Source organism: Apium graveolens, chromosome 10 (assembly GCF_009905375.1).
Source record: "Apium graveolens cultivar Ventura chromosome 10, ASM990537v1, whole genome shotgun sequence".
NCBI lineage: Eukaryota > Viridiplantae > Streptophyta > Magnoliopsida > Apiales > Apiaceae > Apium > Apium graveolens.
The window spans coordinates 229,650,656-229,794,452 of NC_133656.1; the positions used below are offsets into that span (position 1 = coordinate 229,650,656).

A 143,797-nucleotide genomic window follows, 5' to 3' on the forward strand; every position below is an offset into this window, starting at 1 on the left:
AAGAAGAAGTGGATAGGCTGATGGAGGCATGGCTCGTAAGGAAAGCCTTCTACCCAATATGGCTGGCAAACCTGGTGCTTGTCAAGAAACGAAATGGAAAATAGAGGACATGTGTGGACTTCACTGACCTCAACAAAGTCTTCCTGAAGGATAGTTTTCCTCTACCCCGGATCGACCAGCTATCAGGAGCACACCTCCTTTATCACTGATCGGGGCCTTTATTATTACATCGAGATGCCCTTCAGGCTCCTTAATGCTGGAGCAACCTACCAAAGATTGGTGAACAAGATGTTCAAACACCAATTGGGAAAAACAATGGAAGCGTATGTGGATGACATGCTAGTGAAGTTGAAGGAGGCAAATGATCATGTTCGTCACCTATCAGATATGTTACAGATCCTGAGGGAGTACAGGATGAATCTCAACCCCCGGAAATGTATGTTCGGGGTCGAGTCTGAGAAGTTTATGGGCTTTATTGTCAACCATAGGGCATTGAGGCCAAACCCGCCAAGATACGAGGCCTACTCAAGATGAAATCTCCACGAAGGGTAAAGGATATGCTGAGCTTGACAGGACGAGTGGCCGCTCTGAACCGCTTTATCTCAAGGTCCTCCGATAGATGTCAGGAATTCTTTAAAGCAATCAAAAGAGTTGGGAAGAACTTTGAATTGACAGAGGAGTGTGAAAATGCATTTCAGAACATAAAGAAACACCTTGACAGCCCTCCCATGCTGTCCAATCCAAAGGCGGGAGAAGGTCTGATCCTCTATTTGGCGGTCTCCGACTTTTCAGACAATGCTTTATTGGTCAGAGAGGAACGAGATGTTCAGCTCCCAGTGTATTATGTGAGTAAAAGACTAGCCGATGCAGAGACCCGGTATGCAAATTTTTAGAAGTTGACATATGCTCTAATCGTAGCCTCCCAGGAGCTCAAACCGTACTTTCAGGCCCATAAAATTGAGGTAAGAACCTCTTATCCCCTTAAGAAGGTGATGCACAAGCACGGGGCTTCTGGTCGAATGTTGAAGTGGACGATAAAGCTCGGTCAATTCGAGGTAGAGTATAAATCTAGGACCATGATTAAAGACCAAGCCTTGGCTGATTTTATCCTAGAGCTTCCCCCACACTAGGATGTGGACCAGGGGGCCCTTGTTGACATACCTGGGGCAGAGGCGAATGAACAAATGGAGCAGAACGACATCCCGTGATGGAGTCTGTTTGTGGATGGAGCCTCTAATGGGGAAAGAGCAGGAGCCGGAATTGAGTTGATCAGCCCCGAGGGGCACAAGATAAGACATGCGACCCATTTGACTTTTCATGTGACCAACAACGATGCTGAATACGAGGCCCTAATCAATGGCCTCAAGCTAGCCTTGGAAATGAGGGCAGAGAATTTGAACGTGCTCGGTGACTCTATGATCGTGGCTTACCAGATAGAGGGGGATACCAAGCTAAAGAACCGAGAACAAAACTTTACCTAAAGTGTGCACAAAGGATGATCAACATGTTCCATGAAGTGATGCTAGAGCTTATCCCACGTGGGCCGAACGAAGGCGCGGACGAGCTAACCAAACTAGGCTCGCGTCGTGAGGCCACTCTGCTAGGAGCCGTTCCCCTTGATATATAGAGGCGACCTAGTGTGCCCGAGCACAAGGTTAGTAACATTGGAGGCAGTCTTTGCTCGACATGGATGACCCCTATATTGGCTTATATAAAAGAAGGAATGCTTCCGGACGAAAAGAATGAGGCAAGAAGAGTAAAGTATAAGGCAACTCGTTATGTGACATATGATGGGTTCCTATACAAAAGAGGGTTTAACGTGCCCCTTCTCAAGTGTATAGACGGAGATGAATGCAACTATATCCTAAGGGAAGTGTACGAGGGCATTTGTGGCAATCACTCGGGGGTAGCTCTCTAGCTCATAAAATCCTCCGTCAGGGTTACTATTGGCCAACGCTGAAAAAAATGCCTTTGAATTCTCTCGAGCTTGTGATAAGTGTCAGCGGTATGCCAATTATTACAACAGCCCCGTGGTCCCTCTCACATCTCTCATGAGCCCTTAGCCCTTTGCTCTGTGATAAGTGGGGGTAAGATGATTATATCTGGTACATGTGTGTGATTTAGGGGTATGATTAACCAAGAAAAAAAAAGTAATAAATAAACATGATGTGTGTATGTAGCAGTGGATAAATAAAAAAAAAGATCGATATGACGTTATATGAATGAGAAAGAGGAAAATTAAGGAAGAACGAGTGACTGAGATGTAACCAAAATTAATATTATCAATAAAATATAATTAGTTTATAGTTTCTATTTGACCATTTGCCTATATGTGTGTGTGGAGTAAGATTCTAGAGAGAACCCTCTTAAAAAGTGAACGAGAGAACCTTTGAACTAAAACAAGATTCTAAATATTTTTTAGCTTATTTTAAGAAAATATTATTCATTAATATTATAATAGTCATTATATAAATTTTAAAACCAATATTTGAATCAACATCCATGAGATTCAAAATTTGATTCTTATAATTTATATGAGATTCAAAAACAGATTATTAAAATTTATGAGATTTAAAAGTAGATTTTAATTTTTTTCATGATTTTTTTGAATTTTTTATATAAATTGTTATTTATAATTAACTTTTTGGAATCACTATGAAAATAAAAACAAATTTACACCTTTTTTGAATTTTAAATTTAATTTTTAAAAAATATTCTCTCATTCCCTTTTTAGTTGGCCTATATATATGTATATATATAACATGTATAAAAAAATATGTTATTAAATTTATTTTTAAATGTATGTATTATAATACATAAAATTAAAAAAATGTTGAATATATATAATTTATTTTATGAATATATTATTTGATTAAAACAATTATTTTATTCATTTAATTTAGTAGTATATTATTATTAAAAGGTCGGCCAAAGCCCAACCTGCCGCGACTTGATCCAGTCCAGCCCGTTCAGTCTCAACCCAATTTGGTATTCATTTGTCATCTTGAACGCTGCTAACATTATTTACATTTTTACATAAATTAAAACACCACGATCTAATCCAATCGAAACCTTTCGAAAGTACTAATTACCATAACAATTGATTATTAGCTGCTCTTTCGAACCTCAATTTAGAAGATGGGTGAATCGAAGATGGAGGAGATGTCTCTGCCAAGTCTTTTCGAGCAGGCTCGTACTATTCATCTCTTAGCCTCTGAATCTTCTGCTGACAAGGTTTTATTTTATTTTTTGAATAACATATTTAATTTCTTCGTATTTCACATTTATATTTTTTAATTTGTGTGTAATGTTTATTGTTATTGTTTAGGAAATGGTGAGAAAGGGGTGCCAAGCATTGACACAGTGCGAGGAGATGATTGGGAAATTAGGGCTTTTTTCGACAAATGAATCGAAAGAGGATATTACCACTACTAATCTCAAGTATATTTTGGTAATCTTCACCCCTACACGTTAATGTTATTATGTTTCGTTAGTTTGATCGTAGCATAACATTTAACTATCTTACCATGGTGTGTTACTTTTCGATGTATGGGAGTATTGAAATGAAACTAGGAGACCTTTTATTCTGTATCTCGTCTGTCCTTGTTGTTATCAAGATTATGTAAGCATCCATGTGTGTGAAGATTTAAGCTATTTTTGTTGGAAAAGGGTTGATTGATTAATTTATATTATTAGAAAATATTCGAGTTAACCACGTTATATTTTGAATTTAATGGCCCAGATCCGTTGGCTTAATTTCCCTTCCTATATACCCTTGGTTGGGGTAAGGTCTCCTAATTTCAAGTAGGAGAATGGTTCTTGAGAGTGCTCAAATTTATTTGTTGTGCTCCACGTAAACCTTATCACGATTCTTCCCCCTAAATATATATTTGCACACCCCTTGTGGTAATGCTCCTTGCCAAAATATAGTACTAGTAGTGCATCCTCTATTTTTTTTATTATTTTACTTAATATCTCCTCATTGGGCTTACATTAACAATGTTTACCTTTTATGTACTTTATGTATATTTTGTGATTCTTTAAATGAATAAAAATTAGTGTGGCACATGAACTATTTAGAGTTGGCTCTCAAGCCATGAATTATAATAAATTATGAAGTCGAAATAGCTTATGATACATCTAAGACAGTGGCAGATTTAGGGAGTTGTGGAAGAGAAGAGCACCCAGAGAGGTCCGACCAGGGAACAGTGAACATAATGGAGTATTTTTTATCCACGTTATAAATTATTTTAAGTATTTGGTGTAGAGGGAAGTGATGTATCTATATATGTGGGGTTAGGAGTAGTGGTAGGAGTTTATTAGATAAGTAGGTCAATAATAATAACCCCATTTTTCACGGGTCTTGGTCCTAAGGTCCGTTATTAGGTTTTTATTCTCTATAAGTGATTTGTAAGTGATGTAATCAAGGTAGAGTTGATTATTGAGATTAACAAATACTGTTGTGAGTCTCCTTTGATAGGTCTCATTCCATCATAATTTCTCCCTTCCGCATTTCCGTGGCTGGGAAAGGCGGGGCTGGGAAAGGCGGAAAGCTTTGGGGTGGTGGATGTTTATATGGGTGATCCACCCAATTTTATTGTTTGTAGTTTTAATTTTATGAATCCATGTGGTTCTTTGATTTTGACCTGCGAAAGGTCCATTTATCTGTAAAAGTAACTCTAAATTTTATTTTGGCTTTTGTTTTTGTAGCTTAAACTATTTATATTTTTCTCCTTAGATATATAATTTTGTCAATGCTATTTTATTGAAATCCACGACTTCCTAAGAAATTACAAATCTATATGTTTAAATTAGAATAGAGTTATAAACTTTGCAGAATTCACGTTTTTTTAAGAAAACGGATTTTTTTTCCCAGAAAGCTTTGCGGTTAACAGACACCAATGTCCCCTTCCAAAAAAAGACAACCATTTACTTATGAAAGTTTTTCCTGAAAATGTTTGGAAATTATATATTTTAGATTTCAGTTTGTTTGGTCTGATGGTTCGCCAGTTTTTATCTTTAATAATTAATAGTTTCTGTTGGTTTTGGTCTGGTATCCAATATTTTTCATATACATATTTTTCACGAAGATTCAAAAATGGGTTCTGCATATGATTGCAGGTGCCATATTATCTAGCAGAGTTAACGGAGAAAACAGTAGAAGGTGACAGATTACAGATTCTTAAAGCGTCACTTGTGAAGTTGAAGGTAAAGTTCTTGTATAAAATTTATGGGTCGAAATATTCGAATGAATTTATCGTTGAAACAACATTTGAAAAATATTTAAGTTTTATACCAGAGAAATAACATATTTGTGATATTATTTTCTCATATCTGTAGGAGTTCGTTTCATTTTGTGAGGCAATGGAGCTTGTGCCAGAAGAGGAGTTAGAAGCTTCTGCAGGAGGCCCTAAATCTAACGTGGATCGGAGGGCTAAGAAGGTGAACATACTTCTATGCATACATACATGTCATATTCATTTTGTATTAAAGTTTTTAACCATATGATGTAGAGGCAGTTAATGTCTTAATGATAGCGCCATGCTGCTCGTATTTATTTATTTGTTTATTCAGATAGCTCGGTTTAAGCGACAAAGAGCAGCAGAGTCAAAGCTTCTGGAGATTAAGGAAAGTAAAGAGCGACGCATGCGTAGTACTAGAGCATCTGCTTTATCTACTCCAGTTGAGGCGGAAGAGGAAGACGTATTAGATTATGACGGGGAGGAAGAAAGAGAGGTTAGTGCCTTCCCCACACAACACACGCATCGTACTCAACTGCAAACTGATGTACTGGACGCACTGCACTTGTAATGATCCTAGTAATTGTACAAAAAGCGATAAGTAGAATCCACATCTTTAATGCTATAATTTAAAAAGCAGTTGTGACCGATAGCTTCATTTCTTATGGTGCCTCTGGGGCCTTTGCTATTTAAATTAAATCTCTACCAAAAGGTGAGAAAGTAAAATGCATAGGTAGCGAAATTGGTGTTTACTACCTAAATTACGGCTCAATTATCACAGGCAAAAGTTAAAGCTCATTTAAGTTATTTTTCGCTTGCCTCTTCATTACTCAAACAGTATTTTCACATGTTTGGCTGAGTACCAGTGCTTGAGATCTATATGTTTTGGTTAGTCCTGTGGATAAAACAGAAAGATTTTACTCATACAGAAGGAGTTATCCACATGGTTGAAGATTCTTATTTTTTGTTTAACCTGAATAATTTTTGTTCTTCAAATTATCCATAAACCACTGACAACCTTCTTCCCGCTCATCTTGGTTGACAGGCATGGCTCATTACCATCTCTTTGGATATCTGCAAGGTTAGTTTAACATTCCTATTTAAAAAAAAATTATTGCCTGCTGGTTTTCCATATTCTATGTGGTTAGCATCAGATTCATTAGGACAACTCCTGCCATTAAATGATGTCTCAGGCTTTTGATCTTATGGAAATGCTGAAGAAAGAGGAAGAAATGCTAACTGCTATGAAGGAAATGCAATTACAGGTACATGGCCTTCTGAACTTTCCTTGATACTGCTGTTTTTACGAATTTCACTTAAAGGTCATGCATGGCGCACTTGCTTTCTTATGAAGTTGCATATCCGATTAGCGATTTTAGAACACTGGTTCCAAGTTAGCGGTTGTAGGACGAGCCGCAGCTAGTTAGATATTAATGCCTCGTGGCTTCGCCCTTATCTTTTATCAGTATTTTAAATGACACTGGCAAGGAAAGATGTACTTGTTACGCCTTGTTTTATCTCTATTGGCTATTTTTGAATTCCAGGATCAGGTATGCTTAATGATTTCTTACTTTGTCAGGACGGCGACGAAGGGATTTCACAGGCTATTCTTGATGAGCGTGCTAAGACGGCTGAAGACTGGCATCGTGGTGCTGCAGCTCGAGCACGATATACAAAACCAGCGGCACCGATTACATGCGCCACATTTGTGCAAGATGTTCTAGAGGGAAGAGCACAGGTTTCACAGGCACATGAGCACAAACACCAGCAGCCCTTGATATTTGGACCAGCAAGTCTTGTGGGTGGAAGAGTAACAAGCGAAAGGGAAAGAATGGCCGCACAGGTTTTCCAACCCGGACACAGGTGATTGTTGTAGCCAAAAGCTTGATCATAATTTCAAATGCCTTCTTCAATTAGATTATTATTTTGTAACAATCTTTTCTTTTTTATGTGGGTAAATGTTTGTAATAAATTTTCTAGATTGCCAACAATGAGCATTGAGGAAGCTGGGTTAACAGAGATGAATATGATGAATGATTGGCAAGAGAGAACTGCCAAGATGATGGCAGAAGCCAATTCTTCATGGTATAATGATGGTCAAAAGGCAAAGCAGGGAGAAGAGGAGGACGAAGATGACGATGCAGCGCAAGATAAAGCTAGGGCTTGGGATGACTGGAAAGATGAGAATCCTCGGGGTGCGGGCAATAAGAAGCTCACCCCCTGTGGTTAGGTCCCTCTGTCATTTATATGGAATAATTTTATTTTGTAATATAAACACATCCACAAATTCATTTTGCCATATAATATTATGTTATTTAACCATTATGAAATTTGTGTATTGTTATGGTCCATTCTATGTTCTTCAAATGGGGATGTTTAGCTTGCTGGCTATTATAATGCAAGACCTGTGCATTTGCAGTGGCATGTGCTGCTCATATAGTCATATGTTGTATTTGAGCCATTCTTTTTCTTTTCCAAAAAGAAAAAGATGGATTCTGTAGCTATAATTAATTGCCTGGAACAGGATTAGGCTGTACCTATATGAATCTCTGCTATGGTTTGTGAAATTCTGCCTGCTCTTCTTTGCAAAATAGTAATAATTTTCATGCTTGACCGTTTCTTTTTTCTTCTGGAAAGAGTTGTTTTATCATCAGCCTGCTGCAGTTGTGCATTATTTGACATCTGTTTACTTTCACTTGATGGTTCTTGCAATGTAATCATGTGTTGGTCATTTATAGCTGTGATTGAAGGGAAGACAAAAGAGAAACAATGTACTCGTTTGTGCATGATTGTCAAAATTAAATCAAATCTATCTGCACATTCATATAATTTTTTTTATTTGGAGAAGCAATGTGACATTTCCATAGATTGATCCAGACTGTGCCATCAACCACACCATTTATATCAATTGCCAATTAGAGCACAAGCACAAATCTCACTCGTAAATCATGTCTACACTTGCGTTTGTGAATAACATTGCCTATATTAGAGTATAATTTAAGATAGTAACCACCAACCAGATCATATCACTTGTTCAGAGTACTTAAAGACAGTTGCATAATTCCAACACAGCACAAAAGAGAGAACTATCATGCATATAGGCGAAAGAGAGATCCATCAGGTTTACCGTAGGGATATATATGAGCTAGCTCGAGATCTTAAAGAACTCAACTATACCTTGATTATTCCTTACCTGTATTAGACTTTCCACTCTGTAAGATGCCATAGTGACATTTAAACACTGAAGCCAAAAGCTTTATAAGATCTTTCACGCATGACATCAACAATACCAACATCATAATTTTACAGTGATCCGCAGTTTAAATTATACTTGGCAATTGTAAAGAGCATACAATGCAATGTCACCTATTATCAGTGAGTATAAGATTAGCCTATATAATGAGGTATACAAACAAGATATCATATGACAAGATCATAGTGACCATACCAGAAGTTGGAAAGCACTTCACTCAGAGATGCATTTAAATCCCCGGCAAACCCCCAACCATATCGCAAACATGATACAACAGACAATCAAGTCCAATGACAACACCATCCAAAGCTGTTTCTTCCAAACCAGCTTTGCCTTGTCAACGACAAACAATCCATCCTTATGACTACTGACTAAAGAAAATTCTCTGCTCAATGCAATGCCATCATCACAAGACACATCCACCTCGTTCTCTTTCGGAATCTCTTTCGGAATCTCTTTCATAGCACCACTCACCTCCCCAAAAATCCTTCTTTTCTTCTTGATCACATTCTTCTCCGATCCTCCTAACAATGGAGTTAATCCAACTCCGTTCTCTCTCACCGAACTCGAACTTCCACTATCATCACTCACAACCAACTTCCCACCATCCAGGCTGTCCCCGCCCGAAGGCGCCACAACTAATCGATGAAACACCGGATGAAATTCCCCTTGGAAACAATGTGGCTTCAAACCATCCAATCTTTTAACAGCATTTTGATCAACAAACCTATTAAACGAGACGATCACGCTCTTAAGAAATGAAACACACATGGGTTTCCCAAGATTTGCATCAAAGATTCCGAAATAAACAAAAGGGTCATCAATTAAGTACAAATAAGTCTTGTTCCTAACAGTATGAGAATACATGGAATGAAATTGTGGAGTTTTTTCAATGCATTTCAGAGCAATAGCCCCAAGATCTTTATCTTTGGATATAAATTCAGCTAGAATTGTACTAGTTCCTTTGGCAATACAAGTGTAAAAGATCACAATAGACATCATTTAGCACTCAATTTAAAGGGAAATTCAAGATCACAATGAGAAATTGATGGGTTTTTAATAAAGATCAAATCTTTGAGATCATTTTGTTGGAGAGAGAGAGAGAGAGAGAGAGAGATTGGGAGAGAGAATGAAGAAAAGATTAACATGGGGCGGTGGATTGTATTGAGCTGGATGGAGTTATTCGATTCGTGTGTATGTGTATGTATAGTGAAAGTAAGGGTTTTATTCGTTCCCAAATTAACCCAAGGATCCCTCTCTCTCTCTCTCGATATCTCTCTCATTGTGACATTTGAATACACTTGTTAATTTATTCAACCCTGGCCAAACAATTAAAGAGTACTATATTTAATTATAAAATTCTATTTTTTTACCGTTATGAATATGTAGTGGAAGTGGGTTAGGGTATAAATATAATTATGTGACCTTTTGATATTTGATTGGATTGGAAGAAAGATTTTTGGCAAGAGAGTTCAAATTATGATACAGCTCAAATAAATAACAAATGTGCAGAGTTCTAAACAATTGCAACTAGCTCTTTATTGTATATATGAAGTGCCCGGGCTCAGGCAGATTTGACCTAGCTAAGTGCAACTTTGAACTAATCCGCATCCATGAAAAATCTTCATGAAGATATCATGACTCAGATATTAGAAAGATTTCCGGTTAAATTTCTCTTGCGATGCATGCTCGTTCAACAATCATGGTATCATCTTATACGAACTCCTGAATTTGTTAGTGCTCATTACAATTATCATAAGTTATATCATAGTAATCATCTTCTTTTCGAACCCAATTATAAGAACCAATATCCGTTAGTATTGCAATGCGAAAAGCACGATATACCACTGCATTATCCTCAGTCTGTGTCCCGTCGTCTTAGTTTCTATTGTGTATCTAATGGTTTAATATGTTTCGCTACGGGGGGTGTTGGTTATAATACCCGGCTTTGGTTATGGAATCCGGCTATTCGTAAATTTAAAACTCTTCCTGTTCCTCAAAGGCCGAAAATTCAAGGTTTTACTGAGGTGGCATCACTGGCTTTTGGATTTTGTCCAAAACATAATGATATTAAAGTGGTAAAGATGGTAATGTACTTAAGGGTCACACCCAATGCCCCTAATAATCTATACACTGTGGCTGATGTCTATAGCCTATCCACTAATAGCTGGAAGACAACAAATAATAATCCCATACTCGTCGATTGGCTTAGCAGTACTGCTGGGCTGTTTCTGAAAGGTACTGCATTTTTTTGCGGCATAAATGTTGATAAAAATGATATAATTGTGTCTTACGACATAGATAAGGATACAATGAGAATGATTTCATTCCCAGAAAATGCTCGTGCTACTCGTGGTTTCTCACTTGAAGTATTTGGTAAATCAGTTGCTCTTTTCATGAAAAAATCCGGTTGCTGTGCTTTTAACGTTTGGTTTTTGAAAGAAGGCGGCACAGACGAGGTTTATTGGGAGAAACAATTTAGTTTCAATTTGCCTGTAAATGAAGATAGATTAATCTTAGGAATTTGCAGCAATGGTGAAGTAATACTGGGAAATTCATCTGGATTTAATGGATTGGTGCCATATCATGTGGTGTCATATAATGTTGAGAAGAATGAGGTGAAGGATTTTGGATGGCTTCAACCTCAATCACATAGTTTTGTGAATTCCTTCACAGAGAGTCTTTTTATGATTAGTACTAAGAACGAAGATGCCATGTCAATGATAGAGTGAAAATCGGATCTATGAGGCTGATGTCTATAGTCCAACCACCTATTTCCTATTATTGGAGTACAATCAATAAAAATCTCATTAACACCAAGTATGTTGTCTAAAATGATGCAGTTTTTATAATTGGTATTGCATTGTTTGTGGGTGTAACCCTTAATAAAGTTGTAATTGCTTTCTATAACACCGGTGAGGAAAGTAATAGTGGCCTGTTTCTTCATTGTTCAGTTCAGGTATATGGGAAAGTAATTGCTCTTTTCGTCAGAAAATCTAGTTTCAGTGGCTTTAACGTTGTTTGTTTAAAGAACATAGCAGAATGTCTGTTGGGAGGAAGAAGAGCATTAGTACTTTTAATCTTCTAGTCGTAAAAAAATTGTATTTGCAGAAACCATAGGTATGAGGGGCAAAGCTGCAGTCTGAAGTAGTACTGAAGTATTTGTCTGAATTTGAATTGGTGCAATCTGACATCGAGAGAAGTACGAGGCAAGGAATTTTGGATGGGTTACATCACCTTTTTGTCTAATTACTTCAGGTAGGGTGTGGTCTACTGGAAGAATGGAACTATCATGTCAGTGGAGGTATTCCTGCAACTTATGTTTGTAGTGTTTTAAGTTATAGGACTGTTAGTTTGTTATACTGCTGAATAATATTTGTTTTGTTCTGCATGCTCTCTTAAAAGCCTACTTATGAGCAATATTGTTTGTTTGATTAGTATTAAAAGCTTTTGTTGATTAATACTTATGAATACTCTATATCTTCAACCTTAAATTTTAGTAATCGTATCTTCAACCTCGTGTTTTAGTGTAAGTGAATCCCCTGTATTACCAGAGTCCAACTACATTGCAGATTAAGTCGAGGAAATAAATTAGATAACCCCAGGTGTTCAAGTTTTCCAATCGTTAACAAAGAATGTTCTTGCATTCTATAATTGCAATACTTTGGATATTATTCAGAAATGTACAAGTGAAAGAAGAGTACTACAAATTAGATAGCATAAGACAACACTTTATTATAATTTAAGACATCAATAAAATCACTCGCATTAATACCATGTCCTCTGAAATGTAATCAAGTACTCTAATGTCTCCAGCCATAATGAACTCTTTCATCACCTCCACTAGACTCAGGGCTGTAGTTCGCCATCCATTTAGCCTGTCCATGATGAAGTACATTGCTTTTTGGGCTCTTGAGGACCTGATACCCTGCAGCTCCTCCACCTGAGCTTGAGGAGTCCCCATTACCTAACCCGAAAACAGGTCCTCTCCTAGTTGATGTATTCCACTGATTGGCAGATGAGTATCTCGGCTTAACTGACTCAAGGCCCTGACTTCTCTCTTTTGCTTTAGCAGACTTTGTGGGTGCCATGTAGCTAGGGACAGCATCTAACCTAGGCTGTCTATTTGACCTAGTAAAAAATTGTGCTGATTCAGGAGTATCCCCTCTCATCCGGCCCACAGGTACATGTTCTGAGGCCATGGGCATTGCCATTTCAATTTCAATTGTTTTCTCAGACATGTTGTCTGTAGTAGTATGTGTGGTGTAGGAGTTGTCATGAGGCCCTAAGTTGCGGATGTGATGAGGCTGCGACGCCATCCAACGCTCAAGCCAATTCCATCCCCATTGTTGTTTGTCATGCTCATTGATCATCTTTGCAAATTCATCCTCATATAGGTCCCAGTGTGAGTATGCAATCTTTTGTTGCTGTTAAAGATTACAAAATTTTAAACCGTGAGAAAATTCTTCCACATTAAGAGCTGTTTTTTTAGCAGATGAAATTGTTCAACAGACATAATTGGCTATAATTCCCCTTTAAGTCTTTAAAAGTTTAATCTTTACATGATTTGTAGTCTAGCTATTAGCACTGGTCATAGTTAAATATGAACATATTATGATTTAGGATCACATAGCCACCGCAGAAATTTAAGAAAAAATAAAATTCACACAACTGATTAAGCAGATAAACAAAAGTATGACATAAATACATAACTAACCTGATAGGCAAAAGCATAAGCAAGAGCCCTCTCCCTTTTCAAGTCAGCATCATGTTTTCTCATACTAGTTTCCTTAATTTTTTCCCTGGCCTGATTTTCGTAGCCCCGAGCTTCTGCTCCAAAAGTTCTGTTTGGGGTCCTTTGTCTAGGATTGTGTTCCTTATGTGCTAATTTATCTTCTTCCTTAATTCTTTCCTCAAACTTTTCATGTGCTAGTTGGAGTCTGCGTGCACGAACTCTTGACTGTACTTTTACGAGTGCCTGCATGCATCGCATAGTCATGTGTGCCTGCTTGCGAACATTATGGCCCCTCACTAATGCTTGCAGCCTCACTAATCCTTTTAAAGCACGCAAAGCACGCCTAGCCTAGACACCCAATATATGAAATGGAAATTAAACAACCAAAAGCACTAACAATTTTTAACTGAATCTCAATGCATTTAACAGTAATATTAGCATGAACGAGGCAAGATGGTATTCTAAAAAGCACAGGCATTTATGAACCAAACACAAGAAAGAAATATATGATACATATGTAAAGTTACCAGATATCCTCGGTAACATGATTGTATGAAGATTGTAGCTCTTTCTTCCTTGGAATGACGTCCATAACCAGCCAAACGGACAACTTTAGCTGCTGCTTGAGCAGCTACAACAGCAGCCTCAGCTGCAGCTGCAGTTGCAATTGCAACAGCAGTAGCATGTTGATCCTCAGTCACCGGAGAGAATGAGCCTTCATTACTATCATCCTTAGTGGTATCTAGTGAACTCTCTGCTGGAAAATGTTCAAATGATACAACCTCGGGCACATCTTGTTGCCACCTGTTCACATCTTCCTTCTGAAAATAATTAAGAATGCTAAAAGTTAAGGTAATTACGATTACACTAATACAATAAGACCAAAAAAAAAATTTTGATAATGCAAAACTTAATGTCACTTGAAGAACTGGCACGGATTAACTGGATTGATTGGGATCTAACACAGGGAGCACATGATGATCAACATGGATGATGTGAAAGCAGAGGTGGCATTAAAGTAAATATGTCATATGGAATATCAAGTTTTTGTCATAGTGGAAGGCAGGGGACCATATATATAAAGACCTACTTTTGGTTTTTGGTTTTTGGTTTTTGTTTTAATATAGATCCAACAAAAATAACTCAATCACCTATAGTTAAATGTGATTAACTCAATACAAAAGGTCATATTGTGTAAATATCTTTGCTGAGATCATTAAGTTTTATGAAACAGTAATTATCAGGCTAGAGTACTGGCCAAAGATGTGAAGTTTCCTATATGATAAAACTCAGTTTGAAGTAATCTGCTAAAATTTGGTAGAAATACTAACAGTAGTAAAAGGTTTAAAGCTTTAGAACAAAATTTACAATCTGTAATTGTGGCTATCCAGAAAACAGTAAGAATCATTTTCATATTTGATGAACATCTACATAAATGATTTTGTACTGAGCATCTCCTGCAGCACAAACCATCCAAATACACTCCAGGAAGTAGGAATTATATTAAACTTTGAAAATGCACCTAGTATTATAATGAAATTAAACTATATCTTCCTTATACACTAAATTACAATATCAAACATTACACAATTTAGATACATAAGCACAGAATAACACAGTAGAAGCTTACCCTTGAGTCGGGTGGCTGGTCCTTGGAAGAAGGCTTGAAGACTTTCTTGACAGTAGAAAACCAGCCGGAACCTTTCTTTCCCATTGATAAATTTGTAGCAATAATGTAGCAGTGTTCTTTTTTGCAAGAAAAGAAAAAAGGTCTAGTAGTACAGTAGAGAAGAAGAAGCGAGAAAAAACTGGAAGCAAGGAGCTTTGCTGCAATTGTTGTTGGGTATTTATCACACTCACAATCACAGCCAAGGAGCCAAAAGGCCTAATAAGTTTAAGCTTCTTCTAGTGATTGTACTGCATTACACATACATGCATACATCCACTTGTCTTTTGACAAATGGGATTCTGACATGTGTCCGATAGTTGCCCCGTTTCACAAGGCTTGTTTTTTATCGGCTTCTATATACTAATGTACATGCGTGAAATTATATTTCTGGTTCTTCCTGTATTGTGCATACAAGAATAATTATAAATATATTTCTTGAATTTATGGTGGAAGTGATATTTAGGGTCTTGTTTCTCCAGAAGGGGGTAATACATTTATTGTGCTTAAGGGTGCCCTGTCTTTGGGGCAATATACACTGAAAATATTTGTCCCATTCCATCAGGTAATAAACCAAAGTTAACATCATGAAGAAATTTGATAAACTTTAGTACTAGTACTGGTAAATAATAGTAATTTCTTACCTAATAATAGGACAGATGAATGAATGTGTGTTTGATATAGCGCAAGTTAGTTGTGGCATCAATTATCTATCGGCTCTTGACATTCAAGGTATGTAATGCATGATTTCCCCATCTCATTGTACAGCATATTGAAATGAATGAACAAAATTTTCTGTAAAACGTATCTAAATCTATGGAAGTCATCAGTTGTAGTCATCAGTGACATCTACAGTTTCATTAAGTTTAGAGTCATTTGTCTGAACATAAGTGACATTTTTTTTCCTGCAATTAGGGAAGCACATTAACAAAAAAAAGGCGTGTACAGAACAGAAAATAACTAACAAGATAAGCTAATTTTGGTAGATCACTGCGATTCAGGAGCATACACCATATAAAACTTAGGATGCCATGTACAATAAAGTGCTTCTGTGATCATATAAGTTACTGGATTGAATGTAATGTTAAGCAGGAAACAGAGAATTAATACAGTTCCGATTTCTTATGAGTTATGACTTGAGGGAAGAAGCAGATGTTATCATGTCATAATCCCATGAAGTTCTGGAACATTTTTTCCACCTGGAGATCACTGTAATAGATAGAGTTATAGTTTTGAATTCTTGTTCGGTAAGTTGGCTACATTGAATTCTTGTGCTGCAACATCTCATCGGCTTTCTTGTTCTTTTTTGGTTTATATATCAGAGTAGAAATTAGAACTTGAACCCATGACATTGTTACGAGGAAGGCCCCAAGGGGGGCGGAGATGAGATTTTAACACAGAGGCAATTCCTTATATTTTTGTTTGTTGTTTTTGAGTTTTACTTAAACCTGTCGCGAATAAGAAAAATCCTAAAATCAAAAACCTGTATAGAATTACGTGGCACTCTGTATTAATGGTCAAGCATCAGGATCCAAGAAAGAATGGTCCTGTGCATTTATATTTTTCTTTCTCATCAGTTTGAAATAGTTTTTTTTCTTTTCCATATTTTTACATACAAGGATCTAAAAAATTTAGATATATTTAAACTTCATACATATTATCAAACACCCCTCCACTTTAGAATCAAGGCAATTCGGTCACGATTAAGGTCTACGTATATCTACGAGACCATAATATTGAGGTTGTAGTTTAAATTAGGAAAATGTTAGATATCTCAAATTTTTATACCAAAAAATTTCCCAGATTTGATGTGTCATATCAATATTTGACAACTTTTTTAATAATTATATGCGCCCACAAATCAAAATCAATTATGTGTAAGAACATATTTAGGATACGTATCACTAATCTTTGAATTAATATTAACTAACAATCAAAAAAGATGAAACCCCGTATTAGTGGCGCATTTCCTTGGCTCATGCGACCGAAACAAATCAAGTAGAATAATAAAAAAGATATGCATGGACTGCAAATAATTATGGGGAATTGACTAGAGAATATGATGTAAACAAATGTATCATGTGCAGCGGAAAATCTGGTAAGGTGCATGAAAAACAGGCGTCGGGATTTAAATTAAAATTTTATAATTGCTTATTATTAAATTTTACAAAAATATATAAAAATATTCCTCAATAATTAAAAGAAATAAGAGCATATTCATAAAATATAATTCATGTTCTGGCCTAAATGAATTTGAGAGAATGGAAACCGGAAAGGAGCAGCCAAGAAATGCAGATCAGTGAAATCAAATCATCCAAGGCACCGAGCCCACCTTCCTTAATTACATTCACCAACGTGCTTTCATTATTGTTTCCCTTTTTCTAATACCCTAGCTGGATATGAATCATGGACCAACCTGTTAACACCAGACTCATATATAAACATACAATTTCATCAAATTCCATACAATATTTACTTCTGAATATCTACAAACCTTAGTTTTAGTTCCTAATAAAGTTTTACAGTACCAACCGTTAAAAATAATGAAAAATTTTAGTATCAAGTTCAATAATATTCTTCTTCTTCTCACTTTGTCATTTTATGCCCATTTTATATGTGGCTTTTAATCAATTTTTTTTTTGAGTTTTTGGTTGCAATCCATTTTTTTTAAAATAAAATCTACTTAAGTAACAAATAAACTTAAAAACTTAATATTTTTTAATAATTTCTCTTAAAAAAATAACCCAAATGAACCTAAAAAATTAAATAAAAGCTTAATCAATACAACGAGTGATCATTTTTTCCCTCAAAGCATGGGAAGTCACCGGCTAATTAACATAACTTGTTTTAGATTAAATTGTTAGAAATTACAAAGCATGTCATATATTTTCGAACTGTATTATTCCTTTCTGTGATTAAAAGTATTATTTATTATAATTATTAAACTATCAACTGTACTGGATAATTATTAATTGTTAATACATAACTATATACATATATTAATTATTACAACTAAATTTTAAGTTTTATCACATTTATAGTTAAATTGAATGAAATAAATGTAATATATAAATTCAATTAATAAAAAATAATATTTAATTTATTGTCCATATACCAATTTCGAGTACGCTCAAAATTCTGATTTTCGAGTACTCATTTTTCCGGAACAAAATTGAGTCGAACTTATTTCCTATTTTTGTGATTTTGAATTATACACTAGAGATAAGAATGGTTCACGGTATCCGCCCGACACATGAAAAAAATACTACAAAAATTCCAAACAAATCTAGTAGAAATAATATTTAGTATCCGTTTAAAAAATCTTAAAATAAGTAAATATAATTAAAAAATAATAATTAATATATAAGTGATAGAAGTTACATAAGTGTTTCCAAAAATTTACTTTTAAATCATTGATTTTTTTAAAAATAATTTTTAAAACACTATTAAAAAAGATCTCTTAATTCAGAAATTTAAATTAATTTTTTAAAAAGACATATATGCTAAAAAAATATTAATTATTAAAAATTAAAAGCCTATATATGTTGAAAATAAATGCATAGCTAGTAGCTTTCAAATTATTAACTAATAAAATTATATTTATAAGTTCTTTCCACAAAAATTCTTAAAAAGGACTTGTAACATATGAATAACATATGACCACCGCACAAATATGCCATATATTGAAATAGAGATGTTCAAAAAATCTGAATCCCGAAATCCGATTCGATCCGGAAAAAAATCCGAAAAATTCGATCCGGAAAAAAGTTCGGCCCGGTTCTGCCCGGCCCGCGGGCCTCCTTTTTTCTTGAAAATCTGGCCCGGCCCGAAGCCCGAAAATTCCGGATAAAAGTCCGGATCGAAAAAAGCTCGGATAAAAGCCCGGTTCGGCCCGGATAAAAGCCCAGGTATTTTGAAAAGCCCGATTAAAGAACCGTTTTTTTATAGAAAATTTGAAAATATACAATACTTTTTATGATTTTTAAAATAATATATCATAATATTATAAACAATTAAAGTATAAATAATTATTTATATGTTATATTAAAAATAATTATTTATTTCGGTGTCTAAACTACTCTATCTGATATATCAAGATATTATTTTCTCTGGTATTTAAACTATTCATAATTCGAGTTATAAAATATTAATTTTTTTAAATATATAAATAAAAATCCCGGATAAAGTCCGGTTCGGTCCGATCCGGTCTGGCCCGCGGGCCTAAAACAGGCCATATATTTTATGGGAAGCCCGGCCCGGCCCGACCCGATTTTTAAAAAAGTCCGGCCCGGTGGGTTTTTTGTGCATCTCTGTATTGAAATATATTGAAAGAATACTATTTTTCAGCTCTATAATGTCCATTGACGGCATGTCTTACCCAAAATAGCCCTTGAATACATATTTTTAACATGCGTATTTATTTTATAAAAACAAAAAATTGTATCCTCTACATGCATATTTCTTTTAGAAAAAAACATTAGAACATGTAAATGCGTATTTACTGAAAAACAAAAGTGAATACGCATTCCATACACATTATTTGTAATTTTTAAATTAGTAAATATGCATGTTTGAAATACATATTCAATGGGTATTTTGGCGGATATCATTAAAATTTTGGATATTTATATCTCAAAAATTGGGTATTTTGATTTTTCACCTCGTATATTCTTATTATTAAAAATGAAATAATATTTAATTAGTTATTAAATACTATAATTTTACATTGAGCTAAATGAATTAATTTCCCTTTTATATCTATAACATTTTATTTTGAAGTACAGAAAAATAAAAGCGGTGATATGTTAGGGAGTTAGCCTCGGTGGCATTCATATTTCAGCATATAAATTATAAAAAAATTCATTTCATAATTATTCAAACAGTGCAAACCGGCTAAACGAACATATAAGAAAAAAAACTAACTTTGGAACTGTTCTCGTCGGAAAATTTTAAAATAATTAACTTAAAATTTTAAATAAATAAGTAACTTAAAAATAATAAGTAAATAAAATTTTATAAGTTATATAAGTATTTGAATAATTTTAGTTATACATCATATTTTTTACTAAATAAAAAAAATAGATAATTTATAAATATAATTATCTTAATTCTTGAATTTTTAATTAGATTAATATTTAAAATTATTATTTTTTAAAAAATCAAAGTTAATAAAAAATATAATATCAAAATAAATTTAAAAAAATTATTTCATCACTAACATTCAACAATAAATTTTAAATTTTTCAACAAAGTGTTAGTATAATTGGTGAGTTCTTACGGGAGGTCACAATTTTAACACATTGACATGTGCGTATGTAACTAATTAGCAAACAAATAATAAATTATCAATTTGACACATTAATTGGGTCATCGAAACACAATTGTCAATAAAATATTGCGTATTTATAGATTATAACGGATAACCCGTTATAAGTAAGAAGCTAAACATGCCGATGTCTATCGTAAATGAAATTCACTACTATATTGCATTTTGTTAGTTTGAACTATAATAATTTCGCACAAAATGGCTAAAATTTTATTTGTATCAAAATGATGGCTAATTATTGAATTTCTCGGTATTTTATTGACTTCACGTCAATTTCGTTTGTTGCCTCATTAAATATTAAAGGAATTCTATTTTTTTATTAATAAAAAAATCACCTAAAACCATGAAAATTCTCCAAAATTGTCATGGTTCTTGCAGATGAAAGACGATTTGATGATTTTATTGATCTCAGATTTTGATGTTCCCGTAATCAAACTAAACTCCAAGCCATAATCTATCAATTTCTTTAATTAAAATAATCAAATCAAAATATCGAATTTTCAATTTGGAACGCCGAATTTTCTTCAAAATTTGAACGGAATCGACGAACTCACACAGAGGTTCCATATACTTTATAGCCATACTTACACAACAAACACACACGCACATTTCCCCCGCTTCTCTTTTCTCCATTCATCTCTCTCTTCCACTTGTTTTCTGCCCCTCCCCCAAATATGCAGATTTGATCGGGTACTATTGTCGACCGCCACAGGTCACAATGATATTGTCCTTTTATGTCCATCTTTCGGTCACAATATAACATTAAAATAATTGACGTCACGTACCCAATCTATTGTAACCTTTAATTTCATCGTTTCATTACAAACTAAAAAAACCCAATTTCATATATGAACTTTAAATTTCAACATTTTGGGGAAACTCATACTATCTTTATGTATTATTAATTTATAATATAAATATCTACAAAATATAAAAAACTATTATATTGAACGGAAAAATTAACGAAAGGGACGCGAAGCAACCAAACTGATGAAAAATTTAACAATTAGCCATTGTTCTTAGATAAATAAAAATTTAATCATTTTCGTTCAAAATCATTATAGTTCAAGTTGACAAATTGCAATTAAGTTCTAAATTCATACATGTTCAAAAAATTTCGTTTTGATCAACTTATCCTTAAGAGATGTTTTGCGATTTTTTTCCCGTCAATATTGTGAATCTAATTTCTAAAATTTAGTTAGTTGTTACATATATTTTCAAAGAGAAATGTTAGGTCACTCAATTTTTTTGTACAAATTTTTTTCCAAATATATGTGTCACGTTATGGATAGCAACTTATATAATAATAATATTGATTCCCACGTGCATAAATATGCGTTAACAAATTAAACACCATCATATATTTATCATATCATTTGGTAATTTTTTTTTAAACCTAGCACTACTAATTTCCAAACTAATATAACACAGTTTAACACGTGATGTTAAATATTTTCTTGTTATATAATATATTTAATTTAATTACTAATTTTAATTACTATTTAATCAATGGAGGTAAGAATTCATCGAATTTATTAATCTTGATTGCCGATCCCTTGAGCTAAGAATTTATCGAATCTATAAAACTCGAGTAGCGCTGATAAAAAAAATTGAAAAATTCAATATTCGTCTGAAAAATCCGCATTCGTATCCGAAACAAAGCGGATATTATCTATATCAAAACAAAACAAATATTATCCGTATTCGAATCCGACGATTGCAGATACGGATACGAATATAGGCATATTCGTATCCGATAATATCGGAATCTGAATAAATATATTTTATATTTAAATATTTAAATAAATAAAAAATATATTATATTAAATTTAGTGTATGTTTATATTAATATTATGTTTATAACATTTTATAAACATATAAAAAAATTATTTTAGTTCAACAATTTAAAGATAACGATTATATTGAAAATATAAGTAAAATTATTTTTTTGAAAATTTAAAATATGATTAAATCATTTTATCTCTTATTTTAATTTTTAAAAATGAATTTTTAATTTTTACTATATATTTTTAATTTATTTATTTTTTAGTATAAAATAAAAATGTGATTGAAAAACAGATCCAGATATTATCCATATTCGGATAGTATCCGTCGGATCCGGATCCGGATTCAGATATTATTCTTGAAAATTTTCCAGATCCGAATCCGGATATGAATATAAATTTTCCGATTTAGATCTGAATATTTATATTCCAATTATCCGTTTGAGAGCAGTACCCTGAAGTTCGGTTGCGGATTCGATTTCCGGTGTTCAGATTTTAAGCAATGATTTTCATTTTTCACTTCCACCTCTGTAAGTCATATGTCATAGCCTATTTGTATATACGAGGATTCAACTCAACTCAAATAAGAATGTAATAAGTAAATAGTGGATCGACCGTCAGAGAGATCTCGCAAAGTAATATCTGTCAAAGGATTCAGAGACAAGGTTCATCTACAGACTTGAGGAGTTAATTCACTGGAAGAAGTTCAAGAAGTTGATCATGCCTCAGTGATATAAATCAAGATCGTGGATTTAATCAAGTGACAGAGATCTCGTCAGGGTATCAATAAATTACAAGGATTTAATCTGAAGAAAATCAAAGTGTCAAAGTCAAGATATGAAGAAACGTCACAGAAGTTAGTCACTCATGAACCAGACAGTACATCGAGTGTCAACGTTGAAGTGGTGGAATTGATTCATAATTTTCAGTGATTTTCAGAAGATTTGCAGAAGAATGGTTGCTGCTCAAGACTAGAATTAATTCTCTATTAATTAATTAAGTCATCTAATTTAATTAAGAAAATAAATTATATCTGCGAAGAATAATTTATTTATTAATTGAATTAATTGATTAATTAATTCTGAATTAATTCTAGGAATTTTCAGAAGTTTAATTGGATTAAATTCAAGCATTAAATCAGCAAGACAATTGAAAATGAACTAGCATGACAATCAGGATTGTCATACCGATTGTCATGCTAGGCCATATTCAATTGTCACACCGAAAGTTACTCTAGGAGGATGATTGTCTTGCTAGTTCATTCTGATTGTCATGCTAGTTCATTCAGATTGTCTTGCTAGTTCATTCAATTGTCTCACCGAAAGTCTTGCCAGCTATAGGATTGTCATGCCAAGTCAATTCTATTCGTTTGTTGATTTAAAAAGAAGCAGAGAAGCAGCAACTTATGATCCAGAACACAAAAGTCAAGAACAAAGCAGAAAAGAAAAACAAGAAGAAATATTTCATCTTTTCATCTGCATACTTCAAGATTAAATTTCTAGATTGTAAAGTTAAATCCAATCCACTAGAAATCTTTATCTTGCTCTTGTGTAACAATCTAGCGGATTAAAATCCCTAGAACTTAATCTCAAATCGCGTTTAGCATTTGATTCTAATTATTGCAAAAATAGAAAAAGTTCATGTCGAATTTATTCTAAATTTGTGATAATTAATTTGAGATTAATTCCTTGTAATCGATACAGTTGTGGCAACACATTTCAAGTTTAATAATATTTTTATTTAACTTGAATTTTGTTTCACATTTTTTATTCCGCATTTAATTCGATTATTCGGTACTGTTTGTATTCAACCCCCCCCCTTCTACAAACAAATTGGGACCTAACAATTGGTATCAGAGCCTTCTGATTAACGAACAAATCAAGATCCTAGACTTTTGTGATTTTTCAACTCCTTGAATTTTTATTTATTCAAAAATTCATAATGACTTCACATAAAGTTGGAACCGTTAAAATTCCACAATTTGATAAAGAGAATTATATCATGTGGAAGAAGAAGATGCTATTATTTTTACAAGTTGCAAATCCCAAATATTCAAACTTGTTAAAGAAGGGTATAAAAACTCCGATGGTTATTGAACCGGAGGTAATAATAGATGGTGTGGTGACTACTGAAGCTAGAACCTATCCAAAAGAGCCTGAAGATTTTACTCCTGCTGAGAAGGAAGAAGCCTCCTTGGATGCCAGCCTTCAATTAATATTAATTGATTCCCTTGATCCCTTGATGAACAGACATGTGATGAACTGTAAAAATTCCAAACACATGTGGGAAACTATTAAGGTGATTAATGAAGGCACGGAGGAAGTTAGGGAGAACAAGTTGGAAATCCTAACCTCTGAATATGAACATTTCAAATTAAATCCAGGAGAAGGAATTACTGAAGTGTTTGAGAGGTACAATGCGTTGATCAACAACCTGAACATCAATGGAAAGTATTATTCAATCAGGGAGGTCAACAAAAAGTTCCTTTTAACACTGCCAGCTCATCTTGAACATAGAATCACTGCCATTAGAGAAGCTAGAGATCTGAGTGAGATTTCTTTGGACAGGCTCTATGGAGTGTTAAAAACCTATGAGTTGGAGCAGATTCAACAGAAGGAAGTCTACGAGAAGGATAGAATGGTCAGCACATCTACTGCACTTGTAGCTGAAGGTCAACAACAACAACAATCTCAACAGTTAGAAAGAATGGTACAGTTTTCCAAGGGTGAGGAAAATGAGTTAGTAGCAGAATATGATCCTCCTACTACAAATCAATCAAGTGATGATTTTTATTCCTTGGAAGAGCTGGAGCAATTGGAAGATGAATCAATGGCCCAAATTGTCAAGAGATTCTCCCATGTCAGATTCAGGAGGAATCCCAAGCTTAAGTACAAGTCCAACTACAACAAATTCCAGAAAGGTGGATCTTCATCCTCTAACACCAGCAGTGGTGGGTACAAAACAGGGATGGTTGATCGAAGCACCATTAGATGCTATAACTGCAATAAGTTGGGACACTTTGCCACAAAATGTAGGAAGCCAAAGCAAGTAAGAAAGAACTCTGAAAGGGCTTATCTGGCAAAGGGAAGAAGCTGGGATGATACTGACAGTGAAGATGAAGATGAAGGAAATCTTGCTCTTATGGCTATTGATGGAAAAGCTTCATCATCAAGAATAGAGGTAAAACTTTCTGACGCTGAAATGGTTTATCATCTAAGAGGTAACTTAGATTGTGCACGTCGTGATAATGAACTGTTAAGTTTAAAGATCACAGACCTTGAGAAAGAGGTCAATGAATTAAGACTTGTGCATATTAATCAAGACAAATTAAAAGAACAGGTATCTTTTCTAGAGAATAGAGTTGACTGTTATAGAAAACTCGAAACTATTCTCAAAGACAAGATCACCGGTCTTGAGACTAAGGTTAGAGCCTACTTCAATTCTTGTTCGAAGGCTAAAGAGTTCTACAGTAAGCAAGCTGTTAATCAAACATCTGGAATAGGTTATGATTACAATGCTGCTATTGGAGAATTAGGCATAAACTCCCCTCCTCATGTCTGTGCTAAAGGGAGAGAAGTACCACATGTGCTTAAGGGTGTTGATGAACCCCTCTATAAAGCATCAATTGCTGAACCATTTGATGCGACCTCTTCTGTTATTCATGAAGAAATACGTGCTGAAGATCATGCTAATGCGAAGATTGTTTCCAAGTCAAGTGAGTCGAAAGTTCCAGTCAAAGTTGTGAAAACAACTGAGACTAACTCAGACACACATGAGTTGGATAACAATAATGCCATGTCTACCATGCATAAATTGCCTGCTGTTAATCACTCTCATAAAGCATGTGGTGTTGCTAATTGTATGTCTTGTGCTTTTAATATGATGTATGCTTATTTTAATGGTAAGCATGTGTCTAATGATAAGACTACTCCTCGTCAGCATGTGAATAACAAGAAGCATGATAGGTCTAAGACTGCTAGTCCTTCTAAGGCTAGAAAGGAGACATTTGTGCCTAAGCTTAAACAGAAATTTGTTAAGGCTGTTTACAAGGTCAAATGTTCAGTCATTGAGGATGTTGAGACCATTAAAATTAAAAATGTTGTTTTGCCTGACAAAGGACAGTTCTACAAGTATGCCGGGCCCAACCAAGTTTGGGTTCCGAAGAAGGTCTAATCCATTTGTAGTGCAGGGCATTAAACAAGTATAACCGGTAGTGTGGATTCTTGACAGTGGATCATCAAGACATATGACCGGAGATAGAGCCCTGCTATCAAATGTGGTTGAGAAAGCTGGCCCCCTGGTTACCTTTGGAGATAACAGCAAAGGTTTATCTGAGGGATATGGCTATTTACAAGCTGGGAATGTTATCATTGTAATTTTGTATATTGTGCTAGGTTATTATCAGGAAGCAGTATCTAACATATAGCACCAGTGACGAGACTTGAGAATATTACGACATATCAGGCACCTGCTGCACATTACACTTGGAATTGTACTCTAGTAAGATGTGTACAAGTGTACTCCTGATTGGTGAATTAAAAGAGGAAGTCAGTGCACCACAGTTCATGGACTTTGCAGCTGCAGATCTATTGGACTATGCAATCTCTTCTTCACAATCTCACTTCAGGTTGGTATGAACTAGTATACTGCTCAAGCAATCGTCAAGGACATGGTATGGCACTCTAACAGAAGTTGTAATCTTATATGAACTAGTAGAGTCGTCATATTTATAACTATTTTATCACTAAGCACAATCATATTGTTTTATATGTGCAGTGGTATATTGATAATGCAACATAACAATTAGTATCTAAAGTACTTGACAAGTATCGGTCAATGATATGTTGTTAACATTATGTTGCAGATATTTATAAGCTTTTGACATGAATGAGAATTACTTAGACTTTACCCTAAGTGATCAATGTTTTATCAAAAACTCATTCATATTGAAAAACAAAATTAAACTTCTTTCTACATTAGTGATTTCTTATTTCATGTAAAATCTTTTGAAATCACTATTGTAAATCATTTTCTCTCTATTACCATATGTTCTATGATACAGGTTCAGTCTCCAATGACTTTCTTTCATTGACAGTCATGAGGTTGAAAACCCACAACGTCTATCCCAGACTGTAAAGACAAACACAAAAACAGAACCAACCAACACTCTTTTACCACTAAAAGTAGTATGAATGAGCGTGAGGGAGATAGTGCCTAGTGCACCACATAAGGAAGGTTTTGTAGTCAACCCAGTAGCTCTGTCTCCTACATAGATGAGTAGTATTTAAACCGAGACAACTGCTAGCCCCCATACATCTTCTCAAAAAGATGTAATGGCTGAAAAGGCACAAAAACAGTTACTAGATTCATTCTCTCAACAGGGTAAGTCTATTGAATTTTGCCTGTCGGCCAAGGTATCCGATGTAGTGTCACCACTTCAAACATAAACAATTCTTGATGCACAAGGAGAGATTACACACACAAAGGATGAGTTGACGGAAACAAGAGTTTCGACCATTTTAAGGTCAGATTCGATTGTTCAAGGTTCGTTAGTGGACTAATTGCCTTTACAGGTGTTAGGAGAGGATACTGATCCAAAAGCCATATGTCAGTGGTCAGTATCTACCTCCCCAGGCTTAAATCCCCTGGATGCATCTGCGGATAGTGGATCTGACATAGGTGCAGATCGGCAACTTGTTGACAATGATTCAGATATTACCTGATGAGTCACAAGGAAGTGTCTTCACAGACATTAGAAGGGAACCTTGATCTTTATGCTAAAATCTTTGGATCATTGTTTACCTTCCCAGAATTCAAATCTGGAACCCTAAAAGGGAAACTAGCAACTTGTAGATTATGACTCAGATTCATCTGACGAGTTTAACAAGGATGGGGATTTGTGAACTCCCATTGCACCACCTGTGACCTCCTTAAGGATGGCTAAGGTGATTTTCCTTGCAGGTATAGCTGGATTATGGAGCTATGAGAGGAGTGATACACTTGTGAGAATGAGTGTAAACATGAGTGGAGAGAAGAGTGAAACACATGTGAGGTACACTAAAACACAATCACACACTCACAGTGAGGAAGAAAGAGAAACACTTGTTATTTCTTTTCCAACCAAGTGAAATATGAGAACTCCTTCAGACGACGGCATACATTCCTTCTTTAAGGGGGAGATAAAAGCTTAAGTAATAGGTTGGAGGATTCCTCAACTAAGGGGGAGAAATAGCAGGGAGGAAGAAAAAGATCCTAAATGTACACTACACCACACCATTGTTGTTTCTAACTACGGATCCTATTGTACGGGAGAGGTGGTAAACACAAGGTGATTTTCTGATAAGGGAAGAAGCTGTTAGGGGAGTACCATTGGTTTTTATCTGCGGATCCTATTGTACGGGAGAGGTGGTAAAACGAAGGTGATCTTCTTTAATCAGTTGATTCTCATAGGGGGAGAAGCAAGAGATATGGGCTTCTCAACAGGAAATGTGGTTGTACAAATGAAGATGGAACTACTTGAAGATATGTTCAGTCTAGAGGAACATCTACTTGGAATCTGGAAAATGTTAAATCTAGTCCAGAACTTTTCTACTATTTACTTTGCATGTATGTTTATATCTTTTTCTTATTTGTTAGTTGAGTTATCCTCTAGGTATTTGTGTGTTATTGTCTAACAAACAAATAGGGGGAGATTGTAAGTCATATGTCATAGCCTATTTGTATATACGAGGATTCAACTCAACTCAAATAAGAATGTAATAAGTAAATAGTGGATCGACTGTCAGAGAGATCTCGCAAAGTAATATCTGTCAAAGGATTCAGAGACAAGGTTCATCTACAGACTTGAGGAGTTAATTCACTGGAAGAAGTTCAAGAAGTTGATCATGCCTCAGTGATATAAATCAAGATCGTGGATTTAATCAAGTGACAGAGATCTCGTCAGGGTATCAATAAATTACAAGGATTTAATCTGAAGAAAATCAAAGTGTCAAAGTCAAGATATGAAGAAACGTCACAGAAGTTAGTCACTCATGAACCAGACAGTACATCGAGTGTCAACGTTGAAGTGGTGGAATTGATTCATAATTTTCAGTGATTTTCAGAAGATTTGCAGAAGAATGGTTGCTGCTCAAGACTAGAATTAATTCTCTATTAATTAATTAAGTCATCTAATTTAATTAAGAAAATAAATTATATCTGCGAAGAATAATTTATTTATTAATTGAATTAATTGATTAATTAATTCTGAATTAATTCTAGGAATTTTCAGAAGTTTAATTGGATTAAATTCAAGCATTAAATCAGCAAGACAATTGAAAATGAACTAGCATGACAATCAGGATTGTCATACCGATTGTCATGCTAGGCCATATTCAATTGTCACACCGAAAGTTACTCTAGGAGGATGATTGTCTTGCTAGTTCATTCTGATTGTCATGCTAGTTCATTCAGATTGTCTTGCTAGTTCATTCAATTGTCTCACCGAAAGTCTTGCCAGCTATAGGATTGTCATGCCAAGTCAATTCTATTCGTTTGTTGATTTAAAAAGAAGCAGAGAAGCAGCAACTTATGATCCAGAACACAAAAGTCAAGAACAAAGCAGAAAAGAAAAACAAGAAGAAATATTTCATCTTTTCATCTGCATACTTCAAGATTAAATTTCTAGATTGTAAAGTTAAATCCAATCCACTAGAAATCTTTATCTTGCTCTTGTGTAACAATCTAGCGGATTAAAATCCCTAGAACTTAATCTCAAATCGCGTTTAGCATTTGATTCTAATTATTGCAAAAATAGAAAAAGTTCATGTCGAATTTATTCTAAATTTGTGATAATTAATTTGAGATTAATTCCTTGTAATCGATACAGTTGTGGCAACACATTTCAAGTTTAATAATATTTTTATTTAACTTGAATTTTGTTTCACATTTTTTATTCCGCATTTAATTCGATTATTCGGTACTGTTTGTATTCAACCCCCCTTCTACAAACAAATTGGGACCTAACAACCTCTGCCCACTTTCAAATTTAAAATTCAAAATAATTCTCTTTTTGTCTCCAAATTCAAAATAAACAACCATTTCTTTTTCTTTTTTTTTTGGTTGGGTAAAGCTGTGTTTGGCTCTCTCTCTCTCGGTTGTGCTTCTTTATTTTTGTTTCTCCAAATATACATATACCCTTGTTGTCCTCCTTACAAGGGAAGAAGTGAAACCCAACTTCTCAAAATCCAATAAAAATGATGATGATCTTGAAATCATCAAAAAAATTCAAGATTTAGAGAGGTGGGTAATTCAAGATTTGTGGGTATAATCAAAATCAAAGGGGGGATGGATATAGATAATATAGAGTGTGTATCATCAACAGATGGAATTGAAGATGATGAGATCCATCATCATAATCCTCCTAATCATAGGCATCACTCTTATCCTTTAAAGTCTCATAATAAGAATATAATTATTGGCTCTGTTCCTGGGATTGCTCCTGCTACAAGCGTTCATGAGTTGTTAGAATGTCCTGTTTGTACTAATTCTATGTACCCTCCTATTCATCAGGTTTGATTATCTTTTCTGGGTCTTTTTTTGTTTTTAATTTTGATCATCTGGTTATGTTTGTATGAGATTTTATAAATTTAATTTGGGTTTTTTATTTCTTGATTTGATGATGGCTTGTGGGATTGAATTTTGATGAGTTGTGGTTAAAGTTTTGATTTTTATGTTTGTATGTATGTGTTTGATTTGGGATATTTTGTTTTCTTGATTTGAGTGATGGCTTGTGGAATGAATTTGGATGAATTGTGGTTAAAGTTTGGATTTTTATGGGTTGTCTTGTGGTTGGTTGTGTGCGGTAGGTTTGGTGGGGGGTTTCGGATGTTCAAGATTTAAAAGTTCTCTTCCTGTAAACCTGATGACTTCGTAAGATTTTTTGGGATATGTTGTGATTAAATTGTGGTGCTTGGTTTCAATTCTCGAGTGTTATCAGCTTAGATAACCGAAATATACTTTTTCTTGTTGTCTATACTTCAAGCCTCTAATCAAGTTACTAATTTGCTTGATAATTCCTGGTTTTTATCTTGCTTTGGGTTGGTGATATGGACTGGTGGAAGAGTAGGATGAAGATTTGTGAAAAAAGTTTGAAGGGGAAAAGAGGGTAAAGCATAAAAATGTGAATAATTGTTAATTGTCAACATTAACATGTGTGTAGTAGTAAAAGGAAAATTTGAAATTGGCATTTATTTCAAGATTGAGGGGAAAGAAATGAATATAATTGCCAAAAGTGAACAAAACTAGTGGAAGTTTAATTCTATTTTTATTCCTTTCCCTCCTTGTCAACCAATGTCACCTTATCAGTCTTTGAAACAAATATTAATACTTAGATCAATTAGCCAAACTTTTGACGAAACCATTGGTTTTGATCTAGCTGTCTTATTTTGGGATATTTTCTGACGCTTTTCACTTTGGATATTACGTCAGATGATGTCCAGTGAGAGAATAAGTGCAATGACCATAGGGAGTCCTGATATGGTCAGTTTATCATGAAAATCTTAGATCAAGGCTTAATTCATGTGATAATGCCAGTTGGGGATCCACTTAAAAATAAAATGCATCCTGTATCCAGTAATAGCAATGCAAGTTGGGTCTTAAATTGGTAGTTGACAGTCTATTAATTTTCAATGCACATGTCAGTCGTTTGTATCCTTTAATTGTCTGCATTTAGTTTGTTAAATGTTAGGCATGTCATGTCATGTTGATCTCACTAACTTCACTTTTAGGAAAAAGGACTTCTTGTGGAGCCTTTTTTCCACCATCATTTCGTCTCTGTGCGTGAAATTTGATTCCGTGGCTTTTATCTGAGGTCTGACTATATGATACAAACGGGACTTCCCCGACCTTGACAATATGTTGAAATGTTATTGGGACTAATCCTTCTTTCTTGCAAATGTATTGAGGTTGTTGCATATTGTTCTCGTGCCTTGACCCTGTTCCAAAGATTAAAAAGATGCTGAATTAGTATATATATCTTTTCTGCGTTCATTGCAAAGTGACCATTCTATTGATTATATATGGATGCATGTTAATTGTGCAAACATGTTGGGGATTCTGTTTCCTGTATCTTTTTACTACATTGATGAATTTCCTTTTTTTTAACTAATACCTGCATTTTTACAGTGTCCCAATGGTCATACTTTGTGTTCAACCTGCAAAACAAGGGTTCATAATCGGTGTCCTACTTGTAGACAAGAGCTTGGAGATATCAGGTGCCTGGCTCTGGAGAAGGTAGCAGAATCATTAGAACTTCCTTGCAAGTATTACACACTGGGTTGTCCAGATATATTTCCATATTACAGCAAGCTTAAGCATGAGTCTCTGTGCAATTTTAGACCTTACAGTTGCCCATACGCTGGATCAGAGTGTGCTGTTAACGGCGATATTCCTTTTCTGGTTTCTCATCTGCGCGATGACCACAAAGTGGACATGCACTCTGGATGTACATTTAACCATCGATATGTAAAATCAAATCCCCGTGAAGTAGAAAATGCTACTTGGATGCTAACAGTAAGTCCACTAACTCTCATTTTCCCCTCACTTGTCTAACATGGTTTCCAGATCGTATAAATCTTCCTCCAGTAACTTAATAATGGACCTGTGCTGTTTAGCTACCGTCAAGATGGGGATGGACACAAAATTGAATCTTATTTGTTTTATGTCTTCTCTCAAGGTGAAGCTAAAAGTAGAATGCATGACAGATTGACAACACTTGGTTTGTAAACTTACAAGATAAAGACCTCTGATAAACACATATTTCCTGCTTCTTGTTAATGCACTACTACATTCAGATTGTATGATGTTTTATTTTACACTTCTTAAAAATAAATTAAATGCCTTAAAACTCTGTATCTTATTTGTGTCAGGTATTCCATTGCTTTGGTCAGTATTTTTGCCTTCACTTTGAAGCCTTCCAACTCGGCATGGCCCCTGTGTACATGGCATTTCTTCGTTTCATGGGAGATGAGGCTGATGCTCGCAATTACAGTTACAGCTTAGAGGTAGGAGGCAATGGCAGAAAGCTCATATGGGAGGGTACGCCACGGAGCATCCGTGATAGCCACAGGAAGGTCAGGGATAGCCATGACGGTCTAATTATTCAAAGAAATATGGCACTCTTCTTCTCAGGCGGAGACAGGAAGGAGCTGAAGCTAAGAGTTACCGGAAGAATATGGAAAGAACAACAGAATTCAGATGCTGGGGTGTGCATACCAAATCTTTGTAGCTGAAACTAGTTCATTGTTATCAATTTATGAAGTTGCTGCTTGTATTGTTCTGTTGTAATCTGTGAAAATTGTAGACCAAAAGAAGTTAAAGTACACAGCTGGAAGTTTAAGCTTCTGTCTGTATTTTATATGCTGCCTCTTTTCCCTTTCCTTTCTCCTGCCTGGAAAGGTATAATTGATTAGCTTTGCCAGTGTGATACAACTATATATAGAAAAGTCAAGGGTTCACAAGAATTGATGGAATTTATCGTTTTGGAGCTGGAACCAGGATCTTGGCAAGTTGCTTGATAAGATAAACTCTAAGCTAGTAAGCTCCAGTCAGCTTGTGCTGGGAAAGTTTGACAGTTTGACAGATTTGTTATGAACTTTGAAAATATCTACTATATGGGTTGGAATTAACACCTAACACACTCTCATTCCAAATTTAGACATTTGACTTTTTGTTATTATACTTACCGATCGTTATCTACAATTTTATATATTAAAAAATTATAAAAATACATCTCAATAAATAGAATACATATACTTTTAGATAATATGAGATCAAGTAGAATTATATAAAAAAGTTAAATTTCTCGTGTTGAAGATATTGAAAGAATGCCCAAAATACACCAGTTTTCAGTTTATAGTGCCCAAAATGCCCGTATGCCCGTGTGCGCGAGTTCCGCCCTAAATACCCACCGATTACACATTGCACATATACGTATTCAGACTTTTCAAAAACGGTAAAGAACACGCATTGCAAGAATGTGTGTTTCTTTTTGAAATTAGTAAGAATACGATCTTGAAGATGCGTATTCGCTGAAAATCAACAAAGAAACACGCATCTGTACATGCGTGTTCTTTACAAATTTTAAAAAATTAGAATCCGTATGTAAGCAATGCGTATTCAGTGGGTATGTAGGGCGGAACTTCCCGCCAATCAGCATTTTGATCAAATTTTCCCAAATGGTGGGTATTTTGGTTTTTCACCCGAAGATATTCAGGTGGCTGAAAGTACCAAAACCTTATATTAATTTATATTTTTTATAAAAAAATTAATAATAAAAGACATATAAATTTATAAATATAATTGAAATTGAATAAGCACTTACTTATATTATTGTTATTTAATCCTTATTTGTTGAAGAGTGCAAATTTTTGAAGAGGATATAAATTGTACTAATTTACTTTAAGATGAAAATTGGAAATTATGGACTTGTCCATACAGATTAATGTTAAAAATATAAAAATGTTTCTGAACCAAAGTCTGTCGCTTAAATACGATTTACCTTATTTCATGTGGTTTGCAGGATACTGCGTGATGCGGGTTATCTACGATAAAAAAAATAAATACAAAAATGTATAAAAAATCATTAATAAATGATGTGATATTGTGTGATATGATAATGTGAAATAATTTGATTGAAACCATTGATATGGATATAAAAATTTATTTTCATTTAACAAATAAAATTTGGACTATTTTGATAATCAATTTTATATCTTTAATATTTTACGTTTTACGTAACTAAAGAAAAAAAGAAGGAAAGTGATTAGGAAAAAATAAATTATAAATTATTTAGTCAAATAAATGCAGCTCTCTGCCCCGCTTTACCCGTACATATAAGATGCAGTGTTGAGAAACGTGAAGTTATTTGTTTTCAAGAGCCGTCCCTACTCCCGAGGTATCACGTACACCGCCTCAGTTTAGTCCGTCGGTAAGCCGTCTCTCTCTCTCTCTCTCTCTCTCTCTCTCCCCCTCCCTCCCATTATCCTGCTGAGTCTTTTCTTTCAACATTCTAAAGTTCTTGAAAATTCAACCATTTCATTTAAGGTCTGTCAGTCCGTGTATTCTTCATGTACTAGTGTTGTGATTGTATTGCCTCTTTTTGGAGTTTGAAATCTTCCCAGATCATTATCTTTATATATGTTTGATCTTTGCAACCCAGCATGCCATTCATGATCATAGTAATGTTTATTGTTTTCTTTTAAACATTGGTGGTTTTGATTATGAATGATGAATAAATCATGTAACTTTTACATGTTATTGTGTGAAACTATCTTGTTCTTGTTGTATTTCACTTAGGCTTTCTTGATTTAAGCAAGCTTATATGGTTTGAGTTACGCTAGCTCACTTTTTAATTTTAGAGTGTTTGTTATGGTTGGTTCTAACCTTGTTTCGCTTAGCCTTGACAAATTAATTGTTACTTAAAGTTATTAATTGTATGTTTGGACGTCTCAGTTGACAATGTATACCTGATATTTGTAGCAAGAATTCTCGAAAGTGCATGTGATTAATTACCTTTGCCAAATTAAAACTCAGATTAAAGTTTGTGTTGTTATATGATAAATAGACCAACTGAGAATTTGGCTGACTTGTAATTGTAAGCAAACAGCCAAAAAGCCCTTAATTTATTTTGGCATTATTGTTTAAGTATCATGTTGTAATAATATATGTTTTCTATTATTGGGTACGCAAATTGTGCACAATTGCACACGAGTTCCTTTGTGTCACGTTACGAGTACTAATATATTGAGTTGAACAAGTAGAAAGATGATAGATTTGCTGAGTTAGCTGATGTGCCCATATAGTAATTTCTAATTGAATTTATTATGATAATACCTATGCTCAGTTGGATATTTCTTTATACCTTTCATCACTTCTGTTTTTTTCCTTGGACATGGAAAAACTTTGTTTTCTTCTTCTTCTTTTTATATTTATTATATTGTTTCTTGATCCTCTGAACTCTTGTAAAAACATCAACTTGTTATATAAATATTATATCCTAGGTAGTTTAATCCCATGGGTCTCTGGTGGCATAATTTGGTAGTAGCTAGCTATAAATTATTGCTATTTTCTTTTTGAACAATTCCATGTTTGTTAAGCTGGAGTGATGATGATGTACTGGCCTATAATTAGGCCATGTAGTTTGTGATTTCCTCTGCATGGAGTCTTGATCATGTATCACTTTGGGGTGTTTGGTTTAGATTGTATTTTGCATTTTCAGTTATGGGGAGAAGTTATTTTATGCGATTTTGAAAAAGTGTCTGTTACACTAGACGGTAAATTGAATCTTGCAGTTGGCAGTATATATTTGTTGCTTTGTTATGAAATATTTGTAGGTATGGGGGCTCTAGGTCTAGCTACATAAATAATGAATGAGTTTGTCTGTTTATAAATTATTACTGTAGTGATGATGACTTGCACCCCCTTATCTCTTATGTATCAAGTGATTTATTTTTAAAGAATTTTACCTCTTGAATCAGGAACTTGACACAAACGTTGTACTTATCTTTCCGGTTAGCTTCTTGTTCCTCTTGCGTTTCACATTTCCAGTATAATGGGCTGCTTTTCCTCAAAGAGAACAAAATATACACCCGGTTATGAGGAGCCAACTATACTTGCATCTGAAACATCTTGTGAGTAGTCCCTTCACTTCAGGAATATATGCTGTTTATGCTCTTATTGAATATATGTACTTTATCAAATTTAAGTATATGTTTTTTATGAGCTGCTTAGGAATCAAGTTCTGTTTAAGCACAAAGTTGTAGTCTCTAAATATCTGATGCACGACTAGTTTGTGCTCTTGAATCATAGGCTAATATTTGGGCTATGAGGTTAACCACAGAGCTCAGGCTCTAAACCTACAAATTCAGATGCAAGTGACCTTTGGCATGCAGTTAGAAATCGCTTAAATTTTTCTTTTTCACCTTTGATTGAAGAACCTAAACATGCAGATAAGATAGGTCATCAGGATTGGATTTTGCAGAACATTTTTCTACATTCGAAGTATTGTTATTAAATAAGGTACTCTGTTTGCAGTTTCAGTGAGTGAAGTTGAAGCCTTGTACGAGCTTTTCAAAAAACTAAGCAGTTCAATTTTTAATGATGGTTTCATCCACAAGGTGCGTATATCTTATTCAGAATATGGCTTTAAGTCATTTCTTGGGCATATAGACATATACTATTCAATCTTTCAAACCCTCCATGTCGGGTCTTCTAAAGTTTGATATGGTTATTCAATAAGATTACAATATATATTTTTAATCTTGAAGTAATTTTGTCTTGGCTTTAGGAAGAGTTTCAGTTTGCTCTATTCAGGAACAGGAATAGGAAGAATCTCTTCGCCGACAGGGTATGTTATGCACAAGAATGATCATTAGTTATTATGGCTTTTCTTTTATTTCTGTTCATTAAAATATATTCCAAATGGTGATACATCTGCTGTGAGTTGTAATGACATTAGTTACTATGCAGTTCTGGGAAACAAGAACACAAAAAGCTTTAATTTTCCCTTGTACTAATGCAGTAATCTCTTATGCAGATTTTTGACTTGTTTGATTTAAAGCGCAACGGAGTTATAGATTTCGGGGAGTTTGTTAGGTCATTGAGCATCTTTCATCCAGATGCTCCAGTATCTGAAAAAATTGCTTGTAAGATTGATTCTCTGAGGACATAATTACTGTTTTACTAATGACTCTACACTAATAGTACTGGGTTTTGCTTGTTTTATCCCTAACTTCCGATTTGAAAAATTGTTTTTGCAGTTGCATTTAAAATATATGATCTAAGGCAGACAGGTTATATTGAGAGAGATGAGGCAAGTATCACAAGCTCTTTGTGTTTGTTTATTTTATATTTTCTACTAATGCCCTCTTTCAAGTAGGAAGATTAATGATATATTTTCAAAAAAAGTTCAAAAATTACCAATGAAGAACAGATAGGTTTTATATTCTTTATTTTCATAAATTGTTACCCTTCAAAATGCATTTATCAACTTTTTCTATTATGCTTTATGTTATTCCGTTCACTTCAAAGATTGTTTGCTTGTAGTAACCTAATTGTTCTCTGATTTATGCAATCAAACTTTTGTTGTAGAACAGTTGAAGGAGATGGTAGTGGCGCTATTACATGAATCAGATTTGATACTTTCAGAAGATTTTATAGAAGTGATTGTGGATAAGGTGCAGTTAACTTTACTTTACCACCTGCAATATGATATGAAGCTCCCTTGTTCTAGTTACTGACAAGTTAGTGGCCTTTGAAACAGACATATACAGATGCAGATACAAAAGGTGATGGGAGAATAGATCAAGAAGAATGGAAGGAATTTGTATTGAAAAATCCTTCTTTGATAAAGAACATGACCTTGCCATATTTAATGTGAGTATTAATTTTGCTATGAACCACAATGTCACTGTCCTTATGACTAACATAATCTTGATATCATTTTCAGGGATATAACTTTGGCTTTCCCCAGTTTTGTTCTAAATTCAGAAGTTCCAGATTCCGAAGTGTAGACCGGGCCGCGGTGGCTGAGTTGATTTTTTGATCACACTTAATTTATGTGTGGCTGGACTTAATACTGGAACTGGGTCGAGATCCAAACAGCTTTGGTTGCCATGATGACATAAGATCCTTTCTTCCCAAAACATAATTGCTTTACTGAGCAATGGGTTCTGGTTCTAGCAGCCTTAAAATCATATTTATGGGAGTATGGTTTTCTAATGTGTGGTTTTCTCAAGTGCAAGAGGCTAGCTCTCCAGACGGTGCATTGAAAATTTTGCAATGAGCTTTTCTGTAACTGTTATGTTTAATGCCTCGTTAGAAGTAATTATCGTTGAAGCGGACTCTGAACTTCCAGTTGAGTTCGCTACTGGAGATATGTCATTGTAGTTAAAACTGTTTCTTTGTCCAGATGTTAAGCTACTAAAAAGCTGTAAATCCCTTTAAGTTTGGAGACTGGGTTTTTTTGTTTCTATGTAAATTAGACTACGTTATTCTTTTGTTGCAATATTTCAACCTGGAAATAGTACAAATTTCTACTTTTGTGAGGACTTCTATGAAATTTTCTTGACCAGAAAATGCATGTCAAGGCTACTCTTTTTTTTTGGTGATGCATTGCTGTCTTCTCAAGTTATGTGATTTTGCAATATGTTTACGCAAGAACTTCAACGAAATGGTCTCCACAAATGAGCAAGAAAGGTGGTTAAAATTATGAAATTGTGCTAAAGCATAACATGGATCATGTTAGTTAGATCAGGCACTCCATCAAACTGATCTGGTCATTTAGGAAGAGAGTTCAACTTTACCTAAATGTCTCAGTTTTGGTTGACAGGGCCATTAAAATGTTAACACAAACTATAGATTGCTGTGCTTCTTCGCCTTTGTCATATCTCTTTGTTTACATTCTAAACTTCAGTATCACATTCTATGCTTCTAAGAACAATCAGTGATCCAAGAAGTTGTTAAACACAGTAAACAAAACTAGATTATGTACAAATATTGGATCAGGTGAGATTTCTGAGGGATATGCACCCCAAGTACGAGCTCTGTATAATATATAGTATGGGCTAAAGTGGTTATGCTTTTAAAGAAGTTCAATGCATTAGTAATTTAGAAGTACAAAATTTGTTTAGCCAATTTTTCGCTTACAAGTGACAAAAAAAGAAAAAAGAATGTGATGTGGCGAATGGGCATTGGTCAGTCACGTAATAATCGAGATGACAATTTAATCCGATCCGACGAATACCCGATCCGAAATCCGAGATTTTGGATATACCGAACCCGAAGTTTTGGATTTGGATTTGGATTTCAACGATACCGAACCGATACCCGAGCCGAAATCCGAAACCCAATTCAAACCCGAAACCCAATAAAAACCCGATGCATAAAATAGTATACAATGTTTCCATAATGTATTATTTATAATATTTTTGATGTAAGACATATAAATTACATATTTTTATTTTATTAAATTAGTAGTAATTGATTAATATCAATATTGTCAAGACTTATTTACTGAATTATAACTCTTTTTTTAATCTCAACTTTTATTTTAGATGTACTTTATATATATATATCTATATATATATATATATATATAAATTTATTTGCGATGTAACACTAAATATTATGTTATTAACGTATCTTAGATTTTATTAAAAATGTCAACTTATGCCGTATAATGCTTTTCACTACTTAATAATGTATTTATTTTAATATTAGTTATTATATAAACGTAGATAATGGTGTTTCTATGCATTAATGATATTAAATTTGAATATGTTCCGAAAAATACCAGATCCGGTGCGAAATCCGGCGGATTTTGATTTAAATAACCCGAAAATATTTGGATTTAACGATACCCGATCCGAACCCGATCCGTTTGCCTACGTAATAACCCCGTTTTCTAGTGGCTTTCTTTCCTTAACTATCAAACTGTTACCACGTCACCTTTCCCTCCAAATTTATGAATTTAATTTTGTGCTACATATATACATGTTATAATTTTATTATACAATTTTAATTAACAAGTAGACAAGTAGTTGTAAAGTATTATAAAAAAATTAACTAATTTTTTTAATGAAAAACCATCAGCTCAACAAAACATTTAATAATGATGTTGTAGCATTTTATCTCTTCCTATTATGAGAATAAGAGGATAATTTAATAAAATTAAAAAGACTCGTTAAAAAGACTAAGACTAAAATACCCCTATTTTAATATTTATATAAAATATGTGGTTTATTGGAATCGAACCCTAGTTATTTCATTCGCATATACAACCTCATACTACTACATCATATTGTGACATGTGTTTTTTATCATACACATATATAAGTGTGCTAAATTAATATTTTTTTTAACTTTAAAGGTAGTTGTTTGAATTCCAAAAAAATGGATCGTTATTTGAATATTTGAACAACTAATTTTAAAGAACTTAATTCCACATATAAAGTTAGGTATAATACATAAATGAATTATTATCTTATTTATTAATATTTTTTAGTTCGAAAATATATCTTATATATTTTTAACATATTTTTTATTATAAAAAGTAATAAAAATGCACATATATAATTTTTTTTTAAAAAATATTGAAAATATAATCGCTTATATGTAAATAATCTATATTATTATTACATATTTAGATAAGTTCGAATTATAATGAGTCAATACATTTTAATTTATTTCGAATTTGAAATTAAAACTTGGCTTATTGTTAAAAAAATACACAAAATTTGACTACATAACCCGGCCGAAAAACATCGTCACATTCTACGTTTAGTAAATTTAAATTACATACATACGTTGAATTTCAAAAAGTAATTTTTTTATTCAAATCAACTTTTATATTGACAGTATTGTAAATTTTACATTATTGTATATTATGATTGCAAGTCATTCTGAATTCAGTTATGCATTTTTTATCTTTTTATTTACGTAAGTTAATTGTAAGTTAGTCGTGAACTGAGCAGTACATATAGTTTATTTAAATAAAATTCAGAATTTTTGGTCAACTTTATATTGAACATATATGTTAATTTTTAGTTTTTTTTGTAAACATAGTGACGACATTCAACATAGTAAGTTTAATTGTTTCATTTTAAACGTACATCGACTATCCTGTTTATATTTATTCATTAAATACAAATTATACAGCACAAACAAGAATATTTATATTTTTCTTAATGAGCTATATTGGAAACGTTGTGTAATTTGGTAATTGTATGAAAATAATACATTATAAAGAATCAACTTGTATTTAATATATGTTAGGCATTGTACAACATTTACAAATAAAAAAAATAATGAAGAACATTATAATTGCATGACGTATTAAAAAAATATAGAAAATGACCTCATGCTAGTTTAAGATGAAACCATCATGTTTAAGATAATAGTATTTTGAAATTATAAATCACATAAATTTAAATATTTGTGCTAAAAAGGAATAAAGAAAAAAAATATAACATCTTATTTAATATGAAATTGTACATTTTGAAAACTTTGAAGGTAGTAATTTTTTTTACTGATGATTAATTAGTGGTCAATTTTTATGAGGTGAACCGGTGAGGTAAGTTCTAGAAGGAGTAAAAAAATACATGAAAGTGTTATTATAAAATTATCAATGGTTTTAAAAACATCCGTACATTTCGCCCCACCCCCACGCATGCTACTCGGCTATATAATCACAATTTAACTGATCAATCTCATAAATTATATACTAGACAATAAAAATTTAAAGGGTTACATAATAAACAAACACACCACTGTGTGATCCTCCTCATTTTTTTACCAAGGTATGAACCCCAATCCTTTAATTTCTTGTTTTTTTTTACAGTTTGATTATTCGATGTTTGATTGAATTGCATTTCTGGGTGTTTTAAATTTTGTATCTTTTGTAATGGGTATTCATTTTCTTGACAATTTAAGGTCTGGCATTGTATTAGATTGATTTGTGATACCCTTTTGATGTTCTTGAAATTGGACTGTTGATTAGTGTGTTATGGGTTTTTAATTTTTGAGATTTTAGTGGATTGGTTGTTATTTGTTTGATGATGGGTGATTGTAAAGTTGGTTACTTTTGATTTTTAGTTATGTGGTTTTTTTTGTTAATTTTTTTATGTGTTGATGAATAGGGTAGAAGAATCTTGAAATTGTAGTGGTGCAATGTCGATAGCCAGTGTTGCTCCCAGTGGTAATGTGTTGGATCAGTTTGGACCCTGGTCGACGGAGTCGATATTGATTTATTTGACTGTTGATGGGTCTGTGTCCCGAATGCGTGTTCTGGAGTCGGATTCGATTGCTTCTGTGAAGCTAAGAATCCAGATGGACAAAGGGATCTATGTGAGGATGCAGAAGCTGATTTTTGATGGGAAAGAATTGGCTCGGAATAATTCTTGTGTTGGGGACTATGGAGTTGGGGATGGGAATGTATTGCATTTGGTTCTTAGACTTTCAGATCTCCAGACTATTACGGTTCGTACTGTTTGTGGGAAGGAATTTGAGTTACATGTTGAGAGGAAGAGAAATGTGATGCATGTGAAGGAGCAGATTGTGGATAAGGGGATAGTTTCTCTTGGTCTCAAGGATCAGCAGTTGATTTTTGACGGTGAGGAGCTTGAAGATCAAAGACTCATATCTTCCATATGTAGAGACAATGATACTGTGATTCACTTCTTGCTCCGCAAATCAGCAAAGGTGAGGTCTAAAGTAGTGGAGAAGGATGTCGAAGTTTCTATCGTAGCTTCAGATCTTGCTGAAGAAATTAAGGCTTTAGGTGGTGGAAAGGCACAGCTAGGAACTCAGTTAAAGAAACCGCAGGCTGTTGTGAAAAATATTTTGCAAAATAATTTGATTTTAGAACCCATAGTTGTTAATTCTGATATTAAACTGACACCGGCTATTAAGCAGCTGATTAGTGGAACATTGGATGGATTAGAGAGGGGCAAACAACCAGTTAGGTCGTCAGAGGGATCAGGAGGTGCTTATTTTATGTGGGATTCTTCTGGTCACAAATATATTTCTGTCTTTAAGCCGATGGATGAAGAGCCAATGGCTGTGAATAACCCTCGAGGGCTTTCCCTGTCAGCCAATGGTGAAGGGTTGAAGAGAGGGACACGAGTTGGGGAAGGAGCATTCAGAGAAGTTGCAGCATATATTTTGGATCATCCAAGAAGTGGACCACGCCGTTGTTACAATGAGGAGGAGGGCTTTGCTGGGGTACCCCCCACAGTTATGGTCAAGTGCTGTCATGGGGGATTCAGTTATGCTGCAGGTTCTGAGAATGCATCCAAAAAATTTAAGATTGGATCCCTGCAGATGTTTAAGAAGAATTGTGGTAGCTGCGAGGACATGGGTCCCCGTGCTTTCCCTGTGGAAGATGTGCATAAGATATCCGTGTTGGACATAAGACTGGCCAATGCAGATAGGCATGCTGGGAACATATTAATTAGTAAAGATGGTTGTAACAATCGACTTGCACTCATTCCAATTGATCATGGTTACTGCTTGCCTGAGAATGTAAGTTTGTTATCCTTTTCCTTGATATTTGATGAGTTTATTTAAAGCTTTGTTGATAATGTTATTTTTTTTCAGTGCACCTTTTGTAGCTTTAGTTTAGTGCTCTGTTCACTGTCAACTTGCTAAATTCTGTTGTTGGCGTCTTGGCGGATTGATGTATGTTCATGTGCTAGGTTTATAGTTTTGTGAATTAAAATCCTCTTTTCTAGCTAGATACTTTTGGATTTAGCCAATATAGACAATTGAACTTCTGGCACACTTATGTTTCTGAGGATTCTAAGTTGTAGTTGCTACGCTTGTATATTAGTAAAGTCTAATAATTATCAAATGCAAAGCAAATGCTCTCTTATCAAGGTGTATGCTATGAGTAAATCAACTCATACAATGGACATTCAGACATTTATATTCAATGATGTGTACCATTTCTTTCCAAAAATGCCCTAGGGGGTTCACTGTTTTAAAATCTCTATGTATGTAGACATCACTGTATGTACTCCTTTCCCACTGCTTATTGTTTTCTCTCAGTCGTAATGGTTTTCCTGTCGTTTTTTAAGTTTGGTATTAGCACTTTACTGGCCCACTAGGTGTGGTTGCATGTTGATGTTGCAAAACAAGATGTATATGTATTTTATAGTAGCAAAATTAGATTTCTGGTACACTTGAGAGCTTCACTGTTTTCAGATTTCTGTAACCCATCATGGTTCATACTACCTACCCTGCTGCTGGTTGTTCCCTGTTATTCTGTGTAATATTAGCTGATCACTGGCTCGTAGGTGATGTAATATGTATATTGGATCTCAGACAATACATTTGTTTTGTAGCAGTAACTACTTGGTTTCATCTTCGAAGCTTTTGTTTATTTTTGTTACAAAAATTGGAGAATAAAAGAGTTGATGTGGTCTGCTTCCTAAACATTAACTTGTCAACTGATAAGGAAAGAACAATATCAGGATCATGATGTTTTTCCTTTAACATACATAGGTTAAAGTAGCAATTTGGGGGATTCCATAATTTCAGTTCATTTTACATTTTATCCTCTTTGCTGCAGTTTGAGGACTGTACATTTGAGTGGCTTTACTGGCCTCAAGCTCGCGAGCCTTATTCTCCTGATACGGTCAACTACATAATGTCACTTGACGCCGAGCAAGATATTGAACTACTGAAATTTTATGGATGGGACCTTCCCCGTGAGTGTGCACGCATCCTTCGAGTATCAACCATGCTTCTAAAAAAAGGTGCAGAAAAAGGGCTTTCTCCACACGCTATTGGAAGCATCATGTGCAGGCAAACATTGAAGCAAGAATCCGTTGTTGAGCAGATTATTCGAGAAGCTGAAGAAGCAGCGATCCCAGGAACAAGTGAAGCAGCGTACCTTGAATCTGTCTCTTCACTCATGGATAGTCACCTCAATGGGCTATTGCCTTAGGTCCCTGGAATGGGATACATTATATATCTACATATATTATCAAAGATATGTTTTGTCGTTGGTAGATGATGGAAAATGATGTTCCATTACTGTTGCATTTGACTGTAGAACTCTAATAACCTGGATTCTCCGGAACTTGATCCAGTAACTTCCTTGTATTGTCTGTGTGTACGATAGCGCCACCACTCCCCCCTGTTTATCAACCCATTCTACATTGTATTTCCTTACGCTGTGCTCCCGAGTTTGAAAATGGAGAGAAGAGGAGAGAAGAGAAAAGAAAATTTTAAAATTTTCCTTCCTAGGCGTGCTCCCGAGTTTTTTGGCGAGAGAAGAGAAGTGATCAGGAGAGAAAATTACATATAATTTCCCCCCAAAACTTTCTTCCCAAAAATGGGAAGATTTGGAAAGATCCTCTCACATTATCTTTTTTTTCATGGTCACTTTCTCTCCTTTTTACAAAAACTCGGGAGCACACGACTGATTTATTTTCTTTTACTATTTATCTTCTCTTCTCTTCTCCTCCCATCTCTTCTCTTCTCTTCTCTCCTAAAAAATCTCTGGAGCACAGCGTTAATGCCCAAAGTTGAACACATTATACTTATGTTTATTGGTAAAATAACCAAGCCAGTATATACGTGGTTTTTGTATGCTCGTGCTTTGCTTTTTTATCTATATGTTATGCCAATGTGCTCTTTCCCTTAAAGTTGTCTCACATTCAAACATGAAATTGGTGTTGTTTTGGTGTCCAAGAGTGGTAGGTTCCTATGAAATCCTAGGTGGTTTCACTTGTGCAATTCTGAAATAGAATTGGGTCATTAAAATGGAGGCAGTAGTTCAGTTTGGGCTTTTTAAGTGCAGGCAGATTCAGAAAGTGAGCCAATATATATGTCTAGGAAGGTTTGGTTTCTAGAGGAAAGGACTTTCGTGCTGAGGCAATTTACATGCCTTGTTAATTTGTTGAATTCCTTATGTTGATGTTCCTCAAAAGAAGAGGAACTTAATGGAAACTAATATTTTGTGCAGACGCTGAAGTAAAGACAAAGACCTGCACAAGTATGTGTCGTCATACTCATACATAAACATAAGCCTGTAAACACTAAATTTACCACCCAATCAACAGAGAAAGCTACAACACAAGAAGTTCCAAACACACACAAGAATACACAAAAAAAGTTGAACTTTTGTGTTAGTGATTGAGCGGTCCAGTGTGCTTTTAAATTAATACATTGTTAACAAAAATTACAGATGGAGCAGGTGCTTGGTCCATATACGGATGTCACCGTTCACCCCGGTATGTAGTGCACCCGAGTTCTGTCAGGCCACTTGAATTATCCCTGCAAGAAAAAGGTCTGTCGACATGCCGCTATTTCATAAATCTCGATCATCACCTAAAATTTCTTCTGTCGAGAAAAATATATATCTTATCTTATTGCATATGTTGATTTCGCTTAAACCGATCAATACAGATTTTTTGAAGCTTGTTGTATATATTCACGGAAACAACTCTGCTCCAGTAGATGTCAACAAATAGTTGGTACGGTGGTTGATTTCTTGTCTATTTGCAGGTTTCGGGTTTATTTCCTGTCTATTTGCGGGAGGTCAAGAGTTCGACTTGTGACATGTACGTATGTAATTAATTAGCAAAAAAAAAACTATGCTCAGTAGATTATACTCCATACAGGACACATGATTAGTACCAATGTTTAAAGATTCAACCATATGGGAATATTTAAAAGTACAGTATTGGCTATGGCAGCTGCATGAAGTTCATGTTTAACTCCAAAAATTAATTGGAAGTTGAAACTTTCAGCTGGCAACATAAATATAGTTAGTTGGTTCACTCTCATTGACTTCCAGGCTTTCCTGCTTTGTATATTTTTCCAAACATATCTTCTCAACAATAGAATAATGTCTTCTATTTATCCGGTCTTTAGATGGGTTCTACTTCTACACAAGATTTCCAGAAGCAGTTGTTAATACATGTATGTATAATATAGTAATCAACTTCCCAGTAACTAGACATGTAAAATGTAAAGCTTGATTTTATCATCTTACACGCACCAGTCTTGGCGATAAGATGCATGAGATTCATGCCAGCCAGATCAATATGGACATGGACCCTCCTAGTAGTTGCGAGGGTCCTCCTCTCTTCTTATTCAGTTGGCCGATTCCCATTATTACCCCCCGACTAGGTCCATCGATATTATTGCCCAACTACGATCTTTACTTTGATTTGTCATCTGTTCCGTTCCAAATTAATTGAATACTTCGATTATTTGATTTGTGATCTGTGATCTGTGATCTGTTCCGTTCCTAATTAATTGAATACTTTGATATTCAAAGTAGTATCCAGTGCTAATTATTGACAGTATTGACACCGACACATAAACTAGTAAGTATGATGTATTTTCCATTCACAAAAGCGAAGTTGCCAGTTACAATTTTTGTCCTGGAATTGGATACAATAGTTGTACAGAACTACAGAAGGGAATGTCATTTCTTCACTGGACAAATTATTGAACTATGAAGAAAAAATTAAAATACAACAGAGGAATTAATTATATACCTATACTATAATACAAATTGAAAAAAAAATGACTTGATCCTGCTGGGGGTATCTGTTAATGTAGTTGCACATTTAAACCGATAACCCTGCCAAGAAAGCCACTCCTGTGGCTGGTAACCACGATGATCCGTAGATAAACTGTGAAACTGTATATTTATTTGCTTCCACCGGGGAGGTGATGACCCGATAGCCAGGCCATTTTACTCGTTGTCCGACAGCTCCCCCGGGTCCATAATTCATATACTCACCATAATATAGCGTGTCAAGTGCAAATGTTGTGTTCCATTCTAGCCATCCCCTGGGATGAATATGGTCGCCCATGTTAGACAACATATAAACTGTTCGCGAATATTGTTTCCAAGGACGACCTAAATACGTTGAGAAGTTTGCTTTCGAAGCCTGCAGATCGGACGTTGCCACTATTCTGCAGGCATGGATTGAAATGCCAGTGTTCTGATTGGGGTCTTTTCGGTTCTGGGCTGTGATTGTGTTCTTTTGCTGGTTCATAGGCTTGCGCGCATACATGCTGCAGTTTTGAAACACGACTGCTGCATTGCCAAAGATGAAGTCCACTGTTCCATAAATGTCACACTCGCGGTAGAATTGACGTTGAGAATGCACATACAATGTGTCTTGATATCCAATAACATTGCATCGGTAGATCACCGCATGATCCGCGCCAACTCGAAGGGCCACTGCTTGGTGCTTGCTAGGTCCAGCCCAGTTTTCAAATGTAATGTCCCTTGCAATGAAACCAGCACCAGTAGCAGCTGCAGTGTCACAAGTCAAACAGTAGAATCTCATTACTTGTACGACAAATAAATTTCAAGTTTTGCAGAAAGCTAAACTGTAACTTTTAGACTAAAGGCAAGTGGGGAGAATGAGATACTCATGACCCCTTGCACCTCCAATAATGTGATATATGGATAGTTTTTCATTAATATTCAAAAACAACCACCTCCACCTATTTTGCTCTACAACATTTCTGTCAATGTCTGTCTATTCTTGACCCAAGAAAACTAGTTTATAATTATTATTATGGCTCTAAAATTTACACACAACAAACAGCAAGTTCAGATACAGCTCACGGTATGCAACTTAAAGTTTTATATAAAAAATCATATTTCATTTCGTATTCAGTCTACAAGATTCCCGTATTACAACGTTAGAAAAGTGTCTATTTATTTGTTCCTGAAGAAGTTCTTCCCAGTTTATATATAATCCACAATCAGTTAACATCAGGTGATGTTAAACAAGTTGTTTTTCAAGTCAACTATTTGTTTGACAAATATTCTATTTTCAGAATTGATTCCTTAATACAGAATAAACCCATTTTAAGATGAATACCGTGGCTAAATACCATTCAATAATCATGGCATCCGATGCAGGGGGTAACATCAAATTGTCTATCACATGCATTACTTAACGACAAAATAAAGCAATTAGTGTCCAACATAAGCAATTACAACAACTTTTAGACACGAGATTACTGTAAAATCATGAGCTAAAACATCACTTAATCATGCGGTGAGAGTGACAGGACAAAAAACTGCACTAGTACAAATACTATTAGGCTCTTTAGTCTTTAGTAACAAAGAAACAAACAGATCACATGCCTGACCATCCCCCATTACTTTTATTGTCCCAATCACCTCTCTTATCTTCTTGCCAGCTTAATTACTCCTTTTTACTAACTTTTTTCTACAACATCAACTTAAAAGTTCGAAATAAAGCAAAATAATTCGGAGGATCGAAAGGGAATATATTTTTACCGAAGGATGCTGTGTGAAATGTTGTCACGTTGTCAAACACGCTTTTGCCTCCTGAAATCACCGTTTTGCCCTTCCCGTCACCAATGAACATCAAGTTTGTTTTCTTCCTCCCAACTTTTAAATTCTGCTCTTCATACCTACATTGCATTTTATTCAATGATTATTGCCGCGTAATCTCCAAAATCTAACAACAAAATAAATATGTACACAACTGTCAAAATTAATATTTTAATACATATAATATTTATACCTAAATTTAGATATTAATACAAATCACTGATCACAGCATCGATCCGATTAATTAGTCATGGACATTAATACTTTATTACAATCACCGTGATTGATTAGTCGTCGACATTAATACGTTATCATATCTAATTTTGCGGTGGACTGACAAGTGGAACTGCATTATGATTTGTGAGAGACCGAGAGGTAGTAGATTTTTTTCAAATACACTCAGAAAAGTTATTTATTAAAATCATTAAAAACTTTTAAAAAGTGCAGATACGGTAATAATATAATAATATTTTCAATCATAAAGAAAAGGAAAAGGAGATATTAGTAACTTACTTTCCTGCCCTTACGTAGATAATGAATCGCCGATTACTTTTCTCAGGCGCTTTCTTAATCGCCTCCGCTATAGTCTTCACCGTTCCGTTACCGTCTTTTGACACTATTATATCAGCTTGTATCGTCGTCACTGGCGATTGCAACAACCTCCTCTCTTTCCTCGATAACCACTCCGGGTACTCATGCGCCGCCGGCGACTCATCCAATAATCTCCGGCGATTCTCGATCGGAATTCCGTTAAAATCGTCGCCGTTTGTCGCCGCGAAAATTGCCAAACAGTTACTAACTAGCTCCGACAAGTCTTTTAGCCTATCCACCATTTGATCCTTGACGTCACCTTTGACGTCAGCCAAGCCTTCCGCACACGTGTCCTGGTTCGTCAACGCCGCGCTCAGCCAGGTCAGCACGTCGGCGGTGGATCCGACGGGCTGCGACTTCCGGTTCGGCGGCGGCGCGACGGATGTCAACGACATGGATAACTGGTCCACCGAGTGCTCTAAAAGCTCGAGACAATCCTCGTAAGCGGCGCGTGCGCGCGTGTCCATTTGTAAATTATTAATCTCAGCAGAAGCTGAGAGGGCGCGACCGAAATGATGAAGAGTCATATTAACTGAAATATGAACGAGATCGATATTTGAAGCGGTGGTTGAGCCAGGGAAGTCGAGGAGCGAGTCGACACAGAGACTCGGGTACCGAGTTTTGCTACACACTTTCGACATTGCTTGACTCGGTTTACGATGTTCCGGGAGATCAGTTTGATCTCCCGTGGCTTTATTGCGCAGTGCTACGAGCACTGCGACTGAGACGCCACAAGCAACAATTAATGTGGCTGCGAAGATAAATAGAAATTTGAGTTTGGAGGTTCGTTGAGGAGGTGAGGTGGCAGAAGCTATAGAGCCGTTGCGATCGGAGGATCCGAGACGTCCATAACCCATTGAATTGAATTTGTTAGAGTTGTTGTGGATTAAGAAGGTGAGATATAGAGAGTGATGAATAATTACTGAGTGAGTAGTATATATATAGATTATGCTGAGGGAGAACATGAGCGAGTGGTTGTGAAGTCTGTGTCTGGAGTGATAGCTGTACTCCTCTTCCCGGCAGTGCTTGGTTTAACTGTTTTTTATTGCTTCCCAACAGTTTTTCAAATTTTTTATGAAAATCTATCTATCTATACTATATTATATCTATACTATTTATCTATACTATATTATAATAGACGAAACATTAAAAGTTTGGTAGTCGATCGGTCGGTACTTGCTAAAATTACTTATTTATCCTTCCTTAATTATTCTAATTCTAATTATTGGGTCGATCAATTCTAATTCTAATTAATATTGAAGTCAATTTCCTCTATTACTTTACCAATTTAATTCTATTTTATATCAAATTTTATATCACTGTAATTTATATTAAATTCAACTTCTTTTACCAATTTAAATTTTAATTCATATCGAATTCTATATAATTCTAATTTGTTACTTCGGGCAAAATTAAATTTAAACAAACTAAATATAATTCTTAAAATTTAGTTGATATATAATGTGACTCGGGTTACGATAAAATAATAATACTATCAATCATCTTAAAAAAATTATACTAATGAACTTGGATAAACAAAATAATATATTTTATTTATTCAGGATAAAAAAATATACTATACAATTGATTCAGACTAACACAAAACTAAAATAAAATACAATTCGACCAACAAAAAAAATATATATTAATTATTCAGTCTAAAACAAAATTATTTAATTGATCCGGACTTAAAAAAAATAAAATTAAACTAAAAATAATAAGTTTGATTTGATCGGTGTATTGGGTATCGAGCTAAATTAAAATAATGTAAATCACTGTGTGAGATAAATCAAATTAATATTAGACTAAGTATAATTCATATCATATTCATGTGAAATAAAAAATCAAATTTTATTTAAAACATAAATATTTTTTTTAAATACACTTAGAAATACAAATAAAACTATATCATTCAATCAGTAATATTATCTTTTTTTAATATCTTTTATAGAATTATAGTTAATCGAGTAAGTAATCACCATGCTAAAATAATATCTTTTTAAGGTCTTAACATAATGAATACATTATATTTTTACCTTCAATAAAATAATAATTTCATTATAATAATATTCCCCCTACCAATGTTATCACTTTAAATAAGTTTAAATGTTCTAAAAAGTTATGAACATATACGTTTACTTATATAATTATCATGAAATCACATCATTTAAAGTTTTAAATGAATAAAATTAAGAATTGAATTTATGTATTTTTTTTAATTATGTAATATTAAAAAAAAATTGTGCAGTCTGTGCATTGCACGGATTTTAAGCTAGTTTTTATGTAAAATTAGTTTAACTGAAAAGTTTAGTGCATTTTTTTTTGCTAAATAGTTTAGTGCATTTTAATACCACTAACTAATTTATTTAACAGGGTGGTGGAACACTTCCTCTCCAGGGATATAAAAGGGGATAACAATAAGAAAGCACACACATATGACATATGATTATATTTGGTGTTTTAAAAATTTAAAAATTTTATAATTAGTTTTGGATTAATTTTTAAAAGATATTTGATCAATTTAATTTTTGAAATTCAATTAATATTTATAAATTATTTTTTAATTATATATTTCATAATAAAAAAATAAATATATTAAATATTATTAAAATATTAAATATATCCGATTTTGGTTCCGGTTAATTACCAATTTACCGATTAATCCATATTTGGTAACTGAACCGAGTAATAATAATTTTTACAATCATGATCATATCTAAAAATAACTTAGATTAATTTCTTTCGAATAAGAAATAAAAACCCTAGCAAAAACTTGATCATCACAGCATTTCGTGACGGCCTAATACAAAAGGCGTTAGAGCAACTCCAACATGTTAGTTATTTGGAGTCCTAAAGTCAAATATAAGGAATATAGAGAGAAAAAATAAGAAAAACTATCCTAGTGATTTCTTAAACCACTAAGATCCAAAATTGTCTTCTCATTTCTTATATTTAGTTGACCTCTCTTATCTTCTAACTTTTATTTTATAATATATATTTGAAACAAACACTTTCTCTTTCTTCATTTTACGTAATAATGTTAGTTTTTAATAATTAAATATTTTATAAGGAATGAATATAAGGAATGTTGTTGGAGTTGAGAATAACTATTGATGTTTGAAGTTACTAGGATCCAATATTTTATATTAAATTTAGAAATGAACTAATAAGCTGTCGGAGATCGCTTGTCTCACCCGGTCCGTCTCATCTATTTATAAGTGTTGCTTTTTTTCTGCCGAATGAAGTTTCATATTTATTACGAGGATTAAGCTAATTTTAGATAACATATAAAATTTACTTATAGACTGATAGTATACATTTTAAACTATAATTCCCTGAATTCCAATAAAAAGGTCAAATTATTTCATAAAACAACTCAAAAGGAGAGTGTGTCAGTGACTCAGTGGTAGCATAAATAAGTGATGGCAACTCGAGTCCCGAATCTTCATGGGAGACTGCCACATTTGTTTAATATTAACACTTTAATTACATGCCGTCTACGTATTGTTTGCAATTTTAGCCAAATGTGCAGGCAGAATTTATTCATTTTTTTTTGTGTATATTTGTTTGTAAATTGCCCTAATCTATTTATTATTATTAATTCACCTTTAATTTTTCTTTAATAAATTTTCTAGTTATTTGAATTTTATTTATCTTTTCTTGTTAGAGTTTGATTTTTGTTCGAGATTATAGATCTACGGGAATTTTGATGATATTGATTTAGTGATATGAGTTTTTACTCATACAACATTCAAAGATCACAGTACATATTTTTTCAGAAAATGCTTTGTTGCATATTCAAGAAGTAAGGATTAACATCGTTATAATTATATGTTTATTAAATTTCGATCATATGTTTAGTTATCGTACGACTTTTTATTATGAAATTATTATTATTTAAAATAAATAAATAAATAATAATACTATTTTTCTTTTATCACACTACGGTACTATTTTCACATTAAAGTACATAGAGTAATATTTTTTAAATGTTACGACCAGCAGGTGGGTCTGTGGGCTTGGATTAAATTTGCCATGACAAAAACAACCCACAAGACACCACTATGAACTATCTGTGCTCTACTCATGTTTTGAGTTTTCCTTCTATTTCCACTATACTAAAAGTAGCTTAAATTGGGCCAATTTGTTTGACCCAGCCTAACATGGTCAAACTCAAATTAATTTAACTAATCTTCTATAAGTTTATACGAATTGTAAAATTATTTTATAATTTTGGCTCCATATTTAATTCAATAAGAAAAATCAAAAATATATTTCGAAGTGTATTTTTTTTTTTTGACAAATGCAGAAAACTTTCATTAACTTCAATATAATACAGTCGGGACAAACCCCCAACTGTCGATACAACCAGGTGGTAAAACAAATATCATACTAAAAACAATTAGATGATTTGTTTCCTGATCGTTTAACACATAGAATTTAAAAATTCTTGAAATTAAAAACGAAATAAAAGACATCCCGAGCAATCCAAATTGTGCCAACATCTCTGAAAATAGCAACATCGCAATTGACCATATCACATAAAAACCATTGTTAGCCCAATGTTCAAAAACACCAATCACTGAGATTGGAAAAACGACACCACAGCTATCTACTTGCCGGACACCGGCTATAGACATGCCGAAAACACCCCAGCTATCTACATGCCGGATACCAGCTATAGACATGCCGAAAGTGTAAACACGTGAAAGATGAACAATCTTTGGTTGTGAAAGGTGAGCTCTTGCAATAATTAACACCGCTCCAGATTCGACGCAGGCTTTGCAGACCACCAAGAATATCAATAAACTCGTTCTCAACCGATTCAACACGAAATAAACCCAATCATAATTAAACAAAAACATAACAAAACACTCCAAAAGGAGAGGCAAAACACACACTCCAAAAGGAGAGACACGCAAACACCCAAAAAATTGGGTTTTATTGAAGGGAAATTAATAAGGACAAAAGAGAATGAAGGGTTGGGGCTTTCCACCGGAAAAAACCAGTGGAAGCCCCTTGATTTACTTGAAATAAACAAACCCTAGGAGAGGAGAGAAGAGGAGGGAGGCGGCTAGGTTTTAAATTTCGAAGTGTATTTTAGTTAATTTTTTTATAAGCACTTACCAATATAGTATCTATAATCTATATTCACTATACTTGGGATAATCATGGTTAAAGAAGTTGATTGATTTTTCAAAAAAATTCAATGAATTTTTTAAAAATAATTGACAGACTTAATGAATTTTCAAAAAATTAGCAATAAGTTATTTGAATTTTTAAAAATTATAGATAAATTATAAATGAATATCTAAATCAATTAGTTTGGATTTTCAAAAACAATACACATAAAATAATACTACTGTACAATCAAAGTAATGTTAATGTAAAGCACGTGTAATGTATCTCAGTTACGTAGACCATGCACCGACAGCAGAATATAGTGAAGTTACGCACAAAATGAAGCCATTGGGTATTCGAATTGCACAATTATTAAAACATTTATCATGACCATGTTCTTCCCTGAAAAATATGTCACCACCTATCATTTCAACATTATTTTATAGTAGTAACACTTGAAAATAAATATTGCTATGTTTTATCATTTTTAGTTGAAAATTATTTTTATTTCAATAAAATATGTCATTATAGCAAACAGGTCAAATGATATGTCACAGTCTATGGGCTGGTCAGGGGAAATTAGCTCAGCTCATGTCTATATAAAATATAACAAACGCGTTTAGAAATCAAGACAGATGTTCAAAACAGCCAAGAAAATAATGTCAACATGGATGATTTTTTATATAATTAATCAGGAAGCACTTAAATTAGTGATTTATCCTAAAGAATATTGGCGGGTTTCTAAACCATATGTTATTATTGTTTGTCCTCATCCTGCAAAATAAAGGAACCGCGCAACTTGCTATATACTATTTTCATCACATTTTAGTTGTCACATTTTTTTTATAAAAATTAAATTGACCAATTTTCGACTTAAGATTAAACATTACTCATATATTATTTCAAAAAACTGAAAATTATATATTAAAGTAGATTAAATCTATTTTCCGGTGATATAATTTTTTACATTATTCAATCATAAATTATTAATAAATTTCGATCAAATTTAAGTCAATTTGACCTGTACAAATACAAACGTGACAACTAAAATTAGATAGAGGTAATATTTACATTTTAAAATAAATATATGACATTAGATAATGTGAAATAAATGATTCATCAGGTCTATTCGTAAATCGGTCTATTGTTATATTATAAATTTACACGACATGAGATGAGTGATTTGTCGGGTCTAGTCATCAGTTAGTCTATTGTTGTATTATAACTACCAGAAAAAAACTACTAAATGAAAAATAGAAAAACAAATGAACAAGAAATTTGATGGAGTACTGTCGTTATCTTATCAATACTAAATTATAATAACCGAACATTTGTAATTTGGTTAACCCTGTATTTGTTTATCATTTTTGATCAAAACCATCATATCTCTTAACTAAATGATCATAACCGTTAAGTCCGAATACTAAAAAAAATACACCAACAAAGTTTACAAGTTCGAATTCCGCCAACAACAAACATTTATATTATTATGTATAAAATTACAAATAAATTTTTAGGTTCGAATCCTGCCAATAACTAACATTTATATTAATATTTATAAAAAAAAATACACTAACCAAGTTCACATGTTCGAATCCCGCCAACATCAAACATTTAATTATTATTTATAAATAAGGTCAATGGTTCAAATCTCATCAACCATATACTATTTTATACTATACTATTTGATTTAACTTAAAGTTATACACAATCAAATTATAATTATATTATTATTAATTTACGTATTCAATTACTTATATTACAATTTCAGTAAAATCATATAAAATAAAAATAAAAAAATCTAAATATTAACGGAACCCGTGTATCGCACGAGTTTTAAACTAGTATAATATAATAATAGGAATGGGGTATAATTTGTAGTTTGATTAATCCCTCATTTTGGTTATCCTTTGCATTACGACCGTCGGATCTTTTTCATCAAATAATCTGAGCCGTTGGATCCAAATAATAAAAAAATACACTCCACACAGAATTCTCAGGTTCGAATCCCATCAACAACAAACATATATATTGTTATTTATAACAATACATATAATTTCTCAGGTTCGAATCTCGTTAACAACAAACATTTATATTATTATTTATAAATATACAAATAAATTTTCAGGTTCGAATTTCACCAAGAACAAACATATACATTATTATTAATGAATAAGATCTCATTAATTATATACTATTTATACTATTTGAAATTAACTTAAAATTATACTCAATAAAATTATAATTATATAATCATTATTTAGTATTTTAATATTTATATATAATGTTAATAAAATTATATAAAATAAAAATAAAAATATATAAATATTAATCGATACCCGTGCATCGCACGAGCCGTAAGCTGGTAGTACTCCCTCCGTCCCGTTAAACGTTGTCTAATTTGACTTTCGGTACTGTTCACGGTAAGCGATTGACTACTAATTTACGTCTAATCTATAATATCAAACATAGTCATGAGTGATCTCGTTGGATTCGTATTTATCAATACTTTAATACAGTGAAATTTTTATATTTAATACTAATAAATTTAAAGATATTAACAATCAAAAATATGCATTGACAAACGTGTCCAACACACATAGGAAACGTTTTTAGGGACAGAGGGAGTAGTAAGTTTTAACGTTTTTTATTGACAATAGTAGTGTTATCAGTTGTAACGTGAACCTTAGCCAAATTAGGACCATGTTATGTGTCATTTGAGAACATTTTTTTTAGATATCTTTCGAGATACATAGCATGTTTATTTGTAGTAAAATATGTTTTATACACAAAAAAAGTACTAAAGATCTCTAATGGTGTATGAAAAACAAATTATATAATTGACTATAATTGATATGCAACAAATTTAGTTTGAAATTAAACAACATATTAATATAAGGAGTATAGAATAGAGATATACATAGTATATATTTATACGAATAAATTAAAAATTCAGGTTGGGTTGGGTTGGGTTGGGTTGGTTAAAAATAACTTTAAACCCATACCCAACCCATTAAAATCGGGTTGACATATTTTTAACCCAACCTAATATCGGGTTATAACGGTTCGGTTTAATCGACCGAAAATAGGGTTGGGTTAGGTCGGTTTGATCGGTTTTGTCAACCCGTGTGCACCCCTAGTAGGGAGCATATATATAATCTAATAACATGGCCAAAATCCAGCTACTTTAGTACCCGTTTGAGAAATCTTAAAATAAGTAATTTATGAATTAAAATAAATAAGTGACTTATAAGTGATAAGTAGATGGATACTTATAAGTTAAATAAGTGTTTGGTTAAATGTCAGAATTTTTTTACTTAACTGAGTTAAAATAAATAAATTTTATATATAATTATCTTAATTCGTAAATTTTAAATTAGAAAGAGATATAAAAACATAAATTTTAAAACAAAATTTAATAAAAAAATGAAAAATCAAAATAAGTTGAGAAAAAGTACGTCGTTGCTAATATTTAACTTATCAGCTTATAAGTTATAAATTGGACTTATAAGCTGGGTCGATAAACACTCGTCAATAAGTACTTACGGATTTATAAAGGAATAAGTTATTTATTATGTGAAGCCAAACAGGCCCTTAATCACATTTCTCAAAGTTCAATTATAGTTTTGCTCTCTTTTTTTCCCAAAATATCAGGTGGGTTAGATACTTGGTTTAATGGGGAAAATATTTGACAATTAAAGAAATAAAAAAGGAAAAACAATTGATGCAATGAATTAATTGTGATCACTTCTTAGTTCTTACTCCCTCCGTTTTGTTTTATAGGACGTTTTAAAATTTTGTGTTTGTTTCAAAATATAGGTCGTTCTCGCTTTCCAAGTGTATGTGACTTTTTTCCAAGATCACTCTTATTTACTGTTTTTATTTTTCACGCATCCATGCACCTAGAAACACTAAACGTCTCATTTTAGTGTTTTACATTTAAACTTTATATATATACATGAACATTATTTTTACATAATCTTGTAGTACTATTTTCTTCAACTCCATCTCTTCTTCTACATCAATTTTTTTCTCTTAAAACATTAGTATATGTTTTATATATTATTATGGAAAATATGATTTTTGATAAGTGCACAATCATAAAAAATGAAGAAAAAAAATATTTTACACTAAAAAAAAATTCTACTACTAGTAAAGTTATCGGTGAAGAAGTAATAATGATGTCAGCTATATATACACCTAGTGTATGTTTTTTCCTATTACATGAAGATATTAATGGAGATGCTTCATGCTACAAGAAAGGAGAAAGCAAGTGTCAACCAGAGCCATTTGATCTTAACAAAGCTGTGGAAGCACAAAATGTATATGAGATTGTATTTGAAATGTCCCAGATATATTTTCCAAGTGTATGTTCTTTTTTGTTACAGGAAGATGTTAATGTCGATTCAAGATTTATATATACTTCATGCAATAAGAAAGGAGAAAACAAGTGTCAGAAGCTGGATCTAAACCTGAAGCCATTTGATCTTAACAAGATTCCAGAAGAATAAAGTTTGTGAGATTGTATTTGAAATGTCTAGATTAATGAAAATTACAATTTATAACAAAGATTGATTACATTTCAAATATCATATCCATTATCAAATTTTTATATAATTGTACATTACATTTTAGCTGAATAGGTAATTCCTCAGATCTCTCCAAAACAAATTTTTTCATATGTGGAATTTTATAATTGTTGCCACCCCTCACCTCCATTATAGCCTTCATGCATGATTGTAGAGTTAAAAAAAAATATTATTAGAGGATTTACTTGAAAAAGTTTCATAAGCTTTTTCAACTGCAATAAGAACCTTTTCAATTGTTCTCGAAGCTTCCTGATACTTTAAAGAATCAATGGCCCTAAAAAAGCCAAGGTCTAGCACATTTAAATCATGAGAATTTGGTGGTTGACATCTTATTTGGATGTCGAAGCCGCTTTGTTGTACTGCCTCACGGAACACTCTATCATTGAGATCGATGTGTGTTTTGGCATTATCTTGCTGAATAACAATGGTGGCCATAGCATCCTCCCTTGGTCATTTCTCTAGGATAACTGGTACCACATTGTTAATAATAATTGATCTTACTGTGTCTCTTTTTACTAATGTCATAGCTTTTGTCTCAATTGTTCCCGCAACTCGATTTACACTACTCCTTTTTGCTAGCACTCTTGTAACAAATGGGAATATGCTAATTTTTCCTGAAAATGTTTCGTTACCTTCATCATCAAAGCGTGGACGAGCTATAGCAGCAAGAAACATTACTTTTGTCACAAAATTGTTACTCTTGCATGTCCGGTAGGGCTCCTCTTCATCTGATAAAAGATAAAAAATTTCATTTTTCTTGTCATGTTAAACCACTTCTCATCAATGTGAACCATATTGTACATGTTCTTAAATATTGGATCATGTGGTAAATTGTATTCTTCAAGCATATACAAACAAAATTGTACCCAGGCTTTTTAATTCTCATCCGTTAGCACAGGCTTTAGTGGACTAGTATGTCTTTTAAGTTTTCCACTCTTGAAGTTGCGATTAATTAGTGATGGACTAACTTTCATAGCACTTGCTGCACGCATAGTTGTTCTTTTTCGAAGTGGTATATTACGAAATTGCTCAACATCAATTTCTATCCGCTTACGCCCACAATTTTTAGTCTTACGATGAGATACGTTGACAAGTCCATTGATGATATTCTCCTTTGATCGTTTCCAAATTCTTTGAACAGTGCACATCGAGACTGAAAATAGTGTAGCAACATTCCTGGTGGTGTACTTTTTGAGTTTTCTATTCATGCTTTTCTTTAATAAACTTGCATAAATAGCCTGTCTCATATCATTAGTAAGCACTTTTATTTTTTTCACTTATATTCCTTGATTTGTGGTTTCATTCTCACCTGAAAATAAGTATAAAAATAATTAAATACCTTACAAAATCATTAAAAAGGGACTAATTTAAAAAGACATAAGAAAATTGATAAATTGTTACTCTCAGAAAGTTCGCTTGTATCAAATATAATTGAGTCATCCTCCTCATTGTGATCTCTGGACGTAAATTCTTCATTTATAAAATCATTTGTACCTGTAACAATTACATTAGTAAATATTTTCAAGTAAACAATGTGAATCTAATGTGCAAAACAAGTTTTCAAATTTAAAACAACCCATACAATGTAGGAGTATCTTAACAAAAACATAACATAATTCACATGAAGTAACTGGCGGTGCAGTGTACCTGTAAATTTAGAACTTTCAATCTCTGGGGATGTGCTTCTTGAACTCCGTTCTTCATCTTCCCATAAACTTGCTGGTACGTTAAGATCAAAATTATAGCTGGTATTCATATTCTGTATGTGATATAATTTGTCTTCATGTGTTTTTTCACATGTTTGTTTGTCGCTTTTAAGTACAAAGACACACGTATATATATACATTGTATTGTGAAAAAATGGAGGGATATTTGAAAATTTTAAAGGTAAATTAAATTTTTTAGAGGGAATCAAAATTTTAAATAAGAGAAGTATTGAAATTTTAGAGGGAACCAAAATTTTAAATAAGTGAAAAGGTGTACATGAGATAATGAAAAGCTGTCGATAAATTATCACTAAAAACTAGTGCTAGTATATTTATTATGCACGGATAGTAAAAAGAGTAAATCAAGGTTGATGAGTAAAATAAGAATACTATCAATAGTATTAATGAAGTTCCTTAATATTGGTAAAAATCCTAGAACGTCCTATAAAATAAAACGGAGGGAGTATTACTCTAAATAATTCAGTTCTCTTATGTATTATGTATAATACTACTTACTAAGTCATTTACTTATGCGTCCTTAATATATATTTTTTCTTTTTCAGAAAAAGTATTATTCTAATAGAAGTGTCATGTGAAATTAGAAAATTTTCTTGATTGATGTTGTTACAAAGGATTAGTGAGTAGTTGAGGTCTTGTCCAATAGAAATTTTAGAGTTCGACTTTTATTGAAAGGAAGTAAAGATCTAAGTTACCCATTTAGCAAAAGAGAAGATCAAGTGACCCACTTACACTTTTAAGACTAGTTTGTACGAGGCCCTTAGATAAAATGAAATCCACCTTATCTTCAGTTGTGAATTGTGATCTTTTCCTGATTCCACAGCTAACCATCCCAGAACCACTTTCCTTGTAACATCATGCTTCTGTCATTCTGATCCCAGATTTAAATTTTGGCTATTTTTTCAAGCCCTTTTTTGAATAATCTTATTATTCAACCCTCTTTCTGACATTAATTTTTTTTTTTGAGAAAAAAGCACTTATAAAATTTAAGAAGAATCAGAATCTAGTACATGATGAATAAACTGAGGTGGATGAACAATCCATTCTCTCAAGTCAGACAAAGAATGTATGGCTAACAAGTGTGCCACACTATTCGCAGACCTACGCACAAAAGAGATTAGCACATGATCAAAGTGCTTACATAACTCGACACAATCAGACACAATGGTGTGAAAATAACTCGCTCCCTGCTGGCCATTACAAGCATCAACAAGTTGCTTCGAATCTGATTCAAAAACACACCAATCCAACCCTACTTCCTTAGCCCAGGACAAAGCTTCCTTCAAGCCAATAGCCTCAGCCTCCCTAGCCTTCCACCGTCCAGCAACTCGGCCACATCTCGCCCGAAGAAAATGACCTTCCTCATCTCTAATAACCCCTCCTATACCCACAAAACCATCAGAAGAAGTAGCAGCATCTACATTTATCTTCTTCCACCCTGCAGGTGGTTTACTCCACGTCTGAGCAACCACAGCAATTTGATGAACATTCCTTCTCTCTATCACCCGTGCTTTCCTCCAATCAGTAAGTAAATTTAACGCTGCAGCCTTTACTCCAAACGCAGAACCGTTTGCTCGGTCCCAGACCCAATTATTCCTCCGGTTCCAAAGGCTCCAACAAATCATTCCAACCATAGCACTCTGATCCTTCGTAACTGTATGAAACACCCGAACCAGTACCTCAAAACAAGTCTCGTTCTGCAATCTTTCCACTTGTCTCTGTAATCCAGTCATTGCCCACACTGTTTTTGCAAAACCACAGTCAAATAAAACATGTGCATCACTTTCACACTCACTTTGACACCACGGGCACCTAATATCAACACTAACATGTTTTAACGCCAAAGCAACAAGAGTTGGTAAACAACCACTGCATACACGCCATAACAGATTAGCAACCTTTCCTGGGATTTTTAAGGACCACAACTTCTTCCAGAAATCACTAAACGACGTATCATACCTTCCCTGAAGCTGCTTATACACACTCTTAACCGTGAACATACCCCTATCCTCCAATAACCAAAACCAAGAATCCCTCTCCCGTTTAAGTGGAATCGGAATTTGCTGAATTAACTCGCGATCTCGACTGTTAAAGATATCATTTAAAATATCATCATCCCATCCACCTTTATCTACATCAAACAAACTATGAACCTCAATATTCTGTAACTCTGATGCAACATTCGTAGTTAAATATCCATTATCTACCGAAGGGAGCCAAGGTACTTCCCAAACCTTTGTACTCAAACCATCACTAATACGTCTACGACACCCAGATCTAATCGCATCTTGCGCTGACAAAATACTCCGCCACATATAGCTGGGATTTGCCCCTAACTTTGCATTTAAAAAATCAGTCTTGGGAAAATATTTAGCTTTGATAATCTTAGACACTAACGGGTTCACCTCGTTTAAAATCCGCCAGCCTTGTTTTGCTAACATAGCTGTATTAAACTTCCCCAAACTCTTCACTCCCAAACCTCCACCAAATTTCGAGACACTCAATTTATCCCAGGCCATCCACCTTATCCCTCTACCATTCGTCCCCTTCCCCCACCAGAACCCATTCATTTTCTTTTCAATAGCATCACACACACTCAATGGAATAAAAAACAAGCTCATCCAAAAATTTGGTATAGCCTGAGCAGCAATTTTAAGAAGAACAAGTTCCCCCCCCCTTAGATAAAGACCCATTACTCCACCCTTGCAACTTCTGCCCCACCCTATCAATTAAGAAACCAAATACCTCGTTTTTATTCTTCCCCACCACCATTGGCATACCCAAATACCTTCCAGGATTTCTGACTTCGTTAACTTCAAGCCTCGTACACACTCTTGCTCTAACTGCCTCCGATGTATTAGGACTAAAAATGATACTCGGCTTATTAAAATTGATAGCTTGCCCAGAAATTGATTCATACCTTTTCAAAATCCCCTTCATAGTAGTTGCTTCCGTCTCTGAAGCACGAAAAAACAAGTAACAATCATCCGCGAACAATAAGTGCGAAATAGCCGGTGCCCCCCTAGCAATAGCACACCCATGAATCAAACCAACATCCTCATGTCTTCGAATTATCGCACTCAGACCTTCAGCACATAAAATATTTAAATAAGGGGATATAGGATCCCCTTGTCGGAGTCCCCGCTGCGGAAAAATCTCACCAAAAACCTCGCCATTATGAAGAAAACTATAGGATACACTCCGGACACACATCATAATTCTACTAATCCATCTGTCCTGAAAACCAAATTTCTTCAGCATATTTTCAATAAAACTCCACTCGAGCCTATCATAGGCCTTTGACACATCAATTTTTAAACCTGCAACACCAACCTTCCCCTGCGTCTTCCTTCAAATAAAGTGATTTATCTCATACGCTATTTAGGCATTATCTGTTAACAAACGGCCCTCTACAAATGCACTTTGTTTATCCGAAATAATTGAATTCAGACAAGGCTTCAAACGATTAGTCAAAACCTTTGGTAAGATTCTCATAAGCACGTTACATAGTGATATAGGCCTTAACTCCGTCATCTGTTGTGGGTTCTTCACTTTCGGAATCAAACAAACAAACGTATTATTTACTCCTTGAGGTAACTCTCCAGATAAAAGAAACGATCGACAAAACTGAACTACATCAGTTCCCACAATAGACCAATAAGTCTGAAAAAATGGCGGATTAAGCCCATCCGGGCCAGGCGATTTATCCGGATACATAGCAAACACCGTAGCCTTAACCTCCTCTGCACTAACTGGCTCTAACAACACCTGATTTTGTGCTTCAGAAATGGTCAATACAGATTCCCCAGCTACCAGACCTCCATTTGTTGTCGAAGACTGAAATAACGTAGAAAAGTAATCCATAATTATTTCTTGAATATCTACCTCCTCCTCCTTCCAGACCCCATACTTATCCTTTAGACCTTTAATACAATTATTTTTCCTTCTATTCGACGCATACCGATGAAAAAACCTCAAATTCTGATCACCTTCTGCAAGCCAAAATTGCTTAGCCCTTTATTTCCAATAAACTTCTTGTCTTTCTAGGAGACCCAAATACTCCCAACGAGCTGCATTATACTGGCTAACACCATAAGCATCTCATCTAGCCCGTAAAATTCTCATCTGATTCCTATACTTCACCAAATTATCTCGCATCTCCTTCACTAAACCACCCCCCACTCCTCAAGCTTAATGCAACACCGAACCATTTTATCCAGAATACTTCCACTCCCACCATTCATCCAACACTCATTAATTAGACCATAACACTCTTTCTCCCTAATCCACATATTCTCAAACTTGAACCACTTCTGCTTTTTCATATACACCTTCCTATTTAAACTTAGAAAAATAGGGATATGGTCCGACGTTGATACTTCCCCCACCTTAACCACAACATCTGGAAACAATTCTTTCCAACCTTGATTTGCTAGTCCTCTATCTAACCTCTCTTGCACCCAATCTTCTGTTCCTCTAAACTTCTCCCAAGTAAATTCCTCACCTTCAAAACCCAAATCCATTAAACCACATTCAAAAATCGTTTCCGAAAAACCCTGCATCAAACTCCTTGGATGAGCACGCCCTCCCCTCTTTTCATTTGCAGCCACCATATCATTAAAGTCCCCAATAAGGCACCAGGGAATTGACGATCTCTCAGCCAGACTTCGAATCATATTCTACGCCTCCCTTCTCCTGCTTCTATCCGGATAGCCATAAACCCCTGTATAACGCCATCTCCCAACCTGAGCATGATTAACTTCGAAATCAATGTAATTACTGCAACTATCCATTACTTGAACTCCTCCATCAGTTTTCCAGAATAATGCAAGACCACCACCATGACCTTGAACGTCCACAGCATGGTACCCAGCAAAACCAATTATTTTGCAGACCTCTTCGATCTTTTTTATTTTAACTAAAGTTTCTGAAAGGAAAATAATACAAGGCCTATATTGATACACGATTTCTTTAAGAAACCTAACTGCTCGTGGGTTGGCCAGCCCACGACAGTTCCATGCTAAAAGACTCATAATGTTGGGCGGGTCTGGGGCCCAGATCCCGCCATATGCAAGTTTTTTGGCCCAGTCACATTATCTGGCCCAACAATATTTGTATTATCCTGTCCAAGATTTTCTCCCTCTGTTCCTACTTCCATTCGCCTTCTTTTCGGGTCAATCACAATCTTCTCTTTCAAATTTAAATTCCCTCCATCTATATCTCCCCCTTGATCATGCCCCTTATGTAGTTCATTCAAATCCCCCTTATCCCGCGTAACAACTCTAACTGTCTCCTAAAAATCCGGAACTTCACGAAGAACACCATCAACCTCCATGAATTTCTCTTCCTCTGACTTACCACCGTGTGCGGCATTTGATGACCCAGAAAATGTACTATTATTCGTTGACCACCTTGTATCACCCTCATTCGTATTACGCAGCCACCGCGCACCAGGACCACTTTTATTATTACGGTTTGGAGCCCGGAGCCAAGCACCATAAGCACGTTCTACTACCTTCTCCGGATTTGCATATACAACATTACACTCCCTTTCCGAATGGCCTAAAATGCCACAAACAAAACAGAACGAACCCAACCTCTCGTATTTGAAATTAATCCAATTCCAGCTATTTCCATCTCTTTTCAATTTCATCCTCCTCTTGAGAGGTTTATCAACATTCATAGCCACCCTGATTCTCACATACTCCTTCCATGAACCATGAAAATTAGCAGAGTCAGACTTAACATAACGACCAATCGAATTGCCTATACTCTTTAGCACATTCTCAGATATGAAGCCGCTTGGAATATTATACACTTGAATCCACATCTCTGTCTCCTTCAATTGTACTGTATGAGGATCTTCATTCCCAAACAACTGATGACAAACCAACGTACTCTGCTCAAAGGACCACGGCCCCCCCTCCAGGACCCTTTGTAAATCCAACACATGGTAGAAAACAAAAGAATAACGAAAACCTCCCAGATCATGCACTTCCATTCCTTCTTTTGGCCTCCATAACGAAGCCATCATGTTCGCATTAAAATTGACAATTTTCTCTGTAAGGAACCTCCCAATCAATATAAACTTTTGTGCCTCTACTACCCTCTCTTCCCCACCAATATCCACCCCTCCTTTATCTTCATCCTCCAATGTTATTCTCGAATACATTTCCTCCAATGATTGATTTTTCCGCTCCATAATTTGTACCAATAAAACACACAGAAAGAAAACACTGTCAATAGGACAGACAAACTCCTGTCAAAAAGACAGACTTTTCCATGGGTGAATATATGTTCTGTATAAATTATCTCATTTTGAAAATTGAGAAAATGGGTTTAGTAGAGCCTGATTTTCTGACATTAATTTAACTACTGTTCGTATGCATGAGAAGTGCAATCACGGTGATAACATGAGATGCGCAAGTAGATATAAACATTAGATGCGTTAAAATGTCTAATGACGCATACCGGTGTCTAAAATATTTACTGAATACGCATATATTACTTTTTAAAATAAGAAATACGCATTCGATATTCCTTTTCATTTTTAAAGAAATACATATTACGAGAATGTGTATTTACAAGACAAAACCGAATGTACATTTTCTGAATACATGTATTTTGTTATTTTTTAAAAAAGTAAACACGCATCTAATACGCATTCATTGCATTCATTGCATTCAGTGAACATTTTGGGCCGAACATTTCACCGGTAAATATTTTGAGATGGTTATTTTAATTTTCCATCCGAAACAAAATATTATCAATAATTAAATTTTAATTATCATTATATAATTTAATTAATCAATACTATTTCAAAATTTGTGTTCGATTTCCTGCAAATATAAAATTATTCAAGATTTATTTATTTAATTTAATATACTTAATTTTAGGGTAGTGATATATGCACCCCCAATTGATGGTTGCACACCCTAAAATAATTACTTGACCATAATACCCTTACCTATTCTCCTTTCATTTTAATTTTTGTCAATTTATTTTTATGTTTTTAGTTAACATTTTAATCACTATTATTATAAATTTATTATTAATATAAATACCAAGAGCTATTATTTTTTAGAAATTAATATTTTGTGTCCAAAATAATATAATTGATAAAGATAATTCAAGAATAAATGTTGATTTAAATAAATTAAAAGTACTGATTTATTATATAAATATTATATTCAGAGTAAATACAAATTGAAATGAATGTCATTGTATTAATAAAATAAAATATTTCGAGAATAAGGATATTTCAGTGTTCATGACTTGTACATAAAAAAATATTATTTTAGTTTAATCCTTAAAAAATATTTTGAACACATCGTTAATAAGGCTGGGCCATCAAAAAAGTTCAAATCCATCCAAAAAATTGCATTTGTATCCGAGAAAAAGCGGATATTATATGTATTAGAAATAAAGTAGATAATATCTGTATCTCAATCCGACAATTATGAATACGGACACGGACATATGCATACATCTGTATCTGGATTATTTGTTTGACAAACTTGTATGGTTGTATTGGTATAATACTTCCTTCGTATCTCTTATTTTTTTGCATTCCAAAAAAAGTGTCTGGCACGCTTTTAAAGCGCATATAAAATATAGTTGCATAACTTCTTTTTAAAATTTTATTTTTTTGAATTAAAATCTAAACATTCATTTTTTTTTAAAATCATATAGTCGTAAAAAATAAGTTATTCAACTATATTTTTATGCACCTTAAAATTCTTATCGAACACCCTCTCCATAAAGAAACGAGAACGGAGAGAGTGACTTTTTTACGTATAATATATAATGAAATAAAAGATATATTTAATAGAATTAATATAAATATAAATTAGAAAATTAAAAAAAAATGTATATTAAAAGGCAGAAAGATATGCCGGAATGATATGTGAATATAGCAGCAAAAATTTTAAAATAAGTACTCATAAAATGCTTGAGGTTAGTTTTGTAATATTGAAAGATAGGGTGTGCAACAATCAATTTGGGGTGTGCATATATCACCAACCTTACATGGTTAGTGTTTCCATAAGTACATAATGAACTAATATTTATTTTTTATATATTTTTATCCTAGTTTTGAGTTGATATTTTAAAACTACATATTTGTTAGAATATGGATGTCTCTAGAATACTCTAGAACAACCTCTTGACTTTCCAAAGTCATAACTCTTGACTTTTGGCTTTTCAAGTACATGTATTTGGCCTTTGAATTTCTCTACCTATGTTCATGTATTTGGCATTTGGATTTCTCTATCTATATTCTAGTGAGCCTATAAATAGGACTCAAGTCTCATTTTGTAAGATACACACTTGAATGAAATACAATTTCATATGATGTCTTCTCTTCCATATTCATCTTATATATAATATATACAATAAATCTGTAATACGTTATCAGCACGAGTTGCTCAAAACTTTGAAAGGAGTTTGGTTTGTATAAAGTTTAGAAGGAGCAATATCTTATATCCCATTTAAGCCAAAGGTATGATCTACATGCATTACAATTTTTTTTGGGAGATACTATATTATTTTAATCCTCTGAATTGTATTCTTGGTTGAGTGTTTTTGCTACCCTAAATTCATGCAAACTGGACCCTCTTTGCTTTTTATTGTTAGTGACTAACATGAGTAAAAAGATTAGATTAAATTTATACTTTTTCTTTTCCACCATGACGTGCCTATCTAGGAATGAAATTTCCAAAATGAAGAGTAGTGATTGGAGCTCCATATTCTGTATGTGTCATGTAAGAATATTAATAAATAAAAATGAGTAACCACTAGGCACTAATACCAGATATCTTTATTCATGTGTAATAAACAGTAGTGTCTCATTTTTTGTCGCAAATATTTTGATCGTGTGTACCTTTCTGTTATAGTTCAGAGTTTGTGTCCATCATTTTGTATATTTGTTATTTGTTTTTGATCTGAAACGAAAAATTAATATCAATATTGATGCTAGTCTTGTGCGTATAATTATTTATTCATTAATTACGTGTTATGCATGATATTATGCACGAAAATCTTTAAGAATAAAAATAATATTTTGTAGGTTATCCTTTGTTAATTTTATTTTACTCATTATTTTATGTTCATTATAGTTTAGAACTAAATTTATTGGAGTAACCTTTGTTCATAATTATTTATTATTGTTGCATGATAAGAGTGGATATTTTTAAATATTATACTTGTGATTTATTAGTCTTATTATTTGTAATAAATATTTAATATATTTAACTAACACTTTTTGTATAGTTTATAATATGTCAAACTTTACGAAACTGGAATTCGAGTCTCTTGATATTACGGGAAAGAATTATTTGTCATGGATATTGGATATGGAATATCGAAATTCACTTGGCTGCACAAGGTCTTGGAAATACAATTAAAGAGGAAAATCAAGAGACTGAGTCAAACCGCACAAAAGCTATGATCTTTCTTCGCCGCCATCTCCATGAGGCACTTAAAAGTGAATATCTTACGGTGAAAAATCCACTTGAATTGTGGAAAAATTTAAAGGATAGGTATGATCATCAAAAGACTGTGATTCTTCCAAAAGCTCGTTATGATTGGATGCATTTGAGGCTGCAAGATTTTAAAACCGTCAGTTAATATAACTCCGCACTTTTTAAAATAAGTTCTCAATTAAAACTGTGCGGAGAGAATATTACTGATGCGGATATGTTGGAAAAAATTTACTCAACCTTTCATGCCTCAAATGTACTCCTCCAGCAACAATATCGTGAAAAAGGTTTTACAAAATATTCAGATTTGATTTCTTGTCTTCTTGTTGCTGAACAAAATAATAAGCTTTTGATGAAGAATCATGAGTGTCGCCCCACAGGATCTCGCCCATTCCCTGAAGTGAATGCGGCAATATACAATTATGGGCGTGGACAAGGTGGTAATCGTGGACGTGGTTTTGCTCATGGACAAGGAACCCGTGGTCGTGGATATCAAATCCCAAATTACCCTATTTTTAAGTATGATAAATCTAATTCCAACCCGAAGTTGGAGAAAAATATTAATAAAGGAAAAAGGGTTGTTGAAAGTGAATGTTATAGATGTAGAATGAAAGGCCATTGGTCACGTACCTGCCGTACGCCAAAACACCTAGCTGATCTTTATCAAGCGTCCCTGAAGGACAAAGGCAAGAATGTTGAAACAAATTTAGTTTTCGAAGATAAAGACCATGCAGACAATCTCTTAACAATGACTTATTTGGATACCGCTGATTTTTATGAGACTCCTGACGGCACCACTACCCTAGATGATAAACAGAATGCTTGATGTACTTATTTGCTTTATTTTATATTCGCATGCATATGATTGTATCTCTTCCTAATTATCCTTACTAATTATATATTTATGTATTATTGAAGCAATATGGATATTTTACATTCTCGCATTGGGCATATAATAAAAGAGGAAGATATTTGTCTTGTAGATAGCGCAACGACCCACACTATACTTAAAAATGAAAAATATTTCACCTCTTTAAATAAATATGAAGGCAATGTATGCACAATTTCCGGGAGTATAAAATTGATCGAAGGCTCCGGAAGAGCTACTATATTACTACCCGAAGGAACAAAATTTATTATAAATGAAGCACTGTTCTCCCCAAAGTCACAAAGAAATTTATTAAGTTTTAAAGATATTCGAAGAAATGGATATCACGTTGAAACAGTGAATAAAGGGGATAAAGAATTCCTTTATATTACAAGTATCACTTCGGGTAGCAAATGTGTTATAGAAGAATTGCCAGCCTTTTCTTCCGTATTATACTATACCCATATTCGAAATATTGAGGTAAATGCCACAGTAAACCAGAAGTTTACTGACAAAAATAATTTTTTTATATGGCATGATCGGCTAGGGCATCCTGGATCAATTATGATGTGAAAAATTATTGAGAATTCACACGGGCATCCATTGAAAAACCAGAAGATTTTTCAATCTAATGAATTCTCTTGTGGTGCTTGTTCTCAAGGAAAATTGATTATCAGACCCTCCTTAGCAAAAATTGGAACATAATCTCCTAAATTTTTAGAAAGAATACAGGGTGATATATGTGGGCCCATTCACCCATCATGTGGACCATTTAAATATTTCATGGTATTAATCAATGCATCAACAAGGTGGTCACATGTGTGCTTATTATCATCTCGTAACCTGGTGTTTGCGAGACTACTTGCGCAAATAATCCGATTAAGGGCACAATTTCCGGATTATAATATTGGAACAATTCGATTGGATAATGCCGGAGAATTCACATCAAAAGCTTTTAATGAGTTTTGTGCATCAATTGGGATACGTGTTGAACATCCTGTAGCTCATGTTCATACACAAAATGGTCTTGTAGAATCATTTAATAAAAGACTCCAACTAATTGCTAGACCATTAATTATGAAAACAAACCTCCCAGTTACAGTTTGGGGACATGCCATTTTACATTCAGTAGCACTTATACGCATCAGACCTACAAGCTATCACAAATTCTCTCCCTTGTAATTGGCCTCCGGAAGAGAGCCTAATATTTCCCATCTTAGAACATTTGGGTGTGCGGTATACGTCCCAAATTCCCCACCACAACGCACAAAGATGGGTCCTCAAAGAAAATTAGGAATATATGTTGGTTATGAATCTCCCTCAATAATCAAATATCTTGAACCAATGACAGGTGATTTATTTACTGCAAGATTTGCAGACTGTCATTTTGATGAAAATGTTTTTCCAAAATTAGGGGGAGAGATTAAAATTTTCCCTAAATCAGGGGGAGAAAATAAGCAGCTGGAGAAAGAAATTACATGGAATGCACCAACATTGAACATTTTTGATCCTCGTACAAACCAATGTGAACTAGAAGTTCAAAGACTAATCCATTTACAAGGAATAACAAATCAATTTCCTGATGCATTCAATGATATCAATAAAGTGACTAAGTCACACATACCAGCTGAAAATGCTCCTGCAAAAATTGAAGTCCCTGAAGGACAAATTATCAAGGCAAATGAGTCAAGACCTCGCATGAAGCGAGGTAGACCAATCGGTTCCAAAGATAAAAATCCTCTGAAAAGAAAATGAGCAAAATATGACGATGCCCAAATAGATGAAATAAAATCTCAAGGAGAGACTCCAGAAGAGACCCGTGACATGAATAACCAAACCCCAGAAGAGGACCAGGTACCTGAAAATGTTGAAATAGAAGAGATCTCTATAAATTATGTTGTCACGGGAAATAAATGGAACCGAAATAACATCATCGTCGATGAAAATTTTGCATATAACGTAGCGCTTGATATAATGATGGAAGACGAGGATCTTGAACCAAAATCTGTCGAAGAATATCGACGTAGGGAAGATTGGCCAAAATGAAAAGAAGCAATTGAAAAGGAATTGAGCTCACTTAACAAGCATGAAGTTTTTGGACCTGTAGTCCGAACCCCTGAAGGGACTAAACCCGTTGGTTATAAATGGGTATTTGTGCGAAAAAGAAACGATAAAAATGAAATTGTGAGATATAAAGCACGTTAAGTTGCTCAAGGATTTTCAAAAAGACCAGGCATAGATTATGAGGAAACATATTCCCCTGTAATGGATGCTACAACTTTTCGTTATCTTATTAGCTTGGCAGTTATTGAAAAATTAGAAATGCGATTAATGGATGTTGTGACAGCATACTTGTATGGTTCCCCTGAGAAAGATATTTATATGAGGATTGTTGAAGGATTTCGAATGCCTGAAGCATCTAAATTATACTCTCGTGATCTTTATTCTATTAAGTTACAAAGATCCATATATGGATTAAAACAATCTGGTCGAATGTGGTATAAGAGGTTAAGCGAATATTTACTAAGGGAAAATTACAAGAATAACCCTATTTGTCCATGTATTTTTATAAAGAAAACATAATCTTCATTTTCTATAGTGGCTGTGTATGTTGATGATTTGAATATCATCGGAACTCCTGAAGAGCTTCAGAAAACAGTTGATTACTTAAAAGCAGAATTTGAAATGAAAGATCTTGGGAGAACAAATCTTTGCCTTGGATTACAAATTGAACATCTTCCAAATAGAATTTTTGTACATCAATCATCATACACAGAAAATATCTTGAAACAGTTTTACATGGACAAATCACATCCATTTAACTCTCCAATGGTTGTTCGATCACTTGATAAGAAAAAGGACGTGTTCCGACCAAAGGAGAAAAATGAAGAGATACTCGGTCCTGAAGTACCATATCTCAGTGCTATAGGCGCGCTTATGTATCTTGCTAATAATACACGACCCAATATAGCATTTTCTGTGAATCTATTAGCAAGACATAGTAACGCCCCAACTCGGAGGCATTGGTATGGTGTTAAACATATTTTTCGGTATATTCGAGACACAACTGATATGGGTTTATTTTATTCTAATAAATCCAAAGCAGTGCTAACGGGTTATGTAGATGCATGATATTTATCTGATCCAGATAAAGCTCGATCACATACATGATATTTGTTCACTTATGGGGATACAACCATCTCATGGCGATCTGTTAAACAATCTTTGGTTGCTACCTCTTCTAATCATGCATAAATTCTTGCAATCCATGAAGCTAGTCGAGAATGTGTCTGGTTGAGATCAATATGTCAGCATATTCGGGAGTCATGTGGCATGTATCATAACAAGACACCAACAGTAATGTTCGAAGACAATGCAGCATGCATCGAGCAGCTAAAGAAAGGTTATATCAAAGGCGATAATACTAAACATATTTCACCCAAGTTTTTCTTCACACATGACCTTCAAGAGAATGGAGAAATTAAAGTCCAACAGATACGCTCAAAGAGACAACCTTGCAGATCTATTTACGAAGTCGCTACCCCCATTAGTTTTTGAAAGCTTGGTACATAAGATTGGCATGCGTCGACTTAAGAACTTGAAATAAACTTTTCAAAATCGATGTACTCTTTTTCCTTTACTAGGATTTTTTTCCCAATGAGTTTTTTCCTAGAAAGGTTTTAACGAGGCACGATTATTGAAAATTGAACATCCAAGGGGGAGTGTTAGAATATGGATGTCTCTAAAATACTCTAGAACAACCTCTTGACTTTCAAAGTCATAACTCTTGACTTTTGGCTTTTCAAGTACATGTATTTGGCCTTTGGATTTCTCTACCTATATTCATGTATTTGGCCTTTGGATTTCTCTATCTATGTTCTAGTGAACCTATAAATAGGACTCAAGTCTCATCTTGTAAGATACACACTTGAATGAAATACAATTTCATATGATGTATTCTCTCCCATATTCATCTTATATATAATATATACAATATATTTGTAATAATATTTAAATAATATTATTAATTATAAGTATGCTCAGTAACTTAAGTTTTTTAATATATTTAATATAATTTCGTATACATGAAACAAAAATAATTATAAAATTGTACTGTATATTGTCGTTTAGGCATGTCACAACTCCTGTAATCCTCAAGTATCAGTATCAACTTCCTCTTCATAACTTTGAGCTTTTGTGACACCCAAAACACTCGAACTCATTCTGATCTCATATTTAAATTTTGGCTAAATTTTTTTTGAAGCCATTTTTGTATGATCTTATTATTTAACCCCCGTTCTGACATTCTTGTTCTGAAATTTAACTCATGCTCTTATGTATTAAAAGTTCAGTCACTGTGAAAACATGAGATATGCAACACATGTTCAAATGAATTGCTTAAGTCTAAAAAATATGTAAATTTTCCGAGATGCCATACTTAAGATATTTTAATCTTGTTAAAAAATGCCACCACCCTGATTCTGCGAATTGAACAGCATAAAATTCGAGTTTAAATGATCTTCTTGGAGTCGAAGATTCAAATATACCAGTCTGTGATGCATCATTTGAGATAAAAGCAAGTATCATTCAACTGAATTGGTGTAGCTTACATTGCCACTAAAAATCTTGTTTCCACCACTGAGATATCCCATGGAACTCATCGAAATTGTTAACTGAAGTCGTTAAATAAGTTGACGGAAGTAGATGAGTTGGTTCTTATATTGTTCACTGCACCTGCTATTCCAGCTATACTAACTCCAATTCCACCAATTCCACCTTCAATGAAGGTATTTCTTTTTGGATCACTCCCAAAATGCCTCATACCAATGGAGTTTACTGTCTGCTTATATACTAGCATTCTGCCCCTCCCATAAACAATGTGGAACAACTCCTAACAGAGATTACCTGCCATCCGCGCGCCTCGCTTTAATTTTTCATTCTTGATTTCATCTAATGGTATGAAAAGATATGTCTCAACTGGACAGCCAGACTCCACCATGTTTTGTCCAACAAGTAATGCTATAAAAGCGCTGATCTCTTTTTTCCGTCTATGTTGAAGGTCAGTACATACGGTCATATGGAAGGAAAACTAGACAATGCTTAGCTAGTTCTCATTAAAGCGAATAAGATGTATAATTGATCGATGCACCAAGTAATTATTTTACACTAGAGGAACTTCTGAACAAGCTAAATAAGTATAAGAAAACTATTCATCACTCATATTGTTCATTTCTCTAAAAACTAGTCAAAAATCACAAGACAAAGTTAATTAAGTATCTAAAAGTACACAAAGTTAATTATGTGTCTGAAAGTACACTCGGTATAGAATATAACTCAGCTTGATGCCAGTATCAGATCTTTCCTCCAACAGACTATCTTTTACATACATATGAAGTGGAAGTTAAATGTTGTGATTGGCGTGATGAGCAAGTGTTTACTTCCAGGTCACGGAAAAAATGAACGCACTATGGTTTCTCAGTGAGCAGTGACACACAAACAGCATTCGGAAAAACAGATTTAGCCCATTAATAACAAAATTGATCGCACTGTACAGATTACAAACTATAATATAAAATTACAATTGCCAGCAAACTTACCCTGATTATGCTTGCCATTGAAACTCTTCTGCAGTTAGGTTGGCAAGGTATAGAGAGACTTGCAGAGGTAGAACCGTAGAATGGAGAAGCAGATAATAAAACTCTTAATAATCTGGCAATTATTGTCATCATTAGAAAGTAAACTTCAGAAATTCAATCAAATACAAGTTGTTAATTTTATATCTTTGTACAAGCAATGCTAAGACAATAAAATAAAACAAGAGCAGACCAAGGAAGATAACTGAAGTAGTTGACATTTTTATGTATAATTTGTTCAGTATAGACTAGAATATTTAGATGATACTAGAATATTTAGATGATTCTTACAAGTTGGTAGAACAAGTTTGAAATAATTATCCAGAAATAGAATTTTGAGTGCCTAATTTAGATTGAACCACACCCAATTATTAGTACTAAGAAAAAGATGATTGGTTGGCACAAATACCATTAGCACTGTTGAACCTTCTTGCTGAGAGGAGTTTTGCCATGTACAAGACTAAAGAGTTTTAATGAAAATTACAATGGTAGTTTCTGATTTTTGGGATGGTGAAGCCTGCATATTTGTATTCTTAACCAACTCATAGGAATTAAATTTCTTAAGAAAAAGAGATCAGACTGTTCATGGACATGATATATACATTGCTTTTCACAATGCAAGCACAAAGTGCCAAAATGCCAATTAAAACTCTGCGTGCTTTCGTTCTTACTCACATTAATCACCAGACTGTTGGGAGCAAATGAAATGCTTCTGTACTACACCCCAATGCACAATCACAAAGGACTACACTCTCCTGCGAATATCGGGACGAATTGGATCTTCAGTCATCAAGACTCACAAAGAGGTAAGTAGTCCAAATACATAACATGAGAATGCATCATCTTCCTCTCGAGGTCTGTGTTAGAAAATGCGTTCAAGTATAACACAATTTTTATGTGTTATATAGGTATTCACACGAGCATAAAAAAAATCATATGATAATTTACACTTTGGAATTTTGTTAAAATGGATCAATCACCACCTGATTTTGTGAACTAAACAGTTTTAGAATTTGTGTATGATCAAGATTAATCAAGCCAACTAGTTGAAATTTTGAAGAACAATAATTCTTGTCAATAACAAAATATAAAGAAGAAAGAATAAAGGGATCTGAAATCGGCCAACTGATTTCATGAACGTTTGTATCATAAAAAAGGGTCTATATTACATATCACAACTCAGAAGAGTTAAATCAAATTATTGAAGATACATAATTTGAGAGAAAAGCAAATAGCATTTAGCTGAAGGACTTGTACAATCATGAAACGTATGCTGAATAGATTTTTCTCGAAAGGAAGAACATTCAACTGAACTGATGTAGCTTAAAATTCCACTGAGAATCTTGTTTCCACCACTGATGGATTCCATGACACTCCTTAAAATCTTTACCTGAATTCATGTTAGTTGTCAAATAAGCTGAAGGAAGTAGATGAGTTGGTTCTATATCTTTCCCCAACGCAGTCGAGAACAGACTCCCTATTGAATTTTGTGTTGCAACTCTCCCGATTCCTCCAGCACCAAGCTCAGCCATCTTCTCCCTATGCTCAAAGTACCCTACATACTCTGAGCTAATAGGATCTGATGGATTTACAAAGAGATAGGGAATCCATGTGGAAAGTACTTGAAACGAATCCTCTCTTTGCACCTTCTGATTTTTACTGCTGACTGCAGCAGTGATTCCAGCAGTGATGAGACTACTTGCAATCCGCACACCCTGCTTTACTTTATCATTCTTGATTTTATCTATTGGCGCTGAAGTAAACGGTGGATTGAAAAGATAAGTCTCAACTGGACAGCCTAACTTGACCATGTGTTTTCCAGCCAGTAATGCTATGGCTGCACCTAAAGAGTGTCCAGCTAACCAAATATTAGCAGCTCCAGCAAGTGTAACCATCTCTTGAACAGCTTGCATAGCTATTTGAAAGCGGCGACTCTGGTGGAGTCTGTTGCCTATGAACTGCAGGTCCAACTTCAGGTCCTTCGATAGACTACTGGCCTTAGGAACTGTCCCTCGAATTGCAATGACATATCTTGGAGGCTTCTGTTGGAAATTGTTATTGTAAGGGGGGTATTTGAACTCATAAATGGTCCCAATAATTGAATTATCAGTATCATCTACTAGTGCACGGGTTAACTGAAAGTGGAAAAAGTCCCACCAGGCAGGAGCAAGAGCTTGAGCGCCTTGGCGTTTCTTTTGACGATCACATTCTAGAATGTATGTCCCCTGTATCAAATTAGCAGCCACAGATGTTCGATGATATGAATTATTCCTGCAAGAACGTAACATTAATGGGATTTCTATTTTTCTTACAGAGCATAATTTAAACATCTTGTTCTTTTATAACTTTAGACCCCAAAAAAAGTTGATGTTCAAATGAAAGTCTAGTTCAAGAAACTAAAGGACATGTAATTAGCAGGTATTGAAATTGTTCAGATACTAAACACCTAAAGATTTGTTTCAGAAATTATGTTACCAGTCGATGGCAGTTAAATGTGCTGCTCCAGAAAGGCTGAAAATTTCCTTGTCTGAGGCCATAAAGGCGCGTATCCTTCTTTTGGTATTCTGATCTTTGTTGAAAGTCTGCAGAAAGATGAAAGAAAAATCAGGTGATACTATAAAATTTCAAGTACATTATCAGGTTTGCATGTCAATAAATAATACTCTTATAAATGATCCATTTGAATATAAGCTTTGTCCAAACATCTTTCCAGAATAATTTTCATCCACAAGGAAGATCAAAACAAAATACTCTTACACCATGCACAATACAAACTATAATATAGAAATACAATTGCCAGAAATCTTACCCTGATTAGGCTCGAGTCTTCACAGTTCAGTTGAGAAGATAGAGATCAGAGAGAGACCATTTACATATAGAATGGAGTAGAGATTATAAAATTATAATAATCAGTCAACCATCTTCATCATTACGAAGTAAACTTACATATAATTAAGCCGAATACAAGTTGTCCATTTTCGTATTAGCAACTGTACCGCGTTTAAACTAGACAAGTCAAAGGATGATAAGTCAGAAGGTAGAGTTTTTAGTTCAGCATCAAATAGGATAGTTGAATCTTTCAAGGGAACAATAGATGCCAAATTGTAGCCAAAATCATTTTCAACTTGCGACTTAGTGAATACTTAATTTATAATCAGAGCCTATTCATTTCTTAAATTATCTTATTTGAGATGTGTTTCGCCATCAACAAAAGTAAGCATTTGAACAGTCAACAAGATTGTAAAGAGACTTTTAACAAGAGTTAAGCCTAGATGTTGTTTATGTGCTAAAAGATAGAATTGAAAATTGATCTTTCTGTGTGTTTAGTAATAGGAATTAAATTTCATCGAGATAACAAGGATTAAAAATGGACAAGATATATTTTCCTTTACGATGAAATCACAGATGCAACATTATACGAAGATGAGAGATTCATGTACTTCACTCAGAACTTGAAACCTTACGGTACAGACAGTTTATTGTTTGTGAAACATGTACAAATACAACAATCAACATTGTTATCAGTGAAGCAGTTTAGCCAATTAGGCATAAAATTACAGTGCAGCTAGTACTTGTGAATCTTGGACTGCCAGTTAAAACTCTGAGTCCACCACTGCTCCACTCCATGGGCTTGCGTTATAGTTTGGCTCTCACTCATATTGATCACCAGACAAGCTGTTGGAAGCAGATGATATGCCTCTGTATTATACCCCAATGCACATGTTACTATACTCCCCACTGAATTTTGTGTCGCCAACTTTCCAATTCCAGCTGCACCGATACTCAACATAGTCTCCCTGTGCTCAAAGTAACCAATATACTCCGAACAAATTGGATCATCTCGATTCACAAATAAGTACGGTGTCCAACCTGATAACACAGTGAATGCTTCGTCTTCCTCTTCAGGCCTTTGTCGATGACCTGTTAGGACTGTTGATAATCCTGCCTTAATTACACTCCCCACAATTCGAGCTCCTTGCTTCACTTTATCGTTCTTGATTTGCTCTAGTGGTGGTGCACTGAATGGTGAATTGAAAAGATATGATTCTAGGCCAAAGCCCATCTTTATCAAGTTTCGGCCGACAACTAGTGCAATAGCTGCACCCAGAGAATGGCCTGCCAGCCAAACATTTTCAGCACCAGCATTATGTACCAACTCTTGGATAACATTCAATGCTTTTTTAACTCGAGAGCTATTCTGAAGTCTAGTCTGGATAAAAACAAATTGGAAGTCCAGTTTTAAATCTTGCAATCTTGTGTCCGGATCAGTTAGTGTGCCGCGAAATGCAACCACGTATCGTGGAGGATGCAATCTTTCAAATGTATTAATGGGGAATTTAAACTCGTAGATGGCTCCGAATATTGAGAAATCGGAGTCATCTACGAGCACTTGGTATAGTTGAAAATTGAAAAAATCCCACCATGGAGGTGCTAAAGCTTGGAGGTCTTGGCGATGGTGCTGACGATCTCGTTCCAGAATGTAAACACCTTGTACTAAGCTCGCAGCAACTGATGTTCGGTGTTGGGTGTTATTCCTTCAAAAACGTACATGCAACCTTCAATTAGTACCAAATAATTAATCATAGATTATTTTTTCACATTAGCAAAACACTAAAAATGTAGATGAATTTGTAGGTTATGATTTACCAGTCGGTTGAAGTCATGTGTACCGGTCCTGAAAGATTGAAATACTGTGTCCTGGATCCCATTATCGAGTTTTTTGCTGCTGATTAATTAATAGATTTACAACTCCCCACGAGATCCTTTCTGCTACGAGCTAAAAGAAAAACATGTATAACGAAAAGAAGAAGTACAGAAGCCAACTATACAATGTGCCTATTAGAATCAATAATATATATTGTGGTGTGAATAATACTAACAAGTTGTAGTAAAGTAGTAAAATATAGAGTATTGACTTTTTGCACGATAGTACGGTGTGACTTGATCAACTCTCAAGGAGTTCATTTTCACAAAATAACAATTTCAAATTATCATTATCTTTTACTATCTGCAATTATTTTTTGTGTCATTTGCACATTATGTACATTCATGGTGTTGGTAGGTTAATATATATGTACGTCAATGCAAGTATGCAACCCTGAGCATCTCCAATAGTTGGCACCCTGTAAGTGTAAGGGTGTCAACTTTGCCCCAATCAAAAACATTAATTTTTATATTCTCTCTTTCATATCAATTTTGACACTCTTTTTTCACAAAATACTTCAATGATTAGCACCCTGGATGCCAACTTCACAAACTTATTAAAATAAATGTAAAATATAAATATAATAGGAATATAATTATTTATCATTGTTGGGACCACGGAGGGAATCATAAAAAAATTGGCACCCTACTTAATGAGATGTCAACTTTTGGCATCTCATGCCATCTTGGCACCCACCATTGAACTTGTTCTAAATGGCGTGATATTTTAGGTAAAATATCCAAACCAAATGCTTAGAGCAAGTCCAACAGTATGTTAGTAGTTTTTTTATAAATAATATAAAATACCGGCTCTTAGTAATCTGGGATATGATTTTGTATTTTAATTCCAACAATGATCCATATACTCATTCCTTATTATTATTATATTAATAAATTTGAAAAGATATGGATAAAAAGTGGGAAAAGTGGAATAAAGAGAGAAAAGTAAAAAAGAAGTGAGAGAAATGAATTTTTTATTGTTAAAAGTGTTATAAGGGAGTACTAGAATTTCAGTAAAGATAAATTATGTTTTAGTGATTTAAGAAACTACTAAGATACTGTTGGAGTATCATTTTGTGTCAAAATCCTTATAATAGAAGTTAAGAACTCATATAACAAAATCTTTATAATAGAAATTAAGAACTCATATAAAGAGCGGTTGTTCTTGCTCTTATTCTAGAAGTCAAAATTTCATTACTCTCACAACTACCTTCACCAATACCGTATACATATGTCCGGATAATTAATGAACAAGTTAACCTAAGATTACGTTTGAAAACAAGAATTTTCATTTTAACTAATGAAATTCAATTTTAGGAATTGAATTCAGGCATTTCAAATTTAAATATCAAATTCTAGATTTCAAATTTTAACAGCTTTTGGCAATAATTAGAATTTCATTTAAAATTTCAATTTAACAATAAATCAAAAATCACTAAAAATATATTTCAAATACATCATCTTTGGAGATGCATAATCTTCATACACTAATCATCCAGATAGAATGTTATCCATCGATCGTTTTTAAAACTAATTCTAATACAATTCTACTGCTCTAAATATCATTATTACCATCCTGAATAGAAGAGTCAGCACTAACTTTCATTTTATCGCCGCTGCCAACCTTGTTCTTCTTATTTTTAAAATCATCTTACTAAGATCACCATCTCGGTCCTGGTAATCTTACTTCTCTTCACCACTGTGCTCCGAAAAATAAAACAAATCAAAATCAATTCAAAATCGAACTACAAGTAGCACAATCCATAAATTAACACAAATTAAAATCCCAACACAATAATCCTACAAAATAGCAATTAATACAAATTCCAACCCTAAAAAAACACTAAACTTTACAAGAAAATCCTGTACAAAAAACTAAACTGAATCACAATTTAAGTAGAGATTGTCTAGAAATTGAAACAAAAATAATTATATCATTTAAAATAACTTTTAAATTTCTAATTTCCTTCGGCAACATTAGTTGACTTTAGACTCTATTATAATGTCTATTATTAAAACTAAACATGGCCGATGACAAGTTTTAATAATTCTTCACTTCACTTCACTGGAATCATGCATATGTAGTAACACTAACTATTATTCTACAATGCACTGGATTAAAGACATACACTTTTACTTTCCTGGCAATGTTTACATTAACACTTGAATCATGATGCGTAAAGTTTATGAGTAGCAATCACATTTAACAAATCAATTGAAATCTATTCAAAATAACCAAAAAAATAATCTTATCTAATTTTCCTAGCCACTTAACACCAATCAAAGAAGCCAAATATACATATCATACACAATTAAACAGACTACTAGACGTGCCAATTAGAACTGTTCACAAACAATCTCGAGCTCAATTCGTTAAGGCCTCGGTTCGGCTCAGTTCATTAAGGGCTCGAACTTGAACATAAAAATATGTTCGTTAAAAAAACGAGCTCGAGCCGAGTTTTTGGCATGTTCGGCTCGAACTCGTCTTGGCTTGGTTCTGCTCGAGATCGACTCGAAAAAAATTCAAGAAAAACATTTTAATTTTATACATCGGATTATTCAAATTTTTTTAAAAATATTTTTCAATTATTGAACCTTAAAAATGTCAAGATATATATTTTAGTAATCTGAAAAAATGTTTCGGATTATTATTTTTATTTAATTTGATATTCTAATCATTAACAAGTGATTTGACTACTACTTGTAACTAATATTTATTCACAGTTTGGTGTTTTAATTTTTCTTAAAACTATTTATAAATGATCCAACAATACGGATATCAAGATTTATATATTTGAGTTATATAATAAAAATTTTAGAAAAAATATATATATTTGATTTAGTTGACCAGTACTTCTTAATAGTATTTAGTCCCATATTGATATTTTGATTTTTTTAAGAATATTTATGAATGATTTAACCGTACAAATGTTAAGATATATATATATATATATATATATATACTTTAATAATAAGATAAAATTTTCAAAAAAAATAAATTTATTTTAGTTGTTATTTTAACAATCAACCAATGGTTTGAATAATACTTTTAATTAGTGCTCAGTCATGTTTCAATTTTTTTAAAAATATTTATGAATCATTAGCAACCACAAAAATATATTACCTTATGTGCTATTTATGTTGCAATAGAATTTATTGCAACAAATATGCAAAATTTTGGCGTTGCATCTGATAGTGATGCAATAGAGGTCTTATAGCAACATTATAAGCCATTTACAGCAACAACAAAATGTTATTGCAATAAATCATATGTAGCAACACGATGTTTTTTACAGCAACACAATTTAATCATTGCAATAGATATTTTTATCAGCTAAATAACCACCTTAACGCAACATTAATTAGTCAAATTGCAATAAAAATTAAGGTCAAATTTGACAAATATTACAACAATTTTGAACCAATTGCAATATTTTATAGCTGATGTAATTATAAATGGCAACATATTTGGACACAATTGCAACAATATTTTTTTAAAGCAGACATTTTTTATGCCACAAAACCAAACATCAATGTCATTTATAAGTATCATAACCAATTCAAAAGCAGCTCTCAGGCTGTCTCAACATCATTTTACAAAGCATAAATTAAGTAAAAGAGAAAACGACAAAAGTAATCTAGCTATTTGTACAAAGTTCAAACTACAAAATTAAACATAAAGCAATCTGATGCGAAAACTTCAAGTGGATAGCTCGGATGATTCGGTCTCCAAATCTGTTTTATATATGCTTCTAACATATTTCTCTATTTTTTTAGTGCCGCAATCTCATTCCACGGTTCAAACATAGGTATTAAGTTAATAGATGTACTAAAATTGAATTTATATACAAAAACATATCATATGTTATCTGATCGCATTAATTTTTTTACTGGTGTTTTAGTTAAAAACTATAAAATAAAGTTAAAGGCAGGTTTAGCTAGCATCGTTAGGTATGACTCTTACAGTATTCAGAACTGTTTAACTTGCCCACAAATGTTTGAAATGTTTGTACCAGGCCCTGCAAATCTAAATTTATCACCACCAGCACATCACATAACTAGCAACAGATCAAGAAGTGAGATAGGTGCTATACTCGTTTAAAATGATTAGAAATCTCTTATCAGCTTTGTAGAAGTTATAGTCGGTTAATCAAAATATATACTGATAAAAGTCTATATCCAATGTAAAATTAACAGAAAAATCATCTTTGTTTTAACTTACACTCGTGTTAGACTCTAAAAACTTTATTAAGCAAGGTTCCGATTACTTTTCTCTTATTACACACACATCAGCACATGAACATACATTTATCATGTGACCTGAATGAAAAACAAGAACATATTAAAAGGAAAGTCAAAACAACATAACATAGATATTACACAATCTCTCACTTTAACTTTCAACTCCTGATAGACCTGAAACCAAGGTAAAAGTTCCAATAATATTAAAAGTAGTCTAACTTTCTAACTTTCTAACTTTCTACTACCTTTGCTTCATCTTAATGCATCAGAATTGTAACAACAGGGTATAAAACACTTCCAAAGAATGTACACCAGACATGTATCAGAATCAACAGCTGAAAATAGAAGAGCAAAACTAATAGTTACCAGATCCGAGAAGCACACAAATACAACTTCATTAACTGCGGGAAATGACCTCCGCGCAATGAAGTACTTATGAATGTTATACATATGTGTACAATACTAAACTCACATATATTCTCCTCTTGAATGCAGAAAAAACTATATCCTTCTGCACCAACAAATTAAAATTAGTAAATTTCTCAAACCGAAATCACGAAATCCTAGCTGCATACTTCTGTCAAACCAAAAACTTAACTGGTCTGAAACTAGTTCCGCATATTTTCTCTAAATCCCGAAACAAATAAGAAATAAGGAACAAAGTTTCACAAAGCACATTTCATTAATATGAAACATCACAGAGCTTCAAATTAAATGGTAAAAAAAATGCAACATTAAGTCAAGTAAACACTGAAAAGAACCTAAATGTAAATTACTGCATTAAATACGAAATATACATATGTAACAACTCCATTGCTAAATTCAGTAATCAATCTATCATACATCAAGTCGCAAACATCTCGAATTACGTCTCTCTGTTTAGTCACTTCTGGATGGAACAAGGAGTAATTGTAGATTTCGACGACATTTTCCGACAGTTTTCCGTCCAGAGCTTCGGCAATTAAGCCGAACGGCTTGAATTCACCGATGACGGTGAGATGGCAAGCACCGACCGACATTATCGGGCTAAGTCACTTTGTTAGTGGGTTTAGTCTATTTAAGTAATCTGATCTGTAACTGATGAATTAAAATTAAATCTGATAATAATGTGGGTGTTAAGTGAAAAAACTGTTACAAATAATTTAAATTCAAAATCTGATCAGTTTTGAATTTTTAAATTAATGGTGCAGTTTAATTCAGACATTAAAGTGTGGAACAGTTTCATTTTTCCTCTCCTATAAATAGAGGCTTGAGTGAATGTATTTTCTACACCACACAACATTCTCTTCTCTTCTCCCTCTCTGCATTTTCTCTCCCACAAAAACACAAGTTCGAAGTGTTGTAGGTTGGTTTTCCGACGACTGAGGTGCTGGTCGAGGAGGAGGTTTTGTTGCTGCTGTTAACATAAACTCCGAGTTATTTTATCCTGGTGGAGATATTGCACGCATCCCAAACGCAGCAGGTAGGGGGCAATATTCTCTTCAAGAGCAGCCAGGACTTCGAGCAAGGCCTGGTGACTCAGCTGTGATAATTTTTTCTTGGCATTTTGTATCTGTGCACCTTTATTTCAGTCACTGTTGAAAACTATGATTTCAGGTACATCTTCGTTTCTCTCTTCGTTATTTCAGTTACTGATTTTGTTTACATGCATGCTTTGTTTTGTTGACTGTGGTCTTGGTCTGAACTTGCTAAATTCTTTATACACTTGCCTCTGTGTTGCAATATTTGTTAGTGAAATTTACAACACAAGGTTGGTTGTTCAGTTATTTCAACTTTTTGAGTGAGTTTGCCAAATTGGTTATATCATTTCCAGCGACTGCGACAACATCCATACTAGTTTGCGAACTTAAGAAAATATGATCCTCCTTGCAATTTAAACCTTGCCATCATACAGAGGCTTCAAAACTATACATCAGATAACACAATGAACATCCAGACGGAATTAAGTAAAAATTAAACACCTAAACATCAATAAATGTAAATAACTGAACTTGGAATGAATATTAATTATTGGGATAGGAAGATCCATATATGTATAACATTCAAATCCATCGCTCTAATTTAGGGGTGTAAACGAGCCAATTTTTTCGTGAGCTACTCGAGCTCGGCTCGTAAAAAATTCGAATTCGGCTCGATTACTCGAGCTCACCTCGTAAAAAAATTCGAATTCCGCTCGTAAATAATCGTGCCGAGCTCGCGCTCGAGCTTTTCGAATTTTTAACCGACCCGACCCCGAGCTTCAAATTATTCGGCTCGTAAGGTTCGTGAGTTTTATCAAGCCTCTATTATTTTTAATATTTGTATAATAAATATATTTTTATGTAAATATTTAATATTTATGTATATTATTTATTTTTATCGAGTCGAACTCGAGCCGAACTCGAGTCGAACCGATCATATTTCGAAGTTTTTGTTAATATTTAGTGAATTAATTCGAGTTTTCGACCCGAACTCGAGCCTACCGAACATTTTACGAGCCGAGTTTTGAATTTGAAATTAAAGGTTCGATCGAGCTCGAGTGCGAGTTCAAATTCGAACTCGATCCCGAACTATTTTAATCGAGTTAGAGCCGAGCCTGAAAATGCTCGATTACACCCCTTGTCTATTTCACGCATTTCTGCTTGTCTAGAAAATGCTTGGTCTAGAAAAGACTAGTAGTACATGTGATTTCAAAAAAAGAGAAGAGAGAAACAAATGGTACTATCTCGCACACAGCATAAATTACAAATTTACATTTGAGAAACCTATGCAAATTATACATTAATTATCGCGATTCACGACACCATAGCACTTTACACTTTTTATAACTAATTAATTGCGCACTTGAATTGTCTTTTCGCAAGGCAATAAGATTTTGACCTCTCGCCTAGACAATTCGGCATAAGATTGCATCCATCACATGTACTATATATATACCCTATGAAAACTTGCAGAACATGGACTCCCAATCAGTACTTTGTGTCCACCACTGCGCTAGTGCATGGGCATCCGTATTCTCATTCTTATTAATCACTAGATAAGCTGTTGGAATCAGGTGATATGTCTCTGTACTATACCCCAATGCACATGATGTAATTATACCTCCCAATGAAATTTGGGTCGCACATTTTCCGATTCTTGAAGCACCAATGTACTTCATTGTCTTCCTGTGCCTAAAGTACGGGATGTACTCCGAACAAATTGGATCACGTGGATTCACATATAGATACGGTGTCCAACTCGATAACACGCCGAAGTGGTTATCATCTGTACGGTGATGGCCCTTTAGGCTCACTGATAATCCAACCTTGAGTGCACTTGCCATGATTCGAGCCCCGTGTTTCAGTATCTTGTTTTTGGTTATTAGGTCTAATGCTATTCTTAATGAAGTGAATGGTGGATTGAAAAGGTGTGTTTCTAGGTGAAATCCCATTTTTACCGTCTTTCTCCCCACTGTTAGTGCAATAGCTGAGCCCAAAGAATGGCCTGCAAGCCACACATTTTCAGCACCAGCATCATCTACTAGTTCTTTGACGACTTGTAATGCCTTTATAACTCGGGGACAGTCTTGAAGTTTGTTTTGGAAGCACGCAATCTCGACATCCAGTATGATGTCTTGGTATAATGTTCCTAGTTTAAGTAGTGTTCCTCTCAATGCTAATATATATCGCGGAGGATGCAGTTTGGAATATGCTTTTAGTGGGGATTTGAACTCATAAACGGCTCCATATATTGAGAGATCTGAATCATCCTGAAGCACTTTTTGTACTTGGAAGTTGAAGAATTTCCACCAGGGAGGCGCTAGAGCTTGGAGACCTTCCCGATTGTTCTGACGATCAAGTTCCAAAATGTAGACGCCTTTAACTAGGCTCGAAAGGATTGATGTTTGGTGGACTGTGTTATTCCTGAAAAATAAAATGCACATATATTCAGACTTGTGTAAGTACTTGACCAGAGATTATCCTATTACAAAAGCAAAACGCCGAAGTTGAAAAATGTAAAATAATAATAAAAAAATTGGGTTGATTGTACCAGTCGATTTCAGTTATGTGTACGGGTCCTGACAAGTTGAAAGTCTGGGATTCCATTAGCAAAATGGGATAAAAGGGTCTCAAAAGGGTCTCAACCTTGAGGACTAGATGGATTTACAACTGAAATCACATCATGACTAGCTACTTATAAATAAACATAAATGGAGTTAGGACGAAAGAAGAAGGAAAGTAGAAACGCAGGCGCTGTTGCCTTTCGTGAGAGCTAGAACCTCTTAATTAGTATAATGATCATAGGGCTTGTTGAGGATAAATAGTTTTGATGTGAATTGTTTTACCCAAGTTGCAGTTATATCCAAGTTGCAGTAATTTAAAATACATTATTGTCTGCGTGCACAATTGACTACACTGACTTGATCGGATCAAAGTCATCACTCATCACCTTGTTTATTAAATTTTATTACTAGCCATCTTGAGTTCTTGTCGTCTATAGATACTCATTACATTTACTAATTACTACAGTCACTAGTCACTACTTAAGTAAGTAGTTCATTGCTCATTACATTCACTACAATCTTCTATTTCAAGAGAAGCAACTAATTTGAATTGGCAAAAACAGTAACTGAGTTTACATGCATATAGAGTTTCTTCGATCTTCTTGTTTACTAGGTGCCGGGCTAGATTACATGCCCTCCTGCATAGTGCTTGCACAACATTTTAAGGTCATGGCCACTTACTTGAATGCGAGCATTTACCAGAAATTGAACCTAGGATGAGCTATCTGGTTGTGCTAGAGATAGACTCTTACAATGCGTGCTTTCACTTAAGCTTTTATAGTAATTATATTAAACCTATCAATATTTACTTCCGGGTTCTTAGTCTAGATTATTCTGCAATACTTCAAGCCGAAACAGAAAATCCTGAGTTGTACCTCTGAAACGTTCAACATTTACCTCATTATTTAAACAACAATAATTCCGTATTAGTAAAAATATTGATATTCGATATTATATTCAACTGATATATGATGTTCTACCCTATCCTTGCATGTTGCTTGATTTTGTCATTTTGCATCTTGTTCTTTTCGGCTCTACTAGTTCATTTTTAATCTCATTAAGTTTGGTAGCAGCATTTTAAATTTGAACCACTAATTGGCTTTATTTTTATGTTCTCAAATTATAATTGAAGATATATATGTTGACTGCTAGTATATTATAGTATAATTTTTTAACATGATATCAGAGTTTGTGATAAAGATCTCGACGCTCATCAACGATTAATTCTGTATTTTATCTCCATCTTTTCATCAAACACCTGCAGATCCAAGGTGTTTTCTGGTCTAAACTTCATAAAAATTGTTTGATTCTGTGAAATTAGTTGAAGATCTGTTTAGAAAAGTAATTTTTGCTCCGATTTGTCCAGATTACTTGATTGATAGAGATAGTTTGTTGACTGATTTTATGTCTATACTCGATATAATCCTTTTTCTGCATCTAAAATGGCTGAAACTGAAACTACTAACTTTTCAATCAAATCTTGATTCGTCAACTGTGTATTACATCCATCCTACTGATGCTAATACGACTCAAATTGTTTCTGTTAAGTTCAATGGAAACAAATTTAATAACTGAAAAAGATCGATGATGTTGATTTTATCTGCAAAGAACAAGTTAAGTTTTGTTAATGGAATATTAGTACCACCTCAAAGAAATTCGCCAGATTACAGTGCTTGGGAGCGTTGTAATTCTCTAGTAATCTCTTGAATTTTGTTTAACATAGATGAAACTATTGTGATAAGCGTGTTATTCCTTAAGAGTGCACGATCAATATGGAAAGATCTGGAGGAAAGATTTGGATCCTGATCTATAACTGAATTGTACTCACTCGAGCAAGAACTTATTGAAATTTCTAAGAATAATCAAACTGTTTCTGAGTATTATACAAAATTGAATACTATTTGGGATAGTATTGATGATGTTAATCCAGTTCATACTTGTACCTGTGACAAGTGCACATGTGATCTAGGACATAAATTTTTAAAGAAGTTGCAGAAACAGAGATTATTACAATTTCTGCTCAAACTGAATGACAAATTTAGTGCGGTTAGAGGGCATATTATGATGATGCATCCCTTACCAACAGTCTCTCAACCTTATAGATTGGTTGCTCATGCAGGAAGAGAATCATAAAGAAATTTCTCAGTCTTTGAATAATGAGAATTTGGCATTCATCGCAGAGAAGATGAACTATGGTTCAATCAATAATCAAAGGTCATTTTCTCAGAACTTTCAAAATATTAGAAATTATAGTTAAAGATTAGCTGGAAACCACAACTTTAGCCCAACATTTGCTCAAAATAATGTGACTAGGAGACCATCTAAACCAGGAGCTAACTATTTTTGTACTCATTGCAAAGTGCAGGGTCTCATCATTAATAGATGTTTTCAGATTCTAGGATTTCCTCCTAGATTTAAAGGATTTAATGACAGAAAAATTGCTTCTACAATAGCTACTGTAATGGCTCATCCCAGTGATTCTATTTCTTTAAAGAATATGCAGATTGTTCAGAATATGCCAGTTACTCAGAATGACGATCAACAACAAAATGATTCTCTTACTAATGAGCAATATTCTCAGCTTGTGGAATTGCTTAACAAACAATTTCCTTCACACTCTCAGAATGAGGATTTATCTGGTCATGGTCTTCTGGCAGGTAACATATGCTTGCTATGTAGTTCAAAATCTATTTGGATATTGGACAGTGTCTTGATATGTTTATGGATTACAAAGTTGTTAATTAATGATTTTGAGATGCACATAACTATACCAGATGACAACAAGATTCCATTTTTGTATAAATGGACTATAATCCTTAATGATACGATTAATCTGAAAGATGTGCTTCATATGCCTGATTTTCACTTCTTTCTTATTTTTGTTAGCAAGCTGTGCAAAGATCTGAATTATCAAATAATATAATCTGACAAAAGTGTGCTTTACAGGTCCATTCTCAGAAAGAACCTCTGATACTTCTTGGTGATCTGAATGATAGGCTCTATAATCTCTCTACCAACAAAACTTTATCATCTCACCAGTATGTTTGCAATGCTTCTATTAATCAAAGCTTGGATACTACTAAATTATGGCATATGCGTCTTAGTCATTTTCCTGTTACTCAGTTAAAGCTCCTTAAGTCTGATTCTAATAATTTTAGTACTATAGTTTTCCAAATGTGTCCAGCAGCTAGGCAATGTAGGAAATCTTTTCCACATAGTTCTACTAAAACCTCTGGTGTTCTTGAATTACTACATATTGATGTTTGGGGTCCATAGAAGACCAAAACTTATACCAATTGCAAATTCTTTTAAACAATTGTAGATGATTTTTCACGATATACCCAGGTTCATTTATTTTATCAAAAGTATGATGTTCCTTATATACTAGAGAATTTTGTGTAGTATGCTGAGACCTAATTTCAGGCTAAAGTACATTGTATTCATTCTGATAATGCATTAGAGCTCACAACAGGTGATTTGAAGAAATTTTATCTACGTAAGGGAATTATCAATCAGACTAGTTATGTTCACACCCCTCAAAAAAATAGGGTCATGGAACGCAAACATCGGTATTTACAGCTCGTGCTTTGTTTTTGCAGTCTAAACTACCAACCAAGTATTGGGGTGATAATATGTTGTGTACCACTTACCTCATCAATCGAATGCCATTACAAGTTATTGGTAATCTAACACCTTATTTCAGACTGTACAACTATGTTCCTTTATTCGATGATCTGCGTAATTGTGGGTGCTTGTGCTACACTTCTACTTCTGCTGTTCATCGATCAAATTTTTTCTCACGAGCTGCTCTTGGTGTTTTTCTCGGCTATCCTGCTACACAAAAAGATTATAAAATCTTAGAATTGATAACTAAATAAGTTTATGTTTCTCGTGATGTGGTTTTCCATGAATTTCATTTGCCATTCCATATTTTATCCACGTTTGATGCAAAATTATATTTAGATTCGATTTTCTTACCATCAACTACTTCAATTGACTCTCCTATTTTGACACCATTACTCCTTTTATTCCATCTACAAACAGTGGTTCTAACTCTTCTCCTAGTGATCATGCTAACCTTGATAATCATAACTCTCTGGTTTATTCTCCATCTATAATATCACTTACTGATAGTTCTAATAAATCATCACCAACTCCACCTGGATATGTTCGTACTTCTACTAGACATAGATTTCCACCTTCTTATTTGCAAGATTTTCATTATCACATTGCTACCACATCTACACCTTCACATAATTGTCATTTTGTTTCTTCTGCAAATTTTTCTTCAGTTCATAAAGCTCACATTTCTCAGCTTTGTAATATCACTGAACCAACTACTTACTCTGAGGCTTGAAAAGATTTTGTTTGGATCGATGCCATGAATAATGAATTACAGGCTCTTGATTCTAATTATACTTGGGATCTCGTACCACTTCCTCCGGATAAGAAGTCAATTGGCTGCAAATGGGTCTATAAAGTAAAGTTTAAATCAGATGGTTCTCTTGAACGATGTAACACACGTCTCGTCGCCAAGGGCTTTATTTAAAAACTTGGTATTGATTATCAAGAAACCTTTTCCCATGTCAATAAAAAAATTAAAGTTCGTTGTTTAATTGCTCTTGCTGCTAGTTGATAATGGAAAGTCTTTTGCTAGACGTTAATAACTCCTTCCTTCATGGGGATTTAAAGAAAGAGGTGTACATGTGTCCTCCTCCTGGTTTGAACGTTCCATTGCATCTTGTATGCAGACTTATTAAGTCTATTTACGGGCTTAAACAAGCATCTTGCAAATGGTTTTCTAAATTGGTTCTTGAGCTCTTGCTAATCAGCAGTTTGTTCAACTCGAAAAATGACTGCAGCCTCTTCATCAAACACAATGGTTCTTTAGTTACAATAATGGTTGTTTATGTCGATTACATAATCATTACAGATGATGATCTTGCCTCTATCCAGACCATTAAATCTCATCTTCATCAGGTTTTTTGTATTAAAGATTTGGGCATCTTGCATTATTTTCTTGGGGTAGAGGTGGGTTATTATGCCAATGGTGTTACACTTAGTCCGATTAAGTTCACTAATGAGTTGTTAAATGAATGTCCTTTTCCTCTTCCTACCAAAGCCTCCACTCCGTTGCTTTTGAACTTAAAACTCACTTCTGAAGATGGTTCTTTAATGTCTAATCCTGAAATTTATCGTTCCTTAATTCGCAAATTAAACTATCTCACAAACCCTACCAAAATTTATGTTATGCAGTTCAAGTCCTTAGTCAGTTCATGTCTCATCCAAGAACTGTTCATCTCAGTGCTTTGCTTCACACTCTTAAGTATTTGTCTACTTCTCCCAATCATGGCATACTTCTTAAAGCTTTCGCTTCTTTAACACTTTAGGCTTATACGGATGGTGACTGGGCTGCTTGTCCCATGTCTCAACGATCTGTCATAGGTTACATTCTTTTGTTTAGAAACTCGCCCGTTGCATGGAAATCTAAGAAACATGCCGTTATTTCCCGTTCCTCCTCCGAATCAGAGTACCGTGCCATGGCCTCTGCTGCAGCTGAAGTGACTTGGACTGTGCAATTACTTGAGGAACTTGGGGTTTCTAATCTTAAACCAACTACTCTCTACTGTGACAATAAATTTGCCATTCATATTGTCAAAATCCCGGTATTCTATGAAAGGACAAAACATATAGATATTGGTTGTCACTTTACTCGTGACAAAGTTCTTGAATGACTCTTACAGCTCACATATTTGCCCGCTACAAACCACCTTGCTGATGTCTTTACTAAAGTCTTGCCTTCACCCCAGATCTGCACTTCGTTTCTAAGTTGGGCATGTATTTTACGCCTCCCAACTTGCGGGGTATTGATATTACTGATGTTGTTATATCATCTAACATCACTTCACTTGCACATCACTATAAACCCCATTCTATTTATAAAAATGTAACAAACTCTTTGTGTTAGTTAGCCTGGATCCGGCTGTAAATACACCATATAGGATCTTGTATATAAGTATTAGTCAAGAGCATTAGTTCTCTATAACCGAATCTTTACAATCTGTAATCTTCTTAATAAGAATACTACCCTGCATAGTTCATTTTGATTCAAGCAATAAACACAATTTTTGCTATTCGTTTTGTTGATTGTTTATGAATTGAAGTTGTGATTCAGAGAAGTAACAATTTCACTTTTACTTTTTGTTGGACGGATAGGTTGGATCAAAATTTATAATTTATGAATCAAAATTTAAGTACAAATTTATTCTCCACTGAAATTGTACGCCGAAATCGTCCCCCAAACAAATATAAATTTCATGATCACTTGGCAAAAGAAATAATTATATATATATTCCTGATTAACTGTTCTTAACTTAACAATTTGCTTGGCATATTTTTGTTTCATATACTCAAATGCTAAATACAAAATCAACTGTAATATATATTTTTTTGTCATGATGTTTTAAATTCGTGTTTAGTATAAAATTAAATGCAAATATAATAAGAGATTAAGAATCTTAAGTTAGATCTTAGGATATTTTTTCCTAAGATAGCAAGAAAAGTGTGTAAAAAATGAATCTTGTTAAATATTACTCCCCCATCCCAATATACTTGTTCAGTTTAGTTAGATCTTAAAATGATTGTTTAAAATAATATAAAATAATAATTATGTAAAACTTTCTGGAATTATTATGTTTCGACTGGGCTCATTATAATATTAAATTTATATTTATAGATTTTTATAGCTAGATTCGACAAATTTAGTCGATATGAGTTCCACTATAATCTTACCTAAAGATTTTAAATGGTTGAATTGTCCAAATTTATAATTCGCCAAAACTAGCTAATATGAGGAGGTTTTAAGGATTTTAGATGATCAGAATATACATATTTATACATATTATATATAATAATTGTCACGTAGGACTTGTCTAGCTAAGGGTTTCTCGGTTCAAGATGCTCTTACTGTTTATGATTCAAAATTGCAGTACAAAACAATTCTCCGCTGAAATTGCAGGCTGGATTTTTTCCGGCTAAAAAAATTAAGTTTTTTCACTTGACAAGAAAATATAGATCTACCGGCAAAATTAATATTCAAGAAAATTAAGCTTATAATAGTATAGTATAGATAACTTTAATAATTTACCTACACAAATTACCCATTAATCATGACAACATTTGCATTACACTCTTTCTTCGGCTAATTCGCTGCACTTCGTTTTTTTCGAAAGGCAAGAATGATTTAACATGGTTCCTATCTAATACTTGCACACTATGCAATCACCATGTTGACGGAGAAATTTGATAATAATAAAGTTTGAGATTTTTCATCGAAATCAAGATCTTTGACGGTGGTTTTTCGTCGAAAAATCAAGCGGTGTGTGTGGTGATTGTGTGTGAATTGGTGGCTCAGATTGATCAGGGTTAGTGGCGTCTCTTTATCAGCTCTCAACTTCCTAGCCCTTTCAATGTGCCTACGTACCCTTTATATAGAGATCAAGCCTGACATAGTTCTTGAGGAACAGGAAACCTAATGGGCTTAGACTTCTTATTCCTAGGCCCGACAGAAATCCTTCCAGAATCCATCTTCCGCTAGCTTTAGGAGTGTCCAACTATGAGGTCTAACCGCGAAGGCTCAAAACTCGTTCGTAATCGTATGACTTCAAAGATAGTACATCTTCCTACGCAAGGATAACAATCCACTACAATCATCTCCCTTGATTTACGAACACATGTATAGCCACGGTTCACCCCAAATACCGGATGCGTCCATGTCCCCCTGAGGATAACCCACCAGATAGCAGAACAGGTGATCTTAAGCTATTGGGTGCAAAGTGTGGGATGACTCTAAAGTTCTCCAACGAGGACACCCGTTGAATGCAAGAACAGAGCTACCAAAGCACAGACCAATATTAACCCCGCATCCCCAACGAGGACACCCGTTAAATACAGGGGGAGGTCTTCAATCATCAGGAATACCCCATGAGGCCTTCAAGCTTTTCACAGACATCCTCCTCCTTGAACGACTTAAGGAGAGAATTCTTCAAAGAGTACCTATAAAAAATATGTTAGTGAAAATAATCTCCATTGCTCTCTCCATGCTTGTTTAGCCCTGAGTTTGTTCTTGTTTTACCTTGTCCTAGATTAAGACGAGTCCAACTATCCTAGTGAATCCAAAATCATGCATCCTCGAAGGCCAGGACGCGTCCTCGCCTTGTGAAATACACACATTCTCCCCTGCATTGCGACCCAAACATGTAGATAGTTCTCATTCTGCATTTTATCCCGTGAGGGCGTGTCCTAGAGCTAGGGCACGTCCCCTCTCCATTAGATGCACCCACTTCCTCTCGCATCACAATCTTACTTCCAAACAACCCATATCATGTATTTCACCCAACGAAGGCGTGTCCTCCATTAGGGCGCGTCCACCTTTCATTCCTTGCGGCCTATAACCTAATCATCCATCCTTTTATCCTAATTTGGTTCCAATTGACCCGTTCTTGACCTGAAATGATCCAATACCAAATTTTGGCTATAACACACTATAAATGACTCTAAGTCTCTAAAAAATTAATGTATCTAAACATATATAAATACCACTGTTAAAACTTGTATAAAATGGACTCCCAGTTAGTCGTCGTTTGTGTCCACCACTGCGCTAATGCATGAGCGTCCCTAGTCTTTTGAGTCTTATACTTATGAATCACTAGAGGCTGTTGGAATCAAGTAATATGTTTTTGTACTATACCCCAATGCACATGATGTGATTATACCTCCCAATGAAATTTGTGTCGCACATTTTCCGATTCTAGATGCACCAATATACTTCATTATCTTCCTGTGCTTAAAGTACGAGATGTACTCCGAACAAAGTCGATAACGTGGATTCACATATCGATAGGGTATCCAATTAGATAACAGGACGAACTGTTTATCATCTGTACGGTGATGGCCCTTTAAGTTAACTGATATTTCAACCTTGAGTGCACTTGCCACGATTCGAGCCCCGTGTTTCAGTATCTTGTTGTTGATTATAAGGTCTAATGTTATTCTTGATGAACTAAATGGTGGATCGAAAAGGTGTGTTTCTAAGTAAAGTCCCATTTTCACCATCTTTCTCACAATTGTTAGTGCAATAACTGAGCCCAAATAATGGCCTGCACTGCCAGCCACAAATTTTCAGCACCAACATCATCTACTGGTTATTTGACGACTTTTAATGCCTTTTCAACTCGGGGATAGTCTTGAAGTTTGTTTTGAAAGCGCGCAACCTCGACATCCAGTATGATGTCTTGGCATAATGTTCCTAGTTGAAGTAATTTTCCTCTCAATGCTAATATAAATCGTGGAGGATGCATTTTGGAATATGTTTTAAAATTTTTGTGGGGATTTGAACTTGTAGATGGATCCATATATTAAATGATCTGTATCATCTTTGATCTTATGATGTAGTTGGAAGTTAAAAGAATTCCATCATATAGGCGCTAGAGCTTGGAGGCCTCCCCGTATATTTTGACGATCTTGCTCCAAAATGTACACGTCATGAACCAAGCTCGTAGCAACTGATGTACGGTGGCATGTGTTATTCTTGAAAAATTATATATAGTACATATTGTTGGATAAAATTAACTAAACGCGCAATAAGGGACAGTTATATAACATAAATTAACAAGACCAGACAAATAAAACCAAATAACGAAACAATCACAAAGGTTGAAATAAGCTATAATCAGCAACTATATTAAAACGAGAAATGAGGAAATCACTTAGCTATATGAAGCTTTATCAAAATTCGAGAACCAGCTGAGTCGCCAAGCCCTCGAGGAGACTTGACTGTTCTTGAAAAGATGATTACCCCACTTATATTGTGATGGGTTGCCGCAATATCACTTCTAGGATAAAACATGTTATATCCGGGATATATCGTGTAATTATTTTTATCAATAAATAAATATTCTGTGATTATTATATGAATTTTGGTAAATTATATGTTAAGTGGTATTTGTGTTTGGATGTGTAAATATTATAGAATTTGAGTGTTTTAATTTTTATATGTCCAAAATAAAATATAAATAATTATGATATTTTTCTATCAATTTTTATGTTGTTATATGATTTTATCAATGATTTATGGATTTAATAAATTATTTTTCCGAGTAATTATAAACTATTTTGTATAATCGGGAACCAACTGATTTCAATCTTTTGTACGTTTTTACAACCCGGAAGTCTCAGGAAAACTCCTTCCTAACCTAATTGTAATATTGCGATCATTTTCCATGTTTTGACTTTTTCGATCCGGAGTACGGTTTTCCTTGTGCGGATCACGACGCAAAATTTTCGATACAAAATTCATTTTGGTAAATCGATAAACCCGTATTTTCGAGAAACAGGATCTTTTTATTAAACTAATATAATTATCATCTCGTAATACGTGTAACTAAAGCGCTGAGACCAAGACCGCAGTACAAAATGTATAGATTTGGATAATTGTCCTAAGATCGGTACCGTTTTGGATCTGTTTTCTCAAATAAACGTATTATTTTATATCCGGCTAGCGGCATACCATATTCCGTAAATATAAATAGCCTCTACCATATTTTATTTTATACATAAAATCATTTGCAGTCAGTTAAATATATAATTTTTCAGAGAAAAACCCTAAATTCATAGTGTTCTTCATAATCAAACCTAGATTTGAAGGCATTACCGATATCCGATTTTGGAGTTCAAGTAACTGAAACGAAGGTATTGAAGAGTACTATCAGAATCAGGGACTTGTGTTAATGCAGAATCAAAGGTTATTTTTCTATTTTTTTATTTAAATTCGAATTATTTTGGGAATAATTATGAATTTTTGAGTTTTGATGTTGTTTGTGTGATTTGATGCTTGCATGTTGTAGATAATTTCATCCTGATCATTTTTGTATATCATATGCTTGATTTGGAGTTCAATAACATGCTCAAAATTGTGTTTGATTCTCGAAATTAGTAATTAGGGTTTATAATTGGTTTGAATGTTTTGCAATTGAAATTTGGGGGTTTCTTCCCCAGGGGTTATTGGATTGATTTGTTTGCATCATTAGATAGATCGTGTAGAGAGCAATCGATTGAGCTAGGTGGCATGATCAGACGATAACCGGAAGGCCATGATCGGAAAATTTGGCGGCGGTGGCGGAACCTTCCGTCGAAATTTCCGGTTGATTTAGGAATTGTTTGATTGTTTGGTTGCTACAAATAGATTCTTGCATGTATATGGAGTTACCCTGCTAATTTGGAGCCGTTCTGGACTGTATTTGTGGTCGCCGGAAAAGTTAGGACCACCGTTAATGGCGTCCGTCCGGTAACCGGCGACGGAGACGACCAAATTGCATAATAGCCCCTGTAGTTTGCCCAGATTTGCTGTTTAGTCCCTTCGGTTTTTAAACCTTATAAAAATGGATTTCTGTTTATACAAATTTTATAAATAATATTTTGTTTATATTTAATTTCAGAAATTCGTTTTTAATTATTAAAAATTCCAAAAATTTTATAAATAATATTTTAATTCTGAATTTTTTTTTTAATTCTAAAAAATATGAATTATTTAATTAATAATTTTAGTTAATAATTAATTAATTAATTGGTCAATTAATTTTAATATTAATTGATTAATTGATTTAATTAGTTATTAATTAATTTTAATTGATTATTTAATTAGATTTAATTATTTCTTTCGATTCAAAAATTTCGAAAATGGTTTCGAGCTTTTAAATATTATTTTAAATTATTTTCAAGGCTCGATTAATTGTTTATAAATGATTAATTGTTTATAAATGATTCAATGGCCCGTTTTAATTCCGAAAAATGTCTAAAAATTCGTATTAAATATCCGAAAAATCATTTTAACATCACAGCTTCTTTGGAAAAATATTTTCATCAAATATCTTACGTGTTATGTGCTATATGTGAACTGATTAATGTGTTATATGCGTATATGAGCATTGTCTAACTGTTTTAATCGTAACTTTCAATGCGTAAATCGTATTTGGGTGAAACGAAGGGTAGATGAAGCCTTATGTCGTCTAGGGAACGATTAGAATAATGTGATATTGATAGGAGAGAGAAAGGGGAAGCGACACGTGTCACCATCTCAAATGACGACACGAATCCCTACGCCAGTTGTCCAACAACTGTCATGTGTTCAAACACATGATCGTTGAAAGGCATGCGAGGCGAGGAACGCGAGGCGGTTTGGTGAGACCTCGTGGGCTCACACTTTCGTGGCCATAAAAAGCTAATGCTGGAAAAATTCCTAGCCGCAAGATGCGACCAGGAATTTTAGGGGGTAGTTGTTATGTCCGCTTTTGGTCATGGGCCCTAAACAGGTCCCCATGGGTGCATTGAATAGCTGGACTCTCATGTGTGGGCTAGAATCATGGATTAATGTGACTTGGGCCAGCACATGCGGGCTGGGCTCGTGACATGCGAGCTGGGCTCATGACATGCGAGTTGAGCTCACACTTGTAAGGTAGGCTCACACTTGCCATCTGGTGTCCACACGCGAGGTGGGCTTAGGTGTCCACACGCGAGGTGGACTCAGGTGACTTCACGCGAGATGGGCTCAGGTGACAGCACTCGAGCTGGGCTCGGTTGCCCACACGCGGGCTGGGCTCAGGTGCCCATACGCGGGATGGGCCCATGAGCCCACATCTTGTCAAAACAAAGGTAACATTGTAGTACTTTGCGTGCAACATGAAAAGTGACTCATGGATGACTGAGTTGCTCGTAGATTTCGGGGCTGACACGGGTTATTCCTACAATTACGGGTTATTGCTCGTAGATCTTAACTAACTTTCCAAGCCACTTAACACCAATTAATCAAAGAACAATCTCGAACAATCTCGAGCTCAATTCGTTAAGGGTTCGGTTCGGATCAGTTAGTTAAGGTCTCGAACTCGAACACAAAAATATGTTCGTTAAAAAAACGAGCCCGTGTCGACTTTTTGGCATGTTCGGCTCGAACACGTCTCGGCTCGGTTCTGCTCGAGATCGACTTGAAAAAAATTCAAGAAAAATATTTTAATTTTATACATCGGATTATTTAGATTTTTTATAAATATTTCTCAATTATTGAACCTTACAAATGTCAAGATATATATTTTAGTAATCTGAAAAAATGTTTCAGATAATTTTTTTTATTTAATTTGATATTCTAATCATTAAAAAGTAATTTTACTACTACTCGTAACTAGTATTTATTCACAGTTTGGTGTTTTGATTTTTCTTAAAACTATTTATAAATGATCCAACAATACGGATGTCAAGATCTATATATCTGAGTTATATAATAAAAATTTTAGGAAAAATAAATATCTTTGGTTTAGTTGACTAGTACTTCTTAATAGTGTTTAGTCATATATTGATATTTTGATTTTTTAAAAATATTTATGAATGATCCAACCGTATAGATGTTAATATATATATATATATAGGGTCTTACTCCATTGAGAACTTTTTTTTGGTGAGATATGAGATTTAATATCAACCATAAAATTTTAAATATATTTTTAATCTAGCCCATTCATTTTAAGTCTCATCATCTTCTCTAACCATCATCTCTTCCATCTTCTTCTTTCTACTTACCACCCACCATTACCTCCAACCACTGGCAACCACCATTTCCGGCCACCACCACCACTGATGACCACCACTACCTCCGGCGATCACCAGAAAATCACCACCGACAAAAATAAAATCACTACCGTCAAATCAAAGATCACCACCGGAATACAAAAAATCACCACCAGATAATGAAAAATCACCGACGGAAAAGGAAAATCACAGCATACATCCAGGAGAATTTAATATCATGGTTAAATCTAAGCCACCCATTTATTTTTATTATCCATCTTTAGTTTACACCATCATCTATCTTATCTGCAACCTGCACCACCCAACCACCCATCTGGCCGACAACAACCATGACCTGCTGCGACAACCACCCCTGACCATCACCTATAATCAACACTGTTAAAAAAAAATCACCGCGATAAAAAAAATCATTAAAGTTCAACCACCACAATCACTGCCCTGCAAATACCTCTTGCCACCCTCCGACCACCACAATAAAACAAATCACTACTGTTAAAAAAAATCACCATAATTAAAATATGAATCACTATAATCAAATTAAATTAATCACCAAACTATAACCATTATCTTTTACCACCACCTAAAAATCATCCAATATCATACCGAAATTATCATATTTAAATACAAATCACCACAATTGATTAGAAATTTTTATCCAAAAACCAACCGATTCTTTGGATGAATAGATCGTATACATCTGAGAGAAGGTGATAGAGAAGACGACGGCAGATTCTGACCTGAATTCAGTTTTGAAGATGGGAGAGAGAGGGGACGGGGGCTGGGTCGGTGGTTGATGGTGATGGCGAGGGAAGGAAAGAGAGAGATGATGGAGTTGATAATTATTAGAAAATATGGTGGGTGGAGGAAGATGGAAGAGGACGTAAGGGATAAAGACTGTGAAAGGGAGAGAGAGATGTGGAGGGGATAAACATATGTGATTGAAGATTAAAGCCGGAGGGGAAGAACAGTGTCACCGACGGCAAAAAGCGGTGGTACAAGGATTGAGGGATGAAATGAGAAGATGATTACTGTAAGTAGGTGGTTGGGAGAGAAAAATACGTAAGGCTGTGATTAAAAGGTGTATACAAAATAGAGGGCTGAGATTGGATCTCAGTTCTTATTTTATTTGTTCTCATTTGAGTAACTCCCTATATATATATATACACTTTAGTGATAAGACAAAATTTTCAGAAAAAATAAATTTATTTTAGTTGTTATTTTATCTCGGTCATGGATCATCTAGGTCTTTGATACGTTCTTGCACCCGCACATACGGTTTTAGGGGGATCTGGTCGAAAGACCGGCCGGCACCCACCCGATCTACCCCTGAATTAACCAGGATCAACCCCAGCTTTAATTAGGCCATCTCTGACAGTGGAGATTTAGCAGTATTTTCTTATGATGATCTCGTCGAGTTTTAAAAATATTTATGAATATCCAACCATATGTATGTCAAGATCTATATATTTTAGTGACATGACAAAATTTTCATAAAAAAATAAATTTATTTTGTTTGTTATTTTAGTTGATTAGTTTGATCATGACTTCTTATTAATGTTTAGTCTCATATTGATGTTTCAATTTTTTTTAAATATTCATGAATGATCTAACCGTACGAATGTCAAAATATGTACTTCCTCTGTCCCATCCAATTATATACTTTTTTTCAATGTTCGACATGTATCTTAAGGTGAAATAAAAAACATACTTCCATGGTTTATTTTTAAAATTTTACTTTTTTGTATTAAACTTTAAATATCAAATTTTTATTTAGAAAAAAAGAAGTTAAAATAATTTATGCAAGTATGTTATAAATGAGCGCTAAAATGCGTGTCGGCTCCCCGTCCCCCAATGTATACTTTCTAGTTGGACAAAGGGAGTATATTTTAGTGATATGATCAAATTTTTAGAAGAACATAAATATATTTGATTTGCTATTTAATAGTCAACCACTAAAATGTCCGTTTAAAATGTCAAATCTGTCACAATTGTCATTATTTGCGACAAACAAAATTCGTCTAAAATATCTGTGTAAAAAATTCTTATTCCGTCAAATATTCTAATTCGAACATATGTTGTAAGTGGATCCATAATGGTGAAATATACAGAGTAATTTAAGAAAAAAATAAATAAATAATCTCTGCCGCAAAAGTTCATTTTTTTTGTCACAAAAATTCATATAATCCCCAAAACTTATGACAGACAGTTTGTCGCAAAGTTGTGACCGATTCGGTTAGATTTTTTTTTTAAATTTATGTCAGAATTTGTGACAAGGTTGGTTGTTAAGTTGTGGCTATATCATTTCCAGCGACTGCGACAACATCCATACTAGTTTGCGAACTTAAGAAAATATGATCCTCCTTGCAATTTAAACCTTGCCATCATACAGAGGCTTCAAAACTATACATCTGTTATTCCTAGTGGACTAACAATGAGATTTACAGAAGGGGGGTTGAATGTAAATCTCAAAACTTTTTCTAGTTTTGAGCAGTTTCAAAGGCTATGTGTTTAAGACAAACAAGTATATGAATTGCTTTAAGCTAATACAGACAGATATATATTCAAACACTAATGTAAAGAACACAACAGACCTTAAAAACTTTTCTGGTGGATTGTTGTTCCACCAGAGATGGTATTTCAGAAAATCTGTGATTCAAGAAGTTGATCACAGCTGCGTCCTAGTACAAACTAGATAATTTTTCTCTCAAGATTTTTCTAAACAGCTCTGGAAAAATTCTTTTCTAATTACTAGCTGCTACTTGGTTTATATATTACCAAGTTTACAAGTGAAGACAAAGATAAAAAGTACAATAATAAAATAAGTTCTCCACTTGTTTCTTCTCCATTTTACTCCAGTGTATTGTTGACTATTGCCTCTTTATACTAGAGTAGAACGGCTGCTTTTTCTGATATTCCTGAAATAGGCTACCACATCTCAGTTGTCTCTGTCAACCCATGTGCCTCTGTTTGTAGGTACAACTACCACTTGTCAACTGCTATTTAACAGAACATCCGTTGAAGCCTTCATCCGTTGATGGCTTTATCCGTTGATGTGTTAGCAGTTGAAGCTCTATCCTTTGATGCACTCATCCGTTGAAGGATGTTATCCGTTGAAGCTTTAGAGACATCCGTTGAAGCTTTGTTTCTCATCCGTTGAAGGTCTTTAAGTTATCCGTTGACACCATTTCATTTATACAAAATTACAAGGCATGAAATATTTACAATTGGTCTTCCTATCTGCATATCCTCTAGTAGTCAACATGACTTATAATTTCCCTCAACATTTAAGAATTATATCTCAAATTCAGAGACTGAAATATGCTACAACACTAGACTTATTTCTAAGTAAAGCTACACCATCAACGGATAGCCAAAATGGTCTTATCCGTTGAGGCTACAAACACTAGATTTCTACTTAAGTGTTTTGTTAAACATATCATCAAACTAATGCACATATATTACTAACAATCTCCCCCTATTTATGTCTATAAGAATTGTAGACATAAATTCAAGGTTAACTTGATGATAACAAAACACTTAACAAATATATGAACTGAAACTAAGTAGAAATTTAAAAGTGCTGCAAAAGTGTATGTACTAGAAGGTAATTGAAGATTTACAGTATTTCCAAGGGTGCTCCTCTAGCCTGAGCAAATTATCTTTTTCTTCTTTGTTCCCTGGTTTTCTTTCCTAGCCCTTTGTCATTTTCCTCAATTTGGAGTTGGAGTTGTCTGAAGAATTCAGCTTCATCTTCATCACTGATATCCAACTTAGATTGCATTTCTTTGAGAGTTTCATTGCTGGCAATCTTGAGTTGGTCTTCAAGTCTGAAAAATCTTCTGACTCCTTTATCATCTCTGAATTCCATCAACCAATGAGGTGATTTGTGAATTGTAGTTCCCCTTTCTTGAATGAGTAAGGTTCTGGGCAAAGCATTGGGCTCCCTCCAAGTTTTCCTTATGTTGGCAATCTTGTTGAGAATTTCAGTCTTGGCAGTCCTGGTAAAGCCAGAATCCTTTTGTATGGCTGAAAAGACTCTGATCAAGGTAGAATAGCCTTCATTCAGAATCCTGTAGAGAGGCCATGTTCTTTCCCCAGCTCCTTTGTATCTGAACACCAATCTCTCTGGTAGCTGTCTGTAGGCAGCAATTCCCCTTACATCCTCCAGCTCATCCAGATAGAGTTCAATGTCTGAAATTTCTTTTATGTCACAGATGTGAACATAATCATCTTTAAAAATGGGTGGCTTAGGGTTAGGTTTATGTTTTTGAGTGAGTTTCTTAGAGTTTAGGGGAGGTGTAGATTTGGATTTTCTTTTCTGTTTCTTTGGTAGTGGAAGAGTGGTTAAAAAAGTAGGCAAATTGATGGTGTCCCAATCAATAGGTTCCTCTTTTGGGATGATTGGTTCTCCATGGATGTTTATAGTGGGATCAGCAACAAAGGGTTCAAGTATGGAAGGTAGAGATTTAGTTTCTTCAGTGTTGTCTTCACTCCTTCTATTTGCCTTGGCCTTTCTTCTGTTTCCCTTCTGCCATTCCTCTTTTTCCTCCATACTTTCACCAAATATACTCCCAAAAACCTCATCTAAGTTTGCAATCTTGTCTTCACCCCTGACTTCAATTCCTTTCTCATTTTCAACTAGACTTGACTTTAGCTTTTGTTCAAGCTTTGCTTGTGCTCTTTTGTCAGCCTTGAGTTTTTCAGCTTCTTTCTTTAATCTTTTGGTTTCTTCCCTCTTGGCTATTGAGAATTTGGGATGTCCTTGCATCACACATATGCTCTTTCCCTCTCTAAAGATAATAGCCATGTTTCTCCTTACTGCCTCATCCATGGTCTCCTTGTGTTTTATGATGCTAGCACCCAAAACTTTATCTTCATCAGGCTTTGGAAGAGGAAAGTCCACTTCTTTCATCTGAGCAAGGTCTAGAGGGTTCTTTGTGGAGTCCTTGCTGGATCTAGTGTTGGGCTTGAGAACCATAGGTTTTAGATTCTTGAAAGAAGTCTCTCCAACCTTATTTCTCCTTTCTGGCTTGTGCTCCATATTGATTGGTTCAACCTTTGTGCTATGTTTCACAGATATTGATTTATCTTGTGTAGAGCCAAACAACTGTTGCATCCTTTCATCAATTCTCCTCCTTTGCTCTTTCACTTGAATTTCAGCTGCTGCTAGCTGGATTAAATCAATTCCATCAGGCTTTCCTTTGATTTGAATGATTGGAGAAGTAGTGATGGCAGGAACTAGCACTTTAGATATTTGGATTTTTGTAGATGGCTCTCCTTCCCCTTCCCTTTTACTCTCCCCCTTTTTGTTATCATCAAGGAGAGGGGTCAAGCCCTGTGCTTTTGCCAGCTGCATAAGTAGATTTGTTTGAGATTGTTGGTTGTAAAGAATGGTGGCCACAGAATCTTCAATAACTTGAACTCTGTCTTCCAATTTGGCCAGCCTCTTTTCAGTATGTGATTCCTTTTTCAATCTCAACAAAATGTCCTGCATTGTACCATAGGGCATGACTGAATCCAATTTTTCAGAATTGTAGGATTTCAAGTCAGCAATATCCTTTCTGAGTTCATCCACACTCAGATTCTGTCTTACTTGTTGCAACTTCATGAGATGCAGTGAGTCCAAGTGAGCTGTAAGGATAGCCTTTGTACCAACATGAGAAGTTTTCTGAATGGCCTGTTTGATAGTACTGATTTATTTGACTAAGGAGACATTGAATTGCCCTGTTGTAGACTCCTTTGTAAAGGCCCATTCAGGTAGATTTGGAATAGAACTAGGGCCTTCATCTCCCCCTAAGTTCATGCTTCCATCAGAAGAAACAAAGTCATCATCATCAGAATTTACTCCAAATTCTTCAAATGACTCACCAGCTGTTGAAGGCATCTTGTTAATAACAGCTTTGTCCCTTTGAAGAGATGCTGATGTATGTACTAGATGTAGTGTCTTTTCTGCCTCCACATTGCCCTGTGCAGCCAATAATTGATAGGCTGAAACAGGATGAGTAAAAGTGTCAGCATCCAAGGAAATGTTATCAATAACAGCTTTGTAATGTTGCTGAAATTGTCTTTCCTTTTCAGCATCATTCACAATCATTGACTCACTAGCAATGGCTGGATCCATCCTTATATCTGTTGTACCTGCCTTTCTCTCATTTTCTCTATGTTCTTGCATCAAGGGCTCCCCCTGGCTCACACAACTCACTCCCTCACCTTCACCTACTAAGGTGGTACTTCTCTCACTTACTTTTGCCATGCTGGAAAAAATAGCATGCATGTTTGAGCTCTCAATCTCTCCTTTTGCCTGTGAGCAACCCAGCCTCTCACTCAAATTGTCACTCCCTTCCCTCAGTCCTAGAAGTGATTGTACAGTAATCAAGTCTTCTACACTTGGAATTGTTTCAGTTGTGTGTGTAGAGACTATCAACGGATGAGGAATAGCCGTTGAAGGTGAAACTGATGGTATCAATGGATAACTGCTGTTAAGCTTATCCGTTGAAGAACAACCACTTCTCAACGGATGAGTGATATCCGTTGAAGAAGGAAAAGAAGTAGAAATTGAAAGTGATATAACTGTTGAATCTGTGTAGATTGATATGAGTTTTGGTGACACAGATCCTTCAATTACATCTGAAAGAATTTGCGGGTGATCCAACAAATCATCTAAAAGATGATGATCACCTGTATTTGAGTGGGGCTCCTCCCTGAGTTGTAAAGAGGGAGAATCAGGAATTGATGGGAATAACATATCCACATCTAGAGATGGTGATGAAGTGTGTGGTGATTGATGTGTGTTAATTGTGAGAGAATGGGGCTGTGACTCCACATTTGTTGGAGCCACATCAAACTGAGTTTGAGAAGGCATAGATACAGATGGATGTATCTGGGCAGTGTGTGCACCCTGTGTAGAAGATTGGGTTCTTGCTCTCTTTCTTCTAATAAAGGCTTTTGTTGGTGAGTGTTTGGCTTTAGTGTCCCTCCCTCGTTTGTTCTGTATTCCTGGTTGGGAACTATTTTCAATAGTTACATCCTTTTGGGAGGATGCAGCTAGGGATATGCTAGTAACCCTTTCAACCATCACATCTTTTTGAGAAACTGTGCCTTGGCTAGCTTGGGAAGCACTTATCTCTCCTTCCTTATCCTGGGGGTTTCTTTGATGTTCACCCCTCCCCTCACCACTCACACCCTGTTCACTCCCCTCAGGGTTAATGGTAGATGTTACAACTGTTGTCTTTTGAGAAACAACAGAGGTAGTTTTCTTTGTCTTTGATTTTGAAAGTTTAGTTTTGGTGACCTTGGTAGGAATCTGTTGGGGCATTGTCACAGATTCCATGGCCACACTAGAAGATAAAGAAATAGAGGGGTTGGAAGAAGAAGGAGTTGTAGAAGCAATTACCTCACTTACCTGAGGTACATTCATGATTGGTAAATATACCAATGGCACACTGCTGTTGAGATTCATTCTCAATAAATCTGCAAGAACTCTTTTCTCTTGTGCCCAGCACTTGAGTTTATTATTCTCATTGGTTATGACCAAACCTTCAGCAACATGGTTAGCCAATAACATAAAGAATCTAGCATAATAGATGTTATTAGATCTATTAGCTTTGTTACCTAATCTAGTACCCAATTCTAGCATAACATAGTTGCTAAAATTAAAATACCTATCAGAAACAAGCATATAGAGCATATTAACAAGAGATGAAGTTATGGCATCAAAATTGCTAATTTTCCCAGAGAAAACCTTGATAAAGGCATCCCCAAGAAAACTCCATTCTTTCCTAAGGCCTTTTCTTTTAATACTCCCTAAACTAGCAGAGTTAAGAGAATAACCTATGGAATCTAACATGCTGGATACATCATTATCAGTGTGTGGTGTCATGGCATTGTTCTCAGGTAATTTAAAACATGCTAGTAAATCATCACAATTAACACAGTGATTTTTACCTTTGAGGGTGAAGGAGATAGTCATATCTATTGAGTTGAACTCAACAGTTGTCCAAAGCTCCTCAACTACTTCACAGTAAATCGTTGGGGCTTCCAGCATTGCATAGCTAAGTTTACAGTTTTTGATGAAGTCCATCATTTTGAGATAATCGGAGTGGGCTTCATTCTTTTCTACCAAAGCTATGAAATTGTTCTTCTCATAGATGAACCCAGATTGAGACATAATCTTTACTACTGGTGCCATTGTTGTGAGTAGAAATTGCAGAGAATAACTTGAAGGTTTTGCAGAGAGAAAATGGTAAAAGCTTTGAAATTTCAAGAAAGCGTAAAGTAAAAATGAAAAATCAGAAGGGCTTATATACTTTCTCAAATTAAAAAGCATAAATAAAAGATTAAACAATAAATATATGTAAGTGAATTTCAGCCGTTTAAGAATAAACTGTAAGTATTCTAAAAACTACCTTTAAAACAAATACATACAGCTGTATGTATGAGTATCAACGGTTAAGACAATAGAATCAACGGCTGTGAAATACCTGAATCGACTGATGTGATATTTCAACGGATAAAGTAAACTGTCATCCGTTGAAGAGCACTTCAGTTTTATCCGTTGACGGATAAAAATTTCCAGAAATGTATATGTCTTTCAACGGATAATGAACATCCGTTGACAGAACAATTTTGACTTTCAACGGATAGGGAATATCCGTTGATGGAATAATCTGTGTTAAAAATCAAATTTGTTCTAGCAGCTAATACATTTCATGCTTCAATACAGATTGCAATAAGGACATGAATTTTAAGAGTAATTAAGCATACCTAACTCACTTACCAATCTTGTGAATGTTGATTCATCAAGTGGCTTGGTAAATATGTCTGCAATTTGTTGTTCACTTGGAACAAAATGAAGTTCCACTGTACCTTTCATCACATGTTCCCTAATGAAGTGGTACTTGATATCAATGTGCTTGGTTCTTGAGTGCTGCACTGGATTTTCAGTAATGGCAATGGCACTTGTGTTGTCACAAAATATTGGAATTTTGTCAACAGTCATACCATAGTCAAATAACTGGTTCCTCATCCATAGTATTTGTGCACAGTAACTACCAGCTGCAATGTACTCAGCTTCAGCTGTTGATGTGGAAACAAAATTCTGCTTCTTGCTGAACAATGATACAAGCTTGTTCCTTAGAAATTGACAGGTGCCTGTTGTGCTTTTCCTGTCTATTTTGCAACCTGCATAATCTGCATCTGAGTAGCCAATTAGATCAAAACCAGACTCTCTAGGGTACCAAATTCCTAGATTTGGAGTCCCCTTGAGATATCTGAAAATTCTTTTAATAGCCACTAAGTGAGATTCTTTAGGGTCAGCTTGAAATCTAGCACAGAGACATGTAGAAAACATTATATCAGGTCTACTAGCAGTTAAATATAAAAGTGAGCCAACCATGCCTCTATAACTTGTAATATCCACAGACTTTTCAGCCTTGTTTAATTCAAGCTTAGTGGCAGTGGCCATGGGAGTTTTTGCAGGTGAACAATCCATTAAGTCAAACTTCTTTAAAAGATCATAAATATATTTAGTTTGACTAATGAAAATTCCACCACTAACTTGTTTAACTTGTAACCCAAGAAAGTAAGTTAGCTCTCCCATCATGCTCATTTCATATTTACTTTGCATTAATTTAGCAAACTTTTTACAAAGCTTATCATCTGTAGATCCAAATATAATATCATCTACATAAATTTGTACAAGTATCTTAGAGCCATTAACATTTCTAAAGAAGAGAGTTTTGTCAACAGTACCTCTTGTGAAATGATTATCTAGAAGGAACTTTGACAAAGTCTCATACCAGGCTCTAGGTGCTTGCTTTAGTCCATAGAGTGCTTTCAACAGATAATACACATGGTCTGGAAAATTTTGATCTTCAAAACCTGGAGGTTGGCTTACATAAACTTCTTCCTCCAATTCCCCATTTAGAAATGCACTCTTGACATCCATCTGATAGACTTTGAAATTGGCATTAGCTGCATAGGCTAGAAAGATTCTGATGGCTTCAATTCTTGCAACTGGAGCAAATGTTTCATCAAAATCTATTCCCTCTTGTTGAGAATAGCCTTTAGCAACCAATCTGGCTTTATTCCTTATGACAATGCCATTTTCATCCATCTTGTTTCTGAATACCCATTTTGTGTCAATGGAACTCTTGTTCTTTGGCTTGGGTACCAGCTTCCAAACTTTGTTTCTCTCAAATTGGTTCAGCTCTTCCTGCATAGCTAATATCCAATCTGGATCCATTAAGGCTTCTTCCACTTTCTTAGGTTCCTCCTGAGATAGAAAACTACTATACAGACATTCATTTTGAGTAGCTTTTCTTGTTTGCACTTTAGATGATACATCACCAATGATCAGTTCAAAGGGATGATTCTTGGTCCATTTCCTTTGAGGTGGAAGATGTGCTCTAGATGAGGTGGCCTCAGTATTTTCGTGATGTGAGACAGAGTTTTGATCAGTTGAAACTCCCCCTGAGTTGTTGGTCCTTTGCAGGGAACTTGGAGTTCTATCAATTGATGATGTAAATCGATTATCCGTTGATGAACTATGATCAACGGATGCTTCATTATGTACTTCAACGGATGATGCACTATGTCTTTCAACGGATACTGCATTGCCTCTATCAACGGATGCAGAATTCTGACTTTCAACGGATGCAGTATTTTATGCATTATCCAAGGGCATATCTTGAATCCCTTTTGAAGTGTCATTTCCATCAATCTCCTCTTCACTATCATCACAATATATCTCAATGTTGTCAAATTTGAGTCTTTCATGGTGTCCCTCATCTGTTAGTCCATCAATCTTTTTATCATCAAACACAACATGCACAGATTCCATAACAATGTTGGTTCTTAGATTGTAGACCTTATAAGATTTTCCAGCTGAGTAACCAACAAATATCCCTTCATCAGCCTTTGCATCAAACTTCCCTTTATGGTCAGATTGATTTCTCAGTATAAAGTATTTACATCCAAAGACATGAAGAAAGTTTAGAGTTGGTTTTCTTCTCTTGAACAACTGATAAGGAGTCATGCCTTTAGCTTGATTGATCAAAGAAATATTCTGAGTGTAGCAGGCACAATTAACAGCTTCAGCCCAGAAATATGTTGGTAACTTTGATTCTTCAAGCATTGTTCTGGCAGCCTCAATTAAAGATCTGTTCTTTCTTTCAACTACCCCATTTTGCTGAGGTGTTCTTGGAGCTGAGAACTCATGCATGATTCTATTTTCTTCACAGAACAGCCTCATTGTCAAATTCTTGAACTCAGTTCCATTGTCACTCCTGATATTCCTAACCTTCAAGTCAGGATGATTATTGACTTGCCTGATGTGATTGATAATGATGTCACTTGCTTCATCCTTTGATCCAAGAAAATAGACCCATGAAAACTTTGAGAAATCATCTACAATCACCAATCAATATCTTTTTCTTGCAATTGACAATACATTGACTGGTCCAAACAAATCCATATGTATCAGCTGTAATGGTTCATCAATTGTTATTTCAAGCTTCTTTTTGAATGATGCTTTCCTTTGTTTGCCTTTCTGACAAGCATCACACAAACCATCCCTTGAGAATTCAACAAGAGGAATTCCTCTAACTAAGTCCTTTTTGACTAGATCATTCATTGTCTTGAAATTCAAATGGGATAGCTTCTTGTGCCATAGCCAACTTTCAGCTGAACTTGCTTTGCTGAAGAGACAAGTAATAGATTCTGCATCTGTAGAGTTGAAGTCAGCTAAGTACACATTTCCTTTTCTAACTCCAGTTAGAACCACTTTGTTGTCTTTCTTACTGGTGACAACACAGGCTTCTGAATTGAAGGAAATTGTATTCCCTCTATCACATAGTTGACTGATGCTCAGTAAGTTATGCTTGAGACCATCAACTAGTGCAACTTCATCAATTATGACATTCCTTGTTGAAATCAAGCCATATCCCATAGTAAACCCTTTGATGTCATCTCCAAAGGTTATGCTAGGGCCAGCTCTCTCCTTAAACTCTGTGAGCAGGGAGAAATCTCCTGTCATGTGTCTTGAGCAGCCACTGTCCAAGTACCATAGATTTCTTCTTTTTCCCTGGTTGCTTGATGAACTAACTTCATTTTCCTCAGAATCAGCCATGAGAGCCAAGTTGACATATTCCACACTTTCATCCTCTTCTTCTCCATCAGCTGCCCAGTCTTTTTCTTGAGTAATGAAAGCCCTCTCCTTTTGCTTGAGCAGATCAAAATATTTCTTTTTGTAATCTACTTGGTCAAATTTCTTCTTTTCAGAAGTTGGTTTTCTGCACTCACTTGCAAAGTGTCCACTTGTACCACAATTGTAACACTTGAACTTGGATTTGTCCACCATGTTCTTATGAGGTTTAGTGGCTCTAGTATTTTTCTTAAATTTCATCTTTGCAAATCTTCTGGACAGAAATGCAAGATGCTCATCAATACCATCAGAGTTATCTTGGCTGGAGTTGTCTTCATTCTCAGCAACTTGCTCCTTACCCTTGCTTGATTCTGATTTGCTTGTGCCATCTTTGGAGTTTGATGTAGATCTCACAGTTTCTTGTCTGCATTCTTTTTCATTTTCAGCTACCAAGGCAACGGAACCTCCTTTCTTTCTTCCCTTCTCCAATACCTCATCCTGTTCCAGCTCTAGTTCATAAGTCTTCAAGATTCCATATAATCTTTCAAGAGTGAAGTCCTTATAATCTTGAGAGTTTCTCAAGGAGACAGTCATGGGTTTCCATTCCTTTGGCAAGGATCTTAAAAATTTAAGATTTGAATCCTTCACCTGGTACACTCTACCATACAGCTTCAGTCCATTCAACAGCTTTTGGAATCTATTGAATGTGTCATTTAAAGATTCATTTTCTTCAAAATGAAAATACTCATACTGTTGAATGAGAAGCTGCATTTTTATTTTCTTTTACTTGTTCTGTACCTTCACACAGTAGCTGAACTGTGTCCCAAACCTCTTTGGCAGTTGTGCAATTTATCACATTATCAAACATATCCTTGTCAAGACCATTAAACAAAATGTTCATAGCCTTCTTATCCTTGTGGACTTCTTCTGTGTCTTCCATTGTCCATTCTGCTCTAGGTTTTGGAATGGATTGACCAACAGCAATTGTGACCGTAGCAACTGTGGCTACTTTGTGGGGAATGTGAAGACCATTCTCAATGCAGTTTACATAACCTTCATCTTGGGAGAGTAGATGAAGGTGCATTTTCACCTTCCAATGGTGATCCTCCTTGCAATTTAAACCTTGCCATCATACAGAGGCTTCAAAACTATACATCAGATAACACAATGAACATCCAGACGGAATTAAGTAAAAATTAAACACCTAAACATCAATAAATGTAAATAACTGAACTTGGAATGAATATTAATTATTGGGATAGGAAGATCCATATATGTAAAACATTCAAATCCATCGCTCTATTTTAGGGGTGTAAACGAGCCAATTTTTTCGTGAGCTACTCGAGCTCGGCTCGTAAAAAATTCGAATTCGGCTCGATTACTCGAGCTCAACTCGTAAAAAAATTTGAATTCCGCTCGTAAATAATCGTGCCGAGCTCGCGCTCGAGCTTTTCGAATTTTTAACCGACCCGACCCCGAGCTTCAAATTATTCGGCTCGTAAGGTTCGTGAGCTTTATCAAGCCTCTATTATTTTTAATATTTGTATAATAAATATATTTTTATGTAAATATTTAATATTTATGTATATTATTTATTTTTATCGAGTCGAACTCGAGCCGAACTCGAGTCGAACCGATCATATTTCGAAGTTTTTGTTAATATTTAGTGAATTAATTCGAGTTTTCGACCCGAACTCGAGCCTACCGAACATTTTACGAGCCGAGTTTTGAATTTGAAATTAAAGGTTCGATCGAGCTCGAGTGCGAGTTCAAATTCGAACTCGATCCCGAACTATTTTAATCGAGTTAGAGCCGAGCCTGAAAATGCTCGATTACACCCCTTGTCTATTTCACGCATTTCTGCTTGTCTAGAAAATGCTTGGTCTAGAAAAGACTAGTAGTACATGTGATTTCAAAAAAAGAGAAGAGAGAAACAAATGGTACTATCTCGCACACAGCATAAATTACAAATTTACATTTGAGAAACCTATGCAAATTATACATTAATTATCGCGATTCACGACACCATAGCACTTTACACTTTTTATAACTAATTAATTGCGCACTTGAATTGTCTTTTCGCAAGGCAATAAGATTTTGACCTCTCGCCTAGACAATTCGGCATAAGATTGCATCCATCACATGTACTATATATATACCCTATGAAAACTTGCAGAACATGGACTCCCAATCAGTACTTTGTGTCCACCACTGCGCTAGTGCATGGGCATCCGTATTCTCATTCTTATTAATCACTAGATAAGCTGTTGGAATCAGGTGATATGTCTCTGTACTATACCCCAATGCACATGATGTAATTATACCTCCCAATGAAATTTGGGTCGCACATTTTCCGATTCTTGAAGCACCAATGTACTTCATTGTCTTCCTGTGCCTAAAGTACGGGATGTACTCCGAACAAATTGGATCACGTGGATTCACATATAGATACGGTGTCCAACTCGATAACACGCCGAAGTGGTTATCATCTGTACGGTGATGGCCCTTTAGGCTCACTGATAATCCAACCTTGAGTGCACTTGCCATGATTCGAGCCCCGTGTTTCAGTATCTTGTTTTTGGTTATTAGGTCTAATGCTATTCTTAATGAAGTGAATGGTGGATTGAAAAGGTGTGTTTCTAGGTGAAATCCCATTTTTACCGTCTTTCTCCCCACTGTTAGTGCAATAGCTGAGCCCAAAGAATGGCCTGCAAGCCACACATTTTCAGCACCAGCATCATCTACTAGTTCTTTGACGACTTGTAATGCCTTTATAACTCGGGGACAGTCTTGAAGTTTGTTTTGGAAGCACGCAATCTCGACATCCAGTATGATGTCTTGGTATAATGTTCCTAGTTTAAGTAGTGTTCCTCTCAATGCTAATATATATCGCGGAGGATGCAGTTTGGAATATGCTTTTAGTGGGGATTTGAACTCATAAACGGCTCCATATATTGAGAGATCTGAATCATCCTGAAGCACTTTTTGTACTTGGAAGTTGAAGAATTTCCACCAGGGAGGCGCTAGAGCTTGGAGACCTTCCCGATTGTTCTGACGATCAAGTTCCAAAATGTAGACGCCTTTAACTAGGCTCGAAAGGATTGATGTTTGGTGGACTGTGTTATTCCTGAAAAATAAAATGCACATATATTCAGACTTGTGTAAGTACTTGACCAGAGATTATCCTATTACAAAAGCAAAACGCCGAAGTTGAAAAATGTAAAATAATAATAAAAAAATTGGGTTGATTGTACCAGTCGATTTCAGTTATGTGTACGGGTCCTGACAAGTTGAAAGTCTGGGATTCCATTAGCAAAATGGGATAAAAGGGTCTCAAAAGGGTCTCAACCTTGAGGACTAGATGGATTTACAACTGAAATCACATCATGACTAGCTACTTATAAATAAACATAAATGGAGTTAGGACGAAAGAAGAAGGAAAGTAGAAACGCAGGCGCTGTTGCCTACTTGCCTTTCGTGAGGGCTAGAACCTCTAAATTAGTATGATGATCATAGGGCTTGTTGAGAATAAATAATTTTGATGTGAATAGCTTTACCCAAGTTGCAGTAATTTAAAATACAGTATTGACTGCGTGCGGAATTGACTACACTGACTTGATCGGATCAAAGTCATCACCTTGTTTATTAAATTTTATAACTAGCCATCTTGAGTTTTTGTCGTCTATAGATAGTAGATACTCATTTCACTTACTACAGTCACTGGTCACTATACTTTAGTAATAACACTAGTTCATTGCCCATTACATTCACTACAATCTTCTTTTTCAAGAGGGTAACTAATTCAAATTGGTAAAAAAATAATTGAGTGTACATATTCTTCCTTTTCAAGAGAAGTAACTAATTCAAATTCGCAAAACAATAATTGAGTGTACATATAGACTTTCTTCTTATTCATTTTTAGTAGGAGTCAAACCGGATTAGAGTATCTCTAACAAACTCTTTATATTAACTCTTAAATTTAAAAATAGAGAATCATACTAAATTTTGAACTCTTCGAGGCTCTTCGAGGCTCTTTAAAAACTTAAAAACCTTTTCTCTCTTCTCAATTCTAAGAGGCTGTACCTAACTCTTAACTTACATTTTCATATTAAAATAATCTCTGCACTTTCTTTCCCTCTCCCTTTTCTTTTGTCCTTTTGTAACTTCAATATACTTTTAATTATAAAATAATATATAAAAAGTGTGTTTAAAAATTATTGTTAAAGATGAACATACTTTATCTTGCCAGGAGCTAATTTTTTATATTATTTTTAAAAAATGAGCCAAGAGTTTTTGATGATGCTCTTGCATGCACTCTTGTAAAGTGCTTGCACAATATTTCAATATCATGATCCCCAACTTAAATTTATGCATTTATCGAAAATTGAACATAGGATGAGCTACCGAGACGGGCTACAGATAGACTATTACAATGCGCGCTTTCACATAAGGTGTTATAGTAATTATAATACTAGCATCGCACACGGGCTACCCAATCAAGTGTTAAATGGTTTATTTTTTTATATATTTACTTTTTTTATTTCAATTTATTTATCTTTCAATTATAATGGCCTTTTGTGTTATTTTTGATTGAAAATAAATTTTTTTTATTCTATCTTAAGAGATTAAAAAATTTAATAACAAAACTTTTTATTTTCTTAAAAGTTTTAGTTTTTTCCAGCTAAAAACTCCATTTAACAATTTTTATAGTTGTTATAACCTTATAGAAGGCATATATATTCTCAACGGTTGAGTTTACTAAATTTAATTTTTTTTTCATTTTCCTTTTAATTCGTATAGATGTACAATTCGTTTATATATCCCCACTTAATAAGTGTACTCCTTTTTTTCTTTATGAATAACAGCTATGTAGACATGTCTCTTACAAAGTAAATATAAGAAATATAGTAAAGACTGAAGAGGTTGATAATAGTAACTTATTTGAATTATTGTATAATAATTAATAACATGCGAAATATATGGAGGGTTTCTGCTAATACTTATTAGTAGAGTTTTGGATGTGATAGGAGTGTGCAAGTGTTGGTAGTTATGTAGGATATGTAATTTTACCTTTAATTAAACAGAATTGACATAATCTTACTGGAATTGTTTTTTAAAACTTCAATTGTTTCTGCATGTTCTCACCATTACAATTAATTAAATAATTATCACAACTGTAAAGTTTTCTACTCTCAGTCTTGTCATCTGACATGTATGTCTCTGTGAAGTCTTAAGTGCTTCATTTGTTTTGTCACTACATAGTTGTTTCTTTGGTAATTACTCGTTCAATTCCTAGCAGTAATGGATAAAAGTAAATCGCACGTACAAGAAATGGAGGAGGCTTTTGCTAAAATCCAAATCGAAGAGGAGGATTATGGTGGGCTCTGCTACGAGAATGATGCAGAGGATTTAAGTGATATAGACACACGGTGGTGCCTTGTGGGTCGATTTCTGACAGACTCACCGATAGATTTTCAAGCTATGCAGCACAAGATGGCAACTTTGTGGAGACCGGGAAGGGGATTATATGTGAAGCCATTGGAGGGTAATAAATTTATTTTCCAGTTTTATCATGAAATTGATATCCAGAGAGTTATTGACGGAAGTCCATGGATGTTTGGCCGATTCCATCTGGTGTTAGAGCGACTCAAAGATGGTGATAATCCTAAAACTGTGGAGATAAAGAAGATTGATCTATGGGTTCAGTTGCATGTCATGCATTCTGGGTTTATGTCTCAACGGGTTGCAAAGGACATTGGTAATTACATTGGCACGTATGTTGATAGAGATCCAAATAATTTCGTTGGGGTTTGGAGAGATTTCTTACGTATAAGGGTAACGATGTCACTTGATTCTCTTGTTAAACGAAGGATGAAGTTGAAGAAGTCGGGCAAGGAATGGTGCTGGGTTACGTTCAAATATGAAGCTATACCTACTTTCTGCTTTATTTGTGGCCTTATTGGACATGGTAAACGATATTGCGAGAGAATCTTTGACATACCAGGGGAGAGTATAGAGAAACCATATGGTGCATGGCTTCGTGCGGAACCAAGAAGAAAAACACACACCATGGGGGATAAGTGGCTGAAAACTGGTGGTTCTTCTCAGGTGAGGAATTCCGGTGGGGCAAACAGGGAAGGCATGGATAAGGCAGGTCCCGTAAAAATTGCTCTGACTCAACAAATTACCACGAAATCAGGGATTGGATTGGCAGGGAACACGGTGGATACGGGCGATAATATAGGGATGAATGTCAATAATATGGGGATAGTAATTTCAAACGCGCCAAATCAGATTTCATCCCAAAAGTCAAATAAGGAATGGGTTGAAAATATAGATGGGCTGGATACTGCTGAATTAGTGGTGGTGGACTCAAAAAGAAGGAGAGTGGGCCTGAATCAAGTTGTAGACAGCCTTACAGATAAAGAACCCAATATTGTTTCAAACCTGGAGCAAGATGTCGACATGGACAAACACGAGGATCAGATTACGGAGGCAAAAAACGAACTTTTGGCGGGTGCTGCAGTGCAGGCCCGCCACTCATCATGAATGCTATAGCTTGGAACTGCCAGGGGTTGGGTTCTCCTGGGAAAATTCAGTTCCTAAAAGACATAACCCGTAGTGAGCGTCCAGTTTTTATTTTTCTCAGTGAAACAATTAGTAGTTATTCAAAAATGGAGGAGCTTTGTGGGAAGTTGGGGTTTGAAGGTTTCATTGCAGTTGAGCCGCAAGGGAGAAGTGGTGGTATTGCGATGTTCTGGAAAAATGCAAGCAGTATTAATCTTATGAGTTTATCTCGTTCTCATATTGATATCAAGGTGCAAGCTTCTGGTGATAATTTTTGGAGGTTAACGGGAGTGTATGGGGAGCCTGATCGGAGTCAACGGTATAAAACTTGGGATTTACTGCGAAATTTAGCTCGTGATGTGAATCTTCCGTGGTGCTTGATTGGAGACTTTAATAATGTCACCTCTCAGTTGGATAAGAGGGGTGGTCCAGCATATCCCTCTGCTTTAATTGAGGGCTTTAATCAGTGTTTACACGACACGGAATTGCATGATCTTGACATCATTGGACATCAATTCACGTGGGAGAAAGGAAGGAACACGGATCATTGGACAGAGATAAGGTTGGATAGAGTTCTGGCAAATGATAGATGGCTTGACATGTTCCCGACTGCTAAAGTGTATAACTTGGAGGGTTCCCCTTCTGATCATAGTCCCTTATGTTTAATTCCTGAAACTACGAGATTGGGTAAGAGAAGAAGCAAATTTCGCTTTGAAAATGCATGGTTAACTGAACCAATGTGTTTTCAGATAATCAAAAACTGCTGGAGTGATGAGGAAGATGGCACGGTGATGCAAAGGGTGAGACGGTGTGCAGAGAGCTTACATGTTTGGGGTAGGGAAATCACTGGATGCTTTAGCAAATGTATCAAAGAATGTAAGATTCGACTGCGAATTTTACGAGACAAGAGAGATGATCAGTATTTGGTTGAGTATGAGGATACAAGGAAGCAACTGTATCTTGTGTTGGACCAGAAGGAAATTTTTTGGCGCCAACGATCTAAACAGTTATGGTTACAAGCAGGGGAGAAGAATACTAGTTATTTTCATGAGTCCTGTAATAGACGAAAGCGGAACAACTATATTCAACGGTTGAAGAACACAGCAGGTGAGTGGGTGGATTGGAGTAATGGGTTGGATGACATGATCAAAATATACTTTCAAGAATTATTCTCTACAGATGATAGTCGGTGTGAGGAGGTTTTAGATTATATTCCATCTGCTATCTCTGATCAATAAAATCAGCGTTTGATAGAGCCTGTCACAGATGAGGAGGTTAAGAAAGCAGTGTTTAACATGCATCCTGATAAAGCACCGGGGCCAGACGGCATGACCCCGGCATTTTTTCAGAGGAACTGGAGTACTGTTGCTGGTGAGGTGGTTCGAATGGTTAGACAGTTCATGGTAACAGGTGATATAATGGAGGGTATGAACATTACGAACATTGTTCTTATACCTAAGAAAAAGAACCCCTGTACTTTGACAGAATTAAGGCCAATCGCGCTCTGCAATGTAGTGATGAAGATTGTAACTAAAGTGCTAGCGAATCGACATGTTTTTAAATTAATTATATGTATATTTTTATTTTTTTATTAATTAATAACATTAATTAATAACATGCGAAATATATGGAGGGTTTCTGCTAAGACTTATTAGTAGAATTTTGGCTATGATGGGAGTGTGCAAGTGTTGGTAGTTACGTAGGATATGTAATTTTACCTTTAATTAAACGAAATTAACGTGTTTTTAAATTAATTATATGTATATTTTTATTTTTTTGGAACGTGTTAATAATCTTTTTTGTAAGGTGTTAACCAACCAACCAAATTATCATATATTTTGCTTATAATAGTATAGTATAGATATAACATGCGAAATATATGGAGGGTTTCTGCTAAGACTTATTAGTAGAGTTTTTGCTATGATGGGAGTGTGCAAGTGTTGGTAGTTATATAGGATATGTAATTTTATCTTTAATTAAACGGAATTAACGTGTTTTTAAATTAATTATATGTATATTTTTATTTTTTTATTAATTAATAACATTAATTAATAACATACAAAATATATGGAGGGTTTCTGCTAAGACTTATTAGTAGAGTTTTGGCTATGATGGGAGTGTGCAAGTGTTGGCAGTTAAATTGGATATGTAATTTTACCTTTAATTAAACGGAATTAACGTGTTTTTAAATTAATTATATGTATATATTTTTTTTTGGAAAGTGTTAATAATCTTTTTTGGAAGGTGTTAATCAACCAACCAAATTATCAAATGTTTTGCTTATAATAGTATAGTATAGATATATATATTATTGAAATTAGTACAATTAATATTTTGTACATATTATATTATTAATGGATTTATAATTTAGATAGTTAAAAAATATTAAAAAAATCCAAGTATATAGCCTATAGGTCGCTCTGCAGGAAAGGAAAGAGGAGTCTGGAAGAGCAACGCACTACTGTACCTGTACGTGGATTGTACTTGGATGATTTTCTTGATTTATTAATAAATTTCTTAAGTCAAATTTTGAACTATTAAAATTGATTCTAGAAGCGTCCAGAAGTGTTTGATTCTCGTGAGAGAGGTGAGAGAGAAGTTGGATGCAAGTGTAATTAGAGATTAACTTGAATTATGCTACAAAGACTTTGTAGTTATATTAAATGAATTATTTGATATATTATAAATAAATTATATTTGTTTTAATTTTTTTAGAAGGTATTAACATATTTTTTTGGAAAGTGGTAACCAACCGACCAAACGAAACCATGTTTCGCTTATAATAGTATAGTATAGATGTACATTTTTGTCGATCTTCAAAATCTTAAACCTATTATTAATTGCTTTCGTTCTTAGTCTAGATGCTGAAAGAGAAAATTTTGAGTTGTGAAAGTTTCAGTGAAAAAGAAACAAGAACTTCATTTCATTAATAGAGAAAATTGTACATACTTAATACGTGTGTATAAAACTGGCTGACTTATATACTTGATACAAGACTCATTGTGAGCCACTAATCTGTAACTAACTTTTGCTGAGTTGTCATGTACTGGACCTGAGCTGGCATATCAAAGTTTAGCATATCAGAGTTTATATCAGATTTTATCATATCAGACTTTAGCATATCAAAGTTTATTTCTTTTGTTGTGTCTGCATCAATATAATTAACATCCCCCCTCAAGTTAGCAGGTGACAAACTCAACATGCCCAACTTGGATAATAGATCATGAAAATGTGGTGAAGGACTGATCTTAGTTAACACATCAGCTAACTGGCTCTATGTTGGTAAATAACTTAACTGAAGTAAGCCTTCTAACACTTTATCCCTGGTAAAATGACAATCTATTTTAATGTGTTTCGTTCTTTCATGAAACACTGGATTCTTGGCAATATGGAGAGCTGACTGATTATCACAGTGAAGCTTAATTGGTTTCAAGTCATGCAAACCAAGTTCCTCCAATAATCTCACAGTCCAAACCACTTCTGAGGCTGCAGAAGCCATGGGTCTGTACTCAGCCTCTGATGAAGACCTAGAAACAGTTGACTGTTTCTTAGATTTCCATGTAACAGGTGAATTCCCTAACAACAACAAGTAACCTATCACAGATTTTCTTGAATCTGGGCAAGAAGCCCAATCTGAATCTGAAAAAGCTTACAAAGTAAGAGAATCTGATGCTTTCAACAAAATCCCTTGACCAATAGTTTGATTAACATACCTCAATGTATGTAATAAAGCCTCATAATGTGAAGTCCTTGGTGACTGCAAGAATTGACTAAGTACTTGCACAGTATAACTGAGGTCGGGCCTAGTATTGATTAAGAAATTCAACTTACCAACTAGTGACCTATATAATTCTGCATTGTCAAACAAAGGACCATCATCAGCTGAAAGTTTAGTGTCTAAAGGTAAAGGAGTAACTGCTTTCTTTGTCAAATCCACATCATTAATAGTAGAAAGAATTTCCCTTGTATATTTATTCTGGCTCAAAACAGTTCCCTCGGGTAGATATGAAACCTCTATACCAAGAAAATAATACATTACTCCTAAATCCTTTATAGTAAAAGTATCATGAAGATGATGCTTCAGTGCATCTATCTTATCAACATTACTACCAGTGATAAGTATATCATCAACATACACTGCCACAATGGTAATATCAGCTGAATCCTTGAGTATAAACAAGCTGTAATCCAATTTTGACTGTTTAAAACCTTGCTTGATTAACTCCTCTACCAAAGTTTCATTCCACTCCCTTGAAGCTTGCTTCAGACCATAGATAGATCTATTTAACTTGCAGACTTGATTAGGAGAATGGGTTATACCTTCTGGCACCTTCATGTAGACTTCTTCTTTCAATGTACGATGCAGAAAGGCATTATTAACATCCATCTGAAATAACTTTCAATTTTTGTGAGCAGCCAAAGCAATTAAACATCTTACTATATTCATTTTAATCACATGAGAAAATGTCTCTTGATAATCTATCCCATACTTCTGTGTGAAACCTTTGGCAACTAATCCGGCTTTACATCTATCAAGAGAACCGTATGATTTTAACTTCACCTTGTACACCCATCTACAACCAATTGGTTTCTTACCCTTAGGTAAATCTGTTAATGTCCAAGTATGATTATCTTATAAAGCTTGAATCTCCTTATTCATTGCTTCTACTCATAAAGAATTACCCGATGCTTCCAAATAAGAATTTGGCTCTGTTATATGAACAACATTGTTGACAAAACTATATAACTGAGGTGACAACAAATTACTAGAAACTAAGTTGCACCAGTGTTTAGGAAAAGAACTTGTCTTACTAATCATATAATGATAATCTTTCAAGTAAGTTGGAGGATTTCTCACTCTGGATGACTGTCTAAGAATAACAGATGAAGTATCACTGAGATCTGTTGTCTCAGATCCAGAAAAATGATATGAAGAAGCATTATTGAATGAAAAATGCTGATGAGAATCAGTATCATGATCATTAGGTGGAAAATCAACATCTGAATATGAAGTAGAAGTAGTGACAGGTAGAAAAATAGATTTTCTGTAAGAATTTACTTCTGAAGATTTAAGTAAATGAAAAGGAAAATGACTTTCATAAAAGATAACATCTCTGGAGATAATAACATTATTTCTTTCCAAATCAAGAACCTTATATCCCTTAGTATGTACTGGGTAACCAAGAAAAACTTCAGGTGAGCCTCTATTGTCAAATTTAGATCTGTTTACCTTATTTGTGTAGATATAATACAGAGAACCAAAACTCTTGAGATGATAAAGATCTGGAACTTCTGCATATAGCCTATGATGAGGTGTATCATGATCTATACTCTTCAAGGGCATTCTATTTATCAGATAAGTTGCACAAAGTACACAATCACCTCAATATTTGTCAGGAACTTGAGATTGAACATATAAACACCTTGCAGTTTCTAAAAGATGTCTATGTTTTCTCTCCACAACCCCATTCTGTTGTGGAGTATAAGCACATGTGGTCTGGTTTATAATGCCCTCTCTGAGATACAATTGCTTAATATTTCCAGCAGTCAACTCCAAAGCATTATCAGATCTCACACACATTATATTAGTATGAAACTGATTCTTAACATAATTGATAAAATTCTCAAGCACAGTACATAAATAAAGTGAAAAATAGCTGTAGTCTTAATACTACTAGCAGGAAAGGGATTTCTATTTTTCTTTGATACAGGACAAACTTGACACAAATGTTCACTAGTAAAATTTTTAACATCAGTAAAAGGTAGCACAAGCTTTATTTGAGAAAATGGTAAATGACCTAGCCTTATATGCCATAGACTAGTAGAATCAGAAACAGATGATGAGCTCAAGCAGGCTTGAATAGGTGGGCTTTGCTTGTTCAATCCAGTCACATCCACACTATACAAGCCATTCTGTAGTTTACCAAGAAGAGTTGGAGGACCTTTCAGAGAATGGTCCTGAATAAAACAACATTCAGAATTGAATATCAACTGACACTTGAGATCAGGACAAAGCTTGTGTGTAGATATGAGTTTGAAATGAAAACTAGGAACCAGAAGAACATCTTTGAGTAAAATGTTATCATGAATTAAAACATTACCAATGTGTGTAACTGTTACGACACTACCATCAGGTATAGTTATAGTACTATCACTACCAGATATCACTCTGTAAGTACTAAAATCTTCCAAACAATTTGTTATATGATCTGTTGCTCCACTATCTAGCAACCAATTTGATCTTGAGCAAGAAAGAAGATAAGTTTTACCTGTAAGCAATGCAGTATGATTGCCAGATTCAGCATTCTGATCATCAGCACAAGCAAAATTTTCTCCGACAGTCTGCTTATTCAGTAGATCCATCAATTGAGAATATTGTTCCACAGAGATATTGCCTGAGTGACTACCAAGTATTTCACTCTTTTGTTCTTCAGTAAAATGTAACTCTGAACTACCCTGTGCAATTGCAGCTACCCTTTCCTTAGGTCTAAAGTTAGATGGATACCCATGTATCTTGAAACACCTCTCAATACTGTGGCCAGGAATCTTGCTGTAACACCCCCAAATCCGGGGTCGGGGATCCGCGTTGTCACGAGTTCCAATTCCCTTAACAACTCTTAATCTTAATAAACAACCAACCACTGCGTACTGTGACCCCACAATATACACACATACCACAAATTATAGTCTGAGAGATGAATACCAAAAATAACACAAGTAATTTTATTCCACAATTATAAGTCATTATACCACAAAAGGGTTTCTGAATAAATTTACATTTCCTTGCCATTATTACAATTCATATAGATACATAAGTCTGGTGCATCAAAAGTTGAAAGCCTAGCCTATTGGTAATTCTTACCTCAGCTACTACGACATCAACGCCTCCAGAAAACTGCGGAACGTTTCCTAACCGCTTGCGAATTGGGAGCTTGGTCCTGTTCATCTTTTTTATCTGTTGTTGTGTGATGAAAGAAGAAAGCAAGGGTGAGCAACAAGCCCACCGAAATAATATGTATAATAATTAACAATATATGAGCATTCTCATAGTACTCACGAAAGTCTTGGTAAAAAAGAAGTGAACCAAGTTTGTTATCTTAACGCGACCAAGTCGCAAAATATTCAGTATATATATACATATATACTTTTCACAATCTTTGAAATCCTCTGACATGTATAATATACACAGAGTTCCAGTTTATAACTGTATAAAAATATCGTTGCAAGGTGATCTCATATATTTAACCTTGTCTCAACGTTTTTCTGAAAATCTTTGACATGCATAAGATAATCATTTACTAGATATAAGTTTAAAAGATGAAGTTACCAGATACTCCAATATACTTATATCTTTTCCCAATACTACTTGAACTACCACCGTTCAAGTTATAATTAGTTTCAAAAGTTCATCACACTGATGAGACTACAAGATAAGATTTGAACATATTAATTCTTTGAAATATCATTTGAAAGAAATGAAGTTACGAGATACTTCATTAAGTCCCGATATATATATACACCTATATATATATATATACATTTCATACCCTCCTTGAAAACCTCTGTTATGAAAATTATAAACAGAAGTGCAATATCCAATGAATTTGGAGAGGAGAAAACCTTGGCATAAACCTGATATCTTGCTGATCAAGCAAAGATACCAATAAGTAACCTTTTCTACTAGTAGATGGATGAATCCCCCACCGGTCATCACCCTGGCCTCATTAGGACCTTGTGCTGGACCGCCACCCGGCCTCTTACGCGTTTATGGACTGCCACCCAACCACTTACACTTTGATAGACCGTACCCCGGCCTGTCGCTTATGCCGACTCAATTGGATGGACTTACTTCCCGAACGTTGGGTAAGTAATCAATTCATTTATCACAACAGCAACCTCGTTGCGAATATAAAATACACCACAGAGCCGGATCCCTTAGATTTTTGAGTGAGTATTCAAGTCCCCTTCAAAAAGGAAGATCTTAAATTTGAAAACGAGTTTTGGGATCCGCTCTAACTTTTAAAATCATTTAGAAGACTCGAAAACATTTTTAAGAATGTTTGGAGTAATGCTGATTTAATAAAATAAATCAGTCCCAATATATTAGAAAATATCTGAATATTATTATTTAAATAATATTCCCATAAGGATAATCCTTATAAAAATAATTGAAGTAGAAGTTTTAAAACTTATACTTGAAATGAATAATAAATAACCAAAGATATACGTATAGGAAAGTACGATCTTTATTTAAATAATCAAAAATAAGTTTGATTATCGAAACATTATTCTTTAATAAAATAAAGAATATTATTTAATAAAATAAGCGGAGTCATAAGTCCTCGAATGAATATTCAAAATAATATTCATTAAATAAAATAAATAGAGTCATAAGTCCTCGAATGAATATTCAAAATAATATTCATTAAATAAAGTTATCGAATAAACCTTATTCGATTAATAGTTTTGAAAACTATATCAATATATATATATATATATATTATACTCGGGAACATCGACTCCCGGTTTAGAAAATGTTCACCTTTGGGTCCCCTATACTAAGGGTATACGCAACTACTGCTTATCTCTAGCATAGGTATTATGCAACTTATAAGCATTTGAATCAACAATTAGATATAAAGATTACGAAACAGGCATGCATATATACCATATCTGCATGCTCCAATATATCGCAAAATTTGCTAATAACAATCATGCACTTATCACAAGATAATGCATATACATATATTTATATCACAACAACAGTATAATGGGTAGAAAACTTGCCTAAGCCACTGGGGGTGATAAAAGGCCTGGGATGAGTCTGGTGACCTATAAACATCCTATAAGTTGGAATTAAACCAAAGTCGCTTAAGAATCTATACTTTAACCAATTAGACCCTAACGTTCACTTTTGCGCTTAACGATTCACTTAAGTCGCTCGAGTACCCTTGGCTCCATCATTTTTAATAAATTAACCATTAAGAATTTTAAGGCGATTCTTTCGTGAGTACCCTACCAACTGCCTAATCCACTTTACATAATTGATTCATACTACAATTAGTCATTTAAGGGCCTTAACCAAGATTTTAAAGTAAAATGAGGGGTAATGGTTCGTTCGCGAAATGCCGTTACTTAAAACGGTCGTTTCTCCTAAACCGTACATCGTATTCAAGCGAACCACATATCAAAACGAAGCTCGTAACATGAACTATCTAATCATGGCAATGGTCAAAACCTAACAGTGAGTTCACGGGGTCCTGAAGTTAAGAACAAAAATAGTCTAAAGTAAATCGGGCATTACGACGGCTATGTTTACGCGGTTACCAAATTTATACCACTCCAAATCAACCCACAATCATCACTACAACCAAACTCCATCCATACTTTACTATAACAGCCCCAACATCTCAAGATTTCTAATTTATACTACCCTCAAACATGAACTAAAAGCTTATACTTAAGTTCATTAACCAATAATCAAGATTTACAACTTCAAACTCATTACAAAACCAACCCAACTCTAAATATACATGAATCATTCCTCCCAAGAACTAAACCTATCATAAAACGCTTTAAATAATCAAAAGTAAGGTAAGGGTATGATATTATACCTTCCTTGGTGAGTAGAAGTAACTTAAGGAGCTTGAAACAACCCTTGAAAATCCTTACTAAAGCTTTATCTAAAGAAAACACAAGATCAAAAATTTCAAGATATTGAAAACACTATTCACCCTCTTCTTCCATGAATTATTGGAAGAGATTGTGAAGGAAATGGAAGCTTAGATTCATAGGATAGCTATATCTATGTATAAGGAACCTTGGATAATTACCTCACAATTTAACAATGCTTGGAACTTGGATTTTGATTATCTTGTCTTTGAAAAAGTGAAGAAGCCGAGAGCTTCTTTCTTGGAATTGGGAGTGATTTTCGTTTTTTTGGTGTTATGATTTGTTTTGGCTTGGTTGCTATTGTTTTGTTTGTTAATTAACTTTTTACCATGGTAACAAATGAATGGCTCTCATTCAAACAACCAATCCCTCCATTTGTCATGCTTATGTAACCATGCCTATGTCATCTTTCTTATATCATCTTCTTACACTTGTCTTCTTCTTATTGGTGTGATGACATCATCACCCACTAACCTCTTTGATTAACCCCTAATTACTTGGCTAATGACCGCTTATCTGTTATACGGTTCGCTTAACTTTCATTCTCGTTTATTGTTTGAGGGATCATACCCGGGATCTCATTACTTAGGTTTCCTTAAACTTTTCTCAATATTTTATATTCCTTTTATGATCCTCTCTTATAATCCTTGAATTAAAATTCTTTTAATCATGTTACCTTATACTTAATTCTTTCTGTATCTGGTGGGTTTTCGGGAAAAATCAAAGTGTTCGAATTTGGATTCTGACGATCTTTACATACACTTATATACCATATAGAGTACTAATAAGATCTCAGAATATCAATAAAATAACCCCTATCAAGTGTGGCATGAAAAGTTTTCTTATTTAGCATAATCAGCAAAATCACTATTCATAAGGGTTACAAAAAGTCCAAAATTTTGGGGTTATTACACTTGCAGTGAATACAATAGTAATTGGAACCTGGTTTGTTACTAGCACTAAACCTCTTATTTCCAACAGAATTATCAGCTCTAGCATTATAAACTCCTCCTTGACCATTAAACTGTGTATTCCTAAAATTTCTAGAACCTCCAGAGTTGTTAAACCTCCTAGCATTTGCCATAAAAGCCATAGCCTCGGTCTGATTTCCTAAGTGAGAAATTTCCTTGTGCCTCTCCTCTTGTGCAAACAGTCTATATGTAGCAGACACATTAGGCAATGGATGCATCATCAAAACATTGGCTCTTACTACAACAAAAGAGTCATTCAGTTTCATCATAAATTGAAGAAGTTTCTGATCTTGTTGCCTATCATGAATCCTTTGAGTCAAATTGCATGTACACAATTTATATGTACACTGAGGCAATGGATTTGCATCTGCAATACTATCCTAAACAGTCTTAATAGCAGTAAAGAACTCAGAGATACTCTGTGAACCTTGCACAATCTCAGAAAGCCTTTGTTCAAGAGAATAAACCTCAGTCATTGAAGCATATCCATATCTCTCTTCAAAATCAGACCAGATTTCTTTCGCAGTTTGCAGAAACAGCACACTCTTTGCAATAGTAGCATCTAGATTAAAAATAATCCAAGAAATGACAAGATCATTGCATCTTGACCAGAATTTGTACTCAATTGAATCTCTGTCAGGCATAGCTATGGTTCTATCCACAAATCCAACCTTGTTTTTAGCAGATAAAACAAGTAACATTGAACGCTTCCAGTTATTAAAGCCATTACCATCAAACTTGACTGAAACTAACTGAGTCGACGAAACATCAGACAGATGTATGTAATATACACTCGAGGGATCATGATTATTAATCACATCAGCAGATGAAGAAGAATCCATATTAGACTTTGTCAAAGAGGAATTTGATCAAACAGATGGTGAACACGAGAAATTGATCGAAACAGAAGCAATGAATCAGAAGTGAAATCACTAATTCAGTGATAAATGATCAAGAAACGAATCAATATTCAGAATTATCGACAAAACAACAAAAGTTATCAGCACAAACAATCAACCAATCAATCTGATCAAGAAATGACGAGATATAACTATTAGTCAGAACAAAACGAATTAAATCTGATCAAGAAATGATAAATCTACAAAGTAATCACAATGAAGATAACAACAACGACTATTCAAAGACGAAGACGAAGAAATCAATCAGTATATCAAGATCGATTAAGCTCTGATACCATGAAAGTTTCAGTGAAAAAGAAACAAGAACTTCATTTCATTAATGGAGAAAACTGTACATACTTAATACGTGTGTATAAAACTGACTGACTTATATACTTGATACAAGACTCATTGTGAGCCACTAATCTGTAACTAACTTTTGCTGAGCTGCCATGTACTGGACCTGAGCTGACATATCAAAGTTTAGCATATCAGAGTTTATATCAGATTTTATCATATCAGACTTTAGCATATCAGACTTTAGCATATCAGAGTTTATTTCTTTTGTTGTGTCTGCATCAATATAATAAACAAACCTCTGAACGTTCAACATTTACCTCTTATCGAGATATAAAATAGCCTAATTTTCTAAGAACAAAAATAATTCCGTATCAGTAAAAATATTGAAATTTGATAATATATTCAACTATCTATGATGTTATAATTTCTCCTTGCATGTTGCTTGATTTTGTAATTTTGTATCTTATTCTTTTCAGCTCTACTACTTAATTTTAATCTCATTAAGTTTGATAGCAGCATTTTAAATTTGAACCACTAGCTTCATCGCTACAGCCGAGATGCATATTGGCTTTTATTTTTATGTTCTCGAAATGTAATTGAAGATATGTTGACTGCTAGGAGCATATTACGTCAAATATAAGAACCACTGGACTAGGCAAGACCCTTGGTCAACGATTCCCTTGCGGCCTTCAATTATGGGGACTGGAAATACAAAGTCTCATCCTAAAATTATCCTACTACACATTAGACAACAACCCTACTTCTACATTATCCCAATTTATCATTATAATCATGTACATTATTAAGTAAAATATCACGGTAACATTGAAATAATTATATACTCCCTCCACTTTTTTTTCTTTTAATCTCACCCTACATTACTTTCTCTCTCCTTTCCTCAATTATTTCCCAGTCTCATATCTTTCATCGACATCACCCCTGATCTCTGCCTCTAGTCTTTCTTCTTCCTCTTTTCCTCCACCCTACCGCCACCGTACCACCGCGTACTGAACTCTCTTTTCCCTCTACCAATACAAACACAATCTCATCCAAACACATCATCATTCACTCAAATATGTAAAATTTACATACATCTAATTCAGTTTTTTTCTTCAATAGATCTGATTATACTCCAATATCGTTCCGGTCGGTCGTTTTCGTCATAATTTCAACCTCCGTTGCATAGTTAATTAATGAAGTAACATTTTTATCGGAGTTGTGACAGTTGTGTGTGATGGTGATGCTCTGTATCTTGCCGGAATTGGTGATCGGAGGTGATTTTTGTTATACAATAGTCATTTATTTATATTCAGGTCGGTGATTTTGTTAAGATAACGGTGATTTGTAATGGGCAGGAATTAGTGACCAGGAATGTGTGATTGTCGGAATTGATAAATGAATGTGGTTGTATCGATTTTATTTTGGTGGTTACGGTTTTAATTTAGTCATTCATATTCAAATCCACAAATCCAGTGAATTTTGATATGACGATGTTGGTCGAAGTTGATAAACATAACTGGGGGTCACATCTGGTGGATAGACTTGGCGATTTTTGATTGCAGTCGGTGATTTTCCATTTTCTGGTAATGGTTTCCGGTAGTGGTTTTTTGGTTTGCTGATGGTGATTTTATGTCCACCGATGGTGATTTTATATTTTCAGATGTAAATTTTTTATTTTTTGGTGGTGATTTTATATTTTTCGGTGGTGATTTTTGATTTGACGGTGGTGATTTTCTGGTGGTCGCCGGAGATGGTGGTGGTCGCCGGTGGTGGTGGTGGCCAGAAATGGTGGTTGCTAGTTGTTGGAGGTGGGGGTGGGTGATAAGTAGAAAGAAGAAGATGGAAGAAATGATGGTTGGAGAGGATGATGAGATTTAAAATTAATGGCCTAGATTAAAATAGATTTAAATTTTTATGGTTGAGATTAGATCTCATATCTTACCAAAAAAAGGTTCTCAATGGAGTAAGACCCTATATATATATAACACTGTTAAAACTTGTGTAAAATGGACTCCCAGTCGGTCGTCTGTGTCCATCACTGCGCTAGTGCATGAGCATCCGTAGTCTTTCGGCTCTTATACTTATTAATCACCAGATAAGCAGTTGGAATTAAGTGATATGGCTCTGAACTATACCCCAATGCACATGATGTAGCTATACTCCCCAATGAAATATTTTATTTATGTTTTATCATATTTCTTGGAAATCTAACGAAAGATATATAAACCAAACAAGCACACATTCATTCATATCACTTAATTCCAATTGCTTATCACTTAATTCCAACTGCTTATCTGGTGATTAATAAGTATAAGAGCCGAAAGACTACGGATGCTCATGGACTAGCGCAGTGATGGACACAGACGACCGACTGGGAGTCCATTTTACACAAGTTTTAACAGTGTTATATATATATAGATATATATATAGGGTCTCACTCAATTGAGAACTCGTTTTAAAATGAGATATGAGATCTAATCTACATCACACAAATTTAAAGCTACTTTTAATCTACACCACTCATTTTAAATCTCAACATCACCTTCTTCAACCATCACCTTCTCCATCTTCTTTCTAAACCAACCCACCACCACCTCCTAACCACCTACGACCATCTTTTCCGGCGACCACCAATTTCGGCGACCTCCAGAAAATCACCGCCGTCAAACATAAAATCACCGCCGTCAAACATAAAATCACCACCAGAAACATAAAAATTACCACATCCGGCCACTAGCAAACAAAAAATCACCACCGGAACAAAAAAATTACCAAAACTGGTCAACACTTTTATCTACCAGATCCGGCCACCAACTTCGTTCATCAACTATGATCACCAATATCATCACAAAAATCACTAGATCTAATTACAAAATACAACGATAAAATTATAACCACATCACCACCACCAAATATTTCAATAAATCTGAGTACGAAAAGAGTGAAATCGTCGGAGATAGTGGTTCAAAAAGAGAGGAGGAGAAAGAAAGCTTATGGACGAGGAAGTGGTGACAAAGGGGCGAAGGAAGGAGGCGCAGCGCCGTAGGCAGGGCAGCGTAAGATTATGGGGTGGGGCTGTACCATATTGTGGTTGTTGATGGTGAAAGTAGGGGGATGGTGGTAGTGTAGGGGAGAGAGGGGGGAGAGATAGAGAGATCTGGTGGGTGAGTGGTGAGTGTCAAGAAAGCAGGTAGGTGGTGGTTAACCGGCGGTGCAGCGGAGCACAAGCGGTGTGGGGTGGAAAAATACAGGCAGGGGTGGGGGATGAAGATTAGAGAGATGGGATAGTGTTGGGTAAATGAGCAGCAGGGAATATGTATGGTGTGGATTAAAAAAAATATAAAAAAAAATTAATATGGTGGGCTGAGATTAGATCTCAATTCTCACAATAGTAGGGGTTCTCATTTGAGCAACTCCCTATATATATATATGCAAATTATCCCCAACCAACTTGGTTGTGATACACCATCCGCAATGTTTCATTGCAGACTTTCGTAATGTTTCATTGCGGCAGGTGAGTACTACCGCAATGAAGCATTGCGGCAGCTGTAAACAGCTCCCATATATATATATATATATTATATATGTCTAGATACAGAGTATTAAGATAGGAACCATGTTAAAATATTCTTGCCTTTCGAAGAAAAACGAAGTGCAACGAATTAGCTTAAAAAAGAGTGTAATACAAATGTTGTATCATGATTAATGGGTAATTTGTCTAGGATTCTCAAGTATTAAAGTTATTATAGCCCAATACATGTTGCGAGGGGCGGACCCAGGATTATAAATTTACTGGGGCTGGGGCATTTTTTTTTTATTTTTTGCAAATTCTATATATATAAAAGTAAAATCACAGAGTTCAAGAAAAATATGTAATAAAGTACTAATTTATGGTGAAAAAATAAAGTAAAATTTACTCGGAATAAAAATAAATGTTTGACGTAGCACTCATTTAGTGTATTAAAATTATAATATATATATATATATATAATTTAATGGTATATTAGTACTCACATTCAATCAATTCCATTATATTCAATTATAAATAAAAAGAAAATTAAATAACTTCAAAATAAATCAATCTACCCAACTCATCAAATAAATAAATAACATCGTTAAAGAACAAAAGTCGATTCAAGTATGATTAATGAACAATATGATAACTGATAAAAAGACCTCTTTTTTTATTTAGAGTATTGTAACCCCGTGTGCTTATCTTTTTTCTACTTTGTTTACAACATTAAATATGATAATGGGCTGTCTTATTTTCAAGATAATGGCCCAGTTAGTTTATATATATATATATATATATATATTATGCAATAGCAGAAGATATACGCGTCTATATAAAGAGGACTTCTCAAATATTTAAGTGGGCTAATCTGTAGCAGGCTGAAATCATATATAAAGAATTTTAATAGGAAGCTAAAATTTCATAGGGGCTGGAGCCAACCCTAGCCATGGGCTAAGTCTGCCCCTACATGCTGCATGCAAGTGGCAAAGTGAGTATATGATGTAGGAGCCCCGCAAAATTACATTTATAATCATGAATTACATTTGTTAGCCGGGAAAAATCCAGCCTGCAATTTAAATAGAGCGAGTAACGTTGCTGCTAGAAAAAAAGGGTCATAAATAATAAAAAAAAGGTTAGAAATGGCCCCTATCGATTGGAAATAGATGTAAAACCGACGCTCAAATGACCGACACTGGACGAAAATGAACCATCGGTTGGAAATAACAACCAAATCAACTATTGACCAACCGGCCTTTTCGGTTGTTTATAAAATTTCTATTTCTTAATACGTGACCCTACATGTCATGGTAAAAATAATGTCATCACTATTTTCAACCAACTAACTTATATTTTGGTCGCACAAGATTAGTCACAAATGTAAAATTATTTACGACCAACTTTCGGTTGTAAATAGTCAAAAAAAAGTTGATCAGTTATATTTGATCGTGTATATAACAATAGGCCGAAAATGACTAATCAAAAGCGACTGAGCAAAAGCGACCTAAAAGAGATGGTTGGAACCTTACTTGAATTTGGTCATTTTTGCAGAAGAATACTGTTAGTCCCTTAACAATATAGCAAGAATTACAGAAGGGGGTTGAATGGAATTCTTGAATCTTTTTCTCGAAAATAAAAATGTTCAACTCAAATATAGATATAATGTTTTGATTAGTACAATGCAGAATAGAAACTTAGTTGAATCAAAACACAAGTAATTAAAAACAAGAGTCTTTAAAAACTTTCTGGTGGATTTAAACAATTCCACCAGAGATATATATTATATATCGAGAGGACTCTGTGTGCAAGAATGTTCACAGCTGCTTACAAATTGAACTACTGAGAATACAGGGAAATGCTAATAATTCTGCTTACAAAGATTTCTCTGTTTTTGTGTATCTCAGCTCTCACTTTTTCTATTTGCTACATTCTTGGTTTATATATTACCAAGATTACAAAGTCAAAAAGACTGAACAAATATAAAAACTATCAGTCTTAAGCTTTGCTGTTTTTCGTCCTCTATTACCCGATTAATGGGCTTCCACAGTAGATTTGTATACATCTCGACGGCTGTGCTCAGCTTTCACTGTTCAACTGCTGTTTGAATTCTTTATTAGTTGAGTACATGATCATCCGTCGGGTTGTTGATCATCCGTCGGTTGCTTTGTAGGTTATCCGTCGGGTAGCAATCAAGCATATGACTTCATTTCACTTATACAGAATTACAAAACATCATTTATGTACAATTAATCAACCTATTCTGCATATCTAGTTAAAGTCAACATGACTTATATGCTACTATAGATTCTATACAAAGGTGCATACATAACTGTGCTACAGACTTATTATTACATAAGCTACTCACTCGATGGATAACAAGTTAACATCCGTCGGGATTATAATGAGTTATCCGTCGGGACTGTAATTCTTATCCGTCGAGTGCTACATTATTTCACTAAGTAAAATCCACTTAGATGTTTTGTTTATGAAATCATCAAGTACACAACATATGCACAACAAATACGGTTGTAAATGACTTAAATTTGGCCGCTTATGGTGAATAAGGTGGTTGAAAATAGCATGAATTTGGTCACTTTTAAAGGCAAAGTATGGTAAAATAGGTTCAATAATTTGATAATTTTCATAATAAATACATAAACTCGAATTCTTTCAAATGCAAATAGCAGAATCATATAAATATTTTTCATTATTGTCATAAACTAATAAGAGATACAATCTCATAAACTAAGAAGTGTTACAATTAACAAAAACTAAAATACATTACTACTAAAAAAATTAAATTGAATTACAATAGAACTAAATTAAACACCAAATTGTTGAAATCTTTCATTTTCAAAATCATCAATTTATCCACAAGTGAGTCACCTTCTTCTTCATCATCATTGTCTTCAACATCCGTTAGAACAAAGTGATTTTGTCACTAACCTATAATTTAACAAGCATTGATTAGTATATGTACATAAATGTAATATTGAGATCTTCGAATATAAACACACGTATATAAAAAAATATATAATTTATATGTATACACATTAAAAAAATAAGAGAAATATAGTCAAATATACAATCACCATTAAGTTCGTGATATGATTACCAATTGAATTTGAAGAGAATGAAATTATTATACCAAAAATTGATTACTACAATGATATGGTAGATCAAGTAGAAGATATATAAATAAAGAGAATGAGAAAGACTACTTATTAAAATACAAAGTTGGATAAAATTTAATTGAATTATTCAAAAATCGGTTGGTATGTGATTAACGATTTTTTCAAATTTTCATGAAAAAAATAATTTCCCTTAAAAATTTCACGAAAATTTGAAAATTTTGAACTAAACTAAAACCGACTAAATTAGATTGGTTATAATCATTAAGTGGTTGGTTTTGTAGGCGGGTTTTTTAAATTTTAACGAAAATTTAAATTTTCCCAAAAAAAAATCATAAAAATTTTAAGTTTCAGCCTAAACTAAAACTAACTAAATTCGGTTGGTTATAGTCATTAAGTGGTTGGTGTTGTAGACGGGTTATTCAATTTTATAACGAAGATTCAAATACCCCCTAAAAGATTTTATGAAAGAATAGTTTTTTCACGATAAACTAAAACCAAATAAATTCGGTTTCATTAAGTGGTTGATTTTGTAATGACAGATTATTCAAATTTTTAAGAAAAATTAAATTCCCCCTGCTAAAATTTTGATGAACACCACAAGAAATTTGGAATCATGCAACGATCCATACACAACAGTTAAAAAAACCGTCATCATAAAAAACATACAACGATAAATTGATTTGGAATAACAGTTTCTTGTATTACATGGCAGTTATTTGAAGAAATTATTGTTATATCTACAACTTAAATTTGAATCCCGAATAGTCATTTTAATTAGTTTAAATGTTATTTTTGACGATACAACCATACGGATATTAAGATATATCGATTTTATTCATAAGAAAAAATTAAAAAAAATAAGTTCGGCTTCCATGACATGAATGGAAAAATCTAGGAAAAGTCTAACTCCAAAATACGGGATTTGTTCTCGATTAACCAGATAATTTTTTTAAACAGTTTTTTGGACGATTTAAACGTACGGATGTTAAGATATATCGATTTTAGTCATAAGAAAAAAATTACAAAAAAAATCAAATTCGTGTTGCATGACAGGAATAGAAAAATCTAGAAAAAGTCATCCTCCCAAACACGGTATTTGTTCCCGAATAAGCAGATAAATTTTGTAAACGATTTTTTCGACGATTTAACTATACAGCTTAAGATATGTCGATTTTATTTATAAGAAAAAATTACAAAAAAAAAATCAAATTCATCTTGCATGACAGGAATTGAAAAATCTAGGAAAAGTACAACTCCCAAATACGAGATTTGTTTGCGATATACCAGATAATTTTTTTAAATGATTTTTTCGACGATCCAACCATACGAATTTTAAGATATATTGATTTTAGTACTAATAAAAATTACAAAAAAAATTAAAATTCGTCTTGCATGAGAGGAATAGAAAAATCTAGAAAAAAGTCTAACTCCAAAACACAGGATTCGTTCCCGATTAACTAGATAATTTATTTAAACAATTTTTTCGATGATTCAACCATACGGATGTTAAGATATATCGATTTTATTCATAAGAAAAAATTACAAAATAAAAAATTCAAATTCGTCTTGGAGGACAGAAATAGAAAAATTTAGAAAAAGTATAACTCCCAAATACGGGATTTATTCCCGATTAAGCAGGTCATTTTTTAAATGTTTTTTTAAAGATCCAAATATACTGTAATATCTGAGATATATCGTGTAATTATTTTTATCAATAAATAAATATTCTGTATTTATTCTGTGAATTTTGGTGAATTATCTGTTAAGTGATGTCTGTGTTTGGATATTTAAAGGTGATAAAATTTGAGTATTTTAATTTTTATATGTCCAAAATAAAGTGTAGATAATTGTGATATTTTTTTATTAATTTTTATGTTGTTATATGATTTTATAAATGATTTATGGATTTAATAAATTATTTTTCCGAGTATTTATAAACTATTTTGTATAATCGGGAACCAACCGACTTCAACTGTTTTTATGTTTTTACAACCCGGAAGTCTCGGGAAAACTCCTTCCTAACCTAATTGCAATATTCCGAGCATTTTCCATATTTTGACTTTTTCGATCCGGAGTACGGTTTTCCCTGTGCTGGTCCCGGTGTAAA

The 143,797-nt window shown here is 34.3% G+C and overlaps 16 protein-coding genes and 1 long non-coding RNA gene across 19 annotated transcripts; 7 read left to right on the plus strand and 10 right to left on the minus strand.

Moving 5' to 3' along the window:
* The first annotated feature begins 3,018 nt into the window (after positions 1–3,018).
* On the plus strand, positions 3,019–7,580 carry LOC141689799 (PP2A regulatory subunit TAP46). Its single transcript, XM_074494194.1, has 9 exons — positions 3,019–3,234; positions 3,329–3,451; positions 5,122–5,208; positions 5,341–5,442; positions 5,575–5,736; positions 6,286–6,321; positions 6,434–6,505; positions 6,820–7,103; positions 7,221–7,580. Exons 1-9 carry the CDS (start codon positions 3,139–3,141, stop codon positions 7,468–7,470), a joined length of 1,212 nt encoding a protein of 403 aa, XP_074350295.1. The 5' UTR covers positions 3,019–3,138; the 3' UTR covers positions 7,471–7,580.
* A 469-nt stretch (positions 7,581–8,049) lies between these two features.
* On the minus strand, positions 8,050–9,793 carry LOC141689800 (phytolongin Phyl2.2-like). Its single transcript, XM_074494195.1, has 2 exons — positions 8,689–9,793; positions 8,050–8,606 (listed from the first exon to the last, which is right to left on the minus strand). Exon 1 carries the CDS (start codon positions 9,493–9,495, stop codon positions 8,707–8,709), a length of 789 nt encoding a protein of 262 aa, XP_074350296.1. The 5' UTR covers positions 9,496–9,793; the 3' UTR covers positions 8,050–8,606; positions 8,689–8,706.
* Positions 9,794–10,106: 313 nt separating this feature from the next.
* Positions 10,107–11,225, plus strand: LOC141691946 (putative F-box protein At5g15660). Its single transcript, XM_074496692.1, has one exon. The coding sequence runs from the start codon at positions 10,107–10,109 to the stop codon at positions 11,223–11,225; it is 1,119 nt and encodes a 372-aa protein (XP_074352793.1).
* An 893-nt stretch (positions 11,226–12,118) lies between these two features.
* On the minus strand, positions 12,119–15,172 carry LOC141693998 (protein IQ-DOMAIN 21-like). Its single transcript, XM_074499201.1, has 4 exons — positions 14,859–15,172; positions 13,756–14,049; positions 13,211–13,576; positions 12,119–12,920 (listed from the first exon to the last, which is right to left on the minus strand). The coding sequence occupies exons 1-4, from the start codon at positions 14,940–14,942 to the stop codon at positions 12,297–12,299; spliced, it is 1,368 nt and encodes a 455-aa protein (XP_074355302.1). The 5' UTR covers positions 14,943–15,172; the 3' UTR covers positions 12,119–12,296.
* A 14,921-nt stretch (positions 15,173–30,093) lies between these two features.
* Positions 30,094–33,417, plus strand: LOC141690277 (E3 ubiquitin-protein ligase SINAT5-like). The gene is made up of 3 exons (XM_074494977.1): positions 30,094–30,554; positions 32,169–32,555; positions 32,912–33,417. Exons 1-3 carry the CDS (start codon positions 30,330–30,332, stop codon positions 33,272–33,274), a joined length of 975 nt encoding a protein of 324 aa, XP_074351078.1. The 5' UTR covers positions 30,094–30,329; the 3' UTR covers positions 33,275–33,417.
* A 1,453-nt stretch (positions 33,418–34,870) lies between these two features.
* On the plus strand, positions 34,871–39,083 carry LOC141693971 (calcineurin B-like protein 7). 3 transcript variants are annotated; one of them, XM_074499166.1, is made up of 9 exons: positions 34,871–34,971; positions 36,521–36,673; positions 37,077–37,159; positions 37,330–37,389; positions 37,579–37,687; positions 37,802–37,854; positions 38,138–38,218; positions 38,305–38,417; positions 38,491–39,083. In XM_074499166.1, exons 2-9 carry the CDS (start codon positions 36,595–36,597, stop codon positions 38,552–38,554), a joined length of 642 nt encoding a protein of 213 aa, XP_074355267.1. In that variant the 5' UTR covers positions 34,871–34,971; positions 36,521–36,594; the 3' UTR covers positions 38,555–39,083. The 3 variants fall into 3 exon arrangements, with proteins under 3 accessions (XP_074355267.1, XP_074355269.1, XP_074355268.1); XM_074499168.1 differs by lacking the exon at positions 34,871–34,971 and adding an exon at positions 35,018–35,087; XM_074499167.1 differs by lacking the exon at positions 34,871–34,971 and adding an exon at positions 35,223–36,316.
* Positions 39,084–42,186: 3,103 nt separating this feature from the next.
* Positions 42,187–45,696, plus strand: LOC141692643 (phosphatidylinositol 4-kinase gamma 4-like). Its single transcript, XM_074497548.1, has 3 exons — positions 42,187–42,340; positions 42,680–44,063; positions 45,112–45,696. Exons 2-3 carry the CDS (start codon positions 42,711–42,713, stop codon positions 45,487–45,489), a joined length of 1,731 nt encoding a protein of 576 aa, XP_074353649.1. The 5' UTR covers positions 42,187–42,340; positions 42,680–42,710; the 3' UTR covers positions 45,490–45,696.
* A 2,178-nt stretch (positions 45,697–47,874) lies between these two features.
* On the minus strand, positions 47,875–51,521 carry LOC141689633 (putative pectinesterase/pectinesterase inhibitor 34). The gene is made up of 3 exons (XM_074493984.1): positions 50,398–51,521; positions 49,828–49,964; positions 47,875–48,825 (listed from the first exon to the last, which is right to left on the minus strand). The coding sequence occupies exons 1-3, from the start codon at positions 51,438–51,440 to the stop codon at positions 48,128–48,130; spliced, it is 1,878 nt and encodes a 625-aa protein (XP_074350085.1). The 5' UTR covers positions 51,441–51,521; the 3' UTR covers positions 47,875–48,127.
* Positions 51,522–66,075: 14,554 nt separating this feature from the next.
* LOC141691947 (uncharacterized) lies at positions 66,076–66,585 on the minus strand. The gene has a single exon (XM_074496694.1). It carries the CDS (start codon positions 66,583–66,585, stop codon positions 66,076–66,078), a length of 510 nt encoding a protein of 169 aa, XP_074352795.1.
* A 617-nt stretch (positions 66,586–67,202) lies between these two features.
* On the minus strand, positions 67,203–68,111 carry LOC141691948 (uncharacterized). Its single transcript, XM_074496695.1, has one exon. The coding sequence runs from the start codon at positions 68,109–68,111 to the stop codon at positions 67,203–67,205; it is 909 nt and encodes a 302-aa protein (XP_074352796.1).
* A 3,494-nt stretch (positions 68,112–71,605) lies between these two features.
* LOC141691949 (uncharacterized) lies at positions 71,606–72,214 on the plus strand. The gene has a single exon (XM_074496696.1). It carries the CDS (start codon positions 71,606–71,608, stop codon positions 72,212–72,214), a length of 609 nt encoding a protein of 202 aa, XP_074352797.1.
* A 6,763-nt stretch (positions 72,215–78,977) lies between these two features.
* LOC141692552 (GDSL esterase/lipase At4g10955-like) lies at positions 78,978–80,845 on the minus strand. Its single transcript, XM_074497423.1, has 3 exons — positions 80,699–80,845; positions 80,365–80,471; positions 78,978–80,160 (listed from the first exon to the last, which is right to left on the minus strand). Exons 2-3 carry the CDS (start codon positions 80,424–80,426, stop codon positions 79,194–79,196), a joined length of 1,029 nt encoding a protein of 342 aa, XP_074353524.1. The 5' UTR covers positions 80,427–80,471; positions 80,699–80,845; the 3' UTR covers positions 78,978–79,193.
* Positions 80,846–81,264: 419 nt separating this feature from the next.
* Positions 81,265–82,704, minus strand: LOC141692971 (GDSL esterase/lipase At4g10955-like). The gene is made up of 2 exons (XM_074497943.1): positions 82,537–82,704; positions 81,265–82,424 (listed from the first exon to the last, which is right to left on the minus strand). The coding sequence occupies exons 1-2, from the start codon at positions 82,596–82,598 to the stop codon at positions 81,455–81,457; spliced, it is 1,032 nt and encodes a 343-aa protein (XP_074354044.1). The 5' UTR covers positions 82,599–82,704; the 3' UTR covers positions 81,265–81,454.
* Positions 82,705–89,726: 7,022 nt separating this feature from the next.
* LOC141693819 (GDSL esterase/lipase At4g10955-like) lies at positions 89,727–90,944 on the minus strand. Its single transcript, XM_074498989.1, has 2 exons — positions 90,847–90,944; positions 89,727–90,719 (listed from the first exon to the last, which is right to left on the minus strand). Exons 1-2 carry the CDS (start codon positions 90,900–90,902, stop codon positions 89,753–89,755), a joined length of 1,023 nt encoding a protein of 340 aa, XP_074355090.1. The 5' UTR covers positions 90,903–90,944; the 3' UTR covers positions 89,727–89,752.
* A 928-nt stretch (positions 90,945–91,872) lies between these two features.
* Positions 91,873–94,402, plus strand: LOC141693090 (uncharacterized). The gene is made up of 4 exons (XR_012563012.1): positions 91,873–92,130; positions 92,979–93,073; positions 93,225–93,516; positions 93,806–94,402. It is a non-coding gene; the product is annotated as an uncharacterized LOC141693090 (long non-coding RNA).
* A 24,368-nt stretch (positions 94,403–118,770) lies between these two features.
* On the minus strand, positions 118,771–120,023 carry LOC141693818 (GDSL esterase/lipase At4g10955-like). The gene is made up of 2 exons (XM_074498988.1): positions 119,891–120,023; positions 118,771–119,763 (listed from the first exon to the last, which is right to left on the minus strand). The coding sequence occupies exons 1-2, from the start codon at positions 119,944–119,946 to the stop codon at positions 118,797–118,799; spliced, it is 1,023 nt and encodes a 340-aa protein (XP_074355089.1). The 5' UTR covers positions 119,947–120,023; the 3' UTR covers positions 118,771–118,796.
* An 8,563-nt stretch (positions 120,024–128,586) lies between these two features.
* On the minus strand, positions 128,587–134,688 carry LOC141691950 (uncharacterized). Its single transcript, XM_074496697.1, has 5 exons — positions 134,274–134,688; positions 133,841–134,213; positions 129,258–129,690; positions 128,922–129,161; positions 128,587–128,805 (listed from the first exon to the last, which is right to left on the minus strand). The coding sequence occupies exons 1-5, from the start codon at positions 134,686–134,688 to the stop codon at positions 128,587–128,589; spliced, it is 1,680 nt and encodes a 559-aa protein (XP_074352798.1).
* Between the last annotated feature and the right edge of the window lie 9,109 nt (positions 134,689–143,797).

What these genes read in the sequence shown, in the direction of transcription:
- LOC141689799 (XM_074494194.1), top strand. Translation starts at nt 3,139, where the DNA reads ATGGGTGAATCGAAGATGGAGGAGATGTCTCTGCCAAGTCTTTTCGAG. An exon ending in CGTCACTTGTGAAGTTGAAG is followed by an intron (nt 5,209 to 5,340) that starts GTAAAGTTCTTG and finishes TCATATCTGTAG; the next exon opens with GAGTTCGTTTCATTTTGTGA. An exon ending in TGGATCGGAGGGCTAAGAAG is followed by an intron (nt 5,443 to 5,574) that starts GTGAACATACTT and finishes TTGTTTATTCAG; the next exon opens with ATAGCTCGGTTTAAGCGACA.
- LOC141689800 (XM_074494195.1), bottom strand. Translation starts at nt 9,495, where the DNA reads ATGATGTCTATTGTGATCTTTTACACTTGTATTGCCAAAGGAACTAGT.
- LOC141691946 (XM_074496692.1), top strand. Translation starts at nt 10,107, where the DNA reads ATGAAAAATCTTCATGAAGATATCATGACTCAGATATTAGAAAGATTT.
- LOC141693998 (XM_074499201.1), bottom strand. Translation starts at nt 14,942, where the DNA reads ATGGGAAAGAAAGGTTCCGGCTGGTTTTCTACTGTCAAGAAAGTCTTC. An exon ending in ACCAGCCACCCGACTCAAGG is followed by an intron (nt 14,050 to 14,858) that starts GTAAGCTTCTAC and finishes AATTATTTTCAG; the next exon opens with AAGGAAGATGTGAACAGGTG. An exon ending in CATGTTACCGAGGATATCTG is followed by an intron (nt 13,577 to 13,755) that starts GTAACTTTACAT and finishes TTGGGTGTCTAG; the next exon opens with GCTAGGCGTGCTTTGCGTGC.
- LOC141690277 (XM_074494977.1), top strand. Translation starts at nt 30,330, where the DNA reads ATGGATATAGATAATATAGAGTGTGTATCATCAACAGATGGAATTGAA. An exon ending in TGTACCCTCCTATTCATCAG is followed by an intron (nt 30,555 to 32,168) that starts GTTTGATTATCT and finishes GCATTTTTACAG; the next exon opens with TGTCCCAATGGTCATACTTT. An exon ending in ATGCTACTTGGATGCTAACA is followed by an intron (nt 32,556 to 32,911) that starts GTAAGTCCACTA and finishes TATTTGTGTCAG; the next exon opens with GTATTCCATTGCTTTGGTCA.
- LOC141693971 (XM_074499166.1), top strand. Translation starts at nt 36,595, where the DNA reads ATGGGCTGCTTTTCCTCAAAGAGAACAAAATATACACCCGGTTATGAG. An exon ending in ATGATGGTTTCATCCACAAG is followed by an intron (nt 37,160 to 37,329) that starts GTGCGTATATCT and finishes TCTTGGCTTTAG; the next exon opens with GAAGAGTTTCAGTTTGCTCT. An exon ending in TAGAAGTGATTGTGGATAAG is followed by an intron (nt 38,219 to 38,304) that starts GTGCAGTTAACT and finishes CCTTTGAAACAG; the next exon opens with ACATATACAGATGCAGATAC.
- LOC141692643 (XM_074497548.1), top strand. Translation starts at nt 42,711, where the DNA reads ATGTCGATAGCCAGTGTTGCTCCCAGTGGTAATGTGTTGGATCAGTTT. An exon ending in GTTACTGCTTGCCTGAGAAT is followed by an intron (nt 44,064 to 45,111) that starts GTAAGTTTGTTA and finishes TCTTTGCTGCAG; the next exon opens with TTTGAGGACTGTACATTTGA.
- LOC141689633 (XM_074493984.1), bottom strand. Translation starts at nt 51,440, where the DNA reads ATGTTCTCCCTCAGCATAATCTATATATATACTACTCACTCAGTAATT. An exon ending in ATCTACGTAAGGGCAGGAAA is followed by an intron (nt 49,965 to 50,397) that starts GTAAGTTACTAA and finishes AATGCAATGTAG; the next exon opens with GTATGAAGAGCAGAATTTAA. An exon ending in ATTTCACACAGCATCCTTCG is followed by an intron (nt 48,826 to 49,827) that starts GTAAAAATATAT and finishes GTGACACTGCAG; the next exon opens with CTGCTACTGGTGCTGGTTTC.
- LOC141691947 (XM_074496694.1), bottom strand. Translation starts at nt 66,585, where the DNA reads ATGATTCGAAGTCTGGCTGAGAGATCGTCAATTCCCTGGTGCCTTATT.
- LOC141691948 (XM_074496695.1), bottom strand. Translation starts at nt 68,111, where the DNA reads ATGGAGCGGAAAAATCAATCATTGGAGGAAATGTATTCGAGAATAACA.
- LOC141691949 (XM_074496696.1), top strand. Translation starts at nt 71,606, where the DNA reads ATGTTGGAAAAAATTTACTCAACCTTTCATGCCTCAAATGTACTCCTC.
- LOC141692552 (XM_074497423.1), bottom strand. Translation starts at nt 80,426, where the DNA reads ATGGCCTCAGACAAGGAAATTTTCAGCCTTTCTGGAGCAGCACATTTA. An exon ending in CATTTAACTGCCATCGACTG is followed by an intron (nt 80,161 to 80,364) that starts GTAACATAATTT and finishes ACGTTCTTGCAG; the next exon opens with GAATAATTCATATCATCGAA.
- LOC141692971 (XM_074497943.1), bottom strand. Translation starts at nt 82,598, where the DNA reads ATGGGATCCAGGACACAGTATTTCAATCTTTCAGGACCGGTACACATG. An exon ending in CACATGACTTCAACCGACTG is followed by an intron (nt 82,425 to 82,536) that starts GTAAATCATAAC and finishes ACGTTTTTGAAG; the next exon opens with GAATAACACCCAACACCGAA.
- LOC141693819 (XM_074498989.1), bottom strand. Translation starts at nt 90,902, where the DNA reads ATGGAATCCCAGACTTTCAACTTGTCAGGACCCGTACACATAACTGAA. An exon ending in CACATAACTGAAATCGACTG is followed by an intron (nt 90,720 to 90,846) that starts GTACAATCAACC and finishes TTTATTTTTCAG; the next exon opens with GAATAACACAGTCCACCAAA.
- LOC141693818 (XM_074498988.1), bottom strand. Translation starts at nt 119,946, where the DNA reads ATGGAATCCCAGACTTTCAACTTGTCAGGACCCGTACACATAACTGAA. An exon ending in CACATAACTGAAATCGACTG is followed by an intron (nt 119,764 to 119,890) that starts GTACAATCAACC and finishes TTTATTTTTCAG; the next exon opens with GAATAACACAGTCCACCAAA.
- LOC141691950 (XM_074496697.1), bottom strand. Translation starts at nt 134,688, where the DNA reads ATGGATTCTTCTTCATCTGCTGATGTGATTAATAATCATGATCCCTCG. An exon ending in GCTTTCTGAGATTGTGCAAG is followed by an intron (nt 134,214 to 134,273) that starts GTTCACAGAGTA and finishes ATAGTATTGCAG; the next exon opens with ATGCAAATCCATTGCCTCAG. An exon ending in CTAGTGAACATTTGTGTCAA is followed by an intron (nt 128,806 to 128,921) that starts GTTTGTCCTGTA and finishes AATTATGTTAAG; the next exon opens with AATCAGTTTCATACTAATAT.